At 36.9% G+C, this 121,896-nt stretch overlaps 1 protein-coding gene and 2 long non-coding RNA genes across 3 annotated transcripts; 1 reads left to right on the top strand and 2 right to left on the bottom strand.

Moving 5' to 3' along the window:
- Positions 1-1,585: 1,585 nt before the first annotated feature.
- Positions 1,586-93,422, top strand: SYNPO2 (synaptopodin 2). Its single transcript, XM_034442819.3, has 5 exons — positions 1,586-1,869; positions 67,724-67,875; positions 73,313-74,091; positions 79,438-81,674; positions 92,484-93,422. The coding sequence occupies exons 1-5, from the start codon at positions 1,765-1,767 to the stop codon at positions 93,054-93,056; spliced, it is 3,846 nt and encodes a 1,281-aa protein (XP_034298710.3). The 5' UTR covers positions 1,586-1,764; the 3' UTR covers positions 93,057-93,422.
- On the bottom strand, positions 58,144-61,237 carry LOC148112597 (uncharacterized). The gene is made up of 2 exons (XR_015729095.1): positions 61,166-61,237; positions 58,144-58,260 (listed from the first exon to the last, which is right to left on the bottom strand). It is a non-coding gene; the product is annotated as an uncharacterized LOC148112597 (long non-coding RNA).
- On the bottom strand, positions 91,885-108,582 carry LOC148112596 (uncharacterized). Its single transcript, XR_015729094.1, has 5 exons — positions 108,157-108,582; positions 95,696-95,793; positions 93,866-93,989; positions 92,866-93,095; positions 91,885-92,773 (listed from the first exon to the last, which is right to left on the bottom strand). It is a non-coding gene; the product is annotated as an uncharacterized LOC148112596 (long non-coding RNA).
- Between the last annotated feature and the right edge of the window lie 13,314 nt (positions 108,583-121,896).

The raw sequence follows: 121,896 nt of genomic DNA, 5'->3' as shown, positions 1-121,896 counted from the left end.
GTTTTAATTTTCCAACTATATTGGTTTTTCCTGTTGTTTTCCACCTTTTCTTTCATTCAGTTTGTTTACAGTTGTAGTTTTAGCATCTCTTTCTCTTCTTCCTCCTCATCCCCCACCATTTTTTGTAATTTATTCATCTTGACCAGGACTTCAACTGATTTGTGGACTTCAACCCCCAGAATTCTCCAGCCAGCTATGCTGGCTGGAGAATTCTGGGAGTTGAAGTCCACAAGTCTTAAAGCTGCCAAGTTTGAAGATCTCTGATCTTGACCTTCTTTTTACATTCTTTTTAGCATTACCTAACAAGTTTCTTACAAAATTCCTGCTATTTCTACTTCCTCAATGAAGTCTTTGCTATTGATTATTATCAAATCAAGTGATTCCCCTGTTACTTCCTTTTTCCTCCAAAGGAAAAAACTTGTCAGTAACATAAGTTAAGAATTTCCTGGCATGATCATGCTTGGCCATTTGTCTTCCAATAAATATTGAAGCAATTCAAGTCTCCAAAAATAAATGTCCATTAGTAACTGTGTTGTTTAAAAAAACACAAAATGTGCATGGTGACATCACAGTTTATGTATTTGCATCAGGTGAGAATATGGACTTGCCACAAGAATTGAGGAATGGGTATAAATTCCTGTCCATTAATCTTAATTTCAATCTTGAGGTTCCCCCAGATTTTATTTCATCCTTATTAAATTCTGAACCAACATTTCCAGCATAATTCACCATTTCTACTTCTCTCTCATGCTGCTGTGAGTGGCAGATCTGAATGGCCACAGGTATGATCTTCAGTCATTTGAATCATTACCTCCTTTAATATGAAAGTGATCTTCCTCCATTTGCATTAAAATGTAAAAGTTAAGTCTTGCTGTTTGCTTTTTTTTTTTTTTTTTAAGGGAGCAAATACAAAATGTAGCTTTTACACATAACAATGGGAAAAAGAACATATATGCCCGACTCATACAACATACTTCTTTGGTTTTGATTTACTAGATTGAATTGAGTTTTGTAAAACATCAGTTATTCTTTAGTTCATAGTTCAAAACCAGCCAATCGCTTGAACATACCATGGCTTAACATGTGGGGTGTGAATCCAGGCACTGGAAAATTTATGCCAGAAAGAACCAGGCATATGTCAAAAACTCAGGCTATCATTTGATAATTGTAAACATCCTATCACAGCGGGTCTGTGGGTAATTCTCAGTGGGATGCTTCATGCTAGTATCTGATGAAGAACTGGGGAGGAAGACAACTTTTTTCCTCTTCTCCTCCTACACTTTGTTTGGGTTATAAGAACACAGAATGTGTTGCAACTACAGCTTAACAAGTCTGGTACCACTTACAAAAGTAAACTCTCTGTCTTAAATCATTGCAGGGAGATTAACAAGTCCTTTGACCTGGCTGTTTTGATTTAGCTGTCACAGGCAAATGCTCGTAGATTTAAATATAGCCTTTTTTTTGCCTCACAGCCGAGTGCTTTTCATTTGTGTTCCTCTGACATTACCACGAAGGTGGGCTGAACACAGCAAATCTGACGAAAAAGTGGGCTGAGCCCTTGGACTGGGAGCGCTTCCTTGCTCTCAGTCAATGATTGTGTTAACCAAGTGCAGAACGCAGGCAATGCCAACAGCAGTGATCCTGTCTCTCCTCTCTAACACCATCTAGAAGGCAAAGTCCAGCTGCAAATCTCCAGCTGCAGGATTTTTTAGAGATACGTTTGTTTTTTTTTAATGAACATTGACTGATTTTCCCAGAAAGATAATGGGTGTACAGGATTATATTTGCATCACTATGACTGGAGGGGCACCTTGGGGTTTCAGACTTCAGGGTGGCAAAGAAGAAAAGCAGCCTTTGAAGATTGCCAAGGTAAGAAAATAAGAGTATCTCCCTTTCTGTTTTAATCAGAGTATGTATTTGTACATGTGTGTAGAGAAAGAGAAGGAAATAAAAGTTAAGTTTAGTATATTTGAGAGAACACTTGGAGTACTTACAGAACTTCCTCAAATGTATTATCAGATGCAGTTTTTAAGAAAATTATCATTTTAAAATATTCCTACCTTGATACCTTGGAAAGTACAAAGAGATTCCCCTTATGTGTGTGTGTGTATATCTTGTGAAATGATGATTAATTTTAACTTCTGTTGAACTTGTTGAATGGCATTGAAAGGACACTCTGCACTAGATTTTGAATGAGCAGAACCTCATTTGATGAGAGATTTGTGATATTTTTTCTTCCAGTTTTGGCAAAGAAGTAAACTTACGGCTGCAAGGGGAAAATTGCACCTAACCTTTCACTTAGTTTGGACAACTCAGTCATGAGGCTATTGTCTCATTTTATGCAAACTGACAATGTTAAAATATTGTTGATGACAAATTGGTATGTATTTTATAGGTGAAAGCAAAATAATAAGTATATGAGTATTCTAACTAATTGCTTTAAAATCCTCCAATAGCATAACCAAAACCAATATTATTGTTTTTTTAAAAAAATATTGACAATAAGTAGTTAATGAAATCAGTGTACTAATATCAAAAGAATGGAACAACAACAGATTTTAATGAATATCTTAGCTTTCTAAAATATAACCTTTGCAAAGCTTTTGAGGTGTGACTAACATTGGATATGTCAAGTCTAGGTCATAATGCAGGATCATTTTACATTTAAAAAAAGCCATAATTTTGAATTTAGGAATCAACAGCTCTGCATTTTGCACAACCAAGTAAAACTCAGCATATTAGTTCTGCATATTCAAGCAAGAGATGCATATATCTCCTGTGCATATATACAGATCCAAATACTTTGATTCGGTGAAATTTATTTTTATTATACAGCTTGCTTTTATTAAGAAACAAATAAGGAATAAGGAGACGTTTTCATTGTCTTTTCATTGATTCATGGATATATTATAGTAGTTGGAGGACTGCCAAAGTTTACTGTAATATTTTGTTGAACCATTTTATATCAGTATTTAGTATTGAAAATAAAATAAAATAAAGTTTATAGCAACTACCTTTTTTCAGTCAAGGACCAGTTGTCTTTCATGTTCTTCCTCTATCTTTAAAGACCAACAGCAAATTCTGTTGGTACTTTGACAATAAGTGGTTAATGAAATCAATATCAAAAGAATGTTATCATTAATTATTTCATACTCTGGAAGTAAATTTTCTTTTGAAAAACCAATATAAAAGAGCTTTCTATTTTGAATGTAATTATAGTTTGAACACAGCTGTGATAATGGAATTCTGCCACCTAGTGACACAGGAAAATGCACTATAGAAATTAACAGAATGAGCACAGTTGTAGGACGAAAGCAATGCAAAGCTGATAGCCTGCATTAAAAGTATTGAAAGACATTGCTGGCTGAAATCCAGTGGATTAAAAAAAAAGAAAAAGCAGTGTCTCTTTCAACATGGATTTAATGATGCATTCTTATCAGAGTGGAAGCTACATTCATTGTATGCAAAGATTAGGGATGGTTGGTTAGTAGATATCTATAGTTGATATCGCTGCAAATATAAAAACTGTCCTGCTGACTCAAACTGAATCTATATAGTCCAGCAGGACATAAGGAGTTGCCTATCATTTATGCTCTTTCTTTTTCTTTTTTCTTTTTTTTGCAAGTGATTTTTAATGATATGGTGCCTCTGCATATGGTGGTTCCTTTTAAGTCTCACATCAGCTTCCTTTGTTAGCCCTTTCTTGCTTTCATTGATTGTTCAGTAATATTTCACCTTTCCTCCAAGAGCTCCTATACAGTTATCATTGCTTCTTTCAGTTTTATCTGCACAAGAGCACATGTGGTATTCAAGCTAAGAAACTGGACAGTGAATTTTTGTGACAGAAGGTAGACTTGAAGTTGAGGTTCTTGATAGAACCTCATAACCCTTTCATCACACCAGTTTCATGAACTCAAGTAATCGTTTAACAGCAATCATGATCATTTCTGACAAAGTATCAGCAGGATTAGCAGAAGGAGAACTGAGTATCCGAAATCCACAAGAGGCTGATGAGTAGGAAATGTATTCAAATGTGTAAAACAAAGGATTAGTTAAAGGACTGCATAACACAAGTAGAAAGAACAAAAAAATATGTACAGCAACTTCAAGCAAATAGCTAGTCACTGAACAGAGTTAGTTATAATTCATATAACTGCATTTTCTTCCCAAATTATTAATGATGATGCTTTCAAATGAATAACTGCTTATGTAGTGATCTGATAATATTCAAGTTCTTGGTGCTGAGTCTACTGAACAAACTGCTGAAATGAATGTTTCAATGCTTATCTATGGTGGCTGTTTGAAGTGAAAATGGAGACATAAAGTTGGGGATGAAGGAAATCCTATTCCATGAAAATGTAGGCAATTATTATTTTCTGTCAGTCTGTAAGATATCTCAAGATTCTGTAATTTTTGGAAGATTTTATGGTTATAAAAACAAAGAGCAAAAAGCACAATAAAATAGCTGTTTTTGATAAAGTCTAATGCCTGTTCCAGTAACTTTCCTTCTGCTTAATGTGAAACGTTACTTACTATAATATATTTACTTTTGCATGGATGAGGAAAAACTGGAGTAAGATATTTTCAATTTTTTTATTTAAAGATAGCAAGCTTTGAAATAAATCCTTATAAAACTTTTCATGACAGTCATGGGACTGCATCTGCTTAGAATCTTTCCCAGCACACTGTTGGCCTGTGTGAGAAGGAAAGTTGCCAAATCTCCAGCATGTTCTCTTATCTAAATTTCCCAAGAGAACTGGTGATTCAGCAGATCTCCTAAGCATCCTGCTTGGACATCTATGCTCTCTGAAAAAATCTGGGGTTTCAGGCATGACTGGTACTGAAAGCTTCTTGAACTACTTCTATCTATTTTGCTCTGCAGTTTTAAACTTAGATTGATGTGACTATTCTCCATTTATTTTGGGAATGTGACCCCCGAAGCTTGTTATAGCCTTTGATCTGTATAAGACGTTCCCTATGAATGTATATTTAAGAGCCTGCCAGTATCCAATGGGATTCTGACTAATCTGCTTAGACACTTTCAGGTGGTTTTCCACTTCTGCTATCAAACCCTGTTGAAGAAGAAGTATAGTTGAGATTATATTGCCAGGCCTAAATTTCTATTGGCTGGATTCACACACTGTGGGAAGTTATGCTTTCTTTTAGACATAATTAGGATTATAATCCCAACTGACTGAATTTATGCATTAAACTAAGCAATACGCCATCATTTTATGCTTGCCTTCACATAATCAAACAAACTACATAGCATTTGTCACAGTCTGTGAATCCAATAATTTATTATAACTGTAAGTAGAGAGTTCACTTATATATATAAAATCTCTATGTATAAAGATACTATATATAGGATTAAGGATCCAAATTCTTGATCCTGGATATGAAAAATATGGTATTGTAATATTGGCGTACCAGTTGAAAAACTCTTCTGCTGTCTTCAGACTAAACATTGCTGAATAGACATTGTTGCAGTGGACAACGTAGTTACCTGCTACAAAAAGATCACACAGGCTGACTACAAGTAAGGGCATGTCAAAATATCAACAATGGTACATTGAAATATCAGCAAGCAAGAACTGATAGGATTATAAATTACACAAAAGTAATAGACAATGAAAAGCGCTCTGGGACTTTAGAATTCAGGCAGATAAGCACCTGGAACATTACACCCCAGACTTAACGATTGCCAATAAGAAACATAAAGTTTGGATAGTGGACATTGCAGTTCCTGGAGAAAGCAGAATAAAAGAAAAAGAGAAACAGAAAATACAATGACCTGCAAATAGAAATGGAACAACTGTGGCAAGGGAAAGCTCTGTGTGTGGGTGTGGGTGTGTAACACACACACTATATACATCCACAAACACATATACACACATATGCATAAACATACATATGTGCCTTGGCTGCAATCTCATAACATCTGCAACACTTCTTGAACACCATCAGCAATGACAAAATCACCATGAGTCAATTGCAAAAGGCAGCTTTACTTGCAACAGCTTACACCCTTGACAATATCTTTAACACTATCAGACAACATATGCTTATCACGGGTTGATAGATGGATAAAAATGCCAGATCGAATCAAAACATCTGGCTGCCCATGCAACCAAAAATCACTTCACTTAATATGGATAACTCAGTCATGAGGCCATATTATACAAACTAACAGTTTTAAAATACAGTTATTTTTGAATGTCTACTGAAGTAAGCTAAAGGACTAGAAGAGGGAATATGGGAGTGTATGAGTTAAATGTCTTGTGTTTTAGTTTAACATTTCCTGTCTGAATATTTTTGCCAAATATTTTCTGTTTGCTACACTCTTGTGAACAAAAAAATTATACAATAGGAATAAGGCAGATCTGAACACATGGTGTGAACTTCTGAACTTGTTTTCTTAATGTTATCATGACATATAAACCACAACAGAAAGAAATTATCAATAAAACATTTCAAGAAAGATCCTGTAAAGTATTTAGATATGAAGAGCAAAAAAACACTTTGATCCAGATTTAGAATAAACAACTGAACTTCAATTAACTATGACTCTTCTAAATCCATTAATTTTAATAAACCTACTCTAAAGATATTAAGTTGCATCAAATCCATTGCTTAGACATTTTCATTTTGTCAAAGATTTTGATGTTTTCATCACTTTTTTTCAGTTACTAAAGGAACTTTATTTTCATCATTTTTAGCAAATCAATATTTAAAATTATTAAGACCATAAGAGGCTGCCTTAAAGATAAGACAGGATTTTATTTTATTATAGAAAATATGAAAAAATCATCCAACAAATAACTGTGAAGGACTTTCCTTCATGGTTCTTCTGAGGTCTACTGATTACTTGTGACATGTCTTGATATTTTGGATGATACAGTTAATCTGGGAAATGTTTATGTGATCAACCCAGGAGAAGGATTAGAATTTCTCATGCTTCCTCGGCATTATGGGATGAGTTTATTTTATAGAGAGATTTATATATCACTGTCAGTCATGGTTTAAGTTTGGGCACTGATCCAGTGGTTGTACTATATTAACTATATGGCATATCAAAGAAATTATATATTTGTATTCAAGTAGAGAAGAAGGTGGTGAGCCTATGGATTTCTTAACATCTAAAAGCATAGCACTATTAACATTTAAAAACATAGCACTATTACAACCTTTTCATATTCACAAGACCATGCTAGAATCATTTTTCACAGCAAATGTGACTACAGATTTGAAATATAAGGATTCCTATTCTTTTCCATAGGAAAACCCATTGTTCACACAGCAGACATGTATTGAGGTTCCATTTTAATAAATGGTTTCACTGCATATTTATGTTCTATTAAGTAATACTTGGCTGATGCAACTATTATGATTTGTGATTTCCTTTAACACTGAATACTAGATATTCTTTGTGATTTCAAAATCTTTGTTTGTTGGCCAAACAAATATATATGGCTGCCCCTCTACCAAGGAAACTTTGAGTAGCAAACAGGGGGGGGGGGGAAATTAAAAGACCAAGTCAAAGCACCATAAAAATTTCATACCCATAGCTCAAATAACTTCCTGACTACAATGCTCAGGCAAAAAGCCAGGTCTTCACTATGTTCATGAAAGCAATAAGATTGGGATCATCTGTATCTCTGGAGGGGGGCTGCTCCATAGGTAGGTGCTATGAAAGAGAGCACTTTCAGAAGATGCTATGAAAGAGAAGTCACACTTTTGAGGCCCCATCAGGTGTCACTGTTTCACTAAGGAAACTCAGACTGTGCCCATGCTGCCAGACATAGTAGGGTATGCAGAAATCACCAGAACTTAGTGGTGCTGCAAATAACTTTGCTCTACACCATGGGTCAGCAACCTGTGGCTCCGGAGCCACATGTGACTCTTTCACCCCTCTGCTGCGGCTCCCTGTCACTCAAAATATGCGTCACAATCACCAGTGTGCAATACCTGCCAGTACACGATTTATTGAGTTTTTCAACCTCCAGTAGGCCAACCATGGATAAATCCAAGAAAAGAAAAGTTTCAGAAGAAAACAGAATGTTTAATTCAACTACATATGCTAGTTTTGTGGCCGCTCAAGAAATAGTCAGGCACGGGAAGGGTTTTGTGGCTCCCAGTGTTTTCTTTTCTGTGGGAAATGGGTACAAATGGCTCTTTGAGTGTTTAAGGTTGCAGACCCCTGCTCTACACCATGTGATGACCAGTATCTTGATTTGCACTAGGAAGCCTACTGTAAGTCAGTGCAATTCATATAGCAATGATGTTATAATGGGTATATTGTAAAGCACCCATCACTGCATTCTGGACCAGCTGAAGCTTCAAGGCAGCTCCAAGTGGAAGTCATTGCAGTTATCCAATTGTGACTAACGTATGAACGAGAGCAGTGACTCCTAATCTAGGAATGGGTGCAACCAATGTATATTTTGCAAGGGCTTTCTTACCTGCAGCTGCAAGCTTGAGCAGGAGTTGAGAGTCTAGGAGGAACCAAGATTGTTCACAAACTCTGCTGGGGAAGTATAATTGCAGCCAGAACTAAAGCTGGCAAATCATTAGGTGAGGGTAAGCCTAAAATTTACAGCCCCTTAGTCTTGTCAGTAGGTTCTTACCCATCCAGATCATCTAGTTTTCAGACACTGAACAAGCACCTCGACACCATCATTTGGGCCACCCAAGACAGAGATGTAAAACTGAGTATCACCATTATATTGATGATAATTAACCCTGTGCAGATAGATGACCTCAGTCAGGGGTTTCATATAAACATGGATGCTAAATAGGAGTAGGAAGAGAGCGACTCCTATGACATCTTGGAAAATGGAGATTACTACAGCACCAGTAATATTTCTAAACATTTAGAACATGTCAGATTACTTTTTTACTCTCTAATATTTTGACAGAAATATGTAAATCATTGCTTAAACATAAATCTGAAACATTGTTAAAGATGAGCAATGTGTAGAAATGTTCTACATTTGTTTTACAAGGTTCGCTGAAGATACTTTCTCAGGCATTTGGGCAATTCAGCCCAAAACGTAAAGACAGTTTAGTCACTGTCATTGCCAGATAATACAGAACTGTAAATAACCAATTGGAACAGGAATGTAGGCAGTTTTGCCTACTCTCAAAGAGAATTATTTTCAAAAATAGCACTAAATGGATTTTATTCATATTTTCTCTCTCTCCCCCCCCCACCCTCCCTCTCTCTCTCTCCATATGACAAAGATGTACCAACCAAACTCAATGTTGAACATCATTTCACTATGTAGTTTGTTTAAATGGTTATTTCAAACATCTTTATGTATAAAGTTGGCATGGTTGAAGCCATCTGTATTTACAAGAAAGTAAAATAAGAGTAATTTACTAGACCATGGGTATCCAATTCTGACAACTTTAAGATTTGTGGACTTGAACCCCCAGAATTCCCCAGCCAATCTATTCTGGGAATTGAAGTCCACAAGTCTTCAAGTTACCAAGGCTAGACATCCCTGCCCTAAACAATAGACAAAGGGAACATAGTATGAGAAACATGACTACACAGAAGTATGATATGAAATATGGTTTAGAGAAGTTTTTATGTGCTAATAATTTTAGAGAAATAAATTCTGAGAAGAGTCAGGGCCAATAAACGAAACCATCTCTTTAATAACTGACTGTGGAATTTGCTGGCGTTCAGTATGGGTGAGGGCTATTGTTCATAATGAGAGACAGGAAACATTTATGAATATCAATGGCTACTAACCTTAATAACTGTTTGGTACTTTCCAGTATCATAGGTGGAATAATGGAAGCCAAATAGAAAAAAATTATGCTCTCCCACCTATTTTTATGAAGTTTCTGAATGTATCTTATTGATCATTGTATGAAAATAGTAGACTATATAAAGACCATTTGCCTGAACCATCAGAACTCTTCCTCTCTTCTAATGGAGGCAGGGCACAGAGATTTTAGTGTAGAGCTACTTTACCGGAGTATCTTTTTCTAAATGATTCACTGTAATGAGCCATCTCTAAAATAAGAACCATTTTGAACAGATAACTTTCTCTCTGTGATAGTTCTCATCCCATGTTCTCAATGTTCTAAATGTGCCCATTTATTCTATAGGACAGTTATAGCCTTGAGAATATGTTATTGCAGGAAGAAAAACCATCTCCTTGGCGAAGAGTCAGGACATATCATAAAAATTATACAGTGAAAATCTTATTCATATGGAAATATCTCCTAATCTGTGAATTAATAGAGAATTAGTTTGGTATAGTGATTAAGGCATCAGATCAGAAATGGGAGACTGTGAGTTCTAGTCCCGCCTTAGGCACAAAGCCAGCTGGACTTACTCTTAGACCTAGGAAAAATGGCAAACTACTTCTGAAAAACACTTTTGACACATTTTTGAATTAATTTTTTTGCAAACATTTTATATGTATTATAAGACCAGTGTAACGTATTACTGACATAAGACATAAATCTTATTAAATGTTATCAATTATATTGTAATTTACAGTTTTTAACCATTACTATGTGGTTACATAACTACCTTTTATGTCAACTTGCCAAGACAGCTGTGAAAAAGGGGTATTGGTTCTCCAGGCTCCAAACTTAAAATAATTGCATCTATGCTGTGATATTTTAGGAAATATGTAAGATAATCCATGTCTATGTTTCATTACTCTCATAGTATCCCAGTAAAATTGATATTGACCTTGCCCTTTTTTTGATACTATTGTGTTTTTCATGTTGTTCCAAAGTTCTCTTTACTTGGTCTGTTCTGTGTGCATTTTGGAATGAGAGAGATCTCCACTCTCTCTGTGTTTGCATAGCATATCACTGTATTAATTCAAGGCAGGTATACAATGAATTACCATATTTTTCCATCTATAAGACGCCCCCATGTATAGGATGCCATGTTTCATGTAGAGTAAGTAAGCACACTACAAACCATCACTGTGCAGAAGCCAATTTATTAGAGACTGAGTACTAATTTTTTCCCTTTTAACTTTTTAAATTGTAAATTGTAAATTTGTCTTAAGTATTGGGGGTGTTTTAATTTGGCCAAATTATCTAATGTGGTTTTATACTGTCTTTTAAATTTTGTAATCTATGTGTTTTTATTTTTTGGCTGTTCACCACCCTGAGTCCTTCGGGAGTAGGGCAGTATATAAATTTAATTAAATAATTAAATAAAATAAATAAATAATACACGAACAAGAAATGCATCACAGGAACAATAGAGATGAAACCTAGAGTGGCAATGTGATACAGGAAACAAATAGAGAAGAATGATAGAGCTGCATATAAGGAAGAGGCTCATCCGGCAGAGCTGGAGAAAGGGGATGGGCTGCGCCTTCTCCTCTCGGCCTCCTGTGTATAAGATGCCCCTCCATTTTTAAGTACATATTTTAAAGAAAGAGTAGTGTCGTATACACGGAAAAATACAGTATATGTAGTCTTGTGGCTCCAGAATAAATGAAAATTTGCCAAGATGGGGAAAATTTTCCCAAGAAAAATGGATAATTTAAATTTTACCTTTGGACCCACATGGAATCTTCATCCTGCCCCACTTTTAATGCACAGCTCTTGAACTTCTGGGTAAAGCATGGTGATTTCTGGAGCTATCAGAAATTCTACACCCTTGATGTAAGCAGCGGTGTCATGTTAGTGTTTGCAGATCAGCATTTGTGTTGGGAAATACTGAACTGAAATGAAACTGTGGTGTATTTTTCATTAATTATTTTTTATTGACTTCAAAGACTGGAAGCCAGAGTTAACTGGTTCATTTACATAGAAAATCATATAGAAATGCAAAGTTAATAAATTGATACTGAAAGTAAAATACTGGCAACTAAGTAACATTTAATTTAGTTCTCTGTGTAGCTGATTACATCAAAAAATTTGGAAGATTGGTACAAATAACTCATTTTAGACAAATATTATGTGAGAATAAATGCATTAAGCAAACTATAATCATTCTATAGTTCATGTATAAACTAAGGTAACAATGAATCAGGATTGTGATTTATTTTCCATAATAGAATTATTCTGAAAAATGAACAAAGTGCTTAATGGAGTTCTATCTTCAATTTGTTCAGATCACAGTATCTACTTTAAAAGTCACTTTGAATAGTGAGATGGCAACATATAAATTTTATAAATAAATAAAATAAACTATTGATGGTTAAGCTTTGAATGTAAATTCTTATTAAATTATCCCTTTAAAGATAATAAAACACAGTTGCATCACTTTACTTACATTTCAGAATAAAATACTGCAATGAATTATCTGTATCAGACTAATGTGGACATTTTTCAGTTTGACTGTTCAAATGCTTAGTGTTTAATTAATTTTCAACAGTAGGCAAAGAAAGTAACTAGAATACCCTCAGGATAATGTATGTTTCAGCATCTTGTGAGAACAATTTTGGCTAAAAGATCAATCTGAAATTCAGACTTCAATTTATCTACAATAAATTTCCTTTCTTGTGATAATGGTTAAAACCACTCTGAGTGAAGAAATTAATAGCATTATTGAATGTGAACTGATAGAATCTTTACTAGAATGCATAAACCTGTTATTAAGTTCTAGATTCTGGGAAGGCTATCACCTTTAGCCTTAAAAAATACAGGAATAAACACAGCACTGAAATATTCACCAAGAAACAACATATATTCATGCATATATGAATATGGGCATATATCAGTGGTGTGTTGCTCTTGGTTCTGTCTGGTTCTTGCGAACCGGTAGTAAAAGTGGCAGGAGGCTCCACCCACCTGCCCAGATGTCATAATGGATGATCTGCGCATGCGAACCGGTAGTAAAGGTAAGTAGAACCCACCCCTGGCATATATGATTATAGAGGAGAAAGGTGGCATAACAATTTAATATTAATATAATTAATGTATTAATTTTAAATAATAATTTAAATAACATCTTTTGTTTGCTCTTTCATCAGCTGTTTTCATCAGCTTTTGCTTTGCCTATCTGCTTTAGAAAAAGTTCCAGTGATCACACTGAACAAAAACATGCTGGCAATACCATTTGAGGAAACTTAAAATACATTTCAGTAAACTGTTTAAATTAGACCAAGACATTTGGATTTCAGGATTGTTACTTAGCCAGACTGGATGAAAGAAAGATGAGAGACCTGGGCACAACTGAAACTGTGACAGAATTTGGCTAGGAAAACATAAGCAGCTTTAGGTAAATCTTTGTCATTTTAGAAAAACAACATGATGTTTTATGAAGCATCTATATTTGTAGAATAGTAACTGGGCATATAGCCTATAAAGAAGAGAACAAGACAAAAATAAATTCTATGCTACATAAAAAGTTAATGATGAGATAAACCCACAATTGTCCGTATAACTTTGAAGTGAGACCTAAATAAAAATAGGACAGATAGAATTTAAATACTTGACCATTCTTAAACCTTAACCATTTTTAAGTGACCTCAATTTTCACAATTCAGTAGTTTACACATGTGTAAAACAGGTTATTTATTATAAGCAGCCTTTTAGGCATATCCATTAAAATGTTTTGTTTATTTGCTGTGCATGCATATATACTATGTTGGTGTAAGTAACATCCTGCAAAGTGCAGAAAAGGAATAGGCATTAACAAGCCAAACAAATTAAGAACACGAGGCAATAAAAAGAATGTGAAATATAGCTAACTACAATTTATACCAACACTATTCATATTATGTCTTCACATCTCTCTATCTTTATAAACCATCCTTATCTCCACTATGTGGAAACATTTCATACACCAATTCATATGTTGACCTTTAAAAAAAAAAAAAAAGTTTGGTGTCTTTCAGAATGTTGGAGTCAGGCAGTACCTAAATTTAATGAAATGAAGAAATAAACAAGTCAGCACTTATTAAAAATCTGCCATTCATCCGTAGTTTCTTTTGGCTTTTTCTTTTACTCTGAGTTCATTTTTTCCCAAGCAACCATTTTGGCAATACCAAATAATAGTTTGTCCCACATTCAGAATATTTCATCACTTTCTGTCTTTCATAGATTAGCATTCCCTATTTATATTAAGGTCAGAACTGCTCTTGCCAGGAGAAAATCTTTCTGTGTGGTTGCTAATGGTTATGACTGACTTGCTGGTACATAAACAGTCAAAGAGGATAGCATAGCATAGCATAACCTTTATTGTCACTTTTTTCTGTGAATACACTGGCACACATTAAAAAGGAAATTCTGATACCTGCTCTCAAAAGAAAATGAATATATACCCATACCCATATGCAAAGATTGATATTATACGGTACAAAGCTATTACAGAATCTAGTTGTACTGCTTTGGATACCACGAAGCCTGCTTCCAGAAGGCATCAATGAAAACCGGTCATGGAGAGGATGTGTAGCTTCCCTGCCAATACTGTGGACCTTGGTCAAGGGTTATGGTTTATATGCCATGTCCTGAATAGAAAGAAGTGAGCATCCAATAATCTTTTCTGCTGTCTTTTCTGCACAACCTTCCTGTCCAAAACAGAAATACTTCCAAACCAGGGGTGAAATCCAGCAGGTTCTGACAGGTTCTGGAGAACTGGTAGCGGAAATTTTGAGCAGTTCGGAGAACTGGCAAATACCTCCTCTGGCTGGCCCCAGAGTGGGGTGGCAATGGAGATTTTGCAGTATCCTCCTGCCACGGCCACTACATCACGGCCACCAAGCCACGGCCACAGAACTGGTAGTAAAAAAATTTGGATTTCACCACTGTTCCAAACCAAACATCAATACAAAACAATGCTTTCAATCATTCCTCTATGGAAAGTGGTAAGGACAGGGGAATAATAATACTAATCTATTAATTAGTTAATTAATTCGGTTTAATTATATGGCAAAAACATATGGAATATTTTTGCAATATTTCTGAGTATATCCCAAGTCCAATCAAGACTAGTTTTTTCCACAAGGATGTTCCTATGCTTTTTTTAAGATAGGATCTCTAATCAACGAGCTATTTTGAAAGCCAATATATTGAGGCATACATCCTACTGACATACATATTTATCAATTTATTTTAAATTGGAACTAACTGGGAATTCAAAAAGATTGACATTAACTATTGAGAGGAAAATATTGGGGGGGGGGTATTCCTAATTTCAGTGTAAAGCTCAGAGAACCTCTAGTGAAAAATCAAAAGGAATGGTTTCCTTATGTGCTAATTCTCACCTGTAAATATATCCCCCTACATTAGTTTTGCTTTGCTTTGTTTTCGTTTTCTGAAACAGATGTGTAGAATCAGAAGTAATACCAGTCATGGAAATGGGGGAAGAAAGAAGAATGAATTTGTCAGTATAGAGCAGTGATGGAAAAGGCTAACCTTTTCTGGACCGAGTTGTCAAAGCAAGCGTGCGTGTATGCAAATGTGCGCATGCACGCCTGAAATCCCAAAATGCAATGCACATGTGGCCCCCTGCATGCACCCTGCCCCCGTGCATGTGCACCCCTGCATGCACCCCACCCCCACGTATGCACCCTGCACCCCCGCATCCCCGCACATGCTTGCATGTCCCCACACATGCACGGCAGAGGTCCAAAGACCAGCTGGCCAGCAGGAGGCACGCGCATGTGCAGCGGAGCTGAACTGGGGCAATGGCTCACATGCCATAGGTTCCCCATTACGGGTGTAGAGGAAAGGCAACTATTTCTCCTAATGAATATTCCTTCTCAATATTTATGTTACTTTTGCAAACTTGAATTCAGGAATGTGTAGGTCCTAATTTCTTTTCTAGGGAGAAAAGAATATATTAGTTTTAAATGCAGCATAGAATACAATAAAATCAAGTGAATTCATTGTCCCATTCTAGTCTACCTTGGTCAAACCCCAATTGCAATAGTGTACCCAATGTTGGCCGCTCCAATATAAAAGGGTGATTACAAAATGGAATATATTCAGAAAAGAAATATTACAAAAGTCAGGGTATTATAAATTAAGTCCTATGATGAACATTCAAAAGAGATGGATCTATTTAGTTTGCAAACAAGAATAACAGAAGCCTTGTCATACAGTGAAAGGAATGGACAGCACCAAACATATTGAAACTCAGGAAAACCAGATAATAGAGGTCAACAAAATGCTTTGTGTTCACTGTATTGTCATCTAACCACAGTGCTTTACACCAAGCAGAGCTCTGGATTATATGACCTCTGAAGCCACTTCCAACTCTGTAGTTCTTTTTACTTTGACAGTTATAAAAGTCCAAACCAAACAGTTTATATCAAATCTTCTGTATGTAATCAAGAAAAGTAAAAATAGAAACTGGAAGTTTGAGATATCCCTATTCATAAAAAATGGAAAGATTACAAGAATTAGATAGAATTGACATTGTAGAAACAGAAACTTTGGGGTGGAATTCCCTTTTTAACATTAATTCCATACAGATCCATTAGGTACAGGTAGATTTCAGCTCAGAATTATAAAAGAATCAGGAAACAGCATACATTTTAACTTTTTATCATCATTTACAATGGCAATTACTTCTGACCTTTGTTTAAAGACTTTCCAGCCCTTTAAAGGTGTTTTATGGAAAAAACGTGAACTATGTTTTGTTTTGTTTTTGTAGTTTATACAGTTTATACAGTTATAGTTAACTGTAATAGAAAGGGTTTTTTTCTTAGAATTTAATTAATTAAAATGATATCATATTATGTGGCTTGATAATTTAAGAAATAAAAGTGATATAATGAGTTAAACTCTTACTTGGAAATAGTATCCAAATAACTTTATTGCAATAAACTGGAAATTGGTAAACTGTATTTTATTTGTATAGCTTAAAATTAGCTTTGTCAAATATATTCTTTAACAAATAATTTGTCAAATATGAGTTTCAACAAATAATGCTGTCATAATCATGGCTTATTAAGAAATGTTTTTGCAAGGGCGGGGGCAGAGGAAATAATTCTTCTGAAGAATCATACTTGAAATGGCCTCCATTAAATTTCTGTTGCAATCAATTTATTTCATAGTTCCAAAATGATAGGAGATTAGTACATGGCAATGTAAGCAGTGGCAGTTGTGGTAACACTGAAGAATATGCATTTGGATTCTTAAATTCTCATTCATTCATTCATTCATTCATTCTCTAAATCTCTGACTTTTGAACCCTGATACCTTCAGCATCTGCAAGTTGGTTGATATCAGATACACATAGATAAGGATATAATTATGATATTGCAACTACCATATTTTCTGTTTTGTTCTTCCTCCCCCCACTTCTGATACAAAAGAACTTGATAGATGAGTCAAACAGACGCCTTCAGGAATGTATACAAAATTATAGTGATTTGGTATAATCTTAGTCCAGTGACTATGCTCATGTCATATAGTGCCACTGATATTAGCCTTGTCAGAATGAGGACAACTTCCACGTCAAGATGAAGCAAAGCTTTTTTTAAAAAAAATCTAACCTGCACATATAATTTGAACTGCATTTTCTATTCATTAATTGATATTGTGTGTTCTGTTCATTGATGAATACAATCACAATATTGAAGCCACCTGCTCCAGTTAATAACTTTATACACATATTGACAAACTATTTCCCCATCTCATCATGTACATTTTTAATAGATGACATAGCAGAAATTTTTGACAAGTCTCTTTGAAAATTATTTCAGGCAAGGAAGAGAGACACTAATCATTACACTTTTTATATTACTTTAAATCAGGGTGGATAAAAATCAATGATTTTTTAAAAAAAATCAAAAAAATTGGATTTTTTTAAATTTAAATCGGATTTTTTTTATTTAAATCGGATTTTTTTATTCAAATCAGATTTTTTTGATTTTTATTGAATTTATTTTAATAAAAACCTTTTGGGGTAAAAATCTATCGTAAGATAGTTTTCTATTTAAGATACATAAATAATTTAGTTTATTCAGCATGAAATGGAGCTTAGTTATGTAGCACAAGGCTGTATATTCTGCAACATTGGGACTATCGGTGAGTCAACAGCAGGTCAAAGGAGTAGCAGAGATGACAGTTGCTCTTTAAAAATTATATAATTTTTAAATTAAATTTATATAATTTAAAAATTATGATTTAAATCGAGTTGATTTAAATCAAGTCTTTTTACTAGTGATTTAATCACTAGTAAATCAACTCCATTTAAATCAAATCCACCCTGCTTTAAATTAAAGAAAGCAGACACAAAAGTGGCCTGTTTCCATTGCAAATATTGAAATGAATGATAAATATAAAAATCAGTATGGGACAAAGGAAGAGATCTCTCAGCTTGAGGAGTCTGAGATTCAGCAGCATGGAGATTTCCAACAGTGCCATTTTGGTTTTCCTAGATATAAATGCACCTTCTTTGTTTTCACTGGAACTATGCCCAAACCAGATGAATGCTAATGTTGACTATTAACTGGATATGCATCCACCCACCGGGATCAGGGCAGAAAAATTAAAAGCAGTAATAGAGTTCCTTTGTGAGCACTGAAGTTATAAGAAGACTCTTGGTAGAAACCCCCTGCTGGATCCCTGAAATTTATCAAAGCAGCAATGGAGAAAGCCTGAAGAGAGAAATTAGCTACAGGAACCAAAAGTATATAGTGCTAAAGGGGAAGCTCCAGTTCAAATCCATCCTCACTCATCAAAACTCACTGGGTTTCTCTTGAACCAGTCATTCTCTCTTCTGTCATACTACCATTTATGTGAATTAAAATTGGAAGAGGAATATCACCTTGAAGTACTGAGATAAAGAGAGAACTTACATTTTAAGAATATATAAATATTTGTGGAGTGCCAATTAAAGCCAGAGACAGCATAGAGGATGATTCTTAAGGAACACCAGAAATTAAAAGAAAAAGACAATTTATTAAGGAATACGATGGGCTTTGTAACTGCTATGCAACAAACTTGGTAAGAACACTGTTTAATATAAGTTGTTACTTATTCTTTCCTGAGCAGAAGAAAGTCAAATGAAATTGTGATATTAATATCCCCAGACTCATGATGTATTTTATATTAGAAACCACAAACATTCTGGGAAGGCCATAATGAAGGGGACTAGAGATTACATATCAGATTGGTCTAGTGCAGCTATGCTGGCTGGAGAATTCTGGGAGTTGAAGTCCACAAGTCTTAAAGCTGCCAAGTGTGAAGACCTCTGGTCTACTGTTTAAGGCACTAGGCTAGACACCAGGAGGCCTTGAGATCTAGCCTTGCCTTAGCCATGAAATCCAACTTGGTGACCTTAGGTCAGTCACTGTCTCTCAGCCCAACTCATCTCACTGGGTTGTTGTGGGGAAACTAGGAGGAACAAGGAGTATAATTTACTGCATTTACTGCATTGAGTTGTTTATAATAATAATAAAGGTGGGATATAAATAAGATAATAAATAAATAATATTTTGTAATACTTCTTAGAGTATATGGCGCTTTCCCAAAAAATTGGATATTTATTTATTTATTATTTATTTTGATGTCAGCAACAGCTGACCTTCAGTTTTCCTTGGATGCTGTGTTTACTTTCCCTGAAGGCTATGTGCATATACCTATATTTCTTGGAATTGTAATGAAACACCATGATCTTGATCCAAATGTTGACGGAGTTGCACCTAATATTGACAGTGCAGCTCGTTACGCTCATGTAACACCTCTCCTACGCGAGCTGCACTGGCTCCCGGTGGTCTTCCGGGTGCGATTCAAGGTGTTAGTTATCACCTTTAAAGCGCTCCATGGCTTAGGACCTGGGTACCTACGAGACCGTCTTTTGCCACCAATAGCCTCCCACCGACCAGTTCGTTCTCACAGGGAGGGACTACTCAGGGTACCGTCAGTCAAATTATGTCGACTGGCGACTCCCAGGGGGAGGGCCTTCTCTGTGGGGGCTCCAACCCTTTGGAATGAACTGCCCCCGGAGATACGGAATATCCCTGATCTCCGTGCTTTCCGCCGTGTCCTCAAGACCCTGATGTTCCAACAGGCAGGGCTAAACATACAAACATGCGAATGATTTTTTAAATGTTATCTAATTCTGGGTTTTATTTAATTGACCAAACTAAGTAACAATTTTAATTAGCAATTTTATGATGTTTGTGTGTCTATATTTTTCTTGACTGTACACCGCCTTGAGTCCTACGGGAGAAAGGCGGTATAGAAATATAATAAATAAATAAATAAATAAATAAATAAATAAATAAATAAATAAATAAATAAATAAAATTTAAAGTTGATGCTGGAATCTAAATGAACAATAGGTTGGATCAAGTGATATACTTGCAACCTGTAACACTGTTCTGCCCCTTTCATAAGTGTAAAGAAGACAAAAACTAAATTTTAAAAAGTTACCTGTCTAAAAGTACTTGCAGAGATTAACCATGAGACCTGTTATAACTGTAAGTAAATGTTTGCAAAAAGCTTCTCACAGACTTCTATGCACTAGGGCTTGGCAATTCTTCTTCCAAGTCACAACTATTTGAATCCAGCCTTTGAGTAACAAACTCATGATAAGTGCAGATAGCTTGTCACATAGTTTTATAGAACAACATTGCATGCTTATATAAACTAAATATGGGATAATAGAAAACTTAAGACATCTCTAGATAATAATCTAATTTTACCAAAGGAAAAAAACATAAAATTCCATTACAAAGCAAACATGTGTAAGTCATTGCATATACAAATTGAAAAATACTGTAAATTTGTTAAATAAAGTACTATTCTTCTATATCTATATACCTTCCAAATAAAAGTTATATTTTTATCAGTCTTAATTCATAGGCTATGGAGAATGTCTTCAAATAGGACTGGAAAGAAGTTATCACAGCAAACAGATCTGATTCCCTTAAAAGGAAGCAGCTCCGTTTTTCTTCTGCCTCTCTGGAGAACTGGCTACAAACTGGGAATTGTTATTGTATGACTCACTGGAGGACCATAGCTACACAAAGTTCAGATAGGATTTTAATAAAACAGACCCCACATTACTGGAAGGCAGACTTTTTCTTAAGGAGGAAACTTTCAAAAGGTTTTAAGGCAACACAGTAAATTTAACTTTCTGGACAAGAAGCAATAGAGTTAAATTTCAAATATTGGTGTTGACTGAGGTGCAAAAATTCTGCTTCTTGTGAAACAAATGTGATGGCCATGTTTTAAAGTTTTGCAAACCACAAAGAATACTGTAAACTGTATTGCATTTAGTAGTCAGCCAACAGTTTAAAGATGCTACAGTTGCTGTTACTGTAATTTCCTTTGCTTGCAATGTTCTTAAGAATATTAGGAGGAGAAGGAGGAGTATCAGCATATTTTTTTCATCCCAAAGCAATGTACAAAATGAACAATTAAACAATATTATATAAAACACTTATGAAAAAAATAATAAAATTCATCTAAAACAGACAATAAAAGCCTAGTTTCTTTTTTTTAAGTCAGCCTCAAAGAGAAGCTAGTCTTGGAACAATTGTTACTTTGCAAGTGCCTAAGTGTTGTACACTTTAAGGACTTCAAAAAGTTTCACAGCATTGAATCAACAAAAATAGTAGATTGAATTAGGCTATTGCATCATTTCAACTTTGCTCATGCAGAATTCAGGGATAATTAGTTCATGAGCGAAATCACAAATTGTATGATTCCTAAGAGTGATTGAATATCTTCTCCAGGGGCCAATTTTGCAGTAGGAAAAGAAATAAGTGTCCTTAATAGCTAAATTTATTTTCTTGATGCCACTAGATTAGGGAAACCAGATTTAGATTGTAAAAAAATCAGAGCATCTTTAGATAACAGCACAGAACTGCAGAAAACTCTTTGAACTTTGCAGCTCAGATCTAATAATCTTATTTTAAATAAATTTGTGGTTAGCTGAAAACAACCTATACAATTGAATCAATTTCTCCTACACCCTCTTTTTTATTGAAAAGCCCCATTTTTCAGAAATGTGAGAGCTTGAAAACAAGAGTGGTGATCATTTAATTGGACAAAGGCGAATAATTAAGTGATTGTATTTTCTGTTTTGCAGAGGACAATCTTCTTATTGATAGTCTAACTTAACAGAATCCAATTAAGAGAGAGAGAGTCAAAAGAGAAAGAGTAAAATTGTTCACAAGAATTAGCAACTGGGCAACAGATTCAGATGGCACCAAAATCATCTGCCAGTTTTCCCTGCTATACTAAAATATATGCTTATTTAAATTATGTCTATTATTTTAAAATGTGTGAATATACTGTATATGAATGAGATTATAAATTATAATCATTATTCTGATTTCAATTCTTCTTTGGTACTGTATAACAAACCAAATTATGCATACATTTAGAATTATCTAATATACTATGAATTCAACATCTTTGAATCTGTAGTGTGTTAGATATATTAGAGAGAGAATGGAGACTCATATTTTGCCCATTGGAAAAGACAGATATAATTAATCTGTTGTAATTTATTTGCAAGATATTAACTGTAATTATAACTCATTTACACTGCCAACTTACCAACATTTTAACCTAATATGTATAAACCAGTGGTGGATTTCTACCGGTTCACCCCGGTTCAGGCAAACATGTAGTGGCAGTGGCGGGAGGCTCCGCCCACCCACCCGGATGTCATCACGGATGCTCTGCGCATGCACAGAAGTGCCGCACGTGAGTGAAGCGAGCGCGAGCACACTCATAGTTCCGAACCGGTAGCGAAGGTAAGTGGAACCCACTACTGGTATAAACCTAGCCAGTCTGCTTAGCTTATCTACTATAGTTAAATTAATTAATGGTGTGTCACACAAACACAGACACAATGTATGGAGAAAATTGGTTGCATCTGTTGTGATTTGAATTTCAATTTGTGGAATTGGTTTGGGACTTTAGATGGACCACAGGCAATGGACACTGATGTTATAATTGCCAAACGGTGGAGCAGTCATCTGAAAAGAAATATAGTGTATTGAAAAAAAATCTACTTTATAGAAACAGCTTGCAAAGCAAAGGTGAAGAGATATATGGTATATAACTTGCTTAACTTTTGCTATGCGTTCCGATCTATACGTGGTGTTTGTACTTTTAAAAATGTGCTTTTGAAATGATTAGTCTGAGTAGAGGTATAAGGTCTGTACTGATGCTTACAGCCAGAAAACCAACCTGCACAAAACCTGGAGAAGAAGATGCTTAATCCTTCATTTAACCAAACCAAGCTGTCCTTTCCACATTGTTATGGATTAAGAATAGGAACATGATGCAAGGGCAATCACTCCATCCTACTACAACCCCCCAGCAGTAATTAAAGTTGTGAGCAAGGCATTTAAACTAAGAAGATATGATCAGTTGACCTCTGTTTGGTGTGTTAACATACTTTAGCTTTAAAGAGGGAGTTGTGTTATTATCTGAAAAAGCAGTCCTGAGGAGGGTTTCTCATGTTTCCTATGAGGGATGGAATGATTCTATTAACTGTACTTGCATAAATGTTTGCTTTTTAAAAAAATTGCAAGCTATTCTGAAGACATTTTCAAATTTTTAAGTTATTATCCACAAGCAAGTAGAAAAGAATCTCATCTATTTGTATTATTCAACTTCACTAGAGACCTAGATGCATAAAGAAGACTATGTTGTTCCTATTTGAGATGAAACAACCTTATTATTTGTTTGTTGTAGCTGCTTGTTTCACAATAGAGTGACCTAGTCATAAAACAACCAAAATAAATAAAATAAACATGAACTTAAAGTGAAGTCTAAGAACATCTCCAGTCTAATCCAAAGATTGAGACCGAACAGATCAGATCAAAAAGCTCAAAAGGGAGTTGTTTGTATTTTGCTTCATTTCTCTTTCTTCCTCTCATTTCTTCTCTCATTTTCTTTTGTATGCTTGCAAATTACATAGATATATGAGTCTAATAATTTATCCCATTGTTACTTCTGAATTGATAAAATTCTTAGCAACATTTTCTCTCAACATAATTTGTCCTCCCTTTCTGTCCATTACATATACAGGTATTCCTTGACTTATTACTACAATTGAAATCAGAATTTCCATTGCTAAGCAAAGCGATTGTTACATGGTCACACCTGATGTTATAACATTTTGTCACAGTTGTTAAGCAAATCACTACAGTTAAGTGAATCACATGGTTGCTAAGTGAATCTGGCTTCCCCCACTGACTTTGTCTGTCAAAAGCTGCCTCAGAAAGTCACAAATTAAGATCATACAGCCCCATGATGCTACAACCATTGTAAATATATGCCAGTTGCCAAGTGCTAGGATTTTGATCAGTGGTGAAATCCAAATTTTTTTACTACCAGTTCTGTGGGCATGGCTTGGTGGGCATGGTGTGGTTTGGTGGGCATGGCTTGGTGGGCATGGCAGGGGAAGGATACTGTAAAATCTCCATTCCCACCCAAGTCCAGGGAAAGGATATTGCAAAATCTCCATTCCCATCCCACTCTGGGGCCAGCCAGAAGTAGTATTTCCCAGTTCTCCAAACTACTCAAAATTTCCGCTACCAGTTCTCCAAACTACTCAAAATTTCTGCTACTGGTTCTCCAGAACCTGTCAGAACCTGCTGGATTTCATCCCTGGTTCTGATCATGTGACCATAGGGATACAATAGTGGTCATACTGTAAATGTAAGGACTTATTGTAAGTCACTTTTTTTTCTGCGCTATTGTCACTAAATGAATGGTTGTAAATCGAAGACTACCTGTATCAACAGAAATCTGTGGAAAAGGCCATGGGTATTTATCAATGTAATTATTTCAGTAAATTATGTAAAAACAGGTCCCAAAAATGGTTTTCTGTCCTGGAAGATTCCAAAACCTGTAACAATAATTCTTAATTATTTGAAATAACTGGATCTATTTGATAATTTGATAAGAAAAATTGTTCTTCAATTCCTGCCTGCTTTATGTGATAGTCAATTCATGTTTTTTTACCAAAAAAGATTTTTTTCCCCAAAGTTTATCCACAATCAGGCATGATGAATGTATATTGGACAGATATCTGGGATAGCAATTTCTGTGAGGAAATCTCTGCCTACAGATATATTACTAGAGGATAATTTTTCAATAATTTCAATCAGGGATACAGATCCTTATGAAGGCCAGTTCATTATTGTATGGGTACTAAAGGTTTTTGCTACGGTAATACTGTGTTTCCCTGAAAATATGACCTATCCTGAAAATAAGCCCCAGCTTGATTTTTACACATGCACCCAATATAAGACCTACCCCCCAAATAAGCCCTAGTTAAGACTCCACCCACTCCATTGCATCTGGTTGCATGGGGTGGGGTGAGGCACATGGATAAAAATCAAGCTAGGGTGGGAATGGGGGTGGAGCTGCTTACCTCGGACAGTTGCAGCCAGACCTTATACACCTGACTCGCCTTGCCGGCCCACTTGTGCTCATCGCCCCCATCCTCTATTTCGCTGTCAGAGGCCTTCAGGAAAGGCCTCTGCAGCTGAGAAATGAGCTCCGGATTGGCGCACATGGCACCCCCCAACCTCCATTTCACCAGGTGCTGTCAGAGCTCAGCTGCTTTCCTGAAGGCATCTGATGGCAAAACAAGGCCCGGGGACACCCTGTGCGTCAATCCGGAGCTCGTTTCTTGGTCACAGAGGCCTTTCCTGAAGGCCTCTGATGGCGAAACAGAGGCTGGGGCGCCTCACGCGAGTGACGGCAAGTGGCTGCAGAAGTAGTATGCCAGCAGTGGCTACATGGGCTCCTGCTGGGTGGGGCTGTTGGTGCCACCACTGTGAGGTGAGACAGTGGAAGACCTCCCCTGAAAATAAGACCTGGTGCCTCTTTTGGAGGCAAAAAAAAGGAAAAAAAGACCAAGTCTTTATTTTTGGAGAAACATGCAATTGATATTTTTTTAACAGTGAATTTTGTTTTAAAGTGTTTTATGGTTTTAATATGTAAGCCACCTAGAGTCTTGATAAGTAGATGGCATGCAAATTATTTTAAAAAAGGAAATGATGAATGAAATGAAGAATATCACAGCTGGTCATTAAACCTAGATTTATTAAAACAATACTGTGAAAAAGAGCTATTTTATCACTATTTCATTATGGTTCCTTATGTGGCAGCATTTCTTATTTTCCAGAACATTATTTGGTTTTATTGTTGAAAACATTGAACTCTTGAACCTAATCCTCTGAAACCAGACAGACTTTATCCCCTCAGAAGGGATAACATTCACAGAAACTCATTTCAAATTCTGCCTCCAAATCAAAATGTTATTTGTAGTTCTTTAAAAAAGACATAAATTGGCATGTATTCTTCTCACAAGAGGGAATATTTTCTGTAGATACAGCTCAATTCCAGATTTCATTTATGGCTCCTGTTATACAAAATGGGAAAACATGGAGGTTTGACGATTTGCACCAAGTTTAAGATTTTTGCTAAGACTCACCCAGCTGGTGTGATTGTCACTGGATGAAATCAGCCAACTTGGAGCAAAAACTGGAACAAGCCCTGCCCCTTGGGGATACATGTGTGGGAGTAATTTAGTGCCAGGAAGAAAGTAACTAGTTGTGCTAATCTCCCATATCCATGCACAGATTCTGAGTGATGGGCAAGGAGGATGAGGAGCTTCTTCTCCTTGGCACAATATAGCTTTCTGGGGTGACATCAGAAGGCCTTCCATCTTCCCGCCTCTTGGCACAGTAAAGTTTGCTCCTCTCCCAGCCAGATGTGTTGGTGTTTGCTGAGAGGCATTGCACCTTTACTGCTTCTGCCTCTGTTCTTGCTGATTTCTTATGCCCTAAGTAATAATACAGAGCCGAAGCAACTCTGAGTATTGCCAATTTCACTTTGTTTATCCATATGGCTGTGTCGAGGGAGGCCTCTGAGCATAAGGAAACCTCTAATAGTGAAAAGTGGCAGTGGAAGCTGGCATTCCCATTTGCCTGCTGCCTGGCACTTTTAAATTCCAAATAATATCTGGAAAGGTAAGAGGAGATAAATGTAAATAACAAAGTGATATGCATTTAACTGAACACAGGAAGAGATCCAGTTTGATCTAGTGGTTAAAGCATCAGGCTAGAGATCAGGAGAGACTGTGAGTTCTAGTCTTGCCTTAATCATAAAAGCAAATTGGGTGACTTTGAGCCAGTCACTCTCTCTCAGTCCACAATGTCAGGCTCAGGTGACAAGCCAATTCATTAATTCCTGTCACAACCAATGGATCAACACTCAATTGATTTGAAAAAAGGCCTGCATTTGTGGGAAAATGCTAGGAAGGAAAAAAAATTAATTGAAAACAGAAGAGGTCATGAAAGTGCAGTTGCTTCCATATCTTACATTCATTTATTTATTTATTGTGATTATGAAATTTCAGTGCATTTCGCCATAAAGAAGTTCTTCAGATCCAAGTCCCCAAGTCCCCTCTGAATGTACTGAGTTAATGCTGCTTTAAACCCCAGAGAGCATAGCCCATAGCTAGGATTATGAAAGCTCTAAGTCCAAAACATATGAATACCCCAACTTCCCTAACTCTGTTCAAATCACTTTCATTTGTAGTGTGAATATTCAGAAGACACATACAATACCTCTTTACGATGAACAGAGCAATAAACTATGTCGAACAATATAAGATTAAGATACTGGAGACTCTTAGATGATAAATCATACATTTTAATGTAGTTGGCAACAGTCCCAAACCACCAGGTGCAGAGTGTGTTCATTTGAGAGGCAGTTTCTCCAGGAGGCCTTGCTTTGAGTCTTTTAATGTAGTCAGTTTTAAGTTGAAGATCATCTATGACTTCATGTTTTAACTGTTTATTTCTGTTTAAACATAGCTATTATCTGAATGGAGAATCCCTCGGGAAACCATAAATTGGTTCAGTTTGCATCTTAAGATGAATATATTTAATTTTGCAGTTTCAGAGTAATACACAATCCGAAACTCAAGTATCCCTTGTAATGTTCATCATACCAAATGTCATGGATCAATTCTCCAATCAAAACATATATCCTCAAAATTTGTAATAGTTAAATAATTGGAATTACCCTTCATTTGGAAAATTGCTCAGGAAAATTCGATGCTAAGCAAATTAATGTACATTTTACAATGTAGACATTCCAAAAAAAGGGAACAGAATATTTTTTTCAACTACAAATGTGAATGATTTTTAATCGTGGCTAGATGTAAAAAGTAAATAGAAAAAAATGCCCCAGACACAACTTTGAATTCCATACTAGACAAAAAGTAAGAAATAAATAATTTAACTACTGTATATTATAAAATGTTACTATGGTTGATTGCAAGCCTCAAACAATATCATCTTTTTAAAGATTTCATTTTAAGGATAGTAGAGAACCCCATATTGCCTTTAAGTTGTATGATTTGTCAGGTAACTAAATCCATTGGTTGGGCAAGTAGAAAACAATAACTACAGTACATATTTGCAAGCCACCATAACATCTGGAAAATATGGAAAGGTTAACCCATTACAACGAAATATCTGCTCAAGATATTGTGCCACTGTTTGCTTTTACAACATTTTCAACTTCCAATTATTTTCAAAAAAGCACAATGGGCTCAGTTATCATCTGAGAGCATTATTTTGTTAAAACCAGCTGCACAATTCTTACTGAATTTTTACTTGAGGGCAGAGGTGGGGGTGGGACATTTCTGAGGCATGGCTTTGAATATTTAAATAAGTGGCCACATTTTAAACCAGAAAGTAACTACAGGGAGACAAGATTATTGATTTCTGAGAATGAATGATCTGTGATTGTATTCTGGACAGCATTTGCACTAAAATGTGCTTACTTTGATTTATAGTCATTAAATCCCTTAGGAGTTTGAATGTTTTTAACTAGAAAAGCAGAACAAAATTTTAATATATAATTGTGTTTGGTACTGTTGGCATACTTAATACCTTCATTGCCTAGATGAATCCTTAATTAAAGCAACATGTCTCCTCAAAATCCTGTAGGTTCCTTTCATGGCCATGCTATGACTTATTTGGGCAAAGATTTTGAGATTAGACAGGGTTATTATTAGTGTCTATGAGTTCTCTGAACCCTATGGGTTACTCTCCTTGGTGATTTGTGTTTCCACTCTGATGTATTCAAGATTTCAAAAATAAACCTGTGTGCCTACATTTGGTGATAGCCAGGATTGCATTTCTCTGTTTTTGAAGATGCATTCATATTGAGCTTTAGTATCTGAGTCCCTTATTAATGCCTTTGTTGACTGATCTATGTCTAGGGCCAGTTCAAAACTTCTTAAATCAAACTGCTAATTATATACACATATTCATGTTCCTGGCAACAAAACTGAGCTTTTGCTATTGTCTTTTCCTGGATTTGTTTTCAACTACAGCACTGAAATCCCTTCCTTCCTTCCTTCCTTCCTTCCTTCCTTCCTTCCTTCCTTCCTTCCTTCCATCCTTCCTTCCTTCTTCCCCCCCCCCTCCCTCCTTCCTTCCTTCCTTCCTTTCTTCCTTCCTCCCAATGGACAAGCTTTGTTTTGGGTCCTGCTATCAGCTGTAACATTTTATAATTTGTAATAAAGCCCTATCTGTGTCAGCTGCTTTGTTTTAGTGAACTAAAACTAATAATAAATTATTAATAAATCAAACCCCAATTTTGAACCATAGGGAGATGAATCATACTGAGAGCAGGACAGGTAAATATTTAACAAGCTTTATCCATATGAAAAATCTTGAGTGTTTCTCTTTTCCACATTACTTTAGCAACAACGAAAGAAACTCTAAACCATGTGACAGCTGGTTCCTTTAAAATCAAATAAATGTTCCTCCTATCAGATAGGAAAAACATTGTTCTAGGTTCCTTGCATATTGTCCAACAACACTCACATCACTAAGGAAACGTCTGGGTAGACCCACAAATGAGAGTCAACAGATGCAATTTATAATCATTCGTTTTCCAACTACCAAAAATACGAGTGCCAACATTGACTAAGAATGGGAGATTTCATTCTCCAAAAATAATATGACTAATTTTGAAGCATGAAGACATTTACCCACCATTTATAAATGGTACAGATGCTGGTCCTCCAGTTCAGGTCATGGCATTTTAAAAATGGTTTGTCTCACAGCAATGTGCATATGTTTATGCGCAGACATACACATTTACCACACAAACTAAGATCACTGTCAAAATGCAAAAAAACCCCAAATAATGTACATTTCTAGCCTGAAAGAGCACGGCTGATCTGAGCAAGACTCATGTTTTGTCCTATTTAGGACATTTTTATTTTGTGCTCATGTTGCATTGAATTTAGCATGAAAAGCGTTGAAAAAATAAACAGCAACAAGTTTTATTCATTACACGAAGAAGCAGATTTTCTCTGTTTAGCTAGATTCAGACTGTCCAGATTTTTGAAAGGAGGTTCTGCAGGCATCAACAGTTTGCTAGTTTTAAGCATACATTTTTGCTTCCTTCTTATGGAATGTAGTGATCAAAAATTTAAAAAGGCAGCTGAAGATTGCTACCTGGTCTGTTAATTATGGACAAAACTAAAGGCAAGATACAAGTTATAAAACAGACACGTGACTTAAAGAAAAGAGCCTGTGAGAGGCCGAAAGTACGATCCAGGGGGGGAAAACATTTAACCTGTCTTATACTATAGGTAGTCCTCAACCTACGACCACAATTGAGCCCAACATTTCTGTTGTTAAGTGAGACATTTGTTAAGAGAGTTTTACATTTTACAACCTTTCTTGAGAAGACAATAAACTACAAAAAACTAAGAACGTTCAGCTAGAACTGTTTCCAGCAGAAAGTCAGTAACTAAAGTTTTTAATTAGGAAAAAGTAAGAATAAATTTAAAAAGCAATGGGATCAAAAATCAGCATGTCGTTTGTAAATTTCTAGTTATTACTAATGGAAGCACAATATATGCATCATCATTCAATGAAAAATTATGAACAGCAGTAATCTTTCCTCCTAGAACAGATGGCACGCCGAGCCATATCTGTGGGCACCCAAGCATTGCGAGCATTGCCCTAGATCAGCTCCAGCCTGCATGCTTGCACTGGCCAGCTGACTTTTGGGCCTTTCAGGCCCACTGGAAGTGAGGAAACAGGCCGTTTCTGGTCTCCAGAGGGCTTCCAGGGGAGTGGGGAAGGCCTAGAAAGCCTCTGGAGCCTGGGGAGGGCAAAAAATGGGCCTACCGGGCCCACTGTACCATCATCTGCCAAAAGCGGGGTCGCACAGGGGGGGGGTCGCACGTGCATGCAAGGGGGTGGGGCACATTGAAATATGGGTGTGGGCACGTGCACGCTTGACCCCCCCCATGCTCCCCATTGCTTTTGGCACGCGATGGCAAAAAGGTTAGCCATCACTGTCCTAGAGCCATTCTCACAAAGAGTACTGTTAACAAAAAGATCCCAATATTCTAGTCTGTCCCTTTTCCTTCTTTTAAAGCAAATATAGTGTTAAAGAGCAGCATCTGTAACTCATAAACTATATTAATGGTCTATATTTCCAGTTCATATAAAGTAGCATGCAGTCCTAGTCCTGGTTGGTGATTAATCCAAAATAATGATGGACTGCCAACTCTTCCATATCTTTCATTTAGTGCATATGAATAAGCTCCCTAGATATGCTTCGGGGAAGCTGAAGCTGGGATATCTGCTCTGCAGAAGCCAAGATATAGTTGAAGGAATTCATTTCTATACCTAAAGCAGTTTCCCAAAGCTACAAAAAAAATAAATTAATTAAAAAATCACATACTCTTGGTGACATTTTTAGCATCTGCTCCCAGCCCCCTTCCCAGCCTCCTCTCCATCTCTTTAGTTTCATGTGTCACTGATGGACTGAGCCTCTTTCATGCTGACATCTCGAACCCTAAATGCAATCCAAGGTTGTAATGTCTAAGGAATTTGCTAAATCATTTTCAGGTGCTTTTAGACCTGTGTGGCCTCCGCAGTGAAACTGAGCACAGGAAAGACGTGTAGGGTTACTGTTGGGTTTTGTCATAAAGAGCCAATCTTTTCTTCCTCGTAGCTTCTCGCCTGCCCTATGGGTTGCTACCCCCAGGAATCTGAATTTAAGGAAGACCAGCTGCACATGCACAGTCGCCTTAGGGATCCTTCTTCCCCCTAGTTCTTGGGTCCCCCCCCCCAATAGGGCAAGGGAAGAAGAAAGGCAAAAAAGAATGATGTTAGAACATATGGGTATTTTTACTTTAAAAATATTTGGCTTAGAGAATGATTGGCAGATGTGTGTTTAAGCATCTTTGCTTCATGTCACATCAAGAATTGATGCTGCACATGCTTTGTTTGAGGAACATTTGAGCAAAAAGAAATAACCATAACATTCACATTCCCATAAACATAGAAGAGGCAGAGACTTGTTTTCAGGTTGTAATTATTCCATGGAGAGTCATTGTTTTTTAAAAAAAGCAAGATTTATCTTCTGCTTGGACTAAATTAGGTTCCAAAAACCAAAAAAGACACATTGGTATTCATTTAAGCAGTTTTCTTTATTGTTTCTCAACTATAGACTAAAGTCTTGCCAAACTAAAGCAAGCTACTGGCACCGTAAATATATATACTCTGGGAACTATTAGGGAGGCCCTGTCTTCACTTTCTTTCTCTCACACAAACTATCCGGTGGTGGTTCTTAAGAAGGCAGATTACAGATTAACAGAGTTGGAAGGGACCTTGTAGGTCATCTAGTCTAACCCCCTGCCCAAGCAGAAGACCCTACACGATTTCTGACAAACGGCAGTCCAATCTCTTCTTGAAAGTGATGAACTGCATTGTCTCTTGCTTCTCTGGAATGCACTTCATCCCTCCTGGGAATCTGAATAATATTCCAGCACACAAGAAAGACGACTGAAATTGGAGAAAAGGCTAGATTACATATGCATCTTAGTGAGCAAGGATGGAAATGTCATTCTTTCCTTGATTGGAATGGTTCATTTCTCTTTTAGACAGAAATTGGTATTAATTGGTATTAATCTCCTCCCAAAAATAAATCAAATATGAGTTTAATACATTTTTTTTTCAGGACAGCAACAGGAAAGGGAAGGGAATTGATATAACTGGGTTCCCAGAAAATTACAAGAAAATATCCAAGCCCAAGGCAGTAGCAATAGCAATAAAACATATTCAAGTCGTGTGGAGTTTGCTGCCTATTTATATGCAGTAGCTTGTCCTGCCAGTGCTTGTGGACATGTGGCTTCCTCCTTGGTAGAGCATTGAGAACAATGTTTTCTGCCTGTTTGTCTGGTGTTGATCTCAGAAAGAAGCTCCATAGCTTAACCCAGAGCTATATACAGGTAGTCCTTGACCTATGACCACAGTTGAGCCCAAAATTTGTGTTGCTCAGTGAGACAGTTGTTATATGAACTTTGCTCCATTTTACAACCTTTCTTGCCACAGTTGTTAAGTGAATCACTGCAGTTGTTAAGTTAGTAATACGGTTGTTAAGTGTACCTGGCATCCCTATTGACTTTGCTTGTCAGAAGGTCGCACTCGCAATAGATAATCACATAACCCTCAGACACTGCAATCATCATAAATATGAATAAGTTGCCAAGTATCTGAATTTTGTTCATGTGACCATAGGGATGCAGCAATACTCGTAAGCAGGGGTGGGCTGCTGGGGGTTCTCAGGGGTTCTGGAGAACCTATAGCTAAGATTCTGTGCAGTTTGGAGAACCCCCAAATCCCACTCCTGGTTGGCCCCCGCCTACCCCTCCCCGCCCCTCTCAGGAGTCCCCAAGTGGCCTGTTTTGGATGCAGGTAAGTGCAAGGCGTGCATGGAGGCTCGGGGATGGCGAAAAACGGGCCTACTGGAAGTTCGGGAAGGCAAGAAACAGGCCCATTTCTGGGCTCCAGAGGGCCTCCAGAGACTGGGGAGGCTGTTTTCGCCTTCCCAGAGGCTTGAGGAAAGTCTCCAGAGCCCTTGGAGGGCAAAAATCTCCCACCACCACCACCATGGTGCAGGAGGCCGACTAAGCCATGCCCACCATGGCCATGCCCACCCAGCAACCGGGCAGAGAACCCCTTGCTAAAATTTTTGAAGCCCACCCCTGATTGTAAGCATGAAAAACAGTCATGAGTCACTTGTTTATTACCGTTTTAACTTTGAACAGTCACTAAATGAACTGTTGTAAGTAGAGGACCACCTGTATATATATTATCTTCTATGACACTCCCTTTCTCCTTCTCTGATCCTCTTGTCTTGAGAATGGAAAACTAGAATATGAAAAGGAATCTTCTAAATTACAAACCTCATGACTGCAATGTATAGAATTATATGACAGACACACACAGATTCCTTCTACCATCCACGGCCTTTTCATAACTCTTGTTTGATGAAGAGATAACTTGAGTAAAGAGAGAATAATATCAACATGACATTTCCTATCCCCATTGGTGATCCCTATCCTCCTTCTACTGCTTCCATTTCAAGGCACTTGAATGCTTCTGTAACAAAGCCTAACAGATTTTATTCAAATTAAAGTAGCCTTTTTTAAAACAATGGAATAAAAGTCGAAGTGCCCCCTTAATACTGATTCAGCAAAGGTTAACCTAAGCCTCCACTCATGGGCTGGAGTTAGAGTGAAAGTTACAGCAAAAATTTAAAAAAAGGTTTTGCTAGGACATCGTTATGTCATGATATGAACGAGTCAGGAAGGAAACCCAATAAGAGGAGGGAGAGGGAGATAATTTGTTTCTTTTTTATATTGTATAACAAATATACAGGATGTACTTTTTGTATAAGGTAAATATAAATAATCCCTTGAAGCAAACCTAATGAGATAGGAATATCCATGAATTTTTAAAAGCAATAATGAAGAGTTTTGCCACTGCCTTTTTATTTTTGTTTTATTTCCTGCTCTAGATTACAATTCTGGGATTTCGTAGTAATCTCCAAGGTCCATCCAGATCCTGTTTTGTTTTCTTTTTTTGTTTGTTTGGTTTTTTAGATGAAATAACATCCACAAGATGCTGCCAGTTGGCTGGGTTTTACATCAAATGCCTATGGCAGTTTTACAGAGGCCATGGTGCTAAAAAATAGCCGTTTCCTCTTACAGTAACACATGTGTTTATCAAGAATAAACACAATGGATAAGCAGCCTTTCAGATGGTTTGGATTACAACTCCCATAATCTATAGGCAGACAGAAACAAAATCTGAGAAAAAAACTTTATTGGGAGCTGTAATCCAAAACTTTGGAGAGCATCAGATTGCTTATCTTGTCAAAAAGTTGTAGGCACCGTTTATGAATCACCTTTTATGGCAAAGTTACTGAAGAGTGAGATTTATCAAGACAGGAGGTTTAAAATACCAAAAAGAGTTTTGTTAACTCCCATTAAAGTAAAGGATAGACATAGCAGGAGGACAATGTGTACTTTTGACCTGGCAACAATGATACACTCATAATGCAAGTTAAAATAACTTGTTCTAATCTGCAGTTTCTTGACAACCAGTAAAGAGATAGGTAGCACAATGTTCACAAAAATATTGTGAATGAATGTTCTACATCTAAATCAGAGGTCTTTAAACTTGGCAGCTTTAAGACTTGTGGATTTCAACTCCCAGAATTCATAGCTGGCTGGAGAATTCTGGGAGTTGAAGTCCACAAGTCTTAAAGCTGTCAATTTGAAGACCTCTAATCTAAGTGTTCTAGTTTAATATTCTACTTTGTAATAACCCCAAAATATCTATATATCTCTGTATATAAAATAGTCCACAATATTCTACGTATTTCCTAATCTGAGGGTTAACACCACTAAATAAAACAGCTCTGGGTTAGTGCTATTAGTTAATTGAACAGTTAGACCAATAAATTAAATATGTTTGTATGCCAAAAGAATTACCTAGGCAGCAGATTCTTAACATTATTATAAATTGAATTGTTCATCAAAACTGTAGTTTGAAAACATGATCTTTAAAATAGGCTTTGTATTTTGTAAAGATAGTCCTTTCTTAGCAACCACTTGAAGTTTCAATAGACCTATCTGGTCTCACAACCATCCATCTGCCTATGTTTTGACAGTCAGAAACACCCTCCCGGCAGTCACATACTCACACTTTGGGCATCAATAACCTGACCACATTTATGGTTGTTTACAGCATCTAATAGTCACATGACTGCACTTTATGACAGTTTTGCCAAAAACTGGCATTGTTATGCCCCCATCGGAACCTGAATCCGCGGAGGAGGATGGGCTGGGGCCAATGGAAGTCGAGGAGGTGGTCTCATTGGCTTCGGAGGAACACAGGGAAGAGCAGGATCAGGCAGCCCCAGGCCCCTTGGACTTGGGATGGCTTCCAGCAGGGAGGAATAGGGGCAGGACAACCAAGAGAGGGCAGGCAGTGGAGATAAAGAGCAACGAAGCTCAGGCGATGAGCAAGGACCGCCCCCTCCTGATCCCTGAGCACAGAAAATGGAATGAGGTGGGAAGAGCGCAGGCCGACCCAACAGTTCAGGACGAGAGCAACCTGCCCCTCTTCACAAGGCACACTTGGGGACTGAGACTTATGGAGACGCTGTGGGGAGGGGTGTTTGTCGAGAACAAATGCTGAATTTGTGGAGTTTGGTGTGCCGTTGCCAACATCTGGAGTTTGCAGGACTTCTTGCCTTGTTCCTTGCTTCATGGACTCATTGTATTGTTCCGTCCTTCGTGGACTCTTTGCCTTAATTCTTGGTTCATGGACTTTGTCTTGTTTTTTTGCCTCGCTGGACTTCTTGCTTTGAAGCCATCATGCTAACAGTGTTTTGCTGGACTCCTTGCAGCCAGAGGCTGCTGTATGTGTGTGTAAGCTCTTTGCTCTGGGACTTGCCAGAAATGTGGGATACATGCTTGACAAAATAAATAAAATAAATAATAAAATAAAGAGAACTTTTGAACTATCAGTTGGCTGTGTTGCTTTTGTGCCTGGTCCCATGTCGTCACAGGCATTTACTTCTGGTTTTTGGTAAAACTGCACCCACATAAGCCATTGATTTGCTTAACAACCAACACAATAAAAGCAATAAAATCAGATTGGTTACATGATCAACCATTTAATGACTGCCACAGGTTACAACTGTGATGGTCAAGCTCCATTATGGTCATACCCCAAGAATTACCTGTATAAGAAACAGGCTCTTCATCCTTAAATGGACACTTCCTGTCTTCAAATGAAAAACCATATTTCAGAAAACGAGATGGGGAATCCATGACACTGCAGACTCTCTTGGACACAGCATTCAACATTCCCAGGCCTACTTTCTTAGGGTAATCCCACTGAAATGAATGGGACTCATTTTAGAAGAGACATGCACAGGTGAGATTTTAAATGTAATTTTCAATATACAGTATGTTGGTGCATATTTATTTACAATAATTCAGTCAAGTTCATTGGGCCTCACTCTGGAGAAATCGATTGTAGGAGAGGAACAGGCTGTGCCCAAAGGCTGGGTCAAATGGACCATCAGTTTGGAGTTACTATGCACAAGAGATCGAAGTACAGCCCCCTGTGAATTCTATTCATTCTTTGCCAATTTGCAATGACCATTAGTAGTATGCACGCATAAGTAGCATGAAATAAACTTATGATACTTTTGAACTCTATGCTGGCTCCTGGTTTTTTGTACCTGACATTAGTTTTTCTATCCACAATGCAATTCCTCTACATTCTGAGCAAAGAAATCCAAATGTTCTTTCTTTTATAATCAAAAGCATATGCATTACAATGAAGGAAACAGAAAATGACGTTAAGTTAAATAAAAGTACAGTTTTAGCCAAAATCTTTCTCCCTGTCATTATTTTTTCAATTCTCTGTGTTATCTGTAATGAAGATTTCCTTCACAGGCTTAGTTTTGAGCTAGAGAACAGGGGAAAAACTTTATTTTCCGTTTAAATCCAAATGTATGAAAAACAATTTTCCCCTAGTAATGAACATGCAGTTAAGACAAATTTCATCCATACAGTCTAAAAATGCACTGGATCTAATTCAGGCAAGTTAGTCAGTTTGGTCTAGTGGATAAGGCATCAGGCTAGAAACTAGGAGACTATGAGTTGTAGTCCTGGTTAGGCATGAAAGTTGCCTAGTAATCTTTTTTTCTGCCCACATTGTCAGGTCAGGTTATAAGACAGTTAGTCAATTAATTTTGCAACCAATGAATCAATACTTTGTAGATCTGGGAAAAAAGTAGACACTGAATTTACGAAAAAAAATGTTAGGATCAAATAAAAATTCTGAATCAGGAAATATCACGATCAGTAGCGGGATTCAAATCCCGGCGCTACCAGTTTGCTATCGGTATCATGCAAGGGTGTGGTGCTTCTGTGCATGTACAGAAGCTTCTGTGCATGCGCAGAGTGTTTTTGATGACATCTGGGCAGGTGGGCGGAGCCTCCCACTACCGCCACTACTGGTTCACCCCAGTTCGGGGAGCAACCACCACTGATCATGATTTTGGTAATGAGATACAGACCTTCTAGTCTAAACCACCTTCTTGGGGGTTTATGGAAAAGTGGTGTATTCCTGCATCTTCTCCAACCTGATCTGTTTAGATATAGTTAAGATACAACTCCTAGAATCCCCAGCCAGTACAGTCAACTGTATCATCAGTGAGAACGCTGGGATCTATAATCTAAATACAACTGGAATATATCATGTTGGGAAAAGTTACATTAAAGGGTAATATAAATGTGTGTATTAAAACAACCCGTCATTAGTTAGATGTCTTAAAACAGTGACTTGATTTAATTCAGATACCTTTTTTTTTTCATTTTTGTACATCTGAATCATTCTAGCACTTTTTCTTTTTTTTTCCAAGAGAAAAACCAGCTTGGGACACTTTTCATTCCAATCAAAGCTCTCTCTCAAACACAAAGCAAATCGTCTGTTTCTTCTTCACAACACTAGCTTGGATGTCAATTGGATGATTTCATTAAAGGGGGAGAAAGATGATAGAGACACATGGGAAGAAATGCTCTGCCAAAAATGTTGAACTGAATCATGCAGGGTGGGGGCTTATCTATTTATTCATTTATGCATATCTCAGCTAGCTGAAATGCTCCATCATGTGCCTAAGTAAACTTAAAGGAATTAAATCAGTAGGGAATTGCATTCTTTTCCAATTTCTGCAAGAACTCATAAAGCTAGAAAGCACTACTCATATTCAAAAGGGCAATAAATCTGAAATATTAGACAAGACCAAGGGGTACCCGTTGTATAGAAATATTAGTTGCCTAGGCTGTAACATTTACAAGAAGACATGGGGTTATTGTAACTAATGAACTGAACATGGATCAAGAGTATAATGCTGACAAATGACACATTAGATACATTAGGACATAGATTTCATCCAAGTCCTAGGAAGTAGTGCTTGATTAAGATCAGGAAAGCCATGTTAGGCTTATAGTTTACAACTATAAGAAGCAGTAATACAGATAGACAGCAGAAAGTAGTAAGCAGAAAGAGTAGCAATGGTGCCATTTACTCATATATAGGCTATAAAACAATTGGCTTATATTTACAAGGAAATTTGAAGGTGATTTCTGCTTTTTCTAGCTCTTAATTATGTCATTGCCATTCAAATAGTTAGGAAACTCCATATTTATCCCTACACAATACTTTATTTAATCTGATTTAATCTCAGACAGTGAATTCATGTTGGGTAGACATTTTGGAAATTCCAAACCTAATAGAGGTAGTTCTCAACTTATGACCACAATTGAGCCCAAAATTGCTGTTGCTGAATGAGGCAGTTGTTGACTTTTGCCCAGTGGTGGGATTCAAGTAATTTAACAACTGGTTCTCTACCCTAATGATTTCTTCCAACAACCAGTTTGCCAAACTGCTCAGAAAGTTAACAACCGGTTCTCCCGAAGTGGTGCGAACTGGCTGAATCCCACCACTGCTTTTGCCTCATTTTACAATCCTTCTTGACACAGTTGTTAAGTGAATCACTTAACTGAAGCTATTAAGTTGGTAACGTTGTTAAGTGAATCTGGCTTCCCCATTGACTTTGCTCCTCAGAAGGTTGCTAACGGTGATCACAGGACCCTGGGACACTGCCACCATCATAAATATGAATCAGTTGCCAAGCATCCAAATTTTGATCAGGTGAGCATAGGGATGCTGCAACGGTTGTAAGTGTGAAAAACAGTCATTTTTTCCAGTGCTGTTGTAACTTTGAACAATCACTAAATGAACTGTTGTAAGTCGAGGACTATATGTACACAAACAGAAGGCAACTGGTTGATAGAAGCTGGTCTAGATGGAAAAAGAATTTGTTCTTGTTAAAGTCTGATTTCTATATTTTTCTTTCATGAGTGAAAAATACATGAAACATCTTTAAAAAAAGGTATTTTAAATATAACAAAACATTATGTAAATGTTCATTAATTACTACATTTGTTGTATCCTTACTTAAGAGTGCCACCAATGCACCTGAATATCCTTTAAATCAGTTCTGCTTTATTTTTAAAAGATCAGGCTGATTCCATTGGAAAGCCTGTATATTACTCTTCCTTGATGTTTGCCTCTGATCAAGAGTTGTAATTAGAAGTTTCAGTGGAACTCATACTTTTGAGATTCTTTGACTAATCAGGTTGCTGGTAACTCAAAGTCTATCCAGTTTTCTAAACCAGCCTCCTTAAAGCACAACCCCAGTATTTGGCAGGCTGAGTCATACTCCCACACATCTGGAGACCACCAGGTTGGAAAATGATGGTCTAATCCTTTTCAAAATTACCCAGATTGAACTTTATAAATATCTGCTAAAAAATAAACCTGTGGAATTTAATGAGATTTATTGCGTATCAAGTTTCTTAATTATTGTAACCTTAGGTGAATTTGTGGCATTCACTGTATCTTGTGCTGCTCATAAGTTCCAGAAATCAGTTGTGCATTGTTGGTGGATGTACTAACCAGTGGTGGGTTGCCCCCGGTTCGGACCAATTCTATAGAACCAGTAGTAAAACCGGAGGGAGGCTCCGCCCACTGCCCCGATGTCATCAGAACGCTTCTGCGCATGCGCAGAAGAGCATGCACGCTTGCTTTTCTTGCGTGCGCGCAGCCCTGTTGTAAACCGGTAGTAAAGGTAAGTAGAACCCACCCCTGGTACTAACTTATGAAGTGTGGCCTACTCGGAACCATCCTTTGAGCTGAACTATACGCTACAAACAACAAGGGGGAATCTGCTTCAAAATGTTGCATTGTGGACCCACTCCTATTAGGAATTTTAGCCACTACATTCTATGCTATATAGTGGTGGGCTGCAACCGGTTTAATAACTGGTTCAGTGAGCGGGCGCCTAACGCACTTGCGCACAGCATTCAAAATATTGCAATTTGAGGCTCAGCTGCTTACCTTCTAAGGCAGCCCCAGTAAGTAGAACAGCAGAGGTGCGGAAATCAGCTGTGCCGCGTGAATCAGCTGAGCCAGAAAGAAGGAAATATAGGACAGGATAGGGCAGCAGCTGATTCTTAGAACTACCGGTTCGCCCGAACTGGTCCAAACCAGCAGCAGCCCAACATTGACTATATTCCATTTTCCTTCCCTTGTTGCAATTTTTATCTCAGGAGTCCTTTTTTAGGTTATGTGTGGTTCCTATATATGTTTATGTCTTGGAATCTTGGATTTTGCTAAGGGTTTATCCTCATTCTCAGACACATTAACCAAAGACCCAACTCTCTTGAAAAGGCACTAATGCTGGGAAAGGTGGAGGGAAAGCAAAGAAGAGGATGACCAAAAGCAAGATGGACAGGCTCAATTACAGTGGCAATGAGTGTACTAAGGTTAGGGATAGATCATCAGAGACAAAATCTACCTATCTAGTTGCTACGAGTTAAAAATGATTTGATGATCATAATAAATCAATAATCCTCATGTTCTTTAATCTTACAGGTGATTTTTCTGTCATAGTGGTGTTGGTGTTGTGTTTGACACCCCTAGCCCGTATACCTGAAGTGGCTAAAATTCATTCTTTGTTGTTTTCCAGTTTTAAAGTAATGTGTTTCATATTCTTCAGCACAATTTCTGCTGTGGATGCAATATGACACACAATTAACTGATCATATAGTTGTTGACACAACCAGGATTGAAATCTGCCCATATGTAGGCTGTTGCAGGCTTCTTTTCCCCAGTCATTGGTATCAGCTCTTCATGGCCATTTTATTCATTTAATTATTTAGAAGTGTGGATGCCTGCCCATTTTATATAGAATAATCCTACGTTCAGCATAATATTCAAGAAAACTGAAATAAATTTACCCAACTGAACCCCAGAACAACACTATATATCCCAACAACAGCATTCCATAAACTTTACATTTACACTTCATTCATTGGGCTCACTTCTATCCTAGCCCAATGTCTGGTTGAAGAACTAGATCTTCATAGCTTCCAGAAGGCTAATAGGATGGGAACCTTTTGAGTCTCATTGGGAAGATTCTGTGTTTCCCCAAAAATAAGACCAGTCTTATTTTTTTGGGACCCCAAAAATAAGCACCAGTGCTTATTTAGGGAGGGTGTTATTTATTTTTTTTTCATGTATGGGAGGCCCATTTCTTCTGCTTGCTCGCAGCAGGGCAAGAAGCTGTGCAGGATGCCAGTGCATTCCGGTTTACCTCAGGGGCCCCACAGCCAGGACACTCACGCCCAACAGCTGCCTCACCTCATGGCGGCAGCTCCAGCAGCCCCATCCAGCAGGACCCTGCAAGGCCACCTCACTTCTTCTGCTTGCTTGCAGCTTCAACGGAACAGGAGGCTAAGCGATGTGTCACTGCCCTGACACCTGCCTTGCCTCACGGCCATGGCACCCGCACACCACTCAGCCTCCTGCTCCATTGTGGCCACAAGCAAGCAGAAGAAGTGGCTTCTGTTGTACATGGCTGCCGATGCTGCGGCCACAAGGCAGATGTCAGGACATGGATGGCCTGGCTGTGGGAGCCCTGAGATAAGCTGGTGCGGGGTGGGTGAGGCAGCTATACTACTACTCCTCCTCACCTCGTGGCCGCAGAACAATGGGCAACCAGGCGGAATGGGCAGATGGCCAGCTGTGCAAGCCCTTAAATGTGGCTTATTTTGGGGGTAGGGCTTATATTAGGCACAGACATAAAACATGCTAGGGCTTATTTTCAGTATAGGTCTTATTTTCGGGGAAACAGAGTTGTTCCAAAAGGTAGGTCAGACAGACATAGAAAAGATGCCTTCCACTAGATGGCAACATATAAGGGAAGAGACCTGGATCTTAGACCACCTAGACTAGAGGCAGTCCTGCAAATAACATAGGCCCATAAGATTTAGGGCTTTAAAGGTGATAACACTTGGTAAACAACTGGAAGCTAGTGTAGCTTGAACAATGGTAGCAAAACTCAAAACTCACAGAACTGCATATCCTGCCAAATGCTTGAACAATTGTAACTCCTGGGTGGTCTTCAAGGATAGCCCATGTAGAATGCAATGCATTAATCTAACTAAGAGATAACTAAGTCATAAGGCTTCCCAGTCCAGGAAAGGACACAGTTAGTACATTGGCCATACATTTTGGCTTGGGCTGAAAGAATGATATGGCAACTGATTTCCATAGAGTCATCTTCTCATATAATACCCGGTGGCACCTTCTGAAGTGCTTCTGAGACTACAAATATAGATTTAGAATTCTTTTGGTATTCTGCCACTCCTTTGTTAAATAGAAAGTTGACTTAAATTGGGAAGCTGCATATTCTTATTTCAATTCAATGCAAGCAGTGGCTTTCCTGCTGCTTCCGACATCTTGATTTGATTTCATTACATCATTTGATAAAATACTCTATGACTTGGTGAATAATATGGAAGTTGCATAGCACAAGGGTTAATGATATGCAAGTGATTAAAAGAGCTTTCATAGGAAGATTTTATTTATTTATTTATTTATTATTTTTGTTAGATTTCTATATCGCCCTACTCCCGAAGGACTCAGGGCGGTGCACAGCCAAACAATAAAAACACATACATACAAAATTTAAAAATAGAATAAAATCAAATTAAATAATTTTGGCCCCGACAAATTTAAAACCCCAAACTTTTAAAACCAATTTAAAATTGAATATATAAAATACTAAAAGATATTTAAAATTTTAAAAATCTTTTATAAAAGAGGGGGAAAATTAGGCCAGGCCGGCCTGGTGAAATAGTAAGGTCTTTAAGGCGCGGCGGAAGGTGGGCAGATCCGGGATCCTCCGTATCTCTGGGGGGAGCTCGTTCCAGATAGTAGGTGCCCCCACAGAGAAGGCTCTCCCCCTGGGGGCCGCCAGTCGGCATTGTTTGGCTGACGGCACCCGGAGGAGCCCCTCTCTATGGAAGCGTACCGGCCGGTGGGAGGCTATTGGTGGTAGTAGGCGGTCCCGCAAATACCCAGGTCCTAAGCCATGGAGCACTTTAAAGGTGGTAACCAGAACCAAATGAAGATACCAAATGAAATGCCAAAAAGTTTAGACCTGAGTCCTAGAATCATCAATATCTTTATTTATTACTTCCATGAAAAAACAAGAGAAAAAAATTGGAGATGACAAAATTCTGTGAGATAACTATTTATTTATTTATTTATTTATTTATTTATTCCTTCATTCAATTTATATAGCCTATTCTATAATGTATTCTCTAGGACAGGGGTGTCAAACCCGTGGGCCGGATGCGTCACATGCTGGCCACCCCCACCCCCAATTTAACGAAGGAAGGAAAAGCCACGATATGTCACGTGACAACAACATGACATCGCGAATTTGACATCCCTGGTCTAGGATGATCTAATATCATAGGCAACAAGAATAAAATTCAAAGTTACGCTGATAGATGAGAGAAGTGGTAAAAATAATCAAATTTAAAAGAAATTTAAACATTTAAAAGAAATAAATGAAAAGTTATGTATTCAGGAAACCAAACTTCAAACCACAGATACCTTGGCAATAGTACTTGTAAGAAAAAAAGTGGAATAATAGTTAATTACATACTGAACATGAGATAGAAGAGTCATGTGCTTGCAAAAAAAGAAATATTTGTATTGACATTTAGATGCAATTTTAGTTGCATCAACAAAAGGATAAACAAGGGAATTATGCTCTGTTCTTCACAGGATAGTCCAAGTAGAAAATTGACAATTATCTCTTCCTAATGGTTTCATTTGACTCCTGAACAAAGCCTAGAGTCAAACTTAATGGTTTGAATGCCCTCTTTCACCACTGGAATTCTATACATTTATCCTACGTTTTAAAAGAAAGTACCATATAATTATACTCATTTTTCGTCTCATTGCTACCTTTAATTGCTTCTTTGCCAGAACTTTCCATATACCTTCTTGCTTTATTCTTATTCATCAGGTTACTATAATAGGAAATCTCAAAATATTTTTCAACAGATCTGGAACAATTATTCAAAGAGTAGTGACTGAATTCAGACAACAACTGAAGTTTCTAACGAGTGATAAAATGAACATTTATTGAATCAAAGCACACTATTCATTGTGGAGTTTCTCTTGAAAAAACATCATTTGAGTCATTTTAGTGATAAAACATACCTTCAGGATGATAAATAGATGCCATATGGTGCACATTCGAGTACATATAGTAAGTAGAAGGTAGGCTAATATCCAGCAGTCATCCATATATTTCTTAATATGCTCAATGGTCTGTATATGTTCAGAAACCATATACTATCCAGGTAACTTTCTGGGCAATTTCCTCAGAGGTGAAACTTGCTAGCCTCTCACTCTCTCTATGGATGGTTTGGGTACTTCTGAATCAGGGGTGGGTTCTACTTATCTTCACTACCGGTTCACAATGGGATCACGCTTCTGCACATGCACAGATCACTGATGATGACATCTGGAGTGGTGGGCAGGGCCTCCCACCAGTTTTACTACCAGTTCTTGTGAACCGATCCAAACTGGGGGCAACCCACCACTGCTCTGCATGCTGACCAGATTGCTCCTCTGCCTTTGTTAGCTGCAAAAACTATACCCTTGACCCAGGGGTGGGTTCTACTTACCTTTACTACCAGTTTGCAATGGGACTGCATGTGCGTGCATGCGCGGAAGTGTTCTGATGATGTCGGGGTCAGTGGGCAGAGCCTCCCACCGATTTTACTACCGTTTCTATAGAACCAGTGTGAACCGGAGGCAACCCACCACTGCCTTGACCGAAGATCAGTACACTCCTTCTACCTGGGATGGTTGTTCTCTTCCACCAAGTGCGCAGCTTCGGAAGGGACACACATGAAGTGGTTAGGGATGAAGGGGACAGCCACCTAGCCAGCCAGGTTATCTGAATCAACCCTGGCGATCAATGGAGTGACAGATGTCGCAGCCAGATCACCCTCACATCCATAGCTGCAAAAAGTAAAATTTCAACTAGAAAAAAAAAAACTGCAGAGAAAAACATTGGGCTCACTTTCTTATTTCTTGCTTGTTCTTAATTCTCTTCTTGTTTCTGCCAATAGAAGGTTCTGAATACTCTTCCTTTCTTCTTTCTCTTCTTTCTTTATTTTTCTTTTGCCCTGTTATTCTACCTTGGCTAGAATAGTATTTTAATATTATTTCTGAACAAATTCTGCTTATTCTACATCTAACTTTTTCTCTCCCTTCTATTTCTACCTCTGCAGCTACCTCACCTAACAAGTGATCTAACAACAAGGAAAACCTATTTGAATCTTTATTTTCTAAATTCTTAATGTTTTAATCTTTTCCTGGCTTGTATCAACTTTATTCATTCAACAGAGTTGCAAAAATCATCCTGACTGCCAAACAAAAAATATACCATCTTTCTGACAATACAGTACAACAAAAGCAAATTAAGAAAAAAAGGTTGCTGTAATAAAATAGAACTCATCTTTACATTTGATTTTAATAATTAATTGTATGCTACATGATTTCATAAATCTACATGCCAGATAGATAGCAGGAAACAGAGCCTGGCCTACAGTCTCTTTATAATCCCAGGGTAGATTGGTAAAGTCTATCCTCCTATTCACCCAAAATGACACTACTACTGTCAGGCCTGGAAGCCATCTTTTTCATAGGATCTTCAGGCCTACCACATTTACTACTGTGGGAAACTGGGAGGGGGGATTGTATGGAGCATGGTTGATATATAGTCATAATAACATTCCTTTCTCAGACAGTCAAGGACATCTTGCCCTGCACCTGAAGTGGCGTGACTGGGAGGCATCTCCAGTTGGGGCGGTGCTTTGATTGGACCATGTGAGGGACATGTGGGTGTTGGGCAAGGACTTGAACTTTCCTTTGGGTGGGGAAAACCTGGAAACTTCCAGATTCAGATGCGCCAATATGACATCTCTAATAAAATGGAACTTTAAGGAAACTCAGGGCTCGGAGTTTTCTTTCGTTGTGGGTGTTACTTGGAACGCTGACATTAGTATGGCAAAACTTTGAAATGGTAAAAGCTTTTGAGAGTTTGAAAAATATAATCTCTCCCTCTCCTGGACTTCAGCGCCCATAAATCCTAGCTGGTATTTCTATTAGTTATTTATTATGACGCTTATGGGCGTTAAAGTTCAATTTAGATTGTGAACTTTCTCCTCAAGAAACAATTCTTATTCTCATTAGAAAAACAGCTCCAATTTTCTCACATAGGGGGTCCCTGTTCTGGTAGATAAGCTAAAAAAAAATAGCAAGGCACATTAATTCTATTTCAAGGAAAGCTAATCAACATACTTGAATAGTTTCGCAAAGGAACACAATTTGAAAGCAAAAATCTTGGCTGCTGTCCATGACCTCTATTAAAGCCTTTACTTCTGATAAAAGAAATGTTCACATTGTAATGAGAACCCCCATTAATTAGAAATGCTGGTGGGCTAGAGTCCAAAAGCTTGAAAGGTACATAGAATAAAGTTTTCTTAAATATCCTCTATCTAGGCCAGAAATGGTCATATGGACTGATAAAATAAATATCAATTTGTACCTTATTATTTTACATTTGGAATTGAATTAATGGAGCCATAAAAATGAGAGAAGATAAATATATAAACGTCTCTTGACCCATTGAAACAAATAGGATGCCAACTAGTCAGAACAATTTTGTGGTAATTAATTTCAATAGGACTATGACTAAACCTGGATCCAACTCTTTTTTCATACCTGTTTAAACAATAAGATGGAATAGTTGGATACCAGAGAATCCGTAATGATGTAAAACCATCACTTACAAAGCAACTCTACTTTGGCAGCATCATTAGAAGAAGAAAAAATATTTCTTTACTGTTGCTGCAAGACTTTTAAAGCTGAGGAAGAAGGGATTATCTATTTAGGATTTACACAAGCTAAAAGTATATTGAGCTAGTAGTGTGATGATGCATGAAGATCTAGTTTAGTAAAGCATAATATAATTAATATATCATCAACATCAGAGCTGTTGATATTTCTACAAGAACTTTGAATCTGGAGAAAAGAGTTAAATTAACCATTTAATGCCTTAGAAGAAAGTACAAGAGAACCAAAATTACAGGTATAATAGAAATTTAGCTGAAATAATATCAGTGTTGCTTTCAACAGTATCACGCTAATATATCTACAGCTATGTAATACAAACTTCTTCAGTTTAGAAGTGCTAGGAGTTGCAACTGTTAGAATTCATGACCAGGAACAAGAATGGGAAGGTACAAGAATAGGAAGGCTAATTTATCATTGATATATTCAACACATTTTTAAGGAAGTATAAGCAAAATGATAGTGACAACAGTTCTACCAATAGCATTGATACATGTATACATCTAAACTGTCATGTGCAGATTGTATTACATTATATTATATTACATTATATTCACCCACTAACATTATGTTGCCCATATACTTATAGAAAATAGCAGTTTAAGAGATTTCTTTGCAACTCATTTTAAACAGGATTCTCTTATCTAAAAATCAGTTTTCATATCAGATTATCCAATTAGTTTTAACATGAATCAGAAAACCATATGAATTACTTAAACTTAAACTGAGAAGACCATATTCAATCTAATGCTGGAGTGGCTCACAGATTGTAGAATCAAGATAACATATAAAATCAAGATAACAACATAAAAATGCTGTTCCAAAACATTATCTATATAAAACTGGATGGTTGCCTGCAATTTAATAAAAGCAAATCCAGAAAAACATACAGATTTCTTTACAAATAAATAAGAACAGCATCAAATCACTACTCACCAATTGAAAATAAGAGCCTATGTATTTATAAATTCAATTGCTCTTAATTCATAAATTTTTTTTCTCTAAATGAATAATTATAGCTTGGATGAGCTAGGGTTCTGTGATCCCCTCTTCCATAAAATTTCTGTATGTAAGGTAGTCTATGACTTATGACCACAATTGAGCCTAAAATTTCTGTTGCTAAGTAAGATATCTGTTAAGTGAATTTTGCCCCATTTTACGATATTTCTTGCCACAGTTTTTAAGTGAATCATTGAAGGTGTTAAGTTAGTAACACAGTTGTTAAGTGAATCAGGCTTTCCCATTGACTTTGCTTTTCATAAGGTCGCAAAATGTGAACACATGACCCTGGGACACTGAAACTGTCATAAATATGAGTCAGTTGCCAAGTGTCTGAATAGAGGTGCTGCAACAGTCATAAGTGTAAAAAATAGTCATAAGTCACTTTTTTCAGTGCCTCTGTCTAACCAATTCAAATAGACTCATTGTTTTTCAGGTCTCATGTTTATATTGAGCCTTCCCCACCTTTGGAACCCTCTTTATATTTTATTTTTATTGATTGATTGATTGATTGATTGATTGATTGATTTGTATCCCACCTTTATTATTTTTACAAACAACTCAAAGTGGCCAACCTTCTTCCTCCTATTTTCCCCACAACAACAAATTTCTGAGGAAGATTGGGCTGAGAGAGAGAGTGATCAGCCCGAGGTTACCCATCTGGCCTCCGTGGCTAAAGAAGGACTGAACTCATGGTCTCCTGCTTCCTAGCCTGGTGATCTAACCACTAAACCAAATTTTTATATAGAAATTTTGTCATCTCTGTCCCTACTGGATTTTCAGAACGCTGTCAAGATTTATCCGTAATATCTAGCAGAGGAGGAGGAGGGTCTGATATGATTGTCTGTAACGTTCACAATGGCATGATTTTTGTATTTTCTGTATTTTTTTTATTTTACTTTTTTATTCTGATTTTTTTTTTCATGTAAGTATTGGGTTGTATTTTCTTCTACATTTTATTATGAGATTGTTAGCCTCCTGGATCATTTAGGATTGAGCAGCAGGCAAATGAAATAAGTGAATTAGTGAATAAATAGATCCAGATGATTTACTAAAATGTAATACCTTGTTTATGTTAGTAAGTAGATAACATGTAATCTATGTAACCCAATTCCTTTCCTGGATATTTCAATTACTACATGCATTGCTGCTAACAACAAAGCTAATGCAGTATCCCATAAGCACAAAGTCCAGTTTTATCTCCAGCTAACTTGCCGTTCTATGCAAGTGAATATTTCTAATCTAGAATATGTTTGTATCTCATTAGTTAGGAGGTATATTCAGCATTCGGGATGGTGTTTCATGAAAGGAATCTATAGAAACATAACATTCAAAGAGAACTTCAAATAGAAAGCTTAGCATTCATTGAGAGAGAGGTCTGCAGCAGTGGTGGGTTGCTACCGGCTCGCCCCGGATCGGGCAAACTGGTAGTGGCATGGCGGGGGGCTCCGCCCACCCACCCGGACACTTCTGTGCATGTACAGAAGCTTCGCATGCACACGAGCATGAGCGAACTGGTAGCGACGGGTTTTGAAACCAGCCCCTGGTCTGCAGGCATTTTTGTGTCCATGAGGCGATAATCAGAACTCAAGATGATTGAAACATAACTTTTTTATTGGTTTCCAACACTGTTACTCTATTAATGGCTTAGAATCCTTAGATTCATTTATATGAATCAAATAACAAATGGTAAGGAGCATGAATGAATAAACATGGAATAAAAATAAATGAAGAAGAGATTATTTGTGTGTGTGTGAAACTAAAAGAAAGAAGATTTGTAACAGACTGGAATAAAAGTAATCTGATCCTGAGGATGGGTAGTAATAAATGCTTGTAGGAAATGAAAGTCTATATTTAATAATTACAGGTAGTCCTTGACTTTTAACAGTTTATTTATTGACTGTTCAAAGTTACGACACTGAAAAAAGTGATTTATGACCATTTTTCACACTTAAGACTGTTGCAACATCCTATAGTCACAAGATCAAAATTTAGATACATAGCAACCGACTCTTATTTATGATGGTTGCAGTGTCCCAGGGTTATGTGATCGAATCTTATGACTTTGTGACAAAGCAAAGTCAATGGGAAGCCAGATTCACTTAAAAATCAGATTACTAACTTAACAATTGCAGGGATTCATTTAACAACAGTGATAAAAAAAGGTAAAATGGGGCAAAATTCACTTAACAGCTATTTCACTTAGCAACATAATTTTGGGCTCAATTGGAATTGTATGTTGAGGACTATCTGAAAAAAAAAGATCAAGAATATTTTAGATTATACCAATTGGTATCTATGTTGTTGTGGGTGCAAATTAAGAATCCATCTGAGTTGTACATTTACACTCCAATGAATAGTGATAATAGAAGAGCTCAACATCTGGAAAATCTCTGCCATTCTGAATGAATTCAGTCCAGTGAAAATTATTCTGCTGATAATATGAATGGATAGCTGAAAACAAAACTAAGATAGTAAAAAAAAATCTCAGATCACTAATAGGTTGTCTTGGAAGATCATCTCTGTCTCTTTTTTTCTTTCTTACTTTTTTTCACACATGTCATCTTCCTTAATGTCAAAGTTGGTGTAAGACCCAAGAGCAAGGGGAACAGATCTCTGCCAGAATTATACTGTCCCACTCACACCAATTTCTTAGTAATGCATGCTACTTTGGGCCACCTCTCATCCATTAGGTGGGATGCATTTTATGGAGCTAAAAGAGTTGACAGAGAGCAATCACGTTTAGTAAAGAAGTGCGACCTAGAACACTTGTTCTGTCAACTAATTTTGAATATGCAGCCTCTCAATATCAGTCATTCTTTCTAGCCTAACATTATTTTAAAAGTCCCATTTTTAATGAGTATCATAGATATCATACTGTTTTCTCAGGAATATGCTCCATGTATTTGATCAAGAGGACTATCATTGTTGAAAGTTGATGAAATAATACATGATTTGGGGTTTACTTTACTTTACTTTTGATTGATTTAAGTTCAAGGCAGTAAGAATATTCCTTTTCCCTTTCCACCCCGGGAGAAAGTTTGAATTGAATGACATTGCCACAGGGTGGCAGTATTGTATTATTTTAAGATGCTTTGGCCTAAATTATAGTTTTGTATTTTAACCTTCATTTTCTCACTTGATGTCTTGCACATGTTAGTGAAGACTGATGGCCCCTTGTGTTATGATATTCAGACCCCTCCCCACTCAGAAAACATAAACTTGAAATAATAAAACTTTGGGAGTGGTGGTTGTAATCTTCAAATCATATTAATGGATTTCAGGTTTTCCCCCCCTTCCAAATAGTTTGTTTTTTTTTAAAGAAAGGAAGATTTCTATTTACTGCTGTAATCTCAGTTCAATAAAATTTCTTTCCAACACTCACAGTTGCACTGGTACTCACTAAAATAAAAGAGAACAAGTAAAATTCAGCTTTTATTAGAATGAATTCTGATAATTCATGCTTTAATTTGTTACTATCATTTGTTCAGTTCTTCAATTTCTTAAATCATTTTTGGTTTTTATTATTCATGTTTGTACAGCACATTAATCCCAATTTATACAGGGGGACTAGTTAATGCAAACGTTGGGTGTGTTTGCCACTAGCATAGTGTAGTATAACTTAAGTATAACCTTCAGTCCAGCTCATGCTTACAATAGAGCAGTGCACAAATCTCTTTTTTATTGTTGTGCTTAGAATAATTGTTAAATCCAGACAAAGGATGTTAAGATATTAGCTGCAGAGTAAAGAAGATACAGGGGGTGTGATAGCTCAGCAGTTAAAGACGCTGCACTTGTCAGCTGGAAAGCTGCCAGCCTGGGTTTGAGACCCGAGCACCGTGCAATGGGGTGAGCTCCCATTACTTGCCCAGATGCTGCCCACTTAGCAGTTTGAAAGCATGCAAATGCAAGTAGATTAATAGCTACCACATTGATGGGAAGGTAACAGCGTCCATGCGCCTTTGGCATATAGCCATGCTGGCCACATGACTGTGGAATCGTCTTCAGACAATGCTGGCTCCCTCAGCCAAGAAACAGAAATAAGCACCACTCCCTAGAGTCAGACATGACTCGACAAGGAAACCTTTACCTGTAAAGATACAATGGACCAAACTAAACTAAGCTAAATAGCACCAATATATATCAATTTGTATGTGTGCATGTTTCAGATCTAATTATACATGCTTGTTCTGGTGCTATGAAGATAAGGAATAAAAATGCTATGCATGGGGTTTAATTCAACCCCAATCTACAATATTCAGTGTCATGGTTTTGGAGCCAAATTTTGACTTCTAGAGGTTTGAAATTTTATACATCCCAGTAACTGCCACTAGGCTTAAAATTATTCTTCTTTTACCTGTAATTTCTCTGAAGCATCTTCTGATATAACATTCATGGAAAGCATGGAATTGCTATCCTTAATTCAGCCTTTTTATTCTAACTGTGAGTGTTGAAGGCCAGAAGTTTTCTGAAGTCTGATTGTGAACTATTGCAGGGGTCTCCAACCTTGGCAACTTTAAGCCTGGTGGACTTCAACTCCCAGAATTCCCCAGCCAGGCAGAGTTGAAGTCCTCCAGGCTTAAAGTTGCCAAGGTTGGAGACCCCTGAACTATTGCTTCTATTGCTGCTGCAAAGGTTTGGGGCTGCTCTCTACCTATGTGCAGTGATTAAAAAGCAATCTTACTCCAAGGGACACGGTGGCTTAGTGGGTAAGATGCTGAGCTTGTTGATTGAAAGGTCGGCAGTTCAGCAGTTCAAATCCCTAGTGTCGCGTAACGGGGTGAGCTCCCGTTACTTGTCCCAGCTTCTGCCAACCTAGCAGTTTGAAAGCACATAAAAAAATGCAAGTAGAAAAATAGGGACCACCTTTGTTGGGGAGGTAACAGCGTTCTGTACACCTTTGGCATTTAGTCATGCCGGCCACATGACCACGGAAACGTCTTTGGACAGCGCTGGATCTTCGGCTTTGAAACGGAGATGAGCACCGCCCCCTAGAGTTGAGAACGACTAGCACATATGTGCAAGGGGGACCTTTACCTTTACCTTTTTACTCCTTAAAGATTAAGGCAGACAAAGCATCTGAATCAAGCTCCAGTCCAGATGTATTATATTTTTCAGTGTCAGTGTACTGTATTTTGAGGGAGGGAGGTTTATATCTTTTGCCAGGGCTTATATTATTCAGTACACTGAGAAGTACTTCATTTTGGTAAATATGAAGCTTGGCTCTTGGTGATTACATTTTCATGTCCATGTACCTTCTTTTGGTAACAATTTGAATTGGTTTGCCAATGCCATCTTTTTGTTCGACTTTCTAGATACAACCTTGGTATTTTTAAATTGTTTTCTATTCAAATACTAACCAGATCTAGTCTTGCTTAGCTTTTGAGAGATTAGTCAAGATTACTAAACCACTTTAAACTCAATTGTCCTAATCATGCTTTCTGTAAAATGAACTGAAAAAGCTGTCCCCAGCACAATGCCTTCCAAGTGCATTGATCTCCACAGCTTGCCATCCTTCAAATGGTCATTACAGTTAACCATGCTATTGTCCAATTGGGACAACATTGGGATGACATTTTTGCTTCATAACTTGATAGGATTTTCTCCTGAAAACAAGTCATAATTCTAATTCAGTTTCATAGATTATGTTTCTGTATTACCAGAATATAGAATTGTAGCCTCTAAGGCTTTCAGTAATTTTTTATAAAGCTAAATAAAATACGTGAATAATAGCAAAAAGTCCAGGCCGATTTGCCTGTCAATATCTTTATTTCATCATGTGTCCATAATGTTGCTTTCAGTGCATTATTAGTACATGAACGAAGCAAGCTAAATTATCCTTAGTTGTTCTGGTTTTAAAGCAGTGTTTTTCCAAAGAAGCCATTGGCAACCTGAGATAGTTTTCTTATTTATGAAACCTGGCTATTCTATCATAGTTGTGCTGTGCAATTTGGTCATTTCAGGATGGTGCAGTCATATCCTGTCCTCTTGAATCCTGGAGAATCTCTTCTATTTCCCCCCCCCCTTCTAGGTGGAAAAAAATGATACCCAACTAGTTGATCAATGGCTGGGAGAATTGTAACATGAAGCTGGAGAAATGGCTTTCTAGCCTGCTGAAGATTTGAGATACAGGATGGTTTGGATGGGCTTAAAGTGGGAAATTTGTAGGAGCCATCCTGGGAGCTAGGCCCAGAGCTAGAGATTCTCAGGGCTAAAATGTTGGTTATGTCAGCAACCAACAGCTACTTAGTTCTGAGACTGCACAAGGAAAGGGTTCAATTAAGCAGTAGGATAGGCAGGAAAAAGAAATGTCATAACGAAATCACTGCAGGTAAAGGAAGTGGCTTTATTTCATTTGGACAGACAACTGCAATCAACTGCCACATAAGTTTTCATCATGGTATTCAATACAGCAAATATTTTAATCATTGGCTTTGCTTAGCACGTCTTCACGGCAGAAATGAGAAGACCAGCAACCCATGTAAAATGGAACAGAAGTTATAAAGACTGGCTAGGGATCAGGAGTGAGGGCAGCAGCTTTTATGCTGGTTTAGTTTTCTGTTGGCTCAAGTGAGCAGCAGAGAAAGGCCCCAAGTGAGTATTACCTGTTTTCTAAAAATTCAGATATATTCAAAAGTTTCAGATATTGCAGAATAAAAAAAAATGGAAGACATGCTTATATTAACATTGTTTACCTGTTCCTAGATTTTAAAACAATTAAATAAATCTATGAGAAAAAAATATGTGGCACTAGGCAGATAGGAAGGATACACACAGTCTAAAAGAAACAAATATGCAAGTGCATTTGTAAGATTAAAACACTATTATAAATGCTAAATTGTATTGATTTGATATTAATACCAGTAACCTCTCCTCTAATTATGTTCTTGTTCCTAGGAAGAAAACCAGTTTTTTCCTCTGTCAAATAGCTGTCGCTTGCATGTATTATACAAAAGCACCAACCGCTCTAGCACAGCCTTATATAGGTGGGTGAATGGGATGCCCGTCTAAAAATAGTGTTCTCTTTGGCTTTGAGTTGACAGGCAACATGAAAACTGCTATATTTCATGCTGACATTTGGAACATGTTCCTGGGATTATTTTAATTGTCTGGCAACAGAATAAAATAAACGAGCTAACCCACGAAGCCTTATGAAAATAGGTAACCACAAGTGGAAACATTCTTATTTGGTGTGATTCAACAGGGTATGATTTTGATTTGAGGCTCCTCAAGTTACAATTTTGGAGGTTAAATCTTTTCTTGCGTACAATTCATAATCCCCAGAAGCCACATCAGTGAAGGCACTGAAATGGATTGTATTGGTTATGGATGCAACTTTTAACCCTAACAGGACACTGATTTTATTCATGCAGGATAATTTAAGAAAAAAGACCAGGCCAAGCCAGACCTGACCAGGCAAGGCAACTTATTCCTGAAGTTTGCCAAGATGGATTTAACAGCTGCTTCATTCTACAGAAGAGAAATAAAAGAGGATAATCATATTAGCTATGAGAACATTGCCTCAACATTTCTAAAGTTTGGTTTCCAAGTCAGAACAGGTTTTGTATGGATAAAGTAGGCAGAAAATGGATAATGTAAGCAGTTCAGGTAAATTACAAGCAGAGACAGGGCAGGGCAGGGCAGGGCAAAGGCAACCAAAAGAAATAGATTAGAAATACAATCTAGGAATTCTGGATTGAGCTGTTGAGCAATATTCCAGTTCCTTTTTTTTTTTTTTTAATAATAAAGGCTGCCTGGAAATATATTAAATGAATAAATACAGGGAATTTCAGCTGAGTTTCCAGTTCAAAGCAGGGGCAAGGTCAAATGTTTGGGAAAGCTGAATCTTACCCGTGGACCTAAACTACTAAAGACTGACAAACAATGTTGAGTCATGAACAGAAGAATAAGTGCTTAATATTTTGAAGAATTTTCTAAGGGAATCCTGTCCTGGGCCTTCTGCCAACTTTAATCTACTCCTGGAAAGTAAATATTGATTCCTTAATGCACCAAACCAGCATTTGTCAGGTCAAAAGTCCAAAAACAAAGAATGCAAAGAGACAAAATTATTGTGAACTAATGGGCGTTTTTTTATGTTCCACTAAACAAGTGTAACTTAAGAGAAACATGTGTCAGGTTGGGATGGAACTTGGGGCTCTAATGTCTTGAACTTAAACTAATGTGTTTATCATGCATTTAAAATGAGAGCTATTCTTTTGAAAGATAGTGGGTTTCTTTTTTCTTGATAGCCCCAGGGAATTTAGTAGCATGTTTAGAGTAAAAATATTTCCAACCTGATACTAATAGTATATGGTGATAAAACACCCTACTCCCTACTCTGTATATTTTATTCTTCTTTGTTAAAAACTTGCCTTTAAGAACAGCAACTATAGGAAGTGTTGCAAGAAGCAGCAGACAGAGACTAAGCCATTCCCCAGAAATCTGAGCACTGTGTTAATTCCTGCTATAACCGCCTTCCTTACAAGCTAGGCACAAACTGGATTTCTGTCTGCTTTGTAGCTCCTGGTGCTAACTGGAAGGCTACTCGAGCAATGAGGCAAGTAGCAAAAAATACCACTTTGAGTGCTCGTTTCAGCATTAACAAGTGACATCACCGTGAGCGATAATTGCATACTGACTGAAAAAGATCCTTATAAAATATATTTACTTCTCTTTGTGCTGCTTCCAGTATTCCCTCTGGGCAAAAGGAAGTATGTCTTCCTGGTTTATTTGTGTCACCATGGACAGGAAAGCAATACCCATTGGAAGAAACAGGCCCAGGGGACTGAAGATACAATGAGCAGCTACTCTGAAGCTTATTTCTGCTGTAATTGTGATCAAGCATAATAGATAGTGAACATGTTTCCAACAATTTTGGAACTGATGCTGCATAGAAAGCAAAAATGCATTTAAGTGAAAACAAGCATGTTTGTTTGAGTTGGATAGAGTTCCAGCACTTCCTTATTACAGGAACCTCCTTTGTGTGGAAGGAGTATACTTTTTTTGTACAAAGAAAGTTCTTTAATGATCTCCTTGGTCCCAGTCCTATAGTTAGAGGAGAATCCAAGGACAGATTTTCATCATATTTTCTTTTCATTATTTCCCTCTTTAAAACCTGTGTGAAAAAACAGGAAGAAAATAATTCCTTTCCATTAGTACTCCAAAATAATGTTTTTCTAAGAGGTTTATTAAGAAGCATATCTTAGTGCATAGATCCAGCGATAATAAAGGCTGTATAGGTAAGTTGATAGTGGTATCTTAAGAGTAGTACTATCTGTTATTCTTTTCCCAGTCATAAACTCTGAAAGCATTAGCAGGGGAGGTGATGTAAATGTTATTTCTATAGAAGATATTTGAGAGTAGAGAAAACAAGAACAAACGCCATTTAAATAGAAATAGAGACTGGCACAATATCGTCTCTTAAAACATGGAGCTCTAGTGTGATGCATGGTGCTCACTGTTCAGAAATGTGCTGTATCTTCAGTTTGCCAGATAATATTTTGAGGAATATTACTTCATCCCTCCTCAGTTGCTCACCCTGGCCTCCTGCCAAAGAGCATTCATTAACACAATGATAATAAGTACCCATTTAGATATAACATTTGAAACTTAAGCAAATCTTCAAGCAATTGGTTATTTCTTTGCCCTTGTCAAAAAGACCCCTTTTGGCCTATTCTTGAATACTGATTCATATGTTTAGAATCATAGAGAAGGAGACCAGTAAAGGTAATACTATATAACCATGATGGCAAACCTATGGCATGCGTGCCACAGGTGGCACCCATATCAGTGGGCGTGTGACAGCCAGCTGATTTTCGGGCCTTCTGGGCCCACCAGAAGTAGGGAAACAGGCTGTTTCTTGCCTCCAGAGGGCCTGGGGGTGGGGAAGGCCCGTTTTTCTTTCTTACCTGGCTCCACATCCTCTCTATGCATCTGTGGAGGGCAAAAACAGCCTTCCCCACTCCCTCGGAGGCCCTCCGGAGGCCTGAAAGGGCCCATTTCCCAACTCCCGGTGGGACAGGAAGTGACCTTTTTTGCTGTCCCCAGCCTCCAGAGACTCCTGGAGAGGCTGTTTTTTCCCTTCCCAGATGCATAGAGAGGATCTGGAGCCAAGTGAGAAAGAAAAATGGGTCTACCAGCCATCGCGTGCCAGGAGCAGGGGGGAGGGGGGTTGCGCATGCATGCGCAGGGGGGGCACATAGAAATATGGGTGTGGGCACGCGCACACACAAACCTCCCCACCCACCCCTCTCCTGGCATGCGATGGCAAAAAGGTTAGCCATCACTGCTATATAAAGTACATAGAATAATGGAAAATAAGGTTGCTCAGAAGGCCTAAGAATGCATTCATCCCAGGTAATGTTTCTGCGGGATCCAGAACTATGTCTTACCCCATTTCACTGCCATATATTTAGGTGTGATATTCAGCAATCAGACAGTAATTCATCCTTCAATAGTTATATGGCAGCAATACAATTAAAACCCAGATAAAGAAAAAGGTAGTTAAAAAAACAACATTGCTGTTCAAAATACTAATGAAATTCTGAAATTGGAGATGAACAAAGAACAGGTCCTGGACTGGAAGGCCTTGCTCATAGTCATCCATGCTTTAGTCACCTGCTGTTTGGATTACTGCACTGTACTCTATACATTGTAAGCACATTTCTAAGCATTTATCTGAAAGTAAGAAGTAGAATTATTTTCCAAAATAAACATTCTACATGGCCTCAGCATATGAAGTTACTAATGAAAACATACAGAAGAACCAAAACAAATCCTCATTTTTTTCCCAAACATCTGTTAGCAGAGCTAGATTTTCATTGTCACTCTAACCCAACGAATTCTTAAATGCTCAAGTCTTACTGCCCTGTTGCTTCAGGTGAATTTTTTATCTTAAATACAATTTAGACCTTTCTACTCAACTGCAAGGCTTTTGGTTAAGAAATTCTTATTTTAAAATATTTATTGGTCCTTTGAAAATATTGCAAGTGAGTGTAATATAGAATACTGGTTCTCAATTGATAGCTGGTGTACCATGTGTAGGAAGCAGACAAGATTTAAGTGGTACTCTTGCTAATTGCCCCAGAATTTCTGGATTTTAGTGACAGAGCCATTTGAGAGAATGACTCCTTTAGTTGCGATAAGACAGAAAGCAATCTCCAGCTGGCTAAGTACTTAGGAATGGGCTGAGGGATGAACTGCAAGGCATGATGGGAAGAAGAAAACTGGGCAGACAGGGAAAAGGGAAAGCCTGAGTTCCACTTGCTAATTGTCAATCAGGGAACATATGTGCATTCAGTAGCAACTCTCTGGATTCCCTACTTGGAAATGTGGGAATACGAGGGTGATTACAGTCAGTAACATGTGGAATGGAAGAAAGACATGGAACATTTTTTGCATGTTTTTTGCATTTGGTCAGTGTTTATTTTCGAAACCCTTAAGACTTGAGATAATGTGTGTTGTGAGATGGAGAAGAGAAGTATAAATAACTCTTTTGAGTAATGTTATTAAGTTAGAAATTCTTGATAAAAGTGGGAATTTTGTTTCAATCATGATAAAATTCAGATTCTTTGATAGAATGGTTGGTAAGGTGAGATGACAACTGTTGATTTGGAAAGCCTTGTTGGAATGCCTATGAGTCAGTGTTTCAGTTCAGTTTTATAAATAAGATACACCCACTTAAATTGGAACCGAAAGTGAACTGGGAACCAATGCTAGTAAAGGTATCACAAGAACGTAGCCCATTACTCACATGATTTCTAAGGTCTGCTGGTATATACTATATTTTGTTAGCTTGCAGTTATTGGTCTGTATTTAGTCAAATGCAAAATAGTGTTATGCCTGTTCATAGGTCAGGCTCTGACTATAGGATGGACTACAAAAAGATAGAAAGGTAATCTCAAGAAAGATAGACATTATATTCCAGAAATTTGGTCTTGGGTTAATGGAACATATTCCTGTGCAATACTCTGTGACTGACCGAAGATGCTTAAAAGAAAACTTTATCTTCTGGTACTCACCTTTCACGGGGAACAACATTCTCTGCAACAGAGGAAAAGAAGAGGAAATCTTTGAGACTTCTAGTAGGCAACTGTTGTCTAGACATCAAACATCAGGATATTTTAAGATATGCAAAAAAAGTATCCTGCTTGTCAGAAGGGATCTAGCATAGAAAGATAATGGTATCTTAAATGAAGGGAAATTGTCTTCTCCAGAATTCTGTTAAAAAAGAGGCCAAAACAAAATGTTAATATACTGCACCAAAACTGTATTCCTAGCACAGTTACTGTGATGAATTAAAGATCCTCATCATTATTATGAAAAATTTTGTTTCATCTAGATCCAGAGTCACTGTGGATAAGATATGATATATTTAATAAAAAAATTAAAAAATGTTTTAAAAAAGCCTTCTCAAACCTGGTGACCTTCCAGATGTATGTGAGTTCGACTCCCAGAAATCTCAATGATGCTTATGATAGGTGGGAAATTCTGAGAGTCAAAGTTCATAAAACTGGAAGGAAGTCAGTTTGAGGATGTCCTTTTAAAGCATCTTTTCCAGTGGTGGAATTCATTTTTTTTTACTACCAGTTCTGTGGGGGTGGCTTGGTGGACACGGTGGGGGAAGGATACTACAAAATTTTCATTCCCACCCCACTCCAGGGGAAGGAGACTGCAAAATCCCCATTCCCTCCCCACTCCTGGGGGAAGGATATTCCAAAATCTCCATTCCCACCCCACTCTCGGGCCAGCCAGAGGTGATATTTGCCAGTTGTCCAAACTACTCAAAATTTCTGCTACTGGTTCTACAGAACCTGTCAGAATCTGTTGAATAGCATCCCTGATCTTTTCATAAGTTGCTGTTTTCAGACAACTCTCTTTAAGTGATGCTATCAAATACAAACTATTGGATCAAGGTTTAGTACCCTGAAGTATAAAAGCCATATGAAATTATCCAAATTCTTCCTCCTGAACCTTTGCTTTCTCTGGAGAGACAGTAAGAAGGGATTAAGTGGGAAATAGAGAATTTAGAGCTGTGGGTTTACCTTTTCAATCACAGTAGAATTTTTGTTTCCAGTGTCCTTTTTGCTGAATATCATTGGAAGCTATAATCCACCAGAGAACACAAGGATGGGGAAATTGCCTAAAACCAGCCTTCCATCATAGTCTTTAATTAAATGGGATATGGAAACTTGCATATTCTCCTTACTTTATTTTTATCTCACTTTTATTATTTTTACAAATAAGACAAGGCAGCAAACATATCCAACGTATGTTGTTGGTTTGAGCTCCGAACTTGGCAATTTGGTGGCAAACGTTTCGTCCCCATTCAAGAAGACATCTTCAGTGCGCTTTGGATTGTGTTTATCTGGGAGAGCTCTGGCCTTTAAATGCCTTTCTGAGTCCTGTTATGATTTTGGTTGTGTGATTGACTGGATGTAGTTGTTGAGTCATAGACCTGGTTTTAAGTACCATCTGTGTGATGTAAATTAGTGGTGGTGGTGTTCTTCGGATGTCTTCTGATGATGTCATGGTCTGGTTTCAGGTTGATTTGATCGGCTACGTGTGATGTGGTCTGATTTCTTATGATCTGTCAAGTTATAACTTTGTTTGCAGCGTGACTGTTTGTTGGTCTTTAAATGCTGCTTTTAGGATGGTGGTTGATATTGTTCTTTCATTCTAAGTGGTTGGTAGTTTGGGTCGATGTCAGTGTGTCTGTTTATTGATTTATTGGTGGAAACTAGGCTTCCAGCAATTCCCTTTCCCTCCTTGACTTTGCCTGGATTACTGTCATGCCCCTGTTGGAGCCTGATTCTACGGACGAAAATGAGCTAGAACTGGAGCCGATAGTGATTGAGGGGACAGCTTTGTTGGCTTTGGAGGAAAATGGGGAGGAGCAGGCTGAGTCAGGCCAGGGCCTTTCAGGATTGGGATGACTTGTAGGCAGGGAGGAATGGGGGCAGGATGACCAAAATAGGATAAGCAGTGAACATGAGAGACAGAGCTCAGGTGATGAGCAAGAACTACCCCCTCCTGAACCTCGAGCATGGAGAGTGGAGAGAAGGCGGGAACAGTGCAGGCTGACCCAACTACTCGGTAGGAGAGCACCCTGCCCCTCTCCACAAGGCACACACCTGAGACTTAAGGAGATGCTGTGGGGAAGGGCATTTGTTGGGAACAAACGCTGAATACCTGGAGTGTTGAGTTTGAAGTTTCCTGGATTTCCTGATTTCTTCCTGGCTTCCTGGATTAATTGCCTTGCTCGTTTCCTTCCTGGACTCATTGACTTGCCCTGCTGGATTTCTTGCTTTGCAGCCATTGTGCTCACAATGTTGGGCTGAACTACTTGCAGCCAGAGGCTGCTGGAGGTGTATGTGTTTGTGTGTGTGGTTTGAACTGCCAACTGAGCACATTGTAAGCCGCCCTGAGTCTTCGGAGAAGGGCGGCATATAAATCAAATTAAAAAAATAAATAAATTAAAAAAAAAACTGCCTGTGTTGCCTCTGTGTCATGCCCCGGATCATCACAGTTACAACTGTGTCCAAGCACTATGACTCAGCAACTATATCCAGCCAATCATACAACCAGAAATCATACCAGGACTCAGAAAGGTATTTAAAGACCAGTGCTCCCTCAGACAAGCACAATCCAAAGTGCACTGAAGATGTCTCCTTGAAAGGGGATGAAACGTTTGCAACCAAATCGCCAAACTCGGAGCTCAAACCAATAACATTACTACCAACCCAAGCTACTAATATTCAAAGACCTATCCAACATACTTTCTTCCTTTTTTCCCCCAAAACAACTCTGTGAGGTGGGTTGGGCTAAGAGAGAGTGACTGGCCCCAGGTCACCCACCTGGCTTTCATGCCTAAGGCAGGACTAGAAACCACTGTTTCCTGGTTTATAGCCTGGTGTCTTTAACCACTAGACCAAACTGGTTCTACATCATTTGTTCCTTCTTTATATCATGTTATAGAGGGAAATATTCCTTTAATATTCATTATTTTGTAAAGTATACATGCTTCTCTGTTGTAAGAGAACAAATACTAGTACATTTGCACATATCTATTATCATATTACCACATATAAGGCTATTTTAAATCATACTGGAATAGTATACAGTGTCTCCAACTATAGTGGATTTGAGTTCAAATGCTATGCTGGCTAGAAATTATGACAAATACAATGCAATACTACTGAAAGGTGCAAAATGGGAACAAATTATATTGATGTTCCAAGAAACAACCGTTCTATTTAATAGCAACTGGTATCAAACAATTCCAAAGTTTGCTTTTTCCAAGGCAGCATGAATGTTTATGTATTTCCTCAAGGAAACGCATTCACAGCATACCACACCATATTTGTAAATGTTTATCTTTTGTGGAAGGAGCAAAAAGCTACAGAGTGTGCTTTGTTATTGTCCCAATCAATGCCTGGTATTTTATACAATTAAGATGAATGGCCCACAATAATGCCAAGGATTTCTAACTTGAAATTGTTCTCAAGAGACTTATGATTTGCAGTTTCTTTGAAGAATGGATTCATAGGAGCTTAAAGCATGCTTAGCCAAGCTTTGGCTGCAAAGCAATATGAAGGTGGTAAAATGGTATGGAGGTGAATTGTAGTTTTTAACAAATTGAAATGGATTAAGTATTGATGTGACTCAGCTGCCACAATTGTCACCAAAGGAAAGTTGCACAGTGGAAACAAAAATCTAACAGAATTCAATGTTCTGGAAAGTATACCTGATATCAAAAAATAAGTGATACAATGAACTCTGTGATAATCTCATTCTTGAACTGATTTATGACTTTTTAGCTTTTTTATGTTCGTCAACATCAAGTTTTTATTTAACCAAATATTGTATAGTGTCAGTTTTTGCTGTTGTGATGCTGTTTACAGACTGCAAGGAAAAGAAGAAAATACTAGTATAAAGCTCTTGTTGAAATACCAATTCCATTGGAGAAAACACTTTATTTATGAATTAAGACTGAATCTATACCACATATTGATATTTCTTTTTCTATTATCACTTCATTTAACTTTGTGTGTGGGTGGGTGTGTCTGTGTTCATGTATGTGTGTGTATCAGTGGTGGGTTGCTCCCAGTTCTGCCTGGATCTTTAGAACCGGTAGTAAAAGTGGTGGGAGGCTCTGCCCACCCACACAGACATCATAATTTATGATCTGCACATGCGCAGAAGCACGCACAGTGTCCCGTTGCGAACCGGTAGTAAAAATAAGTAGAACCCACCCCTGGTATGTATGTAAGTATGCATATACACACACACACACACACACACAGAGAGAGAGAGAGAGAGAGAGAGAGAGAGAGAGAGAGAGAGAGAAAGAGAGAGAGAGAGAAAGAGAGAGAGAGAGAGAGAGAGAGAGAGAGAGAGAGAGAGAGAGTGAGTGAGTTGGGACTGGAATTGCAGTCACCAAGCAATATAGTCATAAAGCACTGTGTCACACCACTTAGCAACAGCAGTTTATTAAAGCAGCCCTATCTGATAAAAAAGTTCATCTGGTTGCTTCCTGGAAACAGATATAGTTTTATTATGTCACAGTTAGGTGCTGTATCTACACTTCTGCACATTCAAAAGCATCTCTTTCGTAGAATTCTGAAGCATTGCATAACCTTCCTGATGAACCTCTTGTGTGAAATCCAGTGAGTTTTGACAATAATGGACAGGATGAACCAATGGTCTCACTCTGCAGAATGCAATTATTATATGCTTTATTTTTCTTAAGATAATTATAGTGTAATAAATTATGCATATTCATGCACCCCAGCTCCACCGCACATAGTTTCAGATATGCCATTAAGTGCAATGTGCAATGCAGAGGTGGGTTCTACTTACCTTTACTACCGGTTCGCAAAGGGGCCGCACGTGCACTTGCTTTGCTCGCACGTGCGGTCTTCTGCGCAAGCACAGAAGCTTCTGCACATGCGCAGAAGCGTTCTGATGATGTCGAGATCAGTGGGCGGAGCCTCCCACCAGTTTTACTATAGAACCAGTGCGAAACGGGGGCAACCCACCACTGGTGCAATGCCATAAATTGTGCAAACATTTCCATCTTACCTCCATTCCTCAATGTTGTTCTCGCTTGCCTATACATTTATCACCAAATATCATTTTCCAAATTTTCAGGACTGCCTGTATTCGTGGAACTGTATGTACAAAAGTTCCTTCCCTATTAATGTTAATGCCTAAAGCATGATTTACTGAGTAAAGCAGCATCACGTATAGGGTATTAAGAGGGCATAGCAATTCAAGGTTCTTTAATTATTGAAACTATTATTTTTATTATGCCTGGGTTACTGCACTACTGGGTGCTCTTCAGACTATTTTCCAAGTCTTTGCAAATATACATGCCCATATTTGATAATATATCTAGTGCTTATGCAACAGCTAGTGTTGCAGCTCATATCAACATTTTATACTATTTTATTATGCAAACATACAAGAACATAGATTTTAATGTTGGCCTTGCAACCCATAAAACATTTTAGATGTCATTTAAAGATGGAAACGCTTTGATGAAGACTTGTATCTTTTTAATTGTACTAAAATTCCAATCTATGTCTAACCCAGTCTGTGTAGCAGCTGAGTTTCCAATGAGCCAAGAGTTTGGGTTTTAAAGTTATTTTTAATGCAGCTCAGTATGACTCATGCTTAGCGAATCTTGCAGGAATGTTGAATATTGGTAGGACAGGAGATGTCACATTTGGAAGAAAGCTTCTCCCCCCCCCCCCACTCCTCTAAGGCTCTTAAATTCACATTAATTCCATTGATACCAAATCAGGCCTACATATGCAACAGGATAAAATAGATTAAAGTAAAATATTGCATTTTATCATTTTAGATTGAAATTTTGGAACATAGAGAGACACATTATATGATTACAGAAAAAAAAGAAAGTATTTCCTTAAGAAGGAAAACATTTATATATATTCTGCTCTACAAGTTAATGCAGTATTATCAACACTCAAGTACAATTACTGTTGATTTAATGAGCTGCATTTAGAGATAGAAAAAAAAAGTTGGTTGCAGATATTCCCTATTGTATGTTAAAGTGATATTCAAATATTCAGTTATTTCTTTAAATTAACATTTTTATTTCTCTTTAACTTGCAATGGTGAGATTTATATGCTATGTGCATGACTAGTTAGCTTCATAGTCCATCCTCCCAGCCTTCTTATATGTAGCTGAATTTAAATATATATTGAAGTACTATTATACTAATGAACTAATTGAATTATCTGTTCATTCATACGACAAATCTCTCACTAGCATTTTGAATGCAGGACAAAGCAGAGTCCAGTGCTGAAATAGTTTCTGAGATTCTTGGTTGGTTAAAAAAAAATCCTGTACAATTATGTATTGCTAAAATCTAAATTTGAAACTGATGTTACAAAAGTATTTTCATGGCTTAAAAATAAATAAAGAATCTATTTCCTCACTATAAAGAAAAATATCAACTTAGATGTTTTGACACATCTATTTTCTCTAAATAAGCCAAACACACTGGTTGATGAATAATGATTTCATTTTTTTTATTTCAAATCTCTTTTAGATTCGAAATAAGAGCAAAGCATCTAAGGCTGGTTTATGTGAAGGAGATGAAGTGATATCTATCAATGGCAACCCTTGTGCTGAGTTGACTTATTCTGAAGTTCTTCTTCTGATGGAAGGCCTGACTGACACTCTTCAAATGCTTATCAAAAGGTAAAAGGAATTCAGATTTATTTCTTATCCTGATACGGCCTCAATCATTAGCCTATAAATCACATTCTTTTAATTATTTATTTAATTTTATTTATTATGAAACTTATATGCTATCCATCTTGCCTAGAAGTGATTTTTAGATTGTGAACGTAACAAATCTTAATGCCCAGGAAAGTTTACGTATTTGTAAGCCGATTCCTAAGTAGCTGGTTACAATCATTTTGAACTGAATCCACAAACAAACAAACAAACAAACAAATGTCAGGTTGTGTGTCATTGCAAGTTGAGCAATGATTAATAAGATAATGTTTTTCCATATATTACTGTATGCAACTTTATTCTATGTAATGATATTTCAGAGCTACAGTATATAGAATTTAAATCCCTAAAAATAAAGTTTGTAGAGATAGATGGTATTTCTGTTAGGCAACATTATTAATGCAAATATATTAGCTAATCATAAGGTAATGTATCATGATATGAAGTCTTGCTGGTTTTCTCTTCTAAATTACAATTCTTGAATTCCTTCCTTCCTTCCTTCCTTCCTTCCTTTCTTCCTTCCTCCCTCCCTCCCTCCCTCGCTCCCTCCCTCCCTCCCACCCACTGAAGTATTGACTAAATCAGTTCAATAATTGCATCTCAATTGCACCCATCTTAAGTACTGTTCAGATCAGTGGTGGGTTGCCCCCGGTTCGGACCGGTTCTATAGAACTGGTAGTAAAACCAGTGGGAGGCTCCGCCTACTGCCCCTGACATCTCACAAGTGATCTGCGCAGAAGCAAGGCGCGTGTGCGAGCTCGCTTCGCTCGTGCACACGATCCCATTGCAAACCAGTAGTAAAGGTAAGTAGAACCCACCCCTGGTGCAGATACTGTAACTTATATAACAGGGAAGGAGAAATAAGAAGAATCACCGATGTCTTCTTGGCCAATTTAATTCCTACTGCATTGCATAATCAAAGTAATATTAGCAAAATATTAGTACCTATATTATCAGGACAGAGAAAAGGTGCTTAGGGTATCTACACTAAAGTCCTTTCCACAGAACCACTGGCTTTACATAACCTTTTCCCAATTCTAAGCAGAGTTTTGTACTATTGCACATTTCTCCTTGTCTTAAAGTATCCAAACAAATTAAAAATGAGCTTCAGGAGAAACTGGAAGTGTCACGGCAACACTGGTTGGGAAATAGTGAAGCTCCGCCAAGCTTCACGAAAATCCAGGCAGACAAACCACTGTCGGGGGGTCTTCGGACCAGAACAGTCTTGTAGGAATGGGGGAGAGAGAGAGGCGCCTCGGAAGACCAAAGAGGAACAGGCAAGTTCCTCGAATGGTCGGAGGCAGCTCTTTGACCCGGCGGTGGGGGAGGCGGCCATTACGTCTGCTACAAGCTGGGGCAACCAGACTAAGAAATGTGCAGGAGCGGAGTTTTGAACAGAGTATTGTTACCGGGTGATTAATTGGCCAACTCACTGGTAAAAAGAAAAAAAACTTTTAATATCTTAAAGAAATCCCAGCGATAAATTGGCGGCTACTTAGCACAGAGGAATTTAAGCGGAGGGGGGGAAAAAAGAGGAACTTTAAAATCAAACCTAAAGCCCTAAAAGGAATCTTCCACCTGGATTTAAAATTGGATTTCGAAAGAAAAAAAATATAAGACAAGGAAAAAGGAGACAGAAAAGTATTTTTTAAATAACAAAAGAATTTAATTTTGGAAAAGAGAAAGTAAGCATTTTTGTGGATTACAAAATGGATATGTTGTTACTAGAAGATTTGTGAATCAGAGAAAGACATCTGCTGGCGGAAAGAGCATGAGAAAGAGACATTGGAGTACATATTTGTGCAGCTGAAGCAAGATTAAACAGAAGTGAAGGATAAAGATTGAAATTGTGTTGGCTCAAGTGAATATTTGAATTGGACATTAAAAAAAAGGGACATTATATGGACTTTGAAACCTGAAATACATGTAAATGAAAAGAACAAATTTAAAAATCCTAGTCTTTTAAATTGAAAATATGGAGAATTGGGAGGATGAATATGAGATACTGAGGGAGATGTTTCAAAAAATAAGAGAAGCATTTAAGGGAAATAAGAAAGCAGAGGATTGGTTAGAATGCAAAAAAAAAAAGAGAAAAGATGAATGAGAAACAAAAGTAACAAGGAGATAATATTGAAAAGGAAACAATTGAAAATAAAGATAAAGATGATTACACTGAATTTAAAGTGACAGAATAAAAATAGAGAAAGGAAATTACATCTCAAATATGAAAAGAAGAGAAATAAATGGGGAAAGATTGAGAAGGAAAATTAACAGAGTTAAAATTAAAGAAAAGAGGCTGAAGGGGAGAAATAAGCAAAGGAAAAAGAAGAAGGTAAGGGAATGGGAGAAAGGGAGGAAAGCATCAAGAAATGGAACTGTGAAGAGTCTAAGAGAAAATGGTTAAGAGTCAGTGAAAATGTTAATTGGTTAATAGAGAGAAGAATGTTAGTTGTAGAAATTATATGTGAAAATGCTGTTACTGTAAATGAAAAATATACTAGTAGATGCAATGTGAAAGAAAGAATGATATTGAGGAAGCAAATAGTAACATAAGGATTAATTGAAACTAAGATGGAAAATTGAAAATTGAATGTAAAATTGAATGAAATTGAAATGTTAAAAAAATGATTTAAATGTCATACTTGTAAGGGAATGGGAGAAAGGGAGAAAGGGAGAAAAGCATCAAAAAATAGAACTTTGGAGAGTTTAAAAGAAAATGGTTAAGAGTCAGTGAAAATATTAATATGTTAATAAAGAGAAGGATGTTAGTTGTAGAAATTATATGTGAAAATACTGTTTAATGTAAAATAGTTCAGTAGATGAAATGTGGAAAAAAATGAATGATGTTTTTGATGTTGGAGGAAACACTAAGTGGAGAGAAATAAAAGCAATAAAAGAATTAATTGAAATTAAGATGGGAATTGAAATTGAAATGTAAAATTTAATGAAAATGAAATGTTAGTAAATGATATAAATGACAGACTTGTAAGAAGTAAAATGGAAGAAATACATTGTTAAAGGGAAAAAAGCAAGGATTGGAAGATTATTTTAACAAAGGGTTCAAGGAAAAAATGCACTAAGTTGAAATATTTGTTAATAATTAAAAAGAGGAGAGGAATTTCAAGTAATATTTTTAATAAATGAGAATGATTGGGGTTGCCTGGACACCATAGTGGAAAATATTAAATTGAAAATGAATACAGCAATAGAGAGAGATGAAAGAGGAGTAAAGAGATGGTAAGAGAAGGGGAGAAGAGAGAGGGATGGAAGAGAGGGGAGGAAGGAAGAGGGGGGAATCAAAGTAGGAGAGGGGGCTAGACAGGGAGGAAGAAAGGAGGAGAAGGAGAAAGGTAGAGGAAGTAGAGAGGAGCAGGAGAGAAGGGGAAAAGAAAGTAAGAAGGAAAGAAGAGAGGGAGATGGCAGGATTGAGAAGAAAGATTGCTGTACAACAAAAAAGATGAAATGGAAGAAAGGCAACCCCGAATATATATAAATAATACTAAGATAAAAAATGAATGGTTAAAAAATAAAAGAGAATAAATATGAATAAGCAGGAAAATTAGAATTTGAGGGCGAATGAAGATGTTGTTTATATAAGTAAGCAAAGAAATATTGAGATATGATTAAAAAAAGGGAAAAAAGAAAATTGTGGCAAAAATTGTAATTGAGTAAAATGTATTTGAATTTGATAAATTGTATAAGATAAGATATGGCCAATACTCTGTTCAAAAAAGATATGGGTGAATGTGTGTGTGTGGGGGGGACCAATAAAACTTGATTTAAAAAAAATTAAAAATGAGCTTCTATGGGGACATCACAACAATGATTTTTCAGTGGAGCCAGAAGGTAATGAGAATGGGGGGGGGGACTGCCCCAGAGCTGCAAAGGAGATCTTGCAAAACTGTTTTCAGCATTTTCTCTGCAGAAGGAGCTGAACTGGTAGATTTAACTGGCTTAATAAATGCCCAGGGCTCACGGAGACACTCACAGGTGATACCAGTTTTGAATTGGTGCAGACTTCATATATAGAAGGCTCCAGACCAGAGGTGGGTTTCAGCAGGTTCTGACCAGTTCTGGAGAACTAGTAGCGGAAATTTTGAGTAGTTCGGAGAACTGGTAGTAAAAATTCTGACTGGCCCCGCCCCCATCTATTCTCTGCCTCCCAAGTCCCAGCTGATCGGGAGAAAATGGGGATTTTGCAGTAACCTTCTGCTGGATTTGGAAGGGAATGGAGATTTTACAGTATCCTTTTCCTGCCATGCCCACCAAGCCATGCCACGCCCACCAAGCCACACCCACAGAACCGGTAGTAAAATTTTTTGAAATCCACCACTGCTTCAGACACTTTGACACAGAGAGAATAATGAGTGTAAAAGAACACTGAAATGATCTCCTGGGTCATCTTTACCAATTAGCAAATATATAATGAATTTGAATTTCTGTCTGTCTCTCGGTCTCTCTCTCCCTCTCTTTCCTCTCTCTGTCTCTGTCTTTCTCGCTCTCTGTCTCTCTCTGTCTGTATCTGTCTCTGTCTGTCTCTCTTTCTCTCTCTCTTTCTCTCTCTCTCTCTCTTGACATTTCCCTGCACATATGCAACCTAAGAACCCAAGCTACCAATAAAGATTAACAGTTTTCTGGCTTAACCCCAGTCTTCCTTCTTACAAGGAAATGTTTATGAATTTATTGTGTATATGTATGAAGCACAAGCATTGATTATCCAAGTAACACAATGTGATGAAAACCAGCTACAATCACAGGACTTCATAAAGTAATATGTTTGTCTTTATGGCTAATTCCATAATGTTTGAATAAATGTTATGGATTGGTCCTAAACCAAATTGTATTTCCAGCAACTGGTACATACTAGTTATGAAGTATCACTCAGCAATACATGGTTTTCATTTATCATATATAGCTTTTCGAATGACTGTGCCATGTAATATAATAGATTTAGACTCTCCAGATTTATAGCCCACTTTTCATTTTATTTTACATTCACCTTTGGCAAAAAGAACTATATGGACAGGTAGAAAATGTGCACATTATTATCCAGAATTTTAGCCTTAGATGTATAGTAAAAATAGTATAGCCTGTAATAGGATTTGCAATGACACTTCTTCGATCAGCCATTCTTGGTGTCCAGTGCTCATTCCCATACCTCATTATAAGGAAGACTATTGCTCTAATTGCTTTTATATTTATATCAATATATCTGCTTTTCCAGATCATATTTATATTAGCCATTGCAGTGCGGCCTCTCAGGTTTAGCCTGACACTTTAACCACTACACCAAACTGGTGATTTTCTATATATGATACTAATACGTAAACTTGCAAGGTCATGAATATAAAATTATGCACACTTTATACAATTTGTTGTGTTACTTGTATACCTGCAGATTCTCCAATGGGACAAATGAAACTTTAAGTCCTGAACTAGAAAATGAAAACCTCGCTGACATTAAAAATAAGGAATATAAAGAAAGCACAACCCTACAAATCAGAACAGCCATGCCAAGTCCCCGTCAGGAATTGCAGATCATAGTTCCAACTGAGGAAACGCTCCCAACAAATACAGAGCAAACTATTGTGGATTTTTCTGGAGCAAAGCAAGAAATAATCTCCTGCTACAAAATCCCTCCCAAAGTGATCGAAGCCCCTAAAGTACACTGCACGGAGGCGTCTGCCTTCACTGGAGGCAAGCCTGGCTCTACAGTTGAATTACAGTTGTCCTTTCCACCTGACAGGAATAAAAGCAGCAGCACTGGGTCTGGTCTGACTGTTGTGGAGGTCAAAGAGAGCAAGCCCCTGGAGACAGGATCAGTCCTAACACAAGAAGCGACTAGCTGGGTGAAAGAGCCTTCTGCCCAGTGGACAGGCAAGATAGTCCAGATTGTTGGTGGCAAAGAGATCCAAGGGACTCATGAAGGTGAGAGAAAGGAACCCTCTCTAACTAAGGTTGAAGTGATTCTGGACTGTTCTGATCAGGCAAAAGAAGCATCCAGGTTTCTGTCCGGAAAGGGGTGTGTAGAGTCTCAAGTGGAAGGAGGGCAATCAGAAGCACCTCCTTCTGTAGTCTCCTTTGGAATCTCATCAGAAGGCACAGAGCAGGGGGAAGACGAACAGCCCTCTGAAAAGGAACCCAGCAGACCTCACAAACACCGGGCAAGGCATGCCAGTAAGTACAGCGTAGCTAAACTGGTTGGCAGAGCATGAGGGTTATACTTTGGGAAAGGCAAACTGGCAGAGAACAGTTGCAACTATCTGCTTACTAGCAATAAATATTTCAAAGAGGAATTACCTAAATATGTCTTCTTTTTCGTCTTTCTTCGCTCTTCTTTAAACAACTGCCGTTTCTTTGTTTATACTTTGAAACTGTTTTTGCAAATTCCGTTAAAATGAATTATGACAAGCAGGCGATAAGCTTTGTAACTCTAACTGCAGAGCACATTTTGTAATAGAAAACCTGTTCGTGTCTGAGATATTAATTACTAACTTTTTCCTTCTGGATATGTTTGTATAAAAAGCCTATTAGATAATTTAAGAAGGGCTTAAAAGTTAACTTTTAAAAAATCCCAGAAGGAAAGGGAAGGGAAGGGAAGGGAAGGGAAGGGAAGGGAAGGAAAGGAAAGGAAAGGAAAGGAAAGGAAAGGAAAGGAAAGGAAAGGAAAGGAAAGGAAAGGAAAGGAAAGGAAAGGAAAGGAAAGGAAAGGAAAGTAGAAAGGGAAGGGAAGGGAAGGAAGGGAAGGAAGGGAAGGGAAGGGAAGGAAAGGGAAGGGAAGGGAAGGGAAGGGAAGGGAAGGGAAGGGAAGGGAAGGAAAGGAAAGGAAAGGAAAGTAGAAAGGGAAGGGAAGGGAAGGGAAGGGAAGGAAAGGAGAAAGGGAAGGGAAGGGAAGGAAAGGAGAAAGGGAAGGGAAGGGAAGGAAAGGAGAAAGGGAAGGAAAGGGAGGAAAAGGGAAGGAAAGGAGAAAGGGAAGGGAAGGGAAGAGAAGGGAAGGGAAGGAAAGGAAAGGAAAGGAGAAAGGGAAGGGAAGGGAAGGGAAGGAACGGAAAGGAAAGGAAAGGAAAGGAAAGGAGAAAGGGAAGGGAAGGGAAGGGAAGGGAAGTTAAGGAAAGGAAAGGAAAGGAAAGGAAAGGAAAGGAAAGGAAAGGAAAGGAAAGGAAAGGAAAGGAAAGGAAAGGAAAGGACCAAGTAGTGAGGTTTGATGATGCTTGCTGAAAGTTACTTTGACAGACACCAGCATGTGTATTTTTGGCTAGTTATATGATCCTTTCAGTTTTGCAAGGCTTCCCTAGTTTGTAAAGTGAACTTACTATTCCTTCTGCTTCCTATACCTGAAAATGAGTACAAAATCTAGGCAAAGACTGCAATTTGAAGTAACCTAAGGACCAAACAGTAATAAAATTGGAAAAGATTAACTTGAAAAAATATTTTGTCAAAGCATCTGCTTGTTTATTCAATTCTATTGTTGGCATCTGGGCAATCATTTCTGACTATTTCAAGAATTCCATCAAGGGATTTCATTGCAAAATGGCCAAGGCATGATGACATACTCTAGCCCTGAACTATCTTAACAGAGCCTGCCAGGTTAGGCATGTTCCCCCATTGCAAATTCTTCCTTGTGCGTATTTTTAGGACAACAGCCATTTGTAGTAATCAGTGGATTAAACTGTTGCTTAGATATAAAGTGTCCATATGTGAGCCACATATTTATATTATATTAAATGATGTATAAAGGAAGAGCACACATCCTTGGCATTTTGGCCCACTTATGCCTGACAGATTACATCATTACTTTAAAGAGAAATGAGTAGAACAAAGCAATCATGCTAATATTTTTCATCTGATACATGGAGATACTTCAGTTTGAATGCACTTACAAGTCCAAAAACTTAACTTGAAAAGAGAAAAGATAAAGATAGATTTCCATGTCACAAATTAATTTAGGAAGCACTGACAGTTTCAAGGACACCTTGCAAGCGGTTATGAGAGTACACTTATGTGACTATACCTACAACATAGCAAGGTAACAATAGCGATGGTTTATGGAGCCTAAGAGGTAAAATAGCAAACTGAGCCAACTGTTAGGATATCTAGGATAACTGGTATTTATTTTTATTTTTGAAGCAACAGCGAATTGTTACCTATAATGTATTATTATTACATTTTCACTACCATGGAAGAGATCTCAAATTCCAAAATAGCCTAACTGGTTGGGATGGAGCTAGTGCCATTTTATACTTCTAAACTTAGTCTAACTCTCGAGCAGCTTACAGTTGAATAAAGCAACAGAGCATCTATGTGTTTTGTGGTATAAAATCAAATAAATAACTACCCTACACTTTATCATTCTGACAGAGCTACTTATGACAAAAATGTGTGCAATTAGATTAACATTTCTCTAAGGTCTCTAATATAAGAATTTCATTACAATTATCTGCTTCCTTTATTTTTTGCCAAATATATGGGAATTCTATGAGCCAATCCTATGTATGTGTTCTCAAAAGTATGTTCCTATCCATAGGACTGATCCCCAGGTAGTGCACATAAAATTGCAGCTTAGTTTCTATTTCCTAATATTTGGACAAATATCTTTGCATTGCCGAATGAGTGATACTTGCACTAAAATGTGAAAATGTAATACTGTATAACAGGCAACGTAGATTTAAAAAGGGCAATTTATCTTATGATAAACATAACATTAACAACATCTAGCAGTTGTTTCAAGATAAACCCAAGTTTCTATCCTCTTCAGTTCTTAAAAAAACGTTATTAGCAGCCTGATTGTATATAAAATTTATGTTCCTTTTAGATTATAAACTCACACTTTCGTTTAGTATTTTTGTTCCATATTAGTTTAGCTTTAAACTTTCTAAGTCAGGTATATTCCCAATCAACAATCAGATTGCATTCATAAAGCATTTGGCCAGATTTGTGTTCTCGCTTAAAAATAAATGTGTTAGAAAACATGCTAAATATTTGTACAAGTCTCACTTTTAGGGAGCAAAGGGAATCAAAAATAGGTTTTCATAATATTTTAGGATTGTATCTGAAACTGGACTATGGACTCAGTAAGTTACTCTGTTTTATAATGAACTGCTTTTAAAAACAGTTGCAAATACAATTTGTTACATGTTATAAAAAGCTACACAGACTTAAACCCTCTTTGGATGTTCATTCCTACTTGGGCTCCAATAATACATCAACTTATTTTTCACCCTTGGTTTAATTTAAATTACTTTCATGATTACTTTCAGACAGTTTGATAGTAAGATAGCCAATGTTTTCTTGTAGCATGTGCACATCATCAGTAATACATTATATAAGCCAATCTACTTGTTCCCTTTGAATCTGATCTTTTAATTTTAATGAACATCATATCACAACTTGGCCATAATATACATATAGTTTGTAGCCTATATAGTCTATAGCCTGTATCCATGAGACTTTATCCAGCCATCTATATAAATTTGCAACCTGCTTGTCCTGAATGCTCAATATGGCCAATAATGCATTTCAAACCAGATAGCAATTATTAAATAAAAAAGAGGGGGGGGGAAATAAAATATATTGCTTATGAAAATAAATAAATTTTATGAAAATAAATCATCAATTCGTTTACATGTCTTCCAGTTCACCATTGTCAATGATCTGGTATTCCAGAATATATTCCTGACAGGGACATACTGTTCATTCTAAGAATATATGTTGGCAAAAATATTCTCTCTAGAGTCTAAAGAAAATGCCAGACTAAATGGCGAAGGATCCATTGCGTGCTGTCATTTCCCTGCTCTAGGAATGGAGACCTCAAAATGTCACCAAGAGACCTAGTATGTAATCTTTGGTGTTAGCAAGCTTCCTTTTCCTTCGTGGCCTTTCAGATGTTTCATACTATTTAAAAATTAAAAGAAGGGAGTATGCAAATATGGCAGTTTCAGAATCATTTGAAAAATGCTTCTATGATATACATCAGGCCCTCAAGAATATTTAAATTGTGGGTGGCCACAGTTCATTCCTTCATAAAAAAAAAAAAGTAGCACACTATCCAGAAAATGAGGACAAGTAATTGTATTAGGCCTTCAGACCTGCCACAGAGAGGAGGTGACAGGGAACATTTTGATAACTTGGCGCCTTGAGGCTGATTATTCTCACATGACTGAATTTTTATGAATGAACAAACATACATATATATACACACACACACACCTACCACCCAGTGGTGGGATTCAAATAATTTAACAACCGGTTCTCTGCCCTAATGTTTTCTTCCAACGACCAGTTCATCAAACTGCTCAGAAAGTTAACAACTGGTTCTCCTGAAGTGGTGCGAACTGGCTGAATCCCACCATTGCTACTCCAAATCCTGCACTCGTGTTCTCAAAATTCCAAATAATCAAGGTTTATTTTTATATTTATTGGTTAGGAACGGCATAAAATATTCCTACTTTATTTTCACATACACACACACACACACTTTAAGTCCCACTGCTACCACTTCGAATCTAGATATTGTGGTCTGATCTCATAGTATATTGATGTTATTAACTCTGAAGTCTCTGCCTGGATGTGCATTATCTCAAATACTGAGCTAAAAGGTATTTATTATATTCTGCTCCCTTTTACTCAGTAATAGATAATAGTTAAACAGTGTAATTTCATGGAGAGTACTGTAGGATTCTCCTCCTTAAAAAAGGACTCCAATAAAACACTTCTGGGCGGGTGACCTTGGGCCAGTCCTTCTCTCTCAGCCCTAGGAAGCAGGCAATGGCAAACCACAAATAAAAACTTTCATAAAACTGCAGGGGCTTGTCCAGGCAGTTTCTAGGAGTCAAAAAACAAATACAAAGGCATAAAATAAATAAAAATTAAAAAAAATAACTTACATTTTTAAGTTTAAAAAAATTAAAATTAAAAATCAAATTCTAATACAGCACAGAACAAGAAAAAACTCATTCATTCTAGAACCTACTATATAAATTACTTAAATGTGATTATTATATTCCAAAAAGTAGTCCATTATATAAATTACATTGCATATATTTTCATCCAGATAATGTTTCAACAAGAAAATTTCCTGTATGAATTATTTATTATTACAGAAATTAGTCCTGTTTGAATCTAAATCCTAAAACCTCTCAAAGCGCTGCAGATCCAAGTTAATATCCATCATAAAAAATACACCTCAGTTATTTATCTTCTACCTTATTTTGTCCATATATCTGCTTCTTTCTGGGTAGATATTATAACATCAAACGTTTGTGTAAGTTGAAATAGCAAAACTGTGAGAAGAAAAGATTAATCAAAGAATGCCACTAATGAAGGAATGCTTGCTATGGAATGGTCATGGTTGCAACTGTGGGAAAAGATTAATCTTAATGCCCTGCCCATACTTCCTTTATAAGGGTGAGGAATCAGACTCTAAAGAAAGAAGGATTTGTATTATAGTCTTATGACCCAAATAGCTATTGTTAAAATTGTTGTCATGTTATCCACTAAAATATGTTCTTTATTCTTTTCCTTCAGGGCTGAGAAGGAGTGAGAGCCTCTCAGAGAAGCAGGTGAAGGAAGCTAAGTCTAAATGTAAAAGTATTGCTCTCTTACTGACAGCAGCTCCAAATCCCAATTCCAAAGGAGTGTTGATGTTTAAGAAGCGTCGCCAAAGGGCCAGAAAATATACGTTAGTTAGCTACGGCACTGGGGAACTAGAACGTTACGAAGACGAAGGTGAAGAAGACGAAAGTGAAGAAGGTGAGAAGGAGAACACTTTTGAAGTAACTTTATTTGGCACAAGTGAGTCAGAAATTGATGAAGATTTCTTCTCTGACCTGGATAAAGAAGAACGGATTGTGACATTTGATTGGGATACTGGACTACTTGAGATTGAAAAAAAAACCAAACGTGGGGACGAGATGTCACAGCTGCTTCCAGAGACCAAGGGCAAAGGGGCACTCATGTTTGCCAAAAGACGTCAAAGGGTAGACCAGGTCACTGCTGAACAAGAAGCAATGAAGATGCAGGGTGTGCACAGAATTGAGGCACACCGAGAGGCCACTTCAACAGAAGCCATCCAAAATATGAGTTCTTCCTTTTATCAAGCCAAACAAGAAGAATCTGCCAGAATGCAGAAAAGCCACATAAGCAAAAGCTATATAGAAATGAACCATAGTCCTAGGACAATAGTTCAGCAAAATGGCATCAGGGCTGTCCCAGAGATAAATATGATACATCCACCTCCAGAAGCTGTTAGCTCACCTACTTCAAACAGAACAGCCAAGCCTTTCCCTGGTGTTCAGAACAGAGCAGCAGTTCCATTTTCACCCCCAAGAAGCATGGTTACTCATCCCTCCGAGCTACCTGCCCCACCTCCTTATACTTCAGTTAGCCCACCACCTGAAGCATTATATAGAACTGTTTTGACTCCAGTGGCCACAAGCATCAGTCAGTCAACATTGTGGTCTCCAACAGAATCAACAGAGCAGATTGCATCCAGGGATGAACGGATTGCTGTGCCTGCAATAAGAACTGGAATATTACAGGAGGCCAAGAGAAGAAGCACTGCAAAGCCTATGTTTACATTTAAAGAAGCACCCAAAATGAGTCCAAATCCTGCTCTTTTGTCCCTCGTACAGAATACAGAAGGCAAAAAAACTGCCACTGGTGGCTTTGAATCAGGTCCTGAAGAAGACTACCTCAGTTTGGGAGCAGAGGCCTGCAATTTCATGCATATCCAGGCTGCCAAACAAAAGATCCCACCCCCAGTTGCTCCCAAACCCTCGGTAAAGGTTTCTCCGACTGCCACAACACCTATTTCACCAGTCTGGTCACCTCCAGTGGTGGCTGTTACTCAAGCTCCCATCTTTCCAGTTCCAAAATCTCCAGAAGTAGCAAGCCCAGCAGCCATCAAAGTAGCACAACCATCTTATCCCCCTCCACAGCCTCCACAGCCTCCACAGCCTCCAAGTACTCTTAACCTGGAGTCTTCCTTTAAGGGTGCTCAAGTTTCATCACCCCACCAAAATTATACCCCCAAAACAACACCCATTACTCCATTAGGAAATGCTGTTCTTGCTGGTGGAATGGGGCCAGCTTTTGAGATGCCCCCAGCACTGAGTGGTAAGGGGGCTCAGCTCTTTGCTAAAAGGCAATCACGGATGGAAAAGTATGTAGTAGACTCAGAAACTGTGCAGGCCAATCGGCCCCGGCCTTCATCCCCAACTCCATCATTACCAGCATCTTGGAAATACTCATCAAATGTTCGAGCACCACCCCCTGTGGCTTATAATCCCATCCAGTCTCCATCTTATCCTCTTGCTGCTATCAAATCTCAGTCACAGCATCCTGGAGCTACCAAAACTACTAAGAAAAAATCTAAGAAACAATTAAGCTCCTTGGAAGTGATGAAGCATCAGCCATACCAGCTTAATGCATCTTTATTTACTTTTCAACCTCCGTCTGATACTAAGGAAAATCTCCTTCCCAAACATCCTTCAAAGATTGATTCAGTGTCTGCCTTGAAACAAGCTGTACCATCAAGAGTACTCAATGCTGGTTCTCCCTCTAATGTTCAAGCTTCTTCAGTATATTCTGTACCAGCCTACAGCTCACAACCATTCTTCCCATCGAATGCTTCTAGTCCTGTAATTGAGTCCTACACATCAATGGGCTGCCCTACATTTTTGAAGCAAGAACCAGCAGGATCTCCTGTATTTTCTGTTCCCAAGCCAAAATTCTCAGCCAAGAAAGTTGGTGTCACAGCACAGGTGTGGAAACCGGCAGTCATTGAAGAGTAAAACATAGATACAACTCACTGTTCACTTGCCATGAATTCTTTATAATCATAACCTGACACCCAAAATGATCCTCAACTTACTTAATAATTTTCAAATATATCACATAAAATCGGGGTCCAAAAAAGGCTTAAGCCTGAAAATTTATGCACATTTACCATGATGTAATAAATTCAGTGATAATTACTTCAGGTAACTGTGCATATGTTAATTATTTTACATGAATTAAAATGAATATTAATTTGCAAAAATTGTATGCATTTATGTATACAATAATTTTATTACTATTATCCAAGCAGGCACATAGGATATTCTATAAGTCATGTACTAGTATTAAATGAGTAGTATGTTAGGTGTTAGTGCTTTGATACACACATACTCAGTGGATTCTGTTCCTGCATTTTATCAATTAGAACATGGTTTTCACCAAGTTTTACTGTTAGGGTAGGAAAATATGCTAATCTAACAGCCTGAGTATAGCCACCCAATTATTTCTCGAAAATGGCAATATTATCACTCATGAATACAGCTTGTATACAACACAGATTTGACCCAATTCTGCAACTGAATCCTTATAAAAATTTAAGCCTCCTCATTATAATGGGGTGAGTCCTACTGTTAACTTTTTGTACTGCATCTATGAGAGTGGGAATGTATTTCTTTCTTTTTATGTTCCCACAATTAAAGGTTGAATGTGCAAAATTGTAAAATCAAAGCAGCAATTCCTTGATTCTCAGCTAAGATTACAAACAGGCCAGCAGAAGTACATGATTTTGAGAATATCTCTATGCAAACATTAAGCCTGATGTAGACACTCAGATAATAAGGCTGTGTTTCATGTAATTCCTATCCCCATAAGAGGATAATTTGTGTATGTTAAGCACAGATAGGTTGCTCTTTTTTTTTTTTGTTCAGTTGTGATACTTTCACAGAATGGGATCTTCAGGGTAGCTTAAATATGACACACTGTCATAAATTACCTCTGATCTCCCACTTATTGCAACTATAAGTATCCTTTAAGGAAGATTACAGCAAGTTTTGGAAAAAGAAAGACATTAGGGAAGGAAGCTTAGGCTGTTTCCCTTTTAAAATAATGTTGATCTCTTCGACATTAGAATAGTTCTTTGACTGTCATATTATGTATCATTAGAAAAAAAAAACAATTAGAACTCTTGAAGAACCAAGAAAATAAGCTGGCTTCTACAGCTTTGGAAATGGTGCAATATGTCGTTGTGAAAGCAGAGAGACTAAAATCTGAAAGGACATATCAGTTTTGCAACCAGAGTAGTGATGTGCCTAAAACATGATTGAAATATGATATGGCTTGACTCCTGACCTCATTGCTGATCTCTGGGGCACATTCTTGTTTTCACTTGGGACTTTCTAATCTTGCTTCTTTCACTTGTATTTCTTTTCACTATATTCTTGTTCTCACTTTGCTTTCAATTAATATGTGGTGGACCAGGAGGATCAAGACACTGTTACCATGCTATCTTCTGTTAAGATTATACCTGCTTATTTCAGTCTGTGGATACAAACGGACAATATTTTTATGTCCAGTAATGTTTCGATCCATCAGTGGATATTTACAGATCAATGCACTCAGATGAGTTTAACTTATTTTCACAAGAAGTATCTCATTGATGGACTTTTCCCCTTCTTTCCCTGAATCTGTTTGCTAATAATTACTTAAACTAGTACAACAAACCAATAGCATAGTCCTATGTCTTTTACAAGGTAATTCCTACTATTGCCTGAGGAATTTACTCTCAGAATATTGTCCATAGGATCGTACCTAAATAGTATGAATTAATTTAAAACTACAAAAATTCTATTCTTAGTTTAAGATAAGCCGCAAAGATGGTGAAACATCTTGATTAATAACATTTTATGTAAAGGCACTTACTACCGACGGACAAAACATATTGAGGTCTGCTTTGGGAACTGCACAGTACCCATCAAGATTAGTGTTGTCTATTTTGACTCTGAAGCTCAGGGTGAGATCTTTGTCAACACCTCTACTTTGTCCTGTTAATTGGAGATGCCAAGGAGCTCTGCTGTCAATCATCTACTGAAAATTCTTGACTCCTTGGATTTCTTTGAAAATGAAATGAACTTGTGCTCTGCCTGTTACTCTGTTCACAGTAATCACTTGGCTAGGGCAACCCAAAAAAGCGACATATTATAGTAATTTGTCCAACCATTAAAAGAATGCTATGAAATTAATTTCAGAAACTTCTGAATCAATATTACTAAAATATAAATGGCTGTGAATCATATACATGCACCTATTTACCTTTACCAATAATCATAATTAAAATGTCTTTATAAACAATTTATGCCCTGACACACAGAAATAAACCAAAGTATAGTTTCCTAGTTTCCATTTCCACCATGGTGGCATGACATCATGGTTAAAAAGAAAAATGTAAGGGAAGACATAGAATATATTATGTGAACAGATTGCTGGAGACTGTGAAATTATGGACACAAGACAAGTGAGAACAACATTTCCTCTTATAGTATAGATGGGGGGGTGTCTTTGTGAGATTGAAGATTTGGGCATGTTGAAGATCAAATTTAAAAAGGAAAAAGTTGCAAAATGTGCCTTATAATGTTATGCATTTTGAAGAGATTTAAGATTTTATATATGCAGATCAAGCATTCCTTGACAATACATATCTTTATCTATATTGCATAAACAAACTGCTGGACTAGCACTTTGGCCTTAAATATATTGATCAAGTATTTATCTTAATTACCACAGGACCTATGTCTGGTGTTCCAAGTGCTAGTTGGCTTTAGATAAATTATTTTATCTGAATTAGCCAATACTGGAAGTCAAGGGTGATTGTTTATCTTTTTAAAATGAATCAACATATTCTGCACAGAAATGTATACAGAGGATTCTTTTCAACACAAACTAAGATTATAAAGTACCAGTATTTTAATCCTCTTGAGATCTTTCTGTTCATTTTCCAATTGCAACTTGCTGTATTTTTCTCTAACATTAAAATTGTTCCTTTCTTCTTTGTTTTTATTTTTCTTTCATTTCCCAAATATTCATCTGAAATTTTAAAATATTAGCTTTTCTTTCTTCCTTATTTGCTTTCTTCCCTAAAATAACTCAGAATACTGCATTAAAGTAGATCAATAACTCCACTGAATTCATATTCTTGAATCTGAATAAACTGTCACTTAACTATATTACCACTAGCAAACTGGCTCTTGGAGTAACATTATAGTCTTGTGTCTTTCTACCAAATGCTGGACCAAGGAATTAATCAGAAAAATTTCCCAGTTCTGCTGACCCATAATGTCATTCTGTTTCAGTGGCTTATCCTCCCAAGGGTGGTCATTCTGCTTCTATGTATTTTTTATTATTCTATAATTTCATATTTCTGTTGTTCTTCTCAAGCTCTTCCCTAGAGAATTCCTCAGCTTTGAGTATGGTGAATGGCTCTTATCATATCTGTCAGAATTGGATTATGAATTGAAACTAATAGGGCGAGATTCTGTGAATATGCACATGGAAATTTTAATGTAGACACATGGGTCTGATCTTATTTATTTATTTTAAAAAGGTGTAATGTGTTAGCATGAATTGCTTTCTTATTGAAATCTATGCTTTCTGAAGTAGATTAATGAATGCTTTGAGGCCTGAAAGTGTGACTGAACCAAAAAAGTGAAAACAGCAGTCATGATCTTATAACCAAAGCTCCACTCCTTTCTTGTGTGTGATATGAAGAAATATACAAAAGGATTATGACCACTGTCTTGATTTTTTTTTATCCTGGCTCCCATCTCCCACTGCCCACTGACTGACCAAGTTATTGAGAATTACAATTCTGACATGACTTCATTCATAGCATTCATAACCTAGCATGATTTGTCCACAAAAGAAGTGTGCAAAATAAATTTTGTTTTAACTTGTTGAACATAATTGTTCGAATCAAATATTGCTTCTATATAAAGGTGTCTTTTATAGTAATCTCTCTCCAGGTTTTTCCTAAAAAAGAATATTACACTTACAATTATTAAATGCTCTTTTCAAAATAACCAGCGAAATATTTATTTAAGAAGATATTGTGGATGTGTCACTTCAATGTTTACTTTTAAAGAGCATTTTCTGGAAACACTATTATGGCCTCCTATATATTGCTATGGCCCTGGGAAAGCATGTTCTCTTCCTGAGTTAGAGAGAGCTTTAGAATGCTTTTCATATTTTACTTCACAGGGAATGGTTCCCAAAGGGGATTGGTAATAGAATACAGTGCTTCTCGCCTCTTGATCAAATATGGCCTAGGGATAGGAATGACTGAAAGCCATGACCAGCTGCTGAGTAGTGTGAGTGACTTCAATGAATGGTATCTGTTCCTACTGTTTAAATAAACCAATTACTATCACTCCTAACCAGAACTCCAATAAGCATGAACTGGCATTCTTATTGAAAGGCACAGAAGTATCAAGGAAAAATAGAAATCATGACTTAAGGTTTTCTAGAATATTCTCAAACCAGTCTGAATTGTCAAGAAATTGCCATGCTTTGTTTTATTTTTGATGTATCCACGTTTTCACATTTTGGGGCAATTTTGTAATAATTTCACTAGAAAAGAAATAGATTGAGAAACCAGAAAATAAGATAAGGAACACAAAACTTTGGAGAGTTGTGGAAATTATTAAACTTTGTGGAATTTTGCCACTGTTGCTCTGTCAAAAGTATTCTCTACATAATTTTCATGCTCCAAATCATGATTAAGCTTCAAATGTTAAATGCAGAAATATACAGTATATATTTATCCTACTCTTTCAAAAGCTGGCATGACATAAGGACAACCTGTGAAATCGGAGTTGGATATTATTCTGAATGATAAGAATGAATGTTGTGAAAGGACCTTTATAGTCATAAAGCAGTGAGTGTTTTCCAACTAGAGCTCCTTTAGGTGTCTCTCTTTCCTATTTCCCAATTTTATTACACAAAAAGACCCAATTGGCAGACTGGCCTATAGAAAGTGATTGTGGAGGAAATTAATAATTAACATTTAAGCATGCACACATACCATATAGCCACTCTCATCAAATTCTTGCAGACCCAACATTCATGTTGCAGTCTCTGACAAATATGAGCTTGTGAAATAAGTGCTTTCTATAGGTTCTCACTAAGGAAGGGGGAAAGCTTTAGAGCAAGAACTGAACTGAAGAAGCTTCTTGTACGAGAAGTGAAACATTTTCAAAGAAAAAACCAAGAAAGTCTAGTTGCCTTTTGAAAAAAACACCTTTGGGTGTAGAGCAAGATATTTTTTCTTGACAACACAAAAAGTAGGAAAATGCTACTGCATTCAGTGACACTGAACTCAGAAAATTCCTTTATGTGTTAGAAACATATTGTCGTCTTTTTTCAAACTACTCTACTGTTCTTTAGCATATAGCATAGGAGGGGGAGCAATGGCTAACCGCTGAACTTGTCAACTCGAAAGTTGACAGCCCAGGTTCGAGACCTGAGTGCCATGCAACAGGATGAGCTCCCATTACTTACCCCAGTTCCTGCCCACCTAGCAATTTGAAAGCATGCAAATGAGAGTACATAAATAGGTATCACTTTGGTGGGAAGGTAATAGCATTCCATGCACCTTGGTGTATAGTCATGTTGACCACATGACCATGGAAATGTCTTTGGACAATTCTGGCTCCCTCAGCTAAGAAACAGGTGAGCACTGCCCCCTAGAGCCAGAAATGACTGGATAGGGGAAACATTTACCTTTACCTTCTATAGCAGTAGTCCCCAACCCTTCTGACTCCATGGACAGGTGGCAGCAGTAGGGAGGATGGTATTGTACGGTCAACCTAGATCTTGCGTGTGTGCAAATGAAGCTTCACCTGCTCACCTGCTGCTTATGTGGCCCAGTTCCCAACCAGTTCATGGACCAAGGGTTGGAGACCCCTGTTCTATAACATATTCATTTTTACAATACAATTAGAATATATTCATGGCCCACTTTTCCAAAATAATCCTCTCATCGTAAAAGGATAATGGTAATTAACAGAGAAATTAGAGCAATAGAATTCAGAGGGTATTTTTTGGTGCCTCATAGTCTTTCATACTTTTCCAATCCCTTTAGGATTACCTAAACTACAGAAATCCTAATATACTTTTCTATTGTGAAAGTATAAACAGTCATGAGATATCTATACCCATAATTCAGAACAATGTCACCACATTCCTAATACTTGTGAGTAAATTCAAGGCTACTATTACCACAAGTAGTGGTGGTAATAAGAAAAAGATTGCTGTATCCAAAATAGTTGACTAGAAGCAGGCATAGATATTTAAGACTTCAGTTCTCATTAATCCCAACCAAGGGCAATAATTTATGGTGATGTTGACTAAAATATCTGGAGATCACCAAATATATTTTCCACCAGAAATGAAAGAAGCAAAAGAGAAAAGCATTCTAATTGAAATTACAAAGGTAAATGTGTGGATAGACTTGTTTGTTCAAGGACATTCTTTGAAAGGAGATATAGAAGTGATTTATAAAGAAGAGTGAAGCAAAAGAAGATTGAAGTGACATATTTATTTTATTTATATCATGAAAAGTTATGTGTTAATGTGAAGATATAGAGAATACTAATCTAGATTAGAGTTGCAGCACAGAAAAAAAGGTTAAAATGATCTAATGTGTCATATTAGTGATGGTGCAGTGGTTAGAATGCAATATTACAGGCTACTTCTCCTGACTGCTGGCTGACTGCAATTTGGCAGTTCAAATCTCACCAGGCTCAAGGTTGACTCAGCCTTCCATCCTTCTGAGGTCAGTAAAATGAGAACCCAAATTGTTGGGAGCAATATGCTGACTCTGTAAACCACTTAGAGAGGGCTGTAAAAGCACAGTGAAGTGGTATATAAGTCTAAGTGCTATTGCTATATTAGGAGTCTAATTCAAATAGGAAGAACGGGAAGCTATATTAGTTATTTAAAATATATAAAATTTCTATCAGTCATCCATCCAGTTTCATGATTTTTAGAAGAGACTTTTGAAGATAGATAATCAGTGGGAAGACAAATTGAAATAAAGCAAAGGTAAACATTAATTTGTTAAATGGAACAATCAGATATATTCAGCTATGTTACCAAAGAAGCCTACTATTACTTACTAAATATTAAATTATGTAATAAATATATATATATATATATTAATGATCATTTTTTGTGGTTTGGGTTAGGGCAGTGATGGCGAACCTTTTCGGCACCGAGTACCGAAAAGGGAGGATGCACGCGTGCGCATCAGGGATGCACCCTGGAAGAGAAACTGCCTTGTGGGCATGCGCACCAGGAAATGAACTTCCGGTTTCTGGCACGCGCATGCGCACCGGCCAGCTTATCTTCTGGTTACTTGTGCGCATGCGCATACAATGATCAGCTGGCCGGTGCGCATGTGCACAACAGAAAATGGAAGACCAGTTCTTCTGGTTTCTGGCACTGCCGAACGTGCAAAAAATAGCTGATCATCGCGCACGCATGTATGCCAGAAACCCAGAAGAGGACCGGGCGACACTGCACATGCCAGCGGATATAGCTCCATGCCATTCACAGGGTTAGGGGAATTCAAAATAGTTTACCTTCACAACACATTCTGGTTTTAAATAGTATAGGCAAACATTTAGAAAAGAAATTCCATTGTTCTGAATAAATTAGTTACAGATTGAGATGTGCAAAATGTTAGAAATGCCAAATATTCTTGCACAGCAGTATTTATTTTATCCCCTATGATAGAAGCATTTCTACAGGTGTTTTAGATTTAAATCACTATAATTCCTAGGGGGCACAATAAAATCTAGGAGAAATATAGCTCTTTCTATCTGGTAAGCTATATGTGCTTACTGTATGAACATTTCTCCATCAGGTCTTGTAAATACAATAGTTGTTGCTTGCAAGGTGTCTTTGCAGACAAAGGAGTCTCTTTGCAGGCACAGGGAAGAGCACAACTTTGAAAGAGAAAGATGGCCCTCAGAGAGAATTTCTTCCATACGGTATCCATTCCCATACCCTAATGAGCTCTCTGAATTACAGAGATGCTCAGCTGTTTGGGCCTTTCAAAGAAGAATCTCCCAGTATATTCTAAAAACGTTAGAATGCCAGGATATCAGACAATGGTGCGGGTGCTGGCAAGAATACTGCAAGATCATTTTTCCATGATATGTTTCAAGATTGTTTTATGCAGTCATTAAAAATCATGTAATTCTAAGAAATATGAGACTGACTCTACTCTTTCAGTATATGGCTGTGTGTCTTGTAAGTCATCATTGTAGAAGATTCTTTTAAAAAATAATAGCGAAAGAATTATGCTAGCCTTAATGTATATATTAATTGACATAATCTGCCAATTAATTTCTGACCAAAAATAGTAGTTTCAATAACTGCACCCATTTGCAAAAAAAATCTTTAATATCTTGTCCTAAGTAATTCATTCTTGTGGGATATTATTCTTGGTTTCCAGAGGGTGGCAATGCTGAATGTCTTTTTATTGTACAACCTAGACTGTTACTTATTTTTAAACAACATAATTCAAGTGAGTAATACTGAACTATTATGAAATGCATTTATTACAAGCAGGAAGCTTGTGGTCTTTTAAATTAGTAATGGCATAATTCGATGTAATTCTAGTGTTAATCCATGTTGGGTTTACATGTATAAGCTTCAAGTTTTGTGTTTCCATTTTCTATCTCCTCCTTTCACTATGTCTAAATGTTTACTCCCATTAATTAGACATCTTTTTTTTTTATTCTATCAACCCCAAGGCTGTGGTTAACCTTAACTATGGATCATAGAGAAAATTCTGAATAATAAATCATGGATTGAAATAGATAATTCTTTTTCATTTTATTTAAAAACAGCTTTTGGGTTTGGACTTGATATAGCATTATTATTTTAAGAGAACCATTTTTCAACCATGGAGGAAGAAGCATTGAAAAGCCCAAGATTCTCTCATAGAAAACTACTAAAGTATGGCCACTATTCTATTTTATGCCTATGGATTAAACAAAGCTGTGAACGCACAAGCTATCTTAATTGTAATGTATTAGCAATTGCTGTCTTATTTATTTTAATATTCTAAGAATTCATAAGGTTGCCAAATTTTGTCTATTTTGCCTTTTATCATCAGTTTGAACAGAATGAAGAAAGCCATGCAGCTAATTTTTGCAAAACATGCTACTATTTTTGGTTCAGGTGGATACCGCCATGAAAATGTGACTATTCTGGTGCTAGGCCTTTGTTTACCCTTTTGATCCTTTGCTGAGATCTCATTCCAATAACCTGATTTACAAGTATTGTTGCCATTATTTATAAGACAATTCTTTCTTTCAAGTATCCATTCCCTGCCAAGAAAATTTTCTACAGTTATTAAAAACTAGATCAGCAATGAAGTTGCAAATCTTGGTATGGGACATCAGACCAGAATGAGAATTGCTTACAGGTTTTCTGAAGCCAGGGTACATTAATAAGCCCGGAGTAAGTGCTTCCATTTCAGGGCTGCTTATATAACAGTGTAGAACATTAGAACAGATTTTTCAAGGCACTGAGACAAGCACAAAAGGCAAGTTGGATGCAAATTTTTATTTAGAAATAATATATTAGAAAATGATCAGCAGCAGCAGAAAAATACCTAGGAAAATCTTGATATTCTTTTTCAACCTCCTATTGCTCTAGTTTCTTGGTGCTTTTGATTATAAACTGGGTTAACAAGTTACACATTTTGTTTTAAGATCTTATAAACTGTAACTGGCATAATACTGTAGACTTTATTGACCATTTCAGCACAACATCTGCCATTTTCTTAATATTACCTTTAGATCAAGCAATTGTAAAGCCACCCAAGTAAATGTGGGACATTAAAGCAGTCTGGTTAACAATTGTGGTTTTAAGCTGATGCAACAGTGCAACAAAAATATAACATGATATCATCATCTCTTGACATGATGACCTTGGGTTATGATCTGTTGGCAATGTTGCATCAGAACAGTAATGCTTGCGCAATGTTAAATTAGAATGTTAGATTGCAGATAGTGTCTACAATTTATTTTTAGATTTTCATAGCTTGATATTTAAAGCAATGATTTTTACCTTTCAGTATTTTCTTTGCTTCCATAAAAAAGGTCACAGAACCAGACAGTGACAACTCTGTAGTTTGTTACACTAATTCATTAATTCATCTTTATTACAAAGACTAGCATAAGAAATGAAACAAAAATCAAACAACAGAAAACATCAATATTGATTTGTTTCCATATATTGGTATATCGTAGTAGAATATGCCATTCTAAAGTTAGAATATACTACTGTCAGTGCAACTCTGCTCTTCATTTGTTTCCTGACTGAATGTGACACTGCCATGGACTAGATAGTATAAAACCTTAGGCTATCTCCCAAAATGCACTAGTTGTTGACACTGATATTTGGATTTCTTATTTTAATGCTTTCGTGAATTTGTTAATAATAGCTGATCACAGGTTCTGGAGATAGTTTCATTAAAAAAGAAAAAAAATATGAAATTATATTTTCCTTTGAACATATTTTTCAACAAAAATGCACCAGCTTTTAAAAATGTTTTTCAGAATGCTTAATTTTTATAACACTGAAAAGCTACTTAGGTATTTAAAAAAACAATCTTACTACTTCAGATAAATACTGTATATATATATATGTATATATTTGCTCTACTTTTGGAATCTTTGTCACTAATATTCAAGAATATAATAACTCTAAAATTTTACTGTTTCTAGGAAAGGGCCCATGAACGATCTTTATCAGTTCCTGGATGGCTACCTTCCACTTCTTCCAGATCCATGTCCCCAGTATCTCCTGTGATATTCCAATCCACTCCTGATTATATTACCAAAGCACCAGCAGCAGTTGACAAGCCTGGGAAGAGGCTGACTCCTTGGGAAGCAGCAGCTAAGTCTCCCCTTGGATTTGTGGATGATGCTTTTGGTCCCCAAACCATTCAAGAATCTATAGTTGCAAATGTGATGTCAGCAGCTCGTAGAAAAACATTATCTACACCACCTGATGACTGGAAGAGAAAGGTGGCTTATGAGCATCCAGCTCCAAGTGTCCATGCTAAATTAGCTTCACTTGGAAGGAGCTATTCAGTGGCCACATTACCTGCCAAGATCTCAATGTCTGCTCCTAGCTCCAATGGCCATTATGGTTCCCGTCTGCAGCCTGCATATTGTAGCCAACGTGCCCAAACTGATCCTGGTATGATTTCCATGGAATCCAGGTCTGATTATTGTCTATCAATGTCTGACTCCAACTATAATCCACATCCAAAGGGATGGAGGCGTCAAACATGAAAAGCAAATGAGTCTGCTGTAGTTTTCTTCCTTGAAGGTCTAAAATGAGAATGAGAAGTGTGAATAGATGTTTTCTGGCCTGGTAAAATCAAGATTTATCTAGAATGGGACCCAGTGCTCATGATTTGTCAGTATTATAAAAGACATTGATTCCAGATTTTCTTTGCCTTGTATGTGTTTGTGTGTGCGTGTGTGTATGTCCCTGAGAGAAACATGCGTAACAGACATAGAATGAAATCTAGTTTATATAAAAGCAAATCACAACATGGTGTTTTGATGTGCTTCCATATGTGAACTTTTAAACTCAGAAGGTTATAATTGTGCAATATCAACACCTGTGAGTTATCCAATTAATCATTATAAAAATGTAATCTTAGGGGACATGAAAACAGTTATTTCCTTTTGTTTCTTATACAAGCCTACTTATGGTTAACTAAGTATCTATTTGTACCACCGGCTAAGTTGTGATATGTTGTGTTTTGGTCTTTGTTATTGGCTATGCAAATATTATTCCTAACTGAAAGAGTTTAGTTGCATTATTTTTATCTTTCTGAGACTCAACTAGGATTTTTTTTTTCTTAACTGGTTAGGGAAAGATACTGTAATAGGGTCTAAAGTTTCATTAGGCTGATACTTTGAAGTTTTCTAGCTTGAAAAACACACTTCAGTAGATGAACACAGATTTGGCTTTCAGAAGCTCCTAGATGAATTCTTAGCATTTCTGGTTAAAAATCTTAGATAGCAGTTGAAGGGAAAATCTTCTTGCTGAGATTCTGGAAAGAAGCTGTCCTCTGAATAGACAATCTTACCTTCTTGAAGGCCTCTACAAACTCATGTTATGCTCACTCATTCCAAGTTCTTTTTGCTTATATTACCAGCTTGGGGAAACACATCAGCACAAATGTCTTCAGCGTCAGAAAATCATTTTTATGACTAGAGGTATAACAACAAAAGTGCAATTAGAAATGAATAACATATAGCAGATGACAAGAAATGGAAAGACATTATATTTCCCCAATTCAGTTTGTGATCAGTCTTTGGAGCATGAGTGAATCAGAATCAGAATGAGCTAGAAGGGACTTTGGAGATCTTCTAATCCAGCCCCTTTCTCAAGCAGGAGATCCTATGCCATTTCAGATAGGTGACTGTCCGGTCTTTTCTTTAAAACTGCCAGTGATAAAGCACCTACAACTTCTGAAGGCAAACTGTCTGGTTAACTGTCCTCACTGTTATGAAGGTTCTCCTTAATTCCACATTGCTTCTCTCCTTGATTAGTTTCCATCCATTATTTCTTGACTTGCCCTCTGGGGCTTTGGAAAATAAATTGACCCCCTCCTCTTTGTGACAGCCTCTAAAATACTGGAATACTGCTATCATAGCCCTCCTAGTCCAACACAAGTCTATTATATAAATATAAGTGGACAACTTGTATCTTCCAAAGAGTGATACACTGCAATCCCAGCTTCTCTCACATTGGTCATGCTAGCTACTCTGAATTATAAATCATCAATCTCTGTAGGATGACAGTTATTTTATCACTGCCTTGGAATATATTATTATTGATTGCACTCTGACTGCAGTACAATATATTACAATCCTGGAAATTTAAATTCATTTCATTTTCTTCTTTGTTTTAGACTTTAGCTATGTTGTTTTTAATTTCTTTCTAAAAAAAATCTAATTAGACATTCCAAAAGCAAATAAAATATGAAGATACCTCTTTTTACATATATTCAAAGGTAAACAAAGCAGATTCTAATATGTTCACTGTTTCCTAAATAAGAGGGGGAGAAATGACTTTAAAAAAAAAAAGTTCTCAACTTACGACAGGTCAGTTAGTGACCATTCACTACAATGGCACTGACCATTTTTCACACTGACAACCATTGTAGCATCCCCATGATCACATGATTTACATTCCGATGCTTGACAACTGACTCATATTTATGATGGTTGCACTGTCCTGGGGTCATGTGATCACCTTTTGCAACTTTCTGACAAGCAAAGTCAATGGGAAACCAGATTCATTTAACAACTGTGTTACTAATTTAACAACTGCAGCAATTCACTTAACAAATGTGACAAGGAAAGTCATAAAATGGGTCAAAACCCATTAACAAATTAACAAATTTCTCACTTAACGACATAATTTGGGCTCAATTGTGGTCATAAGTTGAGGACTACCTATATTAGGTCTTCATTTCTGCAGCTAGAATCTCATGAATGTTAACTCAGGAGCAAATACTATTAAATTCAATGGTACTTTCTAGTAAGGATTAAGGTTACAGCCTATCTTTATACTGTCTGGTATAATTCGTTCCTTTCTAAAGAACAATGCAACTTTTCTAAAAGAAGGAAACTTACATTATTGTAAATTGGTTATGCAGCTTATGTTTTGGTGCCAACATCACTCTTTTTTTCTAGCTCAGTATCTGAAATACTGTTTCAGTAAAGATATTGGCTTTTTAAACTTTAAAAGTAAAGTTTAAAGGATATTGACTTTTTAAACTTTAAGACACTGAATTGGTTAAACAAACATGCCGGGCGCCTGAAAAACGTTATTCTCATAACCAGCACAAAGAAAGATGAAGCATGAGGGAAAAAGACATTCAGGATGTAGATATAAGCAAGGTACATGCCTTAATGCAGAGGTCTTCAAACTTGGCAGCTTTAAGACTTGTGGATTTCAACTCCCAGAATTCTCCAGCCAGCATAGCGTAGAGTTTCCTACCAGCTTCTGTATGAAGAACCCCAGTTAAATGGGTTTCAAACCACAATTTGATGAATATATGAAATGGGCTCTTTATCCTGACTAATCAAAATTCTGTCACCATATCAATCCTGAGAGCAACTGCTTTTGGCCTCAAGGCAATCTTGGGTTACCTCAGGTATACAATATAGAATGTGACAGAATGTCATCCAGGATATATAAAGCTCTCCAAATCCTTCTCTGGAACCTCTTTACATTAACTGAATACACAAAGAGGGATTTTGTTTGAAGAAAAATATGCAGTTCAGAATACAGCAATTTCCTTTATTACAGTAAGATATACCATTTAACTTTAACCCAGAGATACGGCAATGAGATGGACAGCTATATAAATTTAATAAATAAATAAATAACAAACAAGACCTCACAATATTCAGAAAGGTAAATAAAAATGTTCTTTTTCATGAAATCAACTGAGTTTAAAAACATTTTGCAATGCTTTTAGGGCTAATCTTTCTTTTTATTAGTTTTGTTGTTTTAAATGTGGTTTTATATTCTTTAAGCCGCCTTGAGTCGCCATGGGCGAATAGGCGGCAACATAAATTCAATAAATAAATTAAATAAATAAACTATTGTGACTTACAGTTTCATTTTAATAGCAGAAAAAGAGAAATGATCATTTCAAGTGTAAACATGGTAGGCTATTTTCAGAATGCCACCTGTTTAAGAATGGTATGGAAGATTTGGTATATGAAGAAATTATGTGTAGTCATATGGAGGGAATGACTTGAGGATGTCCTTGGTAATGTAAGAGGAAAGCAATGGTATGGATTTCAGTAAAATGAGTAGGAGACATATGTTGCAATACTTATGAAATATGCAAGCCCTTTGGTGACTAGGGAAGTTGCAGGCTTTTTGTAAAATACTTATGTTGTAATGCAGTGAACCACATTCTCCTGGGTCCCTAGTACTGTAGATCAGTGTTTGTCATATCCTGATTTTTTATTTTTTATTTTTTGTTTTGTTTTGTTTTGTTTTATGAGCAGAGGCTATAGAGCAAGAACGATTTAGCTTATAGGAAATGTGTTTTTGGATAAAAGTAAGTGTTCTGTGGTTTGAGGGTAGCTTAAAGAAACTCATTAGAAAAGCATATATAACTTATGGATTAGTTTAAGCAAAAGATTTGATTTTAGCCATCTGAGTCTCTTTGATATCAAGGCAATCATTTTTTAAGTGACAGTGCGATCCCTAGAATTCTGGTAATTTTTCATAAGAATAGAATAGAATAGAATTCTTTATTGGCCAAATGTGACTGGACACACAAGGAATTTGTCTTTGGTGCATATACTCTCAGTGTTCATAAAAAGAAAAGAACAAAAAAATACATTCATCAAGAATCATAAGATACAACACTTAGTGATAGTCATAGGTTACTAATAAGCAATCAAATCATACTAGGAAACAAATAAAACAATATAAATCATAGAGATACGAACAACAAGGTTATAGTCATAAGTGGGAAGATAGAGGTAATAGGAAGGATGAGAAGAAAAATAGTAATGCAGTCTTAGTAAATAGTTTGACAGTGTTGTGGGAATTAGATGTTTAGCAGAGCGATGGCATTCGGGAGAAAAACTATAATAATAATAAAAAAATCAGAAGTTAACATAGAATTTGTGGGATATGTATATTCTAGAGTTTCCAGAAATTTTAATTTGTTTTAATCTGTAATTCTACTTTTACCATATAAGTGATGTGTTACTTTTTTATTGACCTCACTGGAATGTCATCAAGTCTGATTGCAATGTTTTGCTTTTCTCTTTTCTGCAATTAATCATTTTCTGAAAATAAAAATATTTCTAAATTTAGGTTTCATGGTTCAAAGCACAAAATAATATCTGATCTCAACATAGATTACTATGCTTTCTGATTTGAAGGAAGAAGATAATTATTTTCTTTCTTCATCTGAAAGACAGAAGAACTGCCAAAGAATAACAGGTGATGCAGTTTACCTTTCCTAAACTCTCGATTTCTTATTTTTGCTAGGAATTAAAGGATCAATGTAGCCTTTGGTTCCGGAATGAGTTTCCTGTTGTGCCTTAAAGGAACACAATGGTGGCTTTATATTTGTTTGCATATGCATTTGATTATTAGATCCATCATCAGAACAATAATTGTGGGTGTTGAAATTTTAAGCCTACCATGACTATAACAGGCCAAAGAATGTCATGAGATAAGTAGAGGATTGAGTGTTTCTAAGTATCATGTGACAGGATGAGACTGAGGTTTTGCTTCATTTATTCTAATGAAACTACTCTGATTATTCTGTGGTTTGATTGAAATTGTTCTTCTTTTTCTCTAAGACAGTGGTCTCCAAACATGACAATTTTAAGACTTGCGGACTTCAACTCCCAGAATTCCCCTGCCAGCCTTAACAGTTGTCAAGTTTGGAGACCCCTGCTCTAAGAGAGAACTAGCTATATTCTAAGAAGTTAGTCTGACTATTGTCACTATGCTGTGACAGAAAAGCTTGAGACAGGAATAACCCTTATTAAGACAAACTAAAACAAATGTAAAAGTTTTTTTAAAAAAAACTTAAATTTCTGGCTGCAGACTAATGCATTTTTTTCATGGCAGTTTTGTTTAAAGTTAAAAGAATAAAAAATGAATATTCAAAGAAGATGACAGTACTAAGCAATATGTAGAAATATGTAGAAATGTAGGTAATTATATAAGAGCCCATATATAGAACTAAATAAATTAAAGAGCCGTGGTGGAGCAGTGGTTAGAATGCAGAACTGCAGGCTACTTCTGCTGATCGCTGGTTGCCAGCAGTTCAGCAGTTCAATTCTCACTGGCTCAAGGTTAACTCAGCCTTCATCCTTCCGAGGTCAGCAAAATGAGGACCCAGATTGTTGGGGGCAATATGCTGACTCTGTAAACCGCTTAGAGAGGGCTGTAAAGAACTGTGAAGCGGTATATAAATCTAAGTGCTATTGCTAAATAGAACTCTCTAAGATTGCAGTTCTCAGTGTAATTTAATTCCATGAGGATATGAATATATATATTTCATATAAAAATTCCTACTTTTCATACTGATAGATTCTTATCACTATTCCAATGCTGGTTTGAGTGTCAATACAGTTCCATTAGCTTTAGAAAAATATTTCTTAGTTTCTTACTAAGTATTTCTGTCAGAAAGAGGAAATAATGTCTATTTTTCTTCGTATAAGCGAAAGATAAATTTGCCTGCTTCTGAAAATACAAATAAATGAGATGTAAAAACCAGTTGTCTACCCTCTATCCATTTTACTTTTGTACAGATTGAATATTATCTGTGCCAGTCCTTCTCTTAAGAAAAAAAGTAGTATTTTGAGATTTGCATTGATTTATATTTTACTCCTAAAATGTGTGGTAATACATTTGTATAGCATTCAAACAAAAATATGGAGGCACTTTCTATTCCTGTGCTTTATATCTGAAAAATAAACTGATTTAAATATTCTACTGTAGTAAAAGATCTTACCTAGATCTCATCCATCTACTGACAAATATATAAAAATGCAGCTTGTAAGATTCCTATTGTGATTCAGAAGGAATTCCCATCTAAGAAATCACATTAGTAAAAGTTTAACTTGCTTGCTGAGATTTACTGTATATTTTTGTCTGATTAGGAATAGTAGGCTGGACTGCAAAAAGTTAAGCTACCATTTGGCAGAAATAGAGTTTATTTGGAATTATGGTATAGCTGCCTATAATTTCATAGTACAGAGCTAGGCGCCCTAGATCTGATCTGATAAATTTACATCCCCTTAAATTTAGTACTTAGCTGAAGAAAAACATACCTTGCTAGCATTGTCTAAAAAGGTTACGCAAAAGTAAAATATGTAAGATCTAACAGACTTTCTCAATCTGATGCCCTACAGATGAGTTGAAATGATACTCCCTAAATTCCCGGACCTGGAAAGTACCAAAAAGCTATCTTAAAACAGAAAACAGATGTTTATCTCGAGAGCATATTGATTTCACCTCTCTTTTCTTCCAATGTCCCCATTGTCATATTCCTTCCATGGTCAGTGGGAAGGTACAAGAATCAGAAGGCAGCTGTTCCCACCCCCACAGCCCTCATTTTTTCCATGCTGAAGATGTTTTAAGTGGGGAAAATGAAATATCCTACCAACCACTGTGTTAGAGAAGGAGCAAATCTGTTGTTGATGCAACTTTGGAAGACAAGAGGGTAATAGTAAGGTGCGTTGGTGATTTCCAGCTAGGGGAAGGGGGGAAATCCTGGGAGCATAAAGAAGGTGAAAGTTCCTACTAATTTAAAAGCCTTCCACTGCTATTCCAGGGGATCTGCTGTATTTTCAACATTTCTTCTAAAATAGGAACCAGGCTTTGCAAGCCTTAGAAACCCCAATGTTATGGAAAGAAGGGCACCAATCACAGATTAGAGCAGTCCTCACTTGAGAAGAGCCATTCTCACTTAAAGAGCAAACAGGTGTGAATTTTAGTGACATATAGTTTGAATCAATGATACTGTATATTTATTGTGTATGGTATGGAGCCATTGACTGCCCATACAATGATTACCTGCATAGCTCCAATATGAGTGGCCATTCAGTCATTTTCCAAATTTACTAATGGGTACAACAATGCACAGTTTGACTATCACAGTAAAAGCAAAGTTCCCAGAAAAGAGCAAATTAACAACAACAACAACAACAACATTGTATATTTTAAGAAGATACTTAGTTGATATCTAGGACGCTGGCAGCAACCTGTATCAACCATTAGCACCAGTCAATGGTATTCATGATACATTTTTAAATGTTCAATTGACTGAGTTTCATGTTTAATGAATAAAATAATAATAATAATAATTTAAAACTTCTAGGAGCTAGTGGTTAGAAAATTGAAAATTACAGTAGTGTACATTCATTACACTTTGTTAAAACAGAAACATAGATTTCTAGAAATAAATTCAAATGAATCTATGGCATTCATTTACTCATTTCTAAGATGACGCTGCAATGTTCTTTAAAAAGACTATCAGAAAAAGTCATCAGGGTTGGAAAACACATGGTTGTAAGACTTCATTACGGATATTTTTTGTTCGTTTTGCACACACATACACTTTCCATCTGTTTTTGAATGAATACCTTTCTACTGAAATAAGCATGAGGTTTATATGAATTTTAAGCCACTCAAAGTATTATTTTTCCTCACTTTGTATCATCAAATATGTCCATCAGTGTTCAGGTATCTGTTACAGACATCCTAATATCTCAGAGATCCCTGTATAACCATCCCATGAATTGTGAGAGTTTATACAAAAACAGAAATATCTTTGTGTTCATTTTTATTAGCTTTGGTGCAAGTTAATACCTATTGCCACTGCCTCTATGTAACAGGAAACTTTTATACTGTTATTAACTAATTGTATCTCAATTTCACAAATTGATAGATTGAATGAGAAGACACTTTATTAGAATGCATGATAGAGATGTAAAACTGTATCATCTAATAAAAATACTTTTGTCAATCAGGTGAAGGACCTAATTTTATTTTCTCACAATTCATGTTTTTCTCAACATAATTTGAATTCATTATTTTGACCCACATATTATCCATATGTCTTTAATCCCTTTCTATTTTCAGTCTTCAAATACAGCAAGGGTAAGCTATGCACTAGAGAAAATGCACAGTATCATAATGTCTGGAGCATTATTAAAACATATTTAAATATTTCTTTCTGCAACTTCAAGGGATTACTTTTGAGATTAGACTCAGTATTTTTCTGAATTGTTCATATATAATATTTCTACATGAGAGTCAGTGTGGTATAATGGTTAAAATATCAGGGTAGAAAGTATGAGATGTGAATTTTAGTCTCAACTGAGGCAGAAAAGCCAGCTGGTTGACCTTGAACCAGTCACTGTCAGCCCTGGGAAGGAGGCCATGGCAAGCCTCCTTTCAAAATCTTGCCAAGAAAACTGCATTTTGCAAAATGATTCCAGTCAAAAATGACTCAAAGATGAGGGAGGGAGGGAGGGAGGGAGGAAGGAAAGAAGGAAGGAAGGAAGGAAGGAAATCTACATAAGCACTTCTGCATTTATTCAAAAGCTCCTGCAGAAACCAAAATATATACATTCACAGAAATTAGATCTGTGAATCTTACCTACAGTTTTCAGATGCCATTATCTGAGTTATATCATAGATCATTGATACATCTATCTGGAGATTAAACTTGTCCTAACCCTGTTGGAGTTTTTTAAGATTATACATTATTATATCCTCTTTTTTTAAAAAAAAATTTACTAACATAATTCTTTTTGAAGAATTCTTCTTCTTGGAGTATTTAAAGAAGTCCCATTACTTTAGGAGTCAAGCCTGTGCACTGATGTTCTCTTTTAGGTACTTGGCAATCTCTAAGGAAGTTTCTGAGGTGAGATAGTGCCACTTATTTAAATTTATCTGCAGATAATTTTTAATGGTACACTTTTGTGTGAACTGGGCAAGACCTTACAATGTAAAGAATGAGACCCTGCTCCACTCCCCCACTGCCCACTGTCTTATGGAACTTCAAAGAGTTCCACAAACTAGGATTGGACTATGGTTTGAGGGTTACCATTACTCGCAGCATTACTCGCAGCATTCTATTTCAAATTCATATGTAAAAGTGGACCAATTGGTTTATGCTCTCAACTTGTTTATTTGGCATCTTATGAAAAAGGGAACAGGGAAAAATACAGACATAACACACGCAAACATATTTAGGTAAAACATTTTGCCTGTCAAAGATTTTTCTTTGATATATCTATTACTGCCCTGCTGTTTGCCTTTTTATGTGCTTTCTCTAGAAGAATATATAAAGTTCCTATGCAAGGAGCCTTGATAGTACAGTGGTTTAATGCACCCTGTTATTAACACAGCTGCCTGCAATTTCTGCTGGTTCAAATCTCTCCAAGGCTCAAGGTTGACTCAGCCTTCCATCCTTTCTAAGGTAGGTGAAATGAGGACCCAGTTTGTGGGGGCAATAAGCTGACTTTGTATAAAATATACAAAAGAATGAAGGCTATTGCTTAACGCATTGTAAGCCGCCCTGAGTCTCCGGAGAAGGGCGGCATATAAATCAAATTTAAAAAAAAACAAAAAACTTTGCAATTTTGAATTGAATTTTCTCTTACATAGAACAGAATCAGTTACATATTTTGGGGCTTTATATGAGAAGGGAAAGAACTGGGATGTTGCAGATAACTATTGCAATTTTAGCTACTTCTCAAATGGATAGGTAGCGAATTATTAATTAGTTCTTCATTACATATTTAGTAGAATATTCAAAAACTTCAATTCATTTAATTGAACTGATTTTTTTTCCTGCCAGGATCAAACAAGGCATAATTAAATCATCAGTCTTGATTAATTTTGATGAGTCAAATAATATAAACTTCTCCAAAGGAAATGTATGCCGTAAATTAACTAGTTCCTTAATTATGAATACATTGATTATTTCCATTATTAACACTATGTTTAGAGGACTGCAGATTATATTTAAAGCTGTTCAGTATACTAAGCTCTCTTACATTTAATCAGGTACTCTGTGATATTAACAGTCAGCCTTGGCTTTTCTTTCTCTTGTTATCAATTACTATGTCCATAGTTTGCCTGAATATAAGAGGCAAACTTGATATGCTTAAAATCTGACTCACTGCTTAAAATATATTGGCAAATAAAGAAATCTGTCTTAATAGTTTCTTTTTATTGAGAAAATATGAACCAATGCTATGTTTGCAATATGTCACTGGATTATTACATATTTTATTTACTAAATCTATTGTTTATAGATATATATATAATAAATTTATTTTAAATATGAAGGGGAAACATTCATATTGAGTGGCCAAAATACTGATTGCAAATCTATGTTTGCCCATGAGAGGGCAGCAATATCTTAGTATCATAAACTGTATTCAAACTATTTAAAACATGATTATATTCACACCCAATTCAAGTAATGTAACCTTGTGCCAGCTCTTATATTTATGCTCTTTGATTTTTGCCAAAAAGGATACTTGTAATCTGTCCAACAGGCAAAATATCTGAAGAGACTAAAGTGGAATGGAATCTGGTTGAGATTGTTTCTTTTTCCTTCCTTTCTTCCTTATCTTTCACAATTGATTAGGTGAAATGTGTTTGCCTCAGAAGAATTTGCTTATTCAAGGATTGCCTTTTTTTATTTAGGCAATCAAACTTATCTTCACTCATGAAAGGCACCCAACTAGTCTTCCCTTAGCTTTCCTGATTGTGAATAATAATAATTTTAATCCAACTTTGTTGGAGTGTGACAGGTTGAAAAAAGGTACAGAAACATACATCTAAAAAGAACACGTAGCTTTACCACCTTGAAATGGTGCTAAACAAACATATTTCTGTTTTAAATTTTAACAGGGAAACATCTGAGAATTTAAACTAAAAATGCTTATTTTCTAAAGATCCCACAGTAGTTTTATAGTCCTTTGAATTTGTGGTATGAATGCTTCAGTGCTGAAACTTCATATAATTTAAGGATGAAACTTTCTTTCTTTCATTGATCTATTTATCATGAGATATAGGTATTTTTACTATTGTTTTCAGCTACTTCCAATACTGTTGGAGAAGGAGGCAAAGCCTGGTGGGAAATTAAGGGGGGAATCAGTCTGGAGTTCCTACATCCCCACAAGCAATTCAAGTCCAACCCCCCCCCCCTGAATTCCATTGACTCTTATCTAGAACCACTTTCTTGTGTGTAGGCATAAGCAATAAATCTTCTTAACTGGAACTTAATGTGTGGTCCTGATTCTTTGCACCTGACAAATCCCGAGTGATCCAATGGAGATCACTTCACCAGATAGTTACTTTGAGTCTGGTAAACTCATGTAAACTCATCAATTATAGCATCCATCCATTTTGTCTCCTGCTGGACGAATGGGTCAGTGGCATCATGCCACAAGTTCTGCCCTTTTAAAACCTAGTTTGGTGTAGTGGTTAAGGCATCAGGCTAGAAAGAAGGAGATTGTGAGTTCTAGTCCTACTTTAGCCATGAAAGCTAGGTGACTTTAAGCCAGTCATTCTCTCTCAGCCCAACCTACCTCATAGGGTAGCTGTTGTAAGGGGAAATAGGAGGAAGGTACGCTAGATATGTTTATTGCCTTGAATTGTTTTTAAAAATAATAAATGTGGGATACAAATAAATGAAATGTGCATGACATTGCCCAGAGTCACTCTATGAGGGAAATGGGCAGTCTTTAAATATGATAAATAAGTAAATAAATGAGACCTCATATTTCACATAGAGAAGGGGTGGACTTTCATCACAACACTGGTTTTGTCAGGCTGTTCCACTGTGAATGTCACTATATTATCTTTTGTTTTTTGTTCTTTGTCAATTGCCTTCAACAATTCTGAGTGTAGGTATCTACGATAGGCCAAAAAAGCCACTATGAATTAACTATGAGATTATAACTAATTTTCAAAGTTATTTTTGGCATTTATGCATTCTTTAGCCTTGGGCAATCATTTGAAATAGTTTCATCATTATTTCCCTTTGTTTTGATTACAATAGTTACTTGTTAGCTTTATACAGTAAGATTAAATTGTTAATGTGAATCAGATCTGTCTAACATTACACAGAATTCTTGTGACTGTGAATCAGAAGATATAGCTTTTAGTTCAAGGAAGGGCTATGACTAAATAATATTGAAAGAACACATGGGAAAATATGTAGTACAAGCATTGGATTTTTGCATATGTTTGAAGAAGATTCCCACTGTGGGTTCTCAGTTCATATATTGTTCAACTCTGTCCTAGCTACTCCCTCATTCTACAAAATAAGGAAATGAAGTAAGTGGCATTGGCAAAGGGCCAACCTCTTTTAGGCACTCACGTATGCCACATGCCTGGCTACAGGGCTGTACAGACTAGTTTTTATTACTTTTTTTAAAAAGCAGCTTTAGTTGGCCTACCAGCACCCTCTGGAGAAAACCCTCTGACAGGAATGGCATTACATTCCCATTCTCTTGATCTTAAGGAAAAAAACCAATAAGATATAAATCTTCATCCAGACCTGTTTTATGAAGTTTTCTGTTTGAAAGTTATGAAGGGTACTTTAAATACATTTTAATGATGTCTTTGTTGATATTTAGTTCTCTTTTGTGACTTCAGCTGAGTTGATTATAGAACTTTCAGAAGAATTTTGTAAAATAATAGATCCTTGTAGCGTCTATTTTGTTTGTTGCTTGGTTGCTTGAGATTCCACAAACAAGATGCAATAATGACTGGAGTCAGAGCAAATTAGTCATCTATACTGGAATATTCACAGGTCGAATGAGATATTTTAGAAGTTTCAAGGGTTGCCTGTGGTTATTGCTACTGTTAAGAAGTGGTGGACAAACTCTTGTTTAATAGTATATCAACAACTTGTAGATCATACTTTATCTATTTCTTCTCCCTGGTTAAAGCTACATTAGCTGAAATCTTGCTTATTGCTTATATCAGGTAGGCACTATTCAGAAGTACTGTATATCTTTCTAAGGTTTAAGATTTAAAACCAAGAAATAGAAATATCAGTAAACACCACAAAATCATTTCAATTAATAACCAGAGAGAACAAAAATCTTTTAAAGACTTTTTAAGGGCAGCCAAATGGAGTCAGGCACATTAAGAGGAAATTCTGTGAGACAGATCCTACTGTGAAGAGGTTGCTATATATAATATTGCAAGCTAACCTATGAAGTGCTTTCAAAGACAATACTGCATATAACCATGGTCATACAGATATACTTAATCCTTCAGTGATCAATGTGTAACATTTTTACAAATATTATAAATAACAGACACCAAGACTTAACTGTGAAACAAACCATTCCATATAAGAGCTTTTTTCCATAGACTTGATAATTTCCATAGAGTATTTCTCTTTGTACCTGTTCACATTTTAATCCATTGTATTATGGCATGGACTATTTTTCTGTTACTCAAAGTAACTGGAATATGTGTTGGAATCTAAAACTGAAATTTTTGTTTCTTTGTTTAATTACTTAATTACTTAATTACTTAATTACTTAATTACTTACTTACTTACTTACTTACTTACTTACTTACTTACTTACTTATAGTATTTTTATTTTACTCTGCTGCTTGGCCAGAAAGGATATTCAGATGCTTTATACAATCTGTGGAAAGGTTTCTGCTTTTAAATTTACAACTTTAATGTATTTCACAGAAGAAGAAAAAAAAGGGGGGGAGAAGAAACAAGGTAATCCAGGTACCCATCTTTATTTTATTTTATCTTGTACTTATTTTTGTATTCTATATTTGATTAGATATTTAAGAAATTGCTGAAGAAAGAAAAGAGTAAGAAAAATAACCAGGAAAGGGATTTACAAGCATTATATGATTAGATAAAAAGATTTTTTAAAGAAACATTTGCTTTGTCCCACATTTTTTAAAACATTGTATTAGTAAGACTAGTGAGTATGAATTAGGAATCAAATTATACTTTACAGTAATTTGTTTTAGCAAAGCAAACAAAAAATTAGATAATAAAAATTTACAGTATGTTAAACCAAACCTAAATTTTCAGATTTGGCACCAGTTTTTAAAAGTTGTATGACATTTATTAAACATTAGCAGTCAAATAGAATTAAGGATGGTTAGGTGGCCTAGGGGTGAAGACTCTCACCTCCCACTCAGAAGGTTGAAATCCTCCATCCTAGGTAGCAGCAAATGTTTCTCATCTACGATGCAAAGAGAAAATATCTGCTGCAAACTCCACGTAGGCATCAGGAGGGGTATCAGGCCAGTAAACACTCAATTCCATCCAATCACGCCAACTCTACTCCAAATAGGGACTAGAGGGTCATAAAAGGAAGGTTTTTTTAAAGAGCTGAAGGTGTATCCGCAGAGTAGATAGATTGGCCTTCCTTTCATTCTTTTCTTCTTCTACTATGACCTGATCAAATGGTTCCCCATTAGTGACTTTGTTGAGTGTTCATTTTACAAGATAATTTGAAATATGAAAATACAACATAAATATGACATATTCAAACACATACATACACATAAACTGAATCACCGCAAAATTGCTAAAATCAAGTTTGTATGTTTCTAAATGGACTATTTCTGATCATACAGGTGATTATTCTCAGGTGGCTATCCCTAATACATATGAAACCACTGGCTCTTTCTCTGTAAGCAGAGGATATCTCCCCAGGTGCACTTTCTGTCTACTGACATCATGTATGAATTGTTAAAAAATTAAGACAAGGCGCAATACAGGAAGTGACTAACTGCATAAGTCAGGTGCGAATGTGAGTAGAGTTGTAGTTATGACCAGAGGTGGTATTCACTTACCTTCGCTACTGGTTTGCAAATGTGAGCGCCCGCGCATGCGCAGTACCAACTCCGTCTGATGACATCCGGGCGGGTGGGCGGAGCCTCCTGCAGCCGCTTCTACCAGTTCACCCAAACTGGATAGAACCAGCTGAATACCACCACTGGTTATGACTTAGGTCAATGTTGGATTATCTCTTTTGCAGCCAAGAGCAAGAGGCTTGCTTAAAGGAGGAGCACTGCCTGTGTAATGTAATGTATATTCAGTTTGGTCTTCCAGCTCCATACTGTTACACTATCTCCTCTAGGATCCTTTTCTTCAAGCACTTTGAGTCATTGTCTCTGAATGAAAATACCTTCCAAGTCAAGCAATGAATTTCCATGGCCAAAGTGCACACTCTATTAGCATTTGTGCTAGACTGTTTTGCTTTTAAGAAGAGTCATTATAGAGGGTGTGCTTTGCATTCTTTTTCCACTCCCACGTCTTAAGCCACTCCTTGCCTAAAGCATGTACTATTTTATTTCTTACATAATTATTTAAGTTTCGGTCCTGAGAGTACAAGCTGGGTTACACAGTGTTCCAGAGCTAAAAAGTTACAAGCAATCCACCCAAATCTCACAAACTCCAAATGTTATTAAGATTGTAATCTTATCTGCATCTACTTGGGAATAAGCATATTTTTACCAAGGAACTGTTAATTTAAAATGTGCATACTTGTTTTTCCTATGCCTATGTAAGAATGGCCCCCTAAAGCTCAACAGTATACAATGCAATAGTTTCAAAGTATTTTTTCAAATATTTTATCTTAATTACATGGAGACCATGCAAATATTTGGAAGAGCATTCTGCAAAGTGAATGAATCACCCTTCCAAATCAGAACATCATGGTGACATACCATCAGAATTCCAGATGAAGTAGAAGTTTTCATATTGTGCAAAAACTTCCACCAGTAGATGACTGTGTAGCATTTATGGTTCATCATGAGAATGATTTAGAGAACCAGGGACTCCTCACATATCAAATGAACAATGCTGAAAGTATGCAATTTTTGTGGCAGTTGAATTTGAGTTTTAGTATGTCCTCTGACAGCTCCATGTCAAACAAATAATAATCATGCTAGGACTTAAAGCATATTCTATTAATTTAACTTATTAATTTTAATTATAACTAAAGATACAAACTTACAGTAACATTGTTAATACAAATTGATGAGTGCTCTTCCTTTGTTATCACAAAATGCTGCATGTAATCCAGGTATGATAATAGTTGGTAATGAAGTGAACAATTTTTGTCTCCCTAAAATTAACCAAACCATTATGAAAGGCAGATACAATTATCTGTGGTACTTTGGGTGAGGAATTTGGCAGGTGTACAAGAATTGCAACTTGGAATGTAAAAGGATTAAACAATAAAGAGCATGAAATAACAAATTAAGGAAAAGAGTAAATACAGCTGTAACACTAATAGAAAGAGAAAAGATGTTGAGCAATTGCTGGGAATAAAACAAAAATGCATGATATCCCCTTAGTTATATATACAAACTTTATATGGAGTGTTATTGTGATGTTAGTTAGGGGTAAGAATATAATGTGTAGAGAAGTATGCAAGTTGATTCATGTTAACCAGAAATTAACAGCAAATATTAGATCATATGATGAATGAGCACTATAGATAATGTTTCAAAATAATGTTTCAAAATCATGATAGAAACTCCATCTCTATAAACTCTATAAAGTTTATAGAGATGGAGATAGGGAAATGAAAAAATGATGGTGTAAACTACATTTATTATAGCTCTATTTCCTTTTCCCCCTTTATTTCATTTATCTTTTTATTTATTTAGGGAATTTATATTGCCGTCTATTTGCACATACCAACTCAAGGCGGCTTACAGAATATAAAACCTCATATAAAAACAATAAAACTAATAAAAGGTAATATAATAAAATCAACCCTCACCTGCTGACAGCACCTCACACGAGCCATTTAATGGGCTCCATCCTGCTCTGGGTTCCCCAGGCCCATTGGCAGAACCAGGTCTTCAGCATCTGCCGGAAGAGTGCTAGAGTGGGGGCCATTCTAATCTCTGTGAGGATGATGTTCCAGAGAGAAGGGGCCACCACGGAGAAAGTCCTTCTGGGTCCCACCAAATGTATCTCCCTAGGGGATGGGACCTGCAACATTCCCTGCCTCCTCGCTCTGATGGGTCGGGTAGATGTAACCAGCAAGAGACGGTCCCTGAGATAACCTAGTCCCAAGCCATGAAAGGCTTTAAAGGTGACAACAAGCACCTTGAATTGCACCCAGAAGCAAATCGGCAGCCAATGCAGCTCCCTCAGGAGAGGTGATACATGAGGACACTGGGGTCTGCACAAAACCATGCAGGCCACTGCATTTTGCACCAACTGGAGCTTCTGGATGCTCTTCAAGGGCAGCCCCATGTAGAGCACATTGCAATAGTCAAGACAGGAAGTGACTAGGGAATGAGTGACTGTGAGTAGGGATTGTTGTTCCAGGAAAGGGCATAACTGGTGCACAACCCACAGCTGCGCAAAGGCCCTCCTGGCCACGACAGCCATGCTCTTTGAGCAGGTGTCGTGAATCCAGGAGAACCCCCAGATTACACATAAGGTCTGTTTGGGGTAGTGCCACCTCATCCAAGACCAGAGGTGGCAATTCTCCCTGAGCCAATGAACCCCAAACCCAGAGCCACTTGGTCTTGCCAGGGTTTAGTTTAAACGGGTTGAAACTAAAGTCAAAGGGTTTAGTTTCAACAGGTTTGCAAGTCAAAGGGTTTAGTTTCAACGGGTTGAAACTAAACCCTTTGACTTACATTTCTTATTCCTTTTCTGAGTTTGTACAATGTTGCTTACCCAAAAGCAGAATCAACAAAAGAAGATACAAAGTAATTACCCTGGACTTTCTGGATTGATATAGAGGAGACCGTGGAGAAAAGAGAGAACAATTGCAAAACAGTGACTTTGCTTTAATGGATACTCTTGGTGGGTGATTTTGGAACAATCTACCTGATTTGGTTTTGGAAAGGAGATTTGGGACAGAACCAGAGAAATAAGTAAAACAACTCGATACTGTGGATTTATAAATAACAAGAACGACAACAAAATTTGAGACTGTGTAGGACTGGAAATAAGGAAGAATTGGATGGGGGTGTGAAGAGTGGAGGGGAAAAAATCTGAACTGGACAATCTGATGCAATAAGGAACGGAAGGAGTGGAGGAAGGCATCTTGGAAAAAAAAAACTCTGGCTTCGAATTTAAGCAATCCTAAGTAACTATTAAGGAGTTATTATTAAGTAATATTTTTGAAAGACTTTTGTAATTGGGGAAAAGGGGGATATGTTTTGCTGATTGTATGAGCAAAAATTATAAGCTTTAAAGAAAGGAGTAAAATTATAGGCTCTATAGAAAGGAGTAAGAATTAAAGGAGATCAGACAGTGGTGAAAAAGGGATTGGTTTAAAAAAAATACAGTGAAAAGAGAGGGGAGAAGAGGCATAACAGTTGATAATTGATGTTTGAAAGGTACATTGGAGAGAGGTAGCGATTTTCTAACTGAGTACTAACGTTGCAAAGTAAAGTAATGCCTAAAATTGATGATATTGTGGAGGAATTGGACTAAAAATATAATAATGTCAACAACAACAATAATGAAAACAGGGGGGAAAAAACCTATAGTAAACACAACTGCAATGCCATCTCCCACAATGCAGCGATCGATTGAATACATGCTGGGAAAAGAAAAGGATAAGATGGAACCAACTATGAGCAGCATGCAAAATATGCTACAAACAATTCAAGAAACTTTGTTGAAGTCGCAAGAAAAAATGGCAGACAACCAGGAGGAAGCCAGAAGAAATCACCACGAAATTAAAGATGAACTAGGAGAGCTAAAGGATGATTTGAAAAGTATGAAAGAGAAGATGGAGAATATTCAACAGACAGTAGCAGAGAACGAGCATAAAGTAAAAAAAATAGAAGATAAAGTAGAACATTTGGATTTAAAGTTAGAAATGGCAGAACAGAAATTACAACAACAAAATAAAAAACTGGTTGACTCAATTACTTTCCTAGAAATGGAAAAAGCCTCCTTTTTCCTACGCTTTCAGAATGTCACTGAAGAGAGAGAAGAATATTTGGAAGAGAAAATGTGTGATATAATAGCGGAAATAATACAGAAAGACAAAATAGAAGTAAAAGACTCGATAGATGAAGCATACCGAGCACACAATAACTACATTAGAAGGCACCGATTACCACGGAAAGTACATATCAGATTTTGCAAAAAAAACCAATAAGAAATGAAATATATAAAAGATCAAGGGATGGAAAAATAACCTACAATGGGAAAGAGATTATTATCTTAAAGAGAATAGCAATAGCACTTAGACCTATATACTTTACAGCCCTCTCTAAGCGGTTTTGCTGGGTCAGCATATTGCCCCCAACAATTTGGGGCATCATTTTACCCACCTCTGAAGGATGGAAGGCTAAGTCAACCTTGAGCTGGTGAGATTTGAACTGCCAAATTGCAGGCAGCTGGCAGGCAGTGAAAGTAGCCTGCAGTACTGCATTCTAACTACTGCACCACCGCGGCTTGAATAGTGTCGCCGTTATATACATATGCACTTACTTAATACACTTAGTACGCTTACTTCTATTTCTCATTCAGGAAATTCTGTGACCTGAAACAAAAATAAGGTACAATATCCCAAGTGCCAGACAGATGTGATAGGACAGCATCTTCCTCTGCACCTCAGGAGACAAAGCAAGCTACATAAAATAGATAATGCTGTTCTTATTAAGAATAGAGAGAGAAAATTGCAACAATAGTTTTCTTTTAATTTCTAATTACAGTTGCACAACTGAACCCCTAATAAAGTAGATGGTAACACTGGGTGACCAATAGGCTTCATTTAGTTTATTAATTACATTAAATTAGATTTATTTATTTAATTTATTTTAAGATAAAAGTGTACAAACAAGCTTCTGTTTTAATAACAAGCCCTCTATGCAGTTCTTCCTGTGCCTATTATGAGTTTTCCTCACTTTTATTTTGTTTTTCACATTTTAGAACCACCCATCTTTTATTTATCAAGTAAGCCTCTTGATAATTTTAAAAGGACTGGCTTGGCTCACAGGACCAAATTGTTTTCTTCCCATCTGTAAGCAAAAGGAGTTGTTATGTGACAAGTTTGTGTTCTGTAGGAAGTAAATAGCCTTTCATTGCTGGGCTGCCCTTGTAGCTAACATAACAGATTCTTACAGACTTTCGGTCCCCTACTAGTTTTCAGGTAAGGTTATTTCAGTTTTTCCACCATGCCATCTTTCAAAGGAATCAATGTTTTTTAATTCAGATAATGGGATTGCTGTTAAAGAGTTGTGCTTGACCAGTGGTGGGTTGCTCCTGGTTTGGTCCGGTTCTTGCGAACTGGTAGTAAAAGCGTGGGAGGCTCCGCCCACCCGTCCAGACGTCATCATGGATGATCTGCATATGCGCAGAAGCGTGCACGCTCCTGTTGCGAACCAGTAGTAAAGGTAAGTAGAACCCACCCCTGTGCTTGACCCTTGACCCCGGTAACTTGGAGCAAGGAAAAATGTGTTAAATATATATTATATATTTATATTTTTAGTTATTTAGCAAAGATAACTAAAGCAGAGGCAAAATCCCACACTTAGTGAATGAAAGATGAATTGCTAGGGAGAAAAATTCTGCCCAATATGTTTCAACAGAAAGTCTTCCACAAGGACAAAATATACCTATCAGTGAAGATACAATCTGGTTAACATTTATGTCAAAAACAGCTAGGAGCTGCCAAGGAATCGCTCTGTCCCAAGCTGAGGGACAAAGCAGAGCTGGCCCAAGAGAAGTCACCTTCCCTGACTTCCCCATTTCAGTCAAGATACATTTTAACCATTTTAGCCAATAATGACAAGTGGCATTACTTAAATGTGAGGCATAGAATTCCCTACTTGCATCTCCCTTTCTTGGGTAGTAACAACAAGTGGTTGTTTCCTTTTAGGATATCCTATTAACTTTTCCATAGCAAACAGAGTTTCCTTTTCCAAGTGAAAGGAGACTCTGCTCACATGACATATCGGTAGTAGGTGGAGACTTACAATTGTAATAAATCATATTTTTAATTTTTTATTCTGGTTTAATTTTATCACCAGCAGAAGTAGTTTTTAGAAGCTATCCCTTGCTGTTGTGATCACCTCTGATTGCTTCTATCTTTTTAATTCCTTGGGACATGCAGTCAGCAACTATTATAGTAACTTCCTTGCAGACTTTGCTAAAGAGGCTTATTCTAACAATACTGTGTTATTTTTTTTAATTTACAGAGCAATAAAGCTTGAGAGTCTTAAGCATTTTGAGTTAAATCCTTTTTTTAAAAAAAAAATCCAACTATTTAATTAAACAGAATTGAATGCAAGTGCCCTATTTCTTGAATTCTTTACCTATATCTTCCAAACTTTTTTTTGAAAGAACCGGAGAGTGGATATTTAAGATAACTTTCTTGCCCATTTTCAAAACACAGTCCTTTTGGATAAAAGATCTCTGTAATGATAACAAAGTTGCTCCCTCTAAGAAATATTTTCTTTATTCTTTCATTGCTGCCAGATATCATTGTCATATACCAACACATTTTTAGTCATATAAGATAGCCTTTCAATTATCAACTACATCCTGTTTGCTTTTCAGTTTCTGGTTTCTTTCATTGTTTTGCCATCTTGTGGTAAAAGACAAGATGTAAAATTATATATATATATATATAATGAAGCTGGCTGATGAAGCACATTTACAAACAGAATTATATACATTAACTAACGTACTGACATCAAATGGGTTCTGTAGAAATAAAATCATCAGTATGATCCAGCATGCAACACCCAGACAGAAGAGAAATCAACAAGAGGAACAAAACAATGGGAAAGCCATCTTGCCCTATATAAAAGGAACAACGGATAAAATTAGCAAAGTACTACATAGACACAACATTAAAACCATATTTTGCACAGATAGAAAGATATCGTCTATTCTGAGAAACCCTAAAGACAAAATAGAATTAGAAGATCAAGGCATATACGAAATCCCATGTGCTTCCTGCCCCTCAACCTATATTGGACAGACCAACAGAAGAATGAGTGTGTGCATCGAGAAACATAAAAACTCAGTACAAAAGAAAGAACACACATCATAATTAGTACAACACATAAATGCCACAGGACATAATATTAATTTTAATAACACAAAAACAGTTGCAAAAATAGAACATCTCAATGGCAGAATAATCAGAGAGGCCATTGAAATAGAGAAAAGACCATATTGTATGAATAAACATGATGACACTTCCTTTTTGCCTACTATTTGGAAACCTGCTCTCATAGACAGACGAATCTTAACACAAAATATAAACCATAGATCAAAGGTTCATCAAAATGCCTGTGTTGCCACCAGTTCCAGCATAATTTATCCATTAACCCACAACCAAGCAACTGTGCTTCCACCCAATCAAAATACAGCTACGTCATCAGCCAATCAGAATACAACAACACTGTCGACCAATCAGAATACACCTTTGCCTCTTTTCATAGAAAAACGTCAGTTACAATCACACAGTTTGCCCATAAGCACCAAACCAAGAACATCAGCCAGAAGATGACAAATGCGATTTCGTCGAAATGTCGCTACTACCATTTTAAGGATATGTTTACAATTATATGGGAAGAAACCCAAGATATTAACTGTACACACACACACACACACACACACACACATTATATATATATATATATATATATATATATATATATATATATATATATATATATACACATATATATACATATATATTAAAAACAGTATAAATAAGCAGATGGATGCTGATCTGAATAATAGCACAAATCTAAAGTCTGTCACAAACCATGACTTATTTCTGTATAATTTTGATATGTACACGTTGCCCACCTTTTGTTAGAATTAACATGAAAGAACCATGATTCTTTTAATGGTGACTTAGAATCTGACCCTTTCAGGAGCTGCTCCTAAGCTTTGGAATGCACTTCCTCTTCCTGAACTCCATGGGGTTTTACAACATGGTTGGCTTTTAAGCTGTTGAAAAGTTCAATCAAGTTTTAAATTGAAAACTTTGATCATTTTTAATTGCACTATTTCTACTGTATATTAGTGCTGATAGTTGCCAAATATCCTGAGCTATTTGCTGATGCATGCTGGAAAATGGAGAAAGTGTGTCTATATATGTATATCAGTGGTGAAATCCAATTTTTTTTACTACTGGTTCTGTGGACATGGCTTGGTGGGTGTGGTGTGGCTTGGTGGGTGTGGCTTGGTGGGCATGACAGGGGAAGGATACCGCAAAATCTCCATTCCCACCCTACTCCAGAGGAAGGATACTGCAAAATCTCCATTCCCTCCCCACTCTGGGGCCAGCCAGAGGTGGTATTTGCTGGTTCTCCAAATTACTCAAAATTTCCACTACCGGTTCTCCGAACTGCTCAAAATTTCCACTACCGGTTCTCCAGAACCTGTCAGAACCTGCTGGATTTCACCCCTGGTTCATATTATATATAGCAATAGCACTTAGACTTCTATGCCACTCCATAGTTCTTTCCAGCACTTTGAGCAGTTTACAAATGTCAACATATTGCCCCAAACAATCTAGTTTCTGCCAGGTTTGAACTACAGAGAGAGAGAGAGAGATACAGAGAGAGAGAGACAGACAGACAGACAGAGACAGACAGACAGACAGACAGAGAGACAGAGACAAAGACTGAAACAAGGAGAGACAGAGAGACAGAAAGAGACAGAGAGACAGAATCATTATGTGCTTGATTAACAGAAAAGCCTTTGACTGTGTTGATCTCATCTAGTTCTGGAAAGTGCTCAGAAAAAATGGCTCAAATTATTCATTTTGGACACATTTCTGAAAACAGCTCTCTGGAGAAGGCTTTGATGCTAGTAAATATGAAAGAAAAAAGACAACAAGTAGTAAAGTGGATGGATTCAGCTACAGACGTGATGGGATCATCATGGGAAAAAAATCTATGTTGTCATTGAGTCAACAACTACTTGATGATATGTAATCATCATTGCCATCAAATGTCATGAGATATCTGATTCTTGAGAGATTTTTGTGTAAAATGTCCTTTTAATGGTCATATATGGGTACTATTATGATAATATAAATCAACTTCTTAAGCCAGCGGGGCAAAAAGTACAGTTTGGAACCTTTACGCAGCCCAGCAGAATCTGTCTTGAGGACCCCTGTACCTTCCTAGAGTTGGAGCAACAAGTCTTTGGCTTGTTTTTTTGCACTTTTGTGGTTTCATGGATTACAAAAATTTCTCAAGCCTACAAATGTGTATATTATGCATTCATCTCGTTCTTCTAGCCTCCCATCTCTAAATGGTTTCTTGACTTATTCACTTTTGAAACAAGGACTTTCACATGTCACACAAAACTCAGTTTGTCTTTGATCCATCTGAAGATGTTTCTCCAAAGGAAAGAAACGGCAGTCAGATTGGGGAAGATTTCCTCTATGCAGCATGGACCGAGTCTGCTCAAATTTGCATAGCTCCGCCCTCCTGGCCCAGTGTTTTGACTCGGTCTCATTTCTAAATGGTTTCTTGACTTATTCACTTTTGAAACAAGGACTTTCACATGTCACACAAAACTCAGTTTGTCTTTGATCCATCTGAAGATGTTTTTCTTAAATCCTTAGGCACCTTCATTTTGCTGAGTGGTTACACTGGCAAAGAGCAGCCTAAGGACACAACCAATTCAGGCAATACTGTCTTGCTTTAACAACTGCAAAAGTTAGGTTATTATATTACTTAATTCAGCACAAAAAGTAACAAGCATAAACTTCAAGGTCTTAAGGCAAGTTTAATTATGCAATTGTTGGGGATAGGATCTAAGGATGGAATGCACTTCTGGCATGATCAGGCTGTTGTAAATGGGAAAGCATGTGCTAATGAAATCATTGTTTTCTGTTAATCATTTGAAAAGAACATGGCTTCAGATGGTGAAATACTTAACTAATGTAACATGTTTATCCTTTTCTTTTCTGAGGGAGGATAAAACAGAATTGAAAAATGGCTAATAAAATGAAGTGCAGGAACATGCTAAGTTTCATATCACCAAAAAGCCTATAAAAATTAGGAGTAGCTAGTCAGAAGTAATTCAGGAGTAAAGGATAGCTGCTGAATCTATTTTTCCACAGAGGTGGAAGCACTGGAAGAGATGTGATATTTCATTTCTCTTTTGAAGTTTACAAATTAAGAACTTAATAAGATAGACCTCTTCAGTCTATCTACAGGGAAGACATGTTATTGAGAAGAATCAGTGTTACTGAAATAATTTTATCAGTTGTGAGCACCTTTGCGTCCCAAAATTGTAAAAGCTTTTTTAAAAAAATGTTTACTGAAACTAAAACATTTTTTTAAAATGTTTACTGAAACAGCTAGTCCTAAGAATCTTACATCTACTTTTCTTTTCACAAGAAGTTAGGAAATAACACATAGTGGTAAATAATAAAACTAACCATATGTTCCATGTGACTGGATATTGTATGAAAATGTATGTATGGAACACTGTTTATAATATTAAAATGGAATAATCGGGGGGGGAATCATATACTTTTGGCTCAAAAATGACAGTTCGGTATTTTAATATCTATCAATTTCAAAGCCAAAAAAGAGCCAATCCGTGTTGCTTATTGCATTTTATATCCGAGGATATTTCTAACATGAACTGAAGGAGAGACACCAAAACACAAGGATGCATTTCAAAAGATGATTTGGTAGGCAGTGGTGGGTTGCCCCCGGTTCGCACCGGTTCTATAGAACCGGTAGTAAAACCGGCGGCAGGCTCCGCCCCGCCACCGACATCATCTGAAAGCTTCTGTGCATGTGCAGAAGAGCGCGCGTGTGAGTGAAGCAAGTGTGCACGCACAGCCCCGTTGCGAACCGGTAGTAAAGATAAGTAGAACCCACCCCTGTTAGTAGGTATTTATTTGTGAAGTTAAACTGCAGCTTTATTTGTTGTGGTCTACTTATTAGTTCAGTTTGTATTCATTACACCCTCCCCAAAGATATGAATTGGCTCTACATTGTTGCTAAATATGTGTGTTTGTGTATATGTGTACACACACGCACACACACATTTCCAGTCAAATTTCATCTCCAGACACTACACAGAGCTACTGAGAAGTGAATACATACAGTATTTTGGTAAATTACTCCTGCTGGCAGCACTGCAATTCAACATAGCTTCATATCCCACATAAACCCTGTTGGTCCATTCTATTCTTGTTCTTCAACTTTTCCTTTCCCGTCTCAACCATAATATTTATTTATTTTAAATCCCACTTGAAAAGTATTATAAATTGTTCACCAAAGATAGAAGAGAGAGAAAGATCAGCATGATGAATGAACATGTATTTCTAAAAAACCATTCATACCCAGAAACAATGTGACAATTCAAAAGGAGATGGCATTTCTTGTTCACTTCTTGCTGGTACAATGTGCATACCCTTAACACAGTGGGGAAATTGACACATATAACATAAGCCCCTTCTTTGTTAACTTAAAAGAAATATATAATTAACAATATACTGTATGTGTTTTAAAAATAAGATTGTGTTTCAGCCAGCTCATTGCTTCCAATGTAACCTTGTCCAAATAGTTTTGCCAAAGCACAAAGAGCATTCTGCAATTCACTGAGGTCACAGCCCAGCATAGAAAGGATTGAAGTTGATCCCCAGTGCTTTCTCATTCAGTTCTACAAGCAAAGATATCTCTGATAAGGGCTTGTTCCAAGTTGGGATTAATACAGTAAAACCACACCTATGCTGCTTCATCAATACTGAATTCACTTATTGAGGAATTATTAGTATTTAGTCATTTATATATGTGAATAATAACAAACACATGGCACATAGAAGTAGTTTATGAAAAAAAAAATTGAAATATTTATATTACATTCTCAAGAAAAATATTCCATATACATCCAAGTTTTCCTCCAAGAAATTCATAGCAATAGATGTGGTAGTTTTCCCATTTTATCCCGACCCTAATAGTATTACTATACTATTGGTGGCGCAGCAGACTAAAGTGCTGTTAAGTAACACCAGCTGCCTGCAATTACTGCAAGTTCAAATCTCATCAGGCTCAAGGTTGACTCAGCCTTCCATCCTTTCAAGGTAGGTAAAATGAAGACCCGGATTCTGGGGGCAATAAGCTGACTTTGTATTAAAAAAAGAACACCGCTTAGGGGCCCCGAAAGCCCTACTAAGCAGGTATATACAAAAGTATGAAGGCTATTGCTTAACGCATTGTAAGCCGGCCTGAGTCTCTGGAGAAGGGCGGCATATAAAGTACAAGAAGTACAAGAAGTCAGCATATGTAGTACAAGAGGTCAGCATATATAGCCCAAATGCTAAACTGTCAATAATGCAATATGATAGATAAAAAAGTAATTCAGGATGCAGTGAAAAAGCATCTAGTTATGAAAAGCAAATGTCCAAATGGTTTTCTCTAAGGCCAAACTATCTTATTTTGGGTTTTATAAAAAAAAAATGACACACCCTTGATTTTCTGAACTCAATAACACACCCCACGTTCACCAGAAGCCGCACCCCATGCTTTGGCAGCCCAGCAAAATATGAAACTGAGTTGCAGGCCATAAATAAAATCCTTGGAGAATTTTTAAATATTAAGCAAAAGATTGTAACATAAGAAATAATTTGTATCTATCATTAGGATCTGCATCTGTTGGATTACCAGGATTATAATCAATATCTTACCCTGACTATTTAAGAATTGCACTTCTTTCATCTTCCTTTGCTCTCAAAAATTAGTACCTCATCTGTGGGATAATATGGTTGTTCTCTGGGGTGATGGCCATTCAAATGCTATGTTTATTTCAAGGTATTTTTAAAACTTCTGAAAATCCATTTGTGGCCAATTCAGAAACTATGGGAAATAAATCTGGGGAATAAATTACGCAATAGTTTGTTAATTTATTCTCTATAGAATAAACAGTACAGAATGCAAGTAGGAGACTTCCTATTCTGAAGGAAATAGGAAGGCATGCTTCCTACCGGCATGCTACTGGCATGCTAAGCAGATAGATCCATGTCTTCTTCTTAAGTAAATTTTATGATGGGAATGGGATGAGCTGTGCTACATACACAATAGAAGGTATTGCTTCTTCTAAACTATATGTTTTAATGGCTAGATTAAAACATTGTAGAAAGTTAGCACCTATCCCTCTCCTAGAAGAATGAAATAGTCTAGGAAATATTAAAAAGGCAGAATATTTCCCCTAAAAGAGAGATAAAAACCTTAAAGGAAACAGAAACCAAAGACCCCAGCTCCCTGCCCCGAGCAGATATTTTGGTGCCAGCTTATCTACAAGACAAAAAACTGGGCCAGTCTATCTACAAAACAAAAGACCTCAGCTCCAGGATGATGGGATTATCCTTCAGGGCAAAGCCATTCAGCCACAATAGGAAATTGCCCTTCATTGCATCACCCGGCAAGATTCAACCAAGTCTGGGACACAGACAGCCTACAAAGTTAGCTAGGAGTCTGAAATCCAATAGGATACATTTCTTGCACAGGAACAGGAAGCTCAAAGGCAAGGCCCAAGCAGTCTCCATGTTTCCAGTGTCCTTCTCCCCTTGGAATTGAATCCAGATGGACATTTCTTCCAACAAC

This window comes from Pantherophis guttatus, chromosome 8 (assembly GCF_059756535.1).
Source record: "Pantherophis guttatus breed Tessera chromosome 8, ASM5975653v1, whole genome shotgun sequence".
Taxonomy (NCBI): Eukaryota; Metazoa; Chordata; class Lepidosauria; order Squamata; family Colubridae; genus Pantherophis; species Pantherophis guttatus.
Note: the sequence above shows the minus strand (reverse complement) of the source record. Positions and strands in the feature narration are given on the sequence as shown.

What these genes read in the sequence shown, in the direction of transcription:
- SYNPO2 (XM_034442819.3), top strand. Translation starts at nt 1,765, where the DNA reads ATGGGTGTACAGGATTATATTTGCATCACTATGACTGGAGGGGCACCT. An exon ending in AGCCTTTGAAGATTGCCAAG is followed by an intron (nt 1,870 to 67,723) that starts GTAAGAAAATAA and finishes AATCTCTTTTAG; the next exon opens with ATTCGAAATAAGAGCAAAGC. An exon ending in ACACCGGGCAAGGCATGCCA is followed by an intron (nt 74,092 to 79,437) that starts GTAAGTACAGCG and finishes CTTTTCCTTCAG; the next exon opens with GGCTGAGAAGGAGTGAGAGC.